This window comes from Pan paniscus, chromosome 3 (assembly GCF_029289425.2).
Source record: "Pan paniscus chromosome 3, NHGRI_mPanPan1-v2.0_pri, whole genome shotgun sequence".
Classification (NCBI taxonomy): domain Eukaryota; kingdom Metazoa; phylum Chordata; class Mammalia; order Primates; family Hominidae; genus Pan; species Pan paniscus.
Window position 1 is genome coordinate 77,683,916 of NC_073252.2, and position 144,179 is coordinate 77,828,094.

The 144,179-nt window shown below is 39.8% G+C and overlaps 3 protein-coding genes across 4 annotated transcripts; 2 read left to right on the top strand and 1 right to left on the bottom strand.

Moving 5' to 3' along the window:
• Positions 1-33,375: 33,375 nt before the first annotated feature.
• SPATA18 (spermatogenesis associated 18) lies at positions 33,376-80,945 on the bottom strand. 2 transcript variants are annotated; one of them, XM_003806450.6, is made up of 13 exons: positions 80,417-80,933; positions 71,715-71,820; positions 71,340-71,455; positions 69,939-70,051; positions 62,319-62,414; positions 60,082-60,321; positions 55,217-55,478; positions 53,321-53,479; positions 52,295-52,470; positions 49,725-49,848; positions 47,236-47,319; positions 36,090-36,135; positions 33,376-35,782 (listed from the first exon to the last, which is right to left on the bottom strand). In XM_003806450.6, exons 1-13 carry the CDS (start codon positions 80,501-80,503, stop codon positions 35,775-35,777), a joined length of 1,617 nt encoding a protein of 538 aa, XP_003806498.3. In that variant the 5' UTR covers positions 80,504-80,933; the 3' UTR covers positions 33,376-35,774. The 2 variants fall into 2 exon arrangements, with proteins under 2 accessions (XP_003806498.3, XP_003806499.3); XM_003806451.4 differs by lacking the exon at positions 62,319-62,414 and having other exon boundaries at positions 80,417-80,945.
• Positions 80,946-93,836: 12,891 nt separating this feature from the next.
• On the top strand, positions 93,837-111,347 carry SGCB (sarcoglycan beta). The gene is made up of 6 exons (XM_034958838.3): positions 93,837-93,945; positions 98,509-98,718; positions 102,268-102,453; positions 103,211-103,402; positions 103,724-103,855; positions 107,883-111,347. Exons 1-6 carry the CDS (start codon positions 93,913-93,915, stop codon positions 108,084-108,086), a joined length of 957 nt encoding a protein of 318 aa, XP_034814729.1. The 5' UTR covers positions 93,837-93,912; the 3' UTR covers positions 108,087-111,347.
• Positions 111,348-112,612: 1,265 nt separating this feature from the next.
• Positions 112,613-138,396, top strand: LRRC66 (leucine rich repeat containing 66). The gene is made up of 4 exons (XM_003806452.8): positions 112,613-114,957; positions 128,672-128,841; positions 134,108-134,297; positions 135,887-138,396. The coding sequence occupies exons 1-4, from the start codon at positions 114,462-114,464 to the stop codon at positions 137,671-137,673; spliced, it is 2,643 nt and encodes an 880-aa protein (XP_003806500.1). The 5' UTR covers positions 112,613-114,461; the 3' UTR covers positions 137,674-138,396.
• The last annotated feature ends 5,783 nt before the right edge of the window (positions 138,397-144,179 follow it).

Sequence of the window (144,179 nt, forward strand, 5' to 3'; positions counted from 1 at the left end):
TTACAAATTAGGCTTTTCTCATCCAGATTTGAGAACACCAGTGTCAGCCCAGTGTCCTTTAAAATGAATCTGCATCTTCTTTATTTGGCTTATAAAATTTGTGCCGTTGGGGAAGGCCTGACTTCTCATGTGGAAGGAAACCAAAGGAGAGGGAGAATCAGCTTAAATGCAGTCAGGGGCTTACAGACGTAGTGTCCCTTTGCAGCCTCACTCCCTGCCAGGAGGGCAGGGGTGGGGACCCCAGGACACAGGAGAGCAGCCTGAGACTCCAGTAGAAGAGGTGCAGGAAGAGAGAGGAGCATAAACCCCAGGCAGGTCCTAGCTGGGAGATAAATTGGGTCAAACTAAGAGTGCTGCTCACTCACAAGTCAAAGGAAAACCCTCAGTGGGGAAGTTTCAGTAGCAACCTGGGTGCTGGCCAGAGGAAAAACAGCAAGGATTACAAACTTCCATTAAAAGAAAGCTGCAGACATAAGCAGATCCATTTTCCCCAATAAGAAGATGTGGCTAGCAGTGCTGCCTTTGTTCATTCAGGATTATCTCAGTCATTCTAGTACATTCTACAGGGCAGTGGTGTCTCATCACACATATGCCTCACAGCACCAGGTATAATAACTTGTATTTGTTGTGTGAATTGAATCAAATCAAACATCTCAATGAATTAAATTGAATCAAACAACAAAAATAAATCAATTAATAACTATTTTCTGAGCACATGCCACGCACAATGAACTCTGCTAAACGTGTAGAAGGTGCAACTAGAAAACAAAGAGGCAGACTTCCTTGTGTGGTAGGTGGGAGCAGATCAGTTGCTTTACAGTCTTATTTCATATTTAATCTACTCCAAGCCCATTTTTTGTTGCAAGACAAAATTCCCAGGAGCATCAAAAACCCTCCTCAACACCTAGGACTTCATTTTCCTTCCCAGGTTGAAGATCATCCGCTTTTACAGACGAGGAAATTGAGGCATGCAGCTAAGTAATAGAACTAGGATTCAAACTCAAGTGTGTTGCATCCCAGAGTTATGCTGACCACAAAGAAGTCTCTTTCACTGGAGGAAAAAGGACCTAGGAAAGCAGGCAACTGGGTAGTGTCCTTTATCTGAGAACTCCATCCAAAAAGAACCAAGCACACAGAAGTAACAACATTCTTGCCATCAGCAGGAAGAATTAGGGCACTTGGCTCTGGCTTAATGTTAAGGCTGAGGGGGAGTCGGCCCAGGCAAGTCCTGGGATCTAAGAAAGAGCTTCTAATTACTTACCTCTCCTGACCTCCATCCAAAAATTCCTCTTTCTTAAATATCTCCACCTTAAATATTTACAGGTTAGGAATGCCTTATGCTCTTGAAAGTATTCAAACATCCATGAACCAATTACTGTGATCATAAGTGTATGATCTTCTGAATGGGAGAGACTAATGGGTCGAACGCCTACTTCTAGATCGGGAGTTGGTCAACCACACTCAAACAAACTGAAAGCTGTTTCCAGAAGAACAGAAGAGCAGAGAAAGAAGAGACAGATGTTGGATGGGCAAAAGCAGCAAATGTCTACCACACTGACTTATGGCTAAGATGTAGAAAAATCTCACTCTTCCTAGCCTGTGAGAAGATGGCCCAGGCCTAAAGACAGAAATAAAATGAATAGGAACAACAAACTTCTTCATTTGCTTCCAATAGAAGATAATTGATAATTCCATGCTTCCTTTCTTTTTTGACCACTTTGAACAAAAATGATCCCATTTATATTTTTTTCTCAAACAATTGTGCAGATTCTGGGCTAACAGCTTGGGAGTAGAACTTGTTTAGAACTGCTTCATTTATTCTCAGATTTGGAATGTGTCATTAAAAAAATAAAAAACAAAATAGAAGTGGTGCCTTCAGTCTGGGGATAGTAGACATTTGCCATTTTTTGACCATATTCTGTTTTCCACAGCTCTCCACCTCCATCTTACCCACTGTGGGCTAAAGCTGGGTGCAAAGTCTTGGCTCCGCCATTAACACACTCCAGCTGGGTTGCTGGAGCGGGCTCAGGGGAAAAGTCATGCTGTGGTTGATGGGCAGCCATATCCAGTTCACAGAGCAGCACCAGCAGATCTGGCATTGGCAGCACTGTCCTTAGATTCAGGCAAGAGGGAGGCCCCAAATTAGGGAGGCCTGCCTGGCCCTCCTGTCTGAGTTCCTCCCCATGGAGCCAGGAGTCTACAAGTCCAACAGGACGTGCCTACTCAGAGCCTGAACTCCATGACAGCTTTTTGACTACACTTTTGGTAACCAAGTACTGTGAATTCCCTGCGCAGATGAGCCTTGGGATCACTTCCAGGACCTATGTAATCTTCTTCCCTGTGTTTATCCCCCTGGAAGCAGACCATTCACACCTCTAGACCCAAAGGGAGGTCAAGAGGTGACCTCTGCGGGAGACGTAGATGATGCTTCTACATTCAAGTTGAAGTAGCAAGAAAGATGATGTGCTCGGGTCTAGGGAGCAGGGCAAGGGGCTGGATTTATCCTTAGTATTCACTAAGGAGTCAAAAATCCTCTGTTTGAACTTGATCTTTCAGCTTATTATGAAAGTATATTTAGCAAAGAGGATATGACATTTGATTTAACAGATTGTTCATCTGATGTACAATTATTTGTAACTTTTAAATATTTAAACACATGATATTGTGCCTCCATTGTGCTCTTGCCACAGGCCCTGTAATTGTTGGGGAGGGAGGCTTGGCCTTTCATGCAGAGACACGATGAGCTGGGTTCTCATCATATCATTTCTGGGGCATGGTTTTGCTAACATTCTCTACCTGCCTAGTATCACTGCTACCTACTTTCTAAGCTTCATTCTTTCACCTTGCCAGAATTGCCTTTTGACAATGTTCTATTTTGCTTAAATCAATCAGAGTTGATTTCTCTTAGCATGCAGCTACGTATATACCACATGCAAAAAAAACAAAAACAGAAAACACTTCAATGTTCTGTGAATTAGCTGAATGGCATTAAACTATGTAATGTAAACCCTTCTCTTCTGCTAACTGCCTCTAGCTAGTCTCCTTTAAAAGACTATTCTCAATAAATGAAAAATCTAGCCTTTCTAGCACTCACATGATTCATCGAGAGTGAACTGTTCTCTATAATCACCATGGTCAGAAGCCTCTAGGGATTGTAACCTTCACAGCTGTGGGTCTGGGAAATGTTACTGTTTCCAGCCTAGGCCTGAAGCGTGAGTCACCTTTGGGACTGTCATGCAAAGGATCACTCTCTCCAATCACAGGTCCAGGCATCTCATCTCTGGGGATGTCTCAAATGTCAAAATTTCGGGAGATTTAGATAGAGAAGAAAAGCCAGTTTATAAGAGCGTATCATGCTTTGGCAGGGACGCCTGCAACCCAGATTTCAACTAAGGTATTAAGCCTTTCCCACCTTGTGCCATGATCTCAAATACGTTAGAGATCTCAGCCTCATGGCATTATAAACCATTCTAGAATTATAAATTACACACCCCCCCCCACATCATATACACACAAAGACACATACTTTTATTTTATCCAGGGGGAAGGCAAAGACCATCAAGACAGTCACCTACATGTCCATTGTGATTATTAATTAGTAGTAAAATTGTAGATTATGTTTTTCTTTCTACTTATTAACATTTCCCACTTTTGAACAATAAACAGGTTTTAATTGTATGATTAGAATTCAGTATGAAAAAGAGAAAAAGGATACTGGGAAACAAGTTTAAATCCCAATACTGAGAGTTTAAGATTTATTTATAAGTACTAGATTAAAGCTCATGAGTCTCCACCACTGATAGAACACAGCCAAAATCTTATTCGTTTCATTTGTTGGGAACTTCAGAATTATAACACACTCAAAGTTGCCCAGGAATCACCCCCTTCCCCCGCCGAATTATGTGCTAATATTCCCCTCAAGAGATAGGTAATATGTTTGTGTCTATTTTTGTTTCAGTTTTGTTGGCTTGAGTGTCTTTCCAATTGTTGCATGAGTGTCTTTTCATTCTGTGGATTTTAATGAAGATTCTTGGAACCACTGTAAACACCTTCATCAGTAGATCTCTCATTAGAGAAACCTTCATGCCAGTTCTTACATAAAAGTTGCAAGCCAACTTAAAATTTGGGCTTCATTTTTCCTTCCATTCAAACTTTAGGGACATCCTCCCATAGCTCTCAAAGACAGCTATTGTTTATCTTTTTCTCTTCTTATTTCGAAGAAGTTGTAATCATTTGACCAAAGTTAGTATATTTCTGATGCAAATTTGTAATTTTATAAACGCTTAACCTAAATTTGCCTAATTTTATGAAGCGGTAAAAAGTCAGGATCTTGGCCGGGCTCACACCTGTAATCCCAGCACTTTGGGAGGCTGAGGCAGGTGGATCACTTGAGGTTAGGAGCTGAAAACCAGCCTGGCCAACATGGCAAAATCCTGTCTCTACTAAAAATGAAAAACAATTAGCCAGGCATGGTGGCAGGCACCTATAACCCCATCTACTAGGGTGGCTGAGACATGAGAATTGCTTGAACCCGGTGCAGGGGTGAGGCAGGAGGAGGGGTGCGGAGGTTGCAGTGAGCCAAGATGGCTCCACTGCACTCCAGCCTGGATGACAGAGTGAGAATCCATCTCAAAAAAAAAAAAAAAAAAAGAAAGAAAAGAAAAGAAAAGAAAAAAGGCAGGATCCCAAATAAACTGATATTCTGTAAGAAAGGAAAATCTGAAGTCAGTCGCTAATATCGTGAAGCCTGTAGAGCTCACCATCTGGCACTCCTTGGAGGGAAGATGAAGAGTTAAGAATGAATTTTTTTTGCCGAGGGTAAACTCTACAATACTGGGCATAAAACAAAGCAAATCATTGTCCACAGTTTCCTTTAAGCAGCAAGAGATAGATGTAGCAGGTGTGGGAATATGCTGGTTAAGAACATGCCTTTGGCAGCAAACGCACCTGGAAGCAAATCCCAATTCCACCATATATTAGCCTCATTAGACCTTGAAGAAACTACTTACTCTCTCTATATCCTGATTTTCTCATTTATAAGATGGGAATTGTAATAGTACTTTTTCTTAGCTCTATTTTTTGTTATTTGCTTTTCAATTTTTGGTTTCTCTGTTTGGTTTTAGAGGATTAACTAAGATATTGTATTGTACATTGCACCATGTCTGGAACATAGTTCTCAATAAATGTTGGCCTTTAAATATCTATCTGGGAGATATCTACTTCTAGCCAATATGGAACATGTAACATGAACCAGATTTACCCTCTTTCCTGGAATAACTTAAAAACCAGACAAAATATATGAAGCAAAGGTTTTCAAGACATCAGACATCCAGCAAGGAAGGACAGTGATCTCTATCAGATGGGAAACAAATGAAGTGAGCCCTGTGATTACTTCAACTTACTACCTGGAAAGTTTCCAGAGCACAGAGCAGGGAGAAGGACCCCAAGTGCACCCTGGCTCTCTCTCTGAGTTGAGGATGCAGGTTTGAGCATCTAGGGAGGGGACAGAGGCTAGAGTTTCAGGACAAAGTACTGGAGCAGTGAAACCCAGACAGTGAGATACCTGGAGGCCTGAAGAGGGTTCTAAAGGAGTCTCAGGTGAGTTTCAACCAGCACATCCATGTGAGGAAGCTACCCAAAGCAGGAAAACAACTACTGAGAAAGATTAGAGGGAACAATCCCAAAGATCACACCAGGTCAGGGATAGCTCTTGTCCCCACAAGCCAGAATGGAAAATCTCATAATTCTTGGGCACTAGTAAAGTATTTAGAAGGATTTTGCCTCAATAATAAGATAAAATTAGCCCTAAACTAAATGCCGCTTTGATACCACATAAGAAAGCTGAAAAGCAAGTCCCAGGAGGATCAAACTGTTTACCAAGTAACTTAATTATACCAAGTAACTTAATTAACATATTAAGTAATGACATGATAAATTTATAGGCAGATTTTGGAGGAATAAAAAAGAGAAATTGCAGATTACCAATAGGAGCAATGAAAAATATGACATCACTAAAGATCTTACAGCAATTAAAACAATAATAAGGAAATATGAACACATTTATGCAATAAATTTAACTCTGATATAATGGACAAGTTCCTTCAAAGAAACAAACTACCAATGCTACCCAAGAAGAAATAGATAACCTGACTATCCCCTATATCTATAATTAAAATTGAATTTGTAGTTCAAAAACTTTCTCATAAAGAAAATCCTAGGGATAGATGGCTTCACTGGAAAATTCTGCCAAACACTTAAGGAAGAAATAATATGCTATTCAAACTCTTGCTGAAATTCTCAGAAGAAAGAATATTTCCCAACTTATTTTATGAGGCTGGCATTACTTTATTACCCAAACCAAACCTATGATAAGAAAAAAATAACTAGAGATGAATATCCTTTATGAAGACATATGCAAAAATCCTAAGTAAAACTTTAGAAAACGTAAACTAAAAATATATAAAAAGAATAATATATCATGACCAAGTGGGATTTATCCCAGGAATGAAGATTGGTTTGACATTCAAAATCAATCAACGTAATTTACCATTTTTACAAACAATAACAACAAAAAATGTGTACAACTGGCCGGGTGCAGTGGCTCATGCCTGTAATCCCAGCACTTTGGGAGGCCAAGGCAGGCAGATCACTTGAGGTCAGGAGTTCAAGACCAGTCTGGACAACATATTGAAACTCCCGTCTCTACTAAAAATACAAATATTAGCCAGGTGTGGTGGCACACCCCTGTAGTCCCAGCTACTTGTGAGGCTAAAGCACGAGAATTGTTTGATTCTCGTGCCTTAGGCAGAGGTTGCAGTGAGTTGAGTTTGTGTCACTGCATTCCAGCCTGGGTGACAGACTGAAACTCTGTAAAAAAAAAAAAAAAAAAAAAAAAAAAGTATACAATTATTCCAATAGATCAAGAAAAAGCATTTGACAAAATCCCAACATCCAATATTAATTTCTGATAAAAACTCTCAGTAACTTGAAATACAGGAGAACTTCTTCAACCTGATAAAAATTATCTACAAAACCCTATAGCTAATGCCATACTTAATGGTGAACAACTGAATGCTTTCCCTTCAAGATCAGGAACAAAAGATATCCACTGTCATTATTTTACTCAGTCATTATACTGGAGGGTCTAGCCAAGGCAATTAGCCAAGGAAAGGAAAAAAAAGCATTCAAATTTAACATGAGTAAACAAAATTGCCTTTATTCACAGACGGCATAATCATGATGGTCTATTAAAAAAAAATCTTGGCAGTGGAGCCAAGATGGCCGAATAGGAACAGCTCCAGTCTACAGCTCCCAGGGTGAGTGACACAGAAGACAGCTGATTTCTGCATTTCCAACTGACTTACTGGGTTCATCTCATGGGGGAGTGCTGGGCAGTGGGTGCAGGACAGTGGGTGCAGTGCACCATGCGTGAGCCGAAGCAGTGTGAGGCATCGCTTCACCCTGGAAGTGCAAGGGGTCAGGGAATTCCCTTTCCTAGTCAAAGAAAGGGATGAGAGACGGCGCCTGGAAAATCGGGTCACTCCCACCCTAATACTACACTCTTCCAATGGGCTTAACAAACAGCACACCAGGAGATTATATCCCACACATGGCTCGGAGGGTCCTGCACCCATGGAGCCTTGCTCATTACTAGCACAGCAGTCTGAGATCAAACTGCAAGGTGACAGAGAGGCTGGGGGAGGGGTGCCTGCCATTGCTCAGGCCTGAGTAGGTAAACAAAGCAGCCGGGAAGCTTGAACTGGTTGGAGCCCACCACAGCTCAAGGAGGCCTGCCTGACTCTGTAGGCTCCACCTCTGGGAGCAGGGCACAGACATACAAGACAGCAATAACCTCTGCAGTCTTAAATGTCCCTGTCTCACAGCTTTGAAGAGAGTAGTGGTTCTCCCAGCACGCAGCTTGAGATCTGAGAATGGGCAGACTGCCTCCTCAAGTGGGTCCCTGACCCCCGAGTAGCCTAACTGGGAGGCACCCCCCAGTAGGGGCGGACTGACACCTCACATGGCCGGGTACTCCTCTGAGACAAAACTACCAGAGCAACCATCAGGCAGCAGCATTTGCGGTTCACCAATATCTGCTGTTCTGCAGCCACTGCTGCTGATACCCAGGCAAACAGGGTCTGGAGTGGACCTCCAGTAAACTCCAACAGACCTGCAGCTGAGGGTCCTGACTCTTAGAAGGAAAACTAAAAAACAGAAAGGACATCCACACCAAAACCCCATCTGTACGTCACCATCATCAAAGACCAAAGGTAGATAAAACCACAAAGATGGGGAAAAAACAGAGCAGAAAAATCGGAAACTCTAAAAATCAGAGTGCCTCTCCTCCTCCAAAGGAACGCACCTCCTCAACAGCAATGGAACAAAGCTGGATGGAGAATGACTTTGACAATTTGAGAGAGGAAGGCGTCAGAATATCAAACTACTCTGAGCTAAAGGAGGAAGTTTGAAACAATGGCAAAGAAGTTAAAACCTTTGAAAAAAAACTAGACAAATGGATAACTAGAATAACCAATGCAGAGAAGTCCTTAAAGGACCTGATGGAGCTGAAAACCAAGGCATGAGAGCTACGTGATGAATGCACAAGTCTCAGTAACCGATGCGATCAACTGGAAGAAAGGGTATCAGTGATGGAAGACAAAATGAATGAAATGAAGCATGAAGAGAAGTTTACAGAAAAAAGAATAAAAAGAAACAAACAAAGCCTCCAAGAAACATGGGACTATGTGAAAAGACCAAATCTATGTCTAATTGGTGTACCTGAAAGTGACAGGGAGAATGGAACCAAGTTGGAAAACACTCTGCAGGATATCATCCAGGAGAACTTCCCCAATCTAGCAAGGCAGGACAACATTCAGATTCAGGAAATACAGAGAATGCCACAAAGATACTCCTCGAGAAGAGCAACTCCAAGACACATAATTGTCAGATTCACCAAAGTTGAAATGAAGGAAAAAGTGTTAAGGGCAGCCAGAGAGAAAAGTCGGGTTACCGACAAAGGGAAGCCCATCAGACTAACAGCGGATCTTTCGGCAGAAACTCTACAAGCCAGAAGAGAGTGGGGGCCAATATTTAACATTCTTAAAGAAAAGAATTTTCAACCCAGAATTTCATATCCGGCCAAACTAAGCTTCATAAGTGAAGGAGAAATAAAATACTTTATAGACAAGCAAATGCTGAGAGATTTTGTCACCACCAGGCCTGTCCTAAAAGAGCTCCTGAAGGAAGCACTAAACATGGAAAGGAACAACCGGTACCAGCCACTGCAAAAACATGCCAAATTGTAAAGACCATCGAGGCTAGGAAGAAACCGCATCAACTAATGAGCAAAATAACAAGCTAACATCATAGTGACGGGATCAAATTCACACATAACAATACTAACCTTAAATGTAAATGGACTAAATGCTCCAATTAAAAGACACAGACTGGCAAATTGGATAAAGAGTCAAGACCCATCAGTGTGCTGTATTCAGGAAACCCATCTCACATGCAGAGACACACATAGGCTCAAAATAAAGGGATGGAGGAAGATCTACCAAGCAAATGGAAAACAAAAAAGGCAGGGGTTGCAACCATAGCCTCGGATAAAACAGGCTTTAAACCAACAAAGATCAAAAGAGACAAAGAAGGCCATTACATAATGGTAAAGGGATCAATTCAACAAGAAGAACTACCTATCCTAAACATATATACAGCCAATACAGGAGCACCCAGATTCATAAAGCAAGCCCTTAGTGACCTACAAAGAGACTTAGACTCCCACACAATAATAATGGGAGACTTTAACACCCCACTGTCAACATGAGACAGATCAGTGAGACAGAAAGTTAACAAGGATATCCAGGAATTGAACTCAGCTCTGCACCAAGTGAACCTAATAGACATCTACAGAACTCTCCACCCCAAATCAACAGAATATACATTCTTTTCAGCACCACACCACACCTATTCCAAAATTGACCAGACAGTTGGAAGTAAAACACTCCTCAGCAAATGTAAAAGAACAGAAATTATAACAAACGGTCTCTCAGCCCACAGTGCCATCAAACTAGGACTCAGGATTAAGAAACTCACTCAAAACCGCTCAACTACTTGGAAACTGAACAACCTGCTCCTGAATGACTAATGGGTACATAACAAAATGAAGGCAGAAATAAAGATGTTCTTTGAAACCAATGAGAACAAAGACACAACATACTAGAATCTCTGGGACACATTCAAAGCAGCGTGTAGAGGGAAATTTATAGCACTAAATGCCCACAAGAGAAAGCAGGAAAGATCTAAAATTGACACCCTAATATCACAATTAAAAGAACTACAAAAGCAAGAGCAAACACATTCAAAAGCTAGCAGAAGGCAAGAAATAACTAAGATCAGAGCACAACTGAAGGAAATAGAGACACAAAAAACCCTTCAAAAAATTAATGAATCCAGGAACTGGTTTTCTGAAAAGATCAACAAAATTGATAGACCGCTAGCAAGACTAATAAAGAAGAAAAGAGAGAAGAATCAAATAGATGCAATAACAAATGACAAAGGGGATATCACCACCGATCTCACAGAAATACAAACAATCATCAGAGAATACTATAAACACCTCTACACAAATAAAATAGAAAGTCTAGAAGAAATGTATAAATTTCTCCACACATACACTCTCCCAAGACTAAACCAGGAAGAAGATGAAACTCTGAATAGACCAATAACAGGCTCTGAAATTGAGGCAATAATTAAGAGCTTACCAACAAAAAAAAGTCCAGGACCAGATGGCTTCACAGCCGAATTCTACCAGAGGTACAAGGAGGAGCTGGTACCATTCCTTCTGAAACTATTCCAATCAATAGAAAAAGAGGGAATCCTCCCTAACTCATTTTATGAGGCCAGCATCATCCTGATACCAAAGCCGGGCAGAGACACAACAAAAAAAGAGAATTTTAGACCAATATCCTTGATGAACATTGATGCAAAAATCCTCAATAAAATACTGGCAAACTGAATGCAGCAGCAAATCAAAAAGCTTATCCACCATGATCAAGTGGGCTTCATCCCTGGGATGCAAAGCTGGTTCAACATACGAAAATCAATAAACGTAATCCAGCATATAAACAGAACCAAAGACATAAACCACATGATTATCTTAAAACTAGCGATAATGTTATAATGTAAATTAAAATTCTTTTTATTGCTATATTCCCAAAAGATAATGATCAACTTTTAAGACATTTGTGAGACATTTATTTGTTCTTCTTTTTCTCTGCTTTTCTCCCTTTTCCCAGCCTCTGTTCTCTCTTTTTCTAGAAGAAACATTAAACAGTAAATGTCAAAAGTCACTGCCAGGCAAATAAAGAAATAAAATCATTGTTAGTTTTTTCAAACGAGAATTATTTCACCCATGTGAAAATGAGTGGTCAACTGTGCTTCATCTTATTATGTGAAAAAAGAAAAGATATTGAAAGCATCACACAGAAAGAAATAAAGGAAATATTAAATCTCATTTACAGTACGGTGAAATCTACACAATTAAGCTGAAAAACATTTTCCCCTGGATGGCTGCTCCCCTGTGAGCAGATGTTGCCTTCGAAGAATTTTAGGCAACAGTGGATGAAAATCTTTCTAAATATAATTTTTCAAAATATTGTGCATGTATTTAAATATATACACAACTTTATATACGTTGGTATTCATATGTTTCCCAATACTCCAGTGGCATAGACCCATTTTTTATGGGGGATTCAATTTTTTCTCAGTTGCCTTGATCTGTCTAATAAGTTTCAAATAATTGTGGCCTTTATTATATCCTAAAACTTAATGAATTTGGCAAGAAATAAATAGAACTTTGATTTCCTCTTTAGCCACTCACCAAAGCTATTATTTGTAATTTATTTGTTTTTTTATTCCTCTGGCTCAAAATCTATTTTATTGGAAAGCCATGCAATGATACAGAGAAAGTCAAGCCAGGATTATCTCCCAACAATCGGGAAGCAAAAGTAAAATCCAAATTTGTCCGTTGTTTTTGCCTTAATGAGATTTTTGGGAAAAGAGCACTACTTTGTCTCAATTCATTTGCAATAGAAAAATCAAACCTTGAACCTGGAAGAATCATCCCTTTATTAACATTTATGTTGTTATTTTCTCTGTAAGTCTAGTGGAGATTGCCACATGTCAGCTAGATGCCCAAAAACAATTCTGAGTTTATTTTCTTAGATGAGTTTATTTTTCATAAATGTTCCTAACCCCCAGCATTTTTTTTTTTTTTTTGGACAGGCCAGAGTACAGCTCAAGCAATCCTCTGCCTCAGCCTCCCTAGTAGCCTGGACTGCAGGCCCATACCACCACACCCCACTAATTTTTGTACTTTTTGCAAAGATGGTGTTCACCACATTGCCTGGGCTGGTCTTGAATTCCTGTGCTCAGCAATCTGTCTACTTCAACCTCCCAAAATGCTGGGATTACAGGCGTGAGGCACCGCACTCGGCCTCCTCTCCCTTTTTAAGCAAACAAATTTCATTGGCTTCTTCTAATGTGAGAAATTGTACCAATTGCTTTTGTATATGCACTCTTCCTAAAATTCTAGTTTCTATAACTCAGTTCCAGGGCGAGCTTCCTGGGTATGTGACCTATTAGTTGCACAGGGACCCCACTCCCACTCCAACTTTAAGATACTCTGTTGTTGCCATATTACATTTCTTAATGATTATTGAAAGAGGTAACATTTTCATTTTGTACTGAGTCCCCCAAATTATGTAGCAGGTCCTGTGCAATTCATGTAATCAATTACCAGAGCTTAAACGAAAGAGTATCATGATCCCTATGTGGTATAGTAATAGTAATAGAGAAGAACTTTATGGGTATTAACTTGTTTGAGCCTTGAAAAACATCACTACAAGATAAGTATTATCATTAGCTCCATTTTATAGATGGAGAAATTAAAATACAAAGAGGATAATGAAATTGCCCAAAATCACTGGTAATTGTGGGGCCAGAATTAGATCCCAGACAATTTGACTGCAGAGACCGTTATGCTAAAAACAGTGAATACCGTTTAAAGGGAACTTCAGAATCACCTGGCTTCCATAACACAGCTCTACCCCCAAGAACTTATAAAGCCAAACCTGTTTTGCATCTCTGTCTCTTCTGTTTGCCCCTAAGTTTTGGACTTGATTGAGTAACAGGTACACTATAGATGTTTTAATTAGCAGAATTTATAGGATGACTCATTTCTTTGATCGACAAAATATCTCACCTGCAGTATATCCGCAGAGCAAAGGGTCACATTTTAATTCTTCTGGGAGCATCCACATTACCATCAGTGCATGTGGGAGGTGTAATGTTGATTTTCTAGTTCATGTATTTGCTAACCCAGGAAACACTCTTACTTTTTACTTCTTATTCAAGATGGGTTCAGTTCCTTGGCTAAACTAAAAAAGCATTTTCCCCATAAAACTTGCTCCACCAGACTTCTAATTAGTTTGCCTTCTGTCAGGAATGGAGAAACCAGCTTCTGGACACTAGTATTTTTCAGGCAAGAAAGGTAGTAAAATCTGGCAGTCAGCGTCTATGAATAAAAACAAAGAGCAGAGAGGAATTTCCATTTTGTAAGACATGGTAATAACTCAAGGCCAAATGTCTATGTGCTAAGTGATTTACTTAAAGTGTTTTTAAAGTAAAGAAGGTGTAGCATAAATACTCACTGGAGAGAATATAACTGAAGGTGCTGGATGGGATTGCCAATATATGTCCACTAAAGGCTGGTGGCTACAAATTCTGTATCCTGCAGACCTGGCTTTAAATCCTGGCTCTACTACTTACTAGAAAGTGAAATATTAGACAAAGTTTTCTTCATATGTAAAACAAACACTTGCTACATGCCAAGTGTTGTGCTAGATTCTGGATACCTAGAAGTGCCTGCTGAGGGGAGAAAAAACTATGGTGCCTGCCTTTAAGGTGCTTACAGTCTAGTGGGATACTACTATTCTACTTATAGACAACAAGTGTAGAAGGGATGCAGTGGATTCTAGCATCATTCTATATTTCCACCTCTCTGAGGAATTGTTATATCCCTTAACCAAGGACTAAGAAAATGATTTGGTTCAATCTGGACTAACTCCTGTGGGTCCCAAGATGACTGAAATATCCATTTCTAGCTTCTTAATCCTTTTTTCCAATGACAGACAGTTCTGACTCTGTACTTAGGTGCTCATCAAGAAGAAAGTCTTTACTTCCTTCTAAAATCTTCCAGAGAGAGGTTCAGAAAAAAAAAAAAACTGTTGGGTACTATGCTTAGTACTAGGGTGACAAAGGAATCTGTACATCAGACCCCCAAGTCATAAGTTTACCTATATAACAAACCTGCACATGTACCCCTGAACCTATAATAAAAGTTAAAAAATTAAGTAAATTTAATTTAATTAACTAAAAAAATGCATTTAAAAACTCATGTGGAGGCCACACGTGGTGGTTTATGCCTGTAATCCCAGCACTTTGGGAGACCAAGGTGGGCAGATCACTTGAGTTCAGGAGTTTGACACCAGCCTGGGCAACACGGTGAAACCCCATCGCTACAAAAAACACAACAAAACAAAAATTAGCCAGGTGTGGTGGCAGGTACCTGTAGTCCCAACTACTTGGGAGGCTGAAGTGGGAGGATGGCTTGAGCCCAGGAGACAGAGGCTGCAGTCAGCTAAGATCAAAGCACTGTACTCTAGCCTGGGCGACAGAGTGAGACCCTGTTTCAAAAAAAACAAAAAACAAAAAACAAAAAAAACAAGTATGTGGTACTTGATAGAAAAGTAATAAATATAATCCCAGTTCCTTGAAATTCCACATTTCAGATTTTATAACTTGTGTTGTTTTCAATGTGTGATTTTGTCTAAAGTTACTATGCTATATGTACATGTATACTAATTGAAGCTCTATACTACACTCAAAATAGATACTTAATCCTTGCAAAGCACACAAATACTTAGGATATATGCATGATAGAGCTTTTCTTTATTTTGACAAGTGTGACAAATCTTTTTAGAGAAACATATATTTTCCAAATACTTTTAATAAGATGCAATAATATACACTGCTTAAAATGCAATTCTTCAGTTTTATATCAGTGTTTTAATTCCTTCTGCAGCCCCTTTTTGTAAATGTGTCAATCTGCTCATCAGACAATATATTAATATGGTATAGTAGAATCTCTTTTATATTTAATAATAAAATTCAGTCCAGATTGGTTTAAATAAAAACATCCTCTAAAATATTGACAGCAGTGTCATGATGCTGCAGCTCGCTGTGCCTCTACCCTGAGCATTATTGTGTCTGGGTTCCCTCTGGTTGCTTTCTCTCCTGGGTACAGCATTTCCAGAGTCCTATATAAATTTGGACGTACACTTAAATACCTTCGTCGACAGGAGTCAGTCTCCAGTGAGAGTCCAAGCTAAAAATGATGCTGCCTGTAAAAACACGCAGCACTTCTGGTCAATGCCACGAAACACCCTCTTCCTATAACCACAATATCCCTTAACAGTTGTGTGTTTCATATAGTGTTGAATCACTTTATGCCCAATTATCAGGTAGATGCATACTCCCCAGGAATTGAAGGTATACTATGAGTACATGAAGCCTCAGGAAGACATCTCCTCAAAGCATTGATTCATTGAGAGATGTGGAAGGAAAACACAGATTTGTCATATTTATCTTCTCATGTATATGAATCTGGATTATCTAAATCTGACATCAAGAAAGTAGAAAAACCAGACTGACTGGGCTCAGTGCCTTGCACCTGTAATCCCAGCACCTTGGAAGGCGAAGGCAGGCAGATCGCTTGAGCCTAGGATTTCAAAACCAGTCTGGACAACATGGCAAAACTCCCATCTCTACAAAATATACAAAAATTAGCTGGGCATGGTGGTGTGCACCTGTAGCCCCAGCTATTTGAGAGGCTGAAGTGGGAGGATCGCTTAAGCCCAGAGAGTCAAGGCTGCAGTGAGCCAAGATGGCATCACTACACTGTAGTCTGGACACCAGAGGGAGACTGTCTCAAAAAAAAAAAAAAGAAAAAGAAAAAGAAAGAAAGGAAGCAGAAAAACCACCTGATGCTGACTTGCTAGGCAGTGTCAATTCTCTTCAATTCAACCCAGTTCCCCACATTTATACACTTAATATAACATCTCCTCCACTGACCAGCAGGGCAAGTAGGAATTGTTTTTTGGTTTTTAAGATAAAGCAGGAGCTGTGAAAGTTTCATGCTTTAAAACTATGCTTTCAGCTACCCTCCCAGACTACGCAATCATAATGTAGCAGGATTGCATGTTAATTCTTTCCTATGTTGTTAGATATTTCCATGAAAATATGAGAAAAATACTGATCAGGTTCTTCTTGCACACTTCAGAAGTTATTTATTCTCACAACACCAAAGGGATTAAAAACTAGAATGTTCACTCTACAAGAAACCCTAGAAATCATCTCATCTGGGATTCCTCAAACTGTACTTTGAGAAGCCCCCTCAGGGGTCACTGCAAAGGTCAGGTAAGGGCAAGAGGGAACTCAGCCTCCTCCATCTCAACCCCTCTGCCAACCCCATTGCCTCTTTCCTGTGTCAACCAAATAGGATCTGCTTTGATCCTACTTTTTATTTGTCTAGGATTTTTAAGTAAGGCTTATTTAAGGAAAATATTGTAAGGGAGGGAAAAAAAGAGTTTGAAAATATCTGATCTAGTCCAATCCTCTTTTTTTTTTTTTTTTTTTTTTTTTTTTTTTTTTTTTTTTTTGAGACGGAGTCTCGCTCTGTCGCCCAGGCTGGAGTGCAGTGGCGCGATCTCGGCTCACTGCAAGCTCCGCCTCCCGGGTTCACGCCATTCTCCTGCCTCAGCCTCCCGAGTAGCTGGGACTACAGGCGCCCGCTACCACGCCCGGCTAATTTTTTGTATTTTTAGTAGAGACGGGGTTTCACCGTGTTAGCCAGGATGGTCTCGATCTCCTGACCTCGTGATCCGCCCGCCTCGGCCTCCCAAAGTGCTGGGATTACAGGCGTGAGCCACCGTGCCCGGCCCCAATCCTCTTATTTTTTATATGTTACCAAAGCCACATTATGCCCCAACTCAGTCCCACCCAAAATCCCACCCACCTCGACCCAAAGCTACAGGGACCTCAATCCTAGCTACAGGGACCCAGAGGAAGCCCCACTTTAGAGTGGCTGGACAACAACCTCTACTTTCATTTGTGTAGCTGTCACCAGGATTCTTTGACAAAGTAATATGGCTAATGGGCAAATTGGGTGAATTTAAGAAACTAATTGCATGTTGTTTGTTGTGTGCATGTGTTTGCATGTGTGTTTGGTTTTCTTGTTTTGTGTTTTAATCATAACATGTTACTATCATTCATAGCAAAGAGTCATTGGCATTAGAGACTCCTGCCTGAAGTGAGAAGGCGTTACTCCCTCTGAAAGCACTTTTTGAGGAAAGGGGATGCCCACACCTTCATGAGACAGGAATATAAGTGGCCAAAACACCTTTCACGAGCCCCATTTTGATGTATAACAGTATTTCGCAAACTGTTCAGAGTCATTATTATTATTCTTAAAAAGATTTCCTGGGAAAACAAGTGGGTAACCCTGGATTATAAAAGAAACACTTAAATGTATCTTTACTGAAAAACTTCTCACAGCTTTTATCTGCTAATACTCATTGCAGCTTTCCAAGAAAGAAATATGGCTTGCATTGTTTCTCAAAGCTATCCCATGGAACCCTTTTTTAAGAAGCATATCATGGAACTTGTGTCTCATGGAATACACTTTGGAAAACATTCTGGAATCATCCTGCAATGTAATATCAGCCAAGATTGAAAGCCCCCGGAGGAGAGAGACAGCACCTTTGGTACTTCTTCCTTTGCCCTAGACCCTGTTGGCAGAAAATCTGCCTACAATTGGCTACTGAGTATTGGAGAGATGAGACTTTGTGGAAAATTAGCAATTCTCTGGCAGAAGTTAAGAAGTAAGAGAAGATAAGGAGAGAAATGCTGGAGTATATAGCATTGACTGTATATGACTTACACTACACTCATAGCCTCCCAGGAGATAGAAAGAGCTTCAACTCACTCAGAGTCCTAGAGACTGGGGTTGAGAGCAGACAGACAGCATTGTGGTATGTTGGCTGCACACTGAGGCAGAGGTGGGCTCGACACTTGCATTCAACAACTAATGATGTTTAGAGTTCTTCCCTTGGGACATTTCAAGTCTCATACTGAGCCAATGAAGATGATTTTGAATATTTTCTTAGGGCTAAGAACATAAATTTTACTATAAAACTGGAATTTTTTCAATGCTGTTTCCCCATAATGTGGGTATTTGGGTTTTTCTTTTTAAATATTTTTCCAGTAAAATTGCACACTGCTCATCCACAGACATAAACAGCAGCCTAAGGGCAGATGGTGAAAACTATGGCTCTCTGAGCATGAGTTGTAAGAACATTTCTTCTTCAAATGTCACTGAATTTCTGAAGCCAAGTTAAGCACAATGTGTGTGCCATATTTATTCCCAGGGAAGCTTTTGTTCTTATTCCCACCAGCAAAGTCATGAGTCATGTTTGGGTGTCTTGAGGCTTTATAAACTGTGGTAAATAGAGTCAAATTTTCTTTTTGCAATGTTATTGAGCAACAAACCCACTGCATTTGATACAACAAAATTAGAGTTGTTGACATGTGCCTAAAGGGCTTGTGACACCCCGTATTTTAAGGTTCATGTTTTTCCAGGACAGATTTGTATGTCAACTTGAATGATATTTTTCAATGTTCTTTGTCTTGCTGGATTAAAATCCTATGCTGTGGCCAAATTCAATCTCTAATACAAACCTTTAACTAGATAAAAGAAAAGGTGCCAGTGATTATGCTCTGGAAAAAGAGTCCACAGGCCCTAATTAACCTCACAGGGATGGGTAAGAAGAAAACTTTCATTATCATCAGTTTGGTAGATTGTCTGAGTGAAAATGGCAGCAGTTATTCCCCTCCTTGCGTCCAAGCCCTTTGTAGTGCAATGTTGCAGCTCCTATCATCAAGAGGCGTGGTCTGTCACCCCAGTCCTTGGACCTGGACTGGGCTTGTAACTTGTTTGGCCAATAGAATATGGAAGAAGCAACAGTGTGCTAGGCCTTGCACGCTTGTCCTTTCTTTGACCCTTGTGAACAACCCAGGCTAGCTGCTGGAGAATGACAGAACAAGGGTTCCAGGGTCAGCCAGCCCCACTGTACCACTAAGACTTGAGCTGGTAAATGCAGTACATGTGGTACATGGTACAAGAGCCTCATGTGACAAAGTCTACCAAGATGAGCTTTTTGATCTGCACCTGACTGGCGACACATGTGCAGCCCAGCTGAGATCAGCCAAACCTGGCTCAAATTAGAATACCCAGTTGACTGGCCCCATTGACTTGTGAGTAATAATATTTATTGTCTTAAACCCTAAACTAAAGTTTAGGGTGCCTTGATATGCAGCAATAACTAACTAGTACAAACAAAATCATCATAACCATCTTCATCATCAATAACTATCATTCATTTTCACATTTTCCCCATATACTCCCTCTCTCTTAAGTTAATACGTTGCATTAGTGTGGTACATTTGTTACAAGTGATGAGCTAATATTGATACATTATTATTAAATGAAGTCCCTGGTTACAATAGGATTCACCATGTTGTATATTCTATGGGTTTTGACAAATGTATAATGATGTGTATTCATGTTATAGAATCATAAGAATAGTATCACTACCCTAAAAAAATCCCTGGTGCTCCACCTATTCATCCTTCTTTCCTCTCCCCATGAATCCCTGACAACCACTGACCTTTTTAGAACCTCCACAGCTTTGCCTTTTCTAGAGCTTCATATAGTTGGGATCATATGGTATATAGCTTTTACAGATTGGCTCATTTTATCATGTTCTATGTGTCTAGCACTGTGCTACATTTCCTAAATTATCTCCTTTAACCCAGTCGGATGCTACTATTATGCTCAGTATATGGCATATATATATGCTATATAGTATATAGCAAATAGCTACTATTATGCTCATCTATATAGATGAGAGAACTGAGCTCAGAGAAGATAAGTTAATTGGCCCAAGGACACATGGTAAGTGCTGGGGTTTGAGAAACTCAGGCCTATCTTATTTTAGAGCCTAAACTCTTAACTACCATGGGAAAAGTTGCAAAGTGGTGAGGCAGAGGCCACATTCAGCCTACAGCTTTGTTACATTTGGCTCACCTAGTGTAAATACCAGAACATTTCAGCCTTTCTTTAAAAATTGTAGTGTGTGGCAATTGTAGGCCTGCATTCCCACAGGGCAATTGTCTTAGTCAGCTTGGGCTGATACTACGAAATACTAGAGATGTGTGGCTTAAACAACAGACATTTATTTCTCACAGTTCTGGAGGCTGGGAAGTCCAAGATCCAGGTGCTGGCAGATTCAGTTTCTGGTAAGGACTCTCTTCCTGGCTGGCAACAGCTGTTGCCTTCTCTCTGTGTCCTCATATGGCAGAGAGAGGGAGCTCTGGTCTCTCCTCCTCTTCTAACTAGGACACCAGTCCCATCATGGGGTCCCACCCTCATGAACACATCTAAACCTAATTAACTCCCAAAGGCCCTACTTCCAAATACCATCATATTGGGGGGTATGGTTTTAACCTAGGAATTTTGCTGAGGACACAAACATTCAATCCATAGCAGCAATGATTGGCTAAAGTGAGGTAGAAGCTGTTCCATTAGGGCATAAAATTTCACTTCTCCAGAGTCCTCACTACTCCTTATTGTATAGAACCTGGTCCAATTTCCTTATTTACATTATCTCTCTGGCCCCAGAAGTATTTGAGATTTTACTGTACTCCCTCCCAGAGATGCCCCTAGCCCTGGCTAGGAGTCTTGCAGGGGAAGTGTGGAGTTCAGCAGTAAATATGAAACAGCTCAGCTAGGTCTTAAAATACAATGGTGACTAAAATATCTTGCTGCCTCAGAACTGTGCTAAACATATATATGGGAAGTCCTGACCTGGAATGTGGAGAACCTTAAACTAGGCAGTTCCCTGGGTTGATGCTTTTCAGCTTGAAAACTCCTCCCAAAGTGCTTTGAGTTCATAAGGGCCTCTCTACTTTGAGCATCAACAAGACCACCAGGACACCTTGACTCTGACCTAATGATGAAGCCAAGGGGCCAGCATAGCCAATCTCTGGTCTCTGAGAAGGTCTCTTCAGAGCGACCCATCTATCTGTCCCTAACTCATTCCCTGCAGTCAAGTCTATTCTTTTTGGTTGGGCGTGGTGGCTCTTGCCTGTAATCTCAGCACTTTGGGAGGCCGAGGCAGGTGGATCGCCTGAGGTCAGGAGTTCCAGACCAGGCTGACCAACATGGTGAAACTCTGTCTCTACTAAAAATACAAAAATTAGCCGGGCATGGTGGCAGGCACCTGTAATCCTAGCTACTCAAAAGGCTGAGACAGGAGAATTGCTTGAACCCAGGAGGTGGAGATTGCAGTGAGCTGAGATTACACCATTGCACTCCAGCCTGGGCAAAACAGTGAGACTCCATCTTGAAAAAATAAAAAATAAAAAGTCTGTTCGTTTTAAAAGCTTCTGGGGAGCAATTTTCTTAGCTTTGTTTGAGAACATACTCCAACATTCAAGAGTTCCATCACTTTATCCCTTCTTCTGCCATTTCTGGTATTCAGTGATCAGGTCCATTGTACCTTTGTTGGCTTCCTAAGAAAGTGACCCATCAGCTTCTAGTTGCTGTTGGTTTTGAACATAAAAACACTAATTGGCTTCATTCCCAGTTTTTTGAGGAATGGCTTTCAACTGTGACTTCTTAGGTATACCTGAAGGAAGAAATGCTTTGAAAAATACCTCCCCTGCCTTGTAAGGACGAGGGTCCAGTGAAAGGACACTTTTATTCAACCAAACACCATGTGAAATTTGGACATGAAAAGGTAGGCCTGGATCTAAGTTGGGAATAAGGATTGGAGAGAACTGAGTTAGAGAAATATAGAATCCCTGGGAGCAATCTGGGAGATAAGTGGAAATTAAAGAAAAAGGAAATTAAGAAGACAAATTAAAATTGGAAGAGGAGCTAGCAATGTGGCAAGAAGCATAGGCATTATGCAGAGTCCATGGTGGTGGCAGAGCTAGTGAGACATCATGATGGTGCTGGATGTCTTAAAACAACATTTAAGAATAAGACTACAGTTAACTCGAACAACAGGAGAGTTAGGGATGCTCACCTCCTGCACAGTTGAAAATCCATGTATAACTTTTAACTCCCCAAAAACTTAACTGCTAAAAGCCTACTGTTGATGGGAAGCCTTACCAATGACATGAACAGTCAATTAACACATAATTTGTATGTTATATGTACTACATGCTAATTCTTACAATAAAGTAAGCTAGAGAAAATAAAATATTATTAAGAAAATAATAAGGAAGAGAAAATACATTTACTATTCATTAAGTGGAAGAGGATCGTCTAAATATCTTCTTTATCCTCCTTGTCTTCATGTTGAGTAGGCTAAGGAGGAGGAAGAGGAGAGGTTGGTCTTGCTGTCTAAGGAGTGGCAAAGGTGGAAGAATATCCATGTGTAAGTGAACTCATGCAGTTCAAATCCACAGTGTTCAAGGGTCAGCTGTATTTAATATATAATTTTATGCTGATTCCCATGCAGTGTGGTGATACGAAGCCCCCTCCTGGTAACATGAAGAACTTTGGTAAAAGTCCTGCTACAGTCTACAGCCGTGTACTTAACAATTGTTTGGAGGAGAAAAATCAAGAAGACCTCAAGTTTGGGGTAATATGGGGAAGAAACATTGAAACAGCTTTAAGATGCAAAGTATAAAACAAAACTTCAGAGGACACAGGAACTCAGAGCCAGAGGTGACAGTGAATTTCAGAATTTTGGCTGGGCATCGAACTTTCCTGGTCCTTATCTGGGGGCTTGGGCCATTCTTATCTAGATTATAAAAGTCCAGGGAACTCCAGATGAGATCTGAATTCCACAACCATTGTGTTTAATCTAGAATTTCCTACCAAAACCTCCCAGCTGGTTCCATTCACCCTGCCCCCAGATGAATACAAACCACAGGTATTTGACCCTATCAGAGGGAACTTGTGTCCAGACAGAATGAATATGTGGGCCACAGTGTGTGTATTTTCCCAGCAGCCTCTGCAATTTACAGAAGTTTGAGATTCAAGATTTGTAAAGTAGTTGTATGAAAAAAAAATAGAATCCATCTGAGGTTTCTAGGTGAGGTATGAATAACACAAATTCTTAACTTGCACTGAACTATTTACTTTCAAAAGCATGTCTTCTAAATAAGAGCCTTTTTGTCATCTTGACCTGGTGGAAATTTCAATCCCAAGTTCTTGACACTAAAGACTATTTCACTACATATTTTAATCAGAATAATATCTACATTGATAAGTCTCCATAAACCATTTTCCAGGGCAAACCTATTTACTGGAAAAGCATGCATAAACCCCATTGCAACCTATTGATTGCAAACCCAAACTTATGATCCTCCAAAATGTCTTCTGACTTCCTGAAATGGTTATGTAGCCAGGTTCCAGTTCACAAGAAGCCCGAAGATCTTATGCAACTTTTTAGCGTCCAAAAATTTGAGCTGTGTTCCCTTTAAGATGGACTGGAAATCTGGAATTAAAATGTTTCTAAATCAGCTTCTCCTGGGCTGTGTGCTCCAGTGGCTCGAGTTTCATTAGGATGACTTCTCGGGGCCTTCAGATCTTATTTCACATCAGGCTAAGTCTGGTCTTGATTAAAGTCACTGTGAGGAAAGCATATGGCAGGCAGAGAGATGGAGGCTGGGTAACAAGCCCCTGCAGGTTCATGCTGAAAAAAAGGCAGAGCCCATAAACTGTCTGCTGTTCCTTCAGTTTGGGCTCCAAATGAAATCTGAGCTTGCACAGTGCCTGTGCTTATATATTTGAGTTAATTGAGTTTTTAATTATTAAAAGTGAGTCCAGTCAGGCAAGGGATTTATTAAACTAAGTATTAAAATAGCACATGACTGAGGCAAATTTTTTCTAAAGTTTCCCCAAACACAATTAGTGTGGGACTCTTTGCTGTCATATGTTTTAATAGCAAAGGAGGGGTGAAGCTGTGACCATTGTCATTTTGTTAAGCTTTTGCATCTGCAGAGTGGGAAAGATAATGCCTTTAGCTTTTGAATTCCGTTAGGACCAGACAAAACACTTCTCCTAGGAAACACTTTCATTTGATGCAAGAACTAGCCATACAAAGAGGAAATGGAGCTTCTCTTCCTGTCATCAGAGCTCCAGGCCAGACCAGACCAGAAATTATTCTGGTTACTTCTACAGATATAGGAAGGAGAGAGCCTTGCAGAGAAGTCTCATTACAGGATGAATTGGTGCATGGATTTTTGTCTTAAATGGTCATGAATTCTTTATGTTGTAGGAGAAAAAAAGCTTTAGAGGTACAGTTTCCTTACTTCATACACTTTTGCTTGTCTCTTATAATAATGTGAAATATTTCAAAGTAGAAAGAGTATTACAGCAGCGTACTCTGTTTTTTAGAGCTATCTGCTCCCCTTCCTGTTAAAATAATTTTACTTCTTTCTCTTATGCATAGCTCTTAATTAGTTCTTTTCAAAAATATTAACACTTTCAAAAGAAACAGCAACGATGTGCTTTCACCACAGCTGGTATGAGAACGAGGCCTGCCCTGGTAACCTGTACACTCTTCATGTTTTTCCTTGGCTGACATAGTGTCCTGCCTTCACTGGCAGCTTCTCCCAGGTAAAGTCCCAGGATTCTTGGGAATGCCCATGATGGTCCATACCCAGGAACTGAAGGCTGGAGGCCCAGGGAACTCAAAGAAATGAGCAGTGGCTACAAGGGAGAAAGGGATTGGGTTTGGGGAGGGTAGGTACACAGAGCAGTGAAATGCTCAGCAACTCCAGCAAGAAACAACTTGTCACTTTATAGCTGCTTCTTTGATATTCTATAGAAATTTGGGTTCTCAGCCTGCTTATTTAACACATCTTCTGTATTGTTTCAAATTCAGCTACCACAGATGTTCCATTTTGTTCATCAAGAAAGTGAGTCTCTGGGAAGTTAAGTGACTCGCATAAGTTCACAAAGGAAGCCATGGGCAGAGCAGAAGTTCTCACCTCAATGGCCTGAATCCAAGGCTTGGGCACTAGTTCCACAGAACAAACAGCCTGACCATGCGGCTCAGCGGGTCAGGAGTTGGTTCTCCCTGAGTAATAGAGCTATGCAGGGCTCAGCAATTCTGGAGAATGGGGATGGGATAACCCAGTTATCTGCCATCCTTCTAATCTACCTATATTTACTCCAGTATCTCTCTCTCTCCCGTCTCTCTCCACTTCAAATACACCCCTCACACTGACTCATCTACAGCCTTCTTTCTTGCCCACCCAAATCACTTTCTGCTTCCTTCCAGTGCTCAGAGAGAATTCCCACCTCTGGTAGGAAAGTCTGGTTGCAGTGAGAGATTTTTCCCAGTTAGGGCAAAATCCAAGTAGAGAGGAAAGGAGAAGGGAGAGAAAGTAAGGAAGACAGATCAATACCCTATATCTGCAAGATGGCACCTTAACAAGGGTCAACCTCAGGGAGTCATTTCTGGTCTTTTTTCTATACCCTTTTATTCCTGACACAAGTCTCCCTACAGGCCCTACATCCCTCTACAGAAATAAGATCTCCAGGGTCCTTCTTCTGAAGTTTCTGGCCTGAGGGTTATTTTAAAGTTGGCATCAACTCAACTCAGACACTACTCTAAGAAGGGGAAGATATTTTACTTCATGAGGAGTGAGTGATTTTTTTCTTTTAAGACTCAAGGTGTGAGTAGCTTCTCTCTTTGAACCCTCCCTCTCAAAAAAAAAACAGGCTTTTTAGCTGGAATATTTTACATATTCAAAGTAAAACTGCCCACAGCCACTTCTTGGGCCTTTTCAGTTTGACAGTATCTGTGGTAATGTGTGTGTGTGTGTGTGTGTGCTCACGTCTGTGTGTTCGTGCAGAATGGACTCAATCCCACACTCCTTAAGCCAGTCCTGGAAGGTCTGTTGGTCTAAACCTGAGGGGAACCAGCCCAGTGAAAACGCAGTACCTTTGGCTCAGCCATACCTTGCAGACTTCATTACCTGGAGTCCTGAACTTTGCACAGAGCATCCACAGTCTGCTGCCCTCAAAGCATGGCTAGAGAAATAATAAAGTAGATACCACGCTCACTACTCTCAATAAAACCCACAGAGTTGAAATATTTCTTTCTGCAGAGATTTTTTTTAAAAAATAATTATTATTAACTCTATATTTTTTTTGCCTTCATACAGAATTGTGCCTCTTTCAAGTACTCTAGGAATTTCACTCTGGCAAGTTCCTACAATTTCTTTGAGAGTTGCTTAGCAATATTATTCCATCTTTTAGGGGAAAACTAAAACACTTACTTGAAATAACCCTAAGAGTTTCTGAAATTGAGTTTGGGTCATGTAAAATATTAATCATTTGAAAATCTTGGAAATCATAGAGGATCATGAAAGAAACCATTATTTTCTCCTTTTTTCCATGTTTAAGAGCAAAGACCTACATCCAAAACATTTGTTAACAAATTGCAATAAGAACTCCAAGTTGACAAGATGATGGTATTGGTTTGCTTATATAAGGGGATTTTAAAGTAGCAAAAAAAAATGTTCTAGCAGAAAAGTTGCTTCCTGAGCCTTAATGGGAACAAATGCATAAATCCTTTACTACATATACAGTTATTTAACACTCCACATTTTCTTTTTTTTCACATTTTTTTATTTTTTATTTTTATTTTTATTTTTTTCTCTCTTTTTTTTTAATTGCCTTAATGGGATCAAATGCATAAATCCTTTATTACATATATAGTTATTTAACACTTCAAATTTTCTATCACACTTTTATTTTATCCCTGGCTACCCTCCATCAATTTATTATCCAAATTCATGGAGAGCAGTAAGACCAGTAATTAAGTTATACATTTTATCTGAGGAGTTGCTATTTGTTTCCCAATTTGAACCTTATTACTAACTGCTGGTATCCTCTCATTTCCTAAGCAACATTGCCATCTCGTGGCTAACTCCATACATTTCCCAGGGAAACACTAGGCCTAGGTGAACTAGAGAGACCCTAATAGGATCAATGATGGGAACTGATTTGTGTCCCTAGAATTTCCTCCAATTGTGGATCAAGTTTGGTTACAGAGGGAGAGCTCATCCCAGGAAATTGTACAACTTTGGTTTCCAGTAATCAGTGTCATTTTATCTTACATTATCACCTTTGGCTATTTGATGAAGAAAAGTTTAATTCAGTCAAGGAAAACACAAAGAGGAAAATCTGTCATTGCCACCAAGGCATCTCTTAGATCTATTAGCCCATGTATTTGAAATGCTGGCACACTCCAAGTGGAGTTACTTTTGGCCCTTTCCTGGAGATTTTCAGAACATACTTGTCAACACTAAGATACTGTAATGATAAGAAATTATACCCAGACTTGAAAAGAAGAAAAATGCTTCAATTTTCATGAATGGAAATTGCAACAAGTTCAATTCAAGTATTATCTTTGGAACATTTGCCAAGTAAACAGAAAAAGCCAAATTTTTCTATTCAGTGTTTGGGAAAATTTTAGTTGAGGTAGGCCACCTGTGAGATCTAATATTTGAATGTCAGTTTCACTCCATTTTAGATGTTTCTCTAGAGACTCATATGAATAACTATAAAGATGTTCCCAAATCTGAATCATCCAGGTGACATCTAGCTCTATTTGGCAGATGACCATGACTAATCAAACGATGACCAATAGGGACTCATTATTCTAAGTCTATGACTGCAAATCTCAATGACACATAGTGAACACAGACTTGCAAGATGGAAGGAAATGACTTATAAGTTTAGTAAGAAAACATATTCTGTCAGTTCAACAAAGAAGCTGTCCAAATATAAACCACAAGATAAGCAAATTTTTACCTCTAGGGAAGACAGAAGTACTATACTTTCTCATCCTTCTCCTTTTATTGAAAATTTAATTGCATAGCCCATAATTAGCCATTTACATATGAATTCTCAGTAAATTATCTATTTCTGGATTGTAGCAAATAACTTAACATTCTGAGAGTCTTTTAAATGGAGACATCATTTTCCATTTAGAAATTTCCAACTATTGCATGTATGATGCTGCCCCATCATATATGCAATAATTTATTTTTGCAATATTCTCCTTGTTGGGCATTAAGGATGGTCCAGACTAGTGTTTTTCACACTTGGCTACTGATGTTGAAAATACAGATGTCCCTGGAGATTTTGATCCAGGGAGCTTGAGGTGGGATCCAAGAGTTTACCTCTAATAATCAAGCCAAGTGATTTTCATCATCAAACAAACTTTGAAAATACTAGTCAACATTTTCATTGAAGTTACTCAAAATCTAAGTATATTCAAAGCTCAGACTTATTGGAAGTGTAATTCATCTTAAAACTTGTCACTTTTTAATAACCCATATATTTTTTAAATGTGAAACATAATTTGAAATGTTCATAAAATGCATTCATGAATTATTATATAAATTAATCTTCACATGAAATGCTATTTAGTGTGTCCTAATTTTGAATAATGTGTATTTGTCACTTTCATTGGCTCATAATTCCATTTAAGATTAGGTGCCTGTATTTTTTCATAAATTTTTTGATGCCTAATATTTCTACATATTTATGAGGTACTTATCATATTTTGTTACATGCATAGAATGTGTAATAATCAAGTCGTGATATTTAGGATATCCATCACCTCGAGCATTTATCATTTTGTTGTGTTGGGAACATTGCAAACCCTCTCTTCTAGCTATTTTGAAATATATATTGTTATTAACTGTAGTCACCCTAATGTGCTACTGAACATTATAACTTATTCTATCTGCATGTATGTTTGTACCAATTAACTCACCTCTCTTTATCTCCCCACAATCCCCCCAAAACACACACACCCATCCCAGCCACTAGTAACTATCATTCTACTTTCTACCTCCATGAGATCAACTACTTTTAGCTCCCCCATGAGTGAGAACATGTGATATTTTTGTCTTTCTGCATCTGGCTTATGGGTGCCTGTATTTAAGAAGCGTAAATGGATTTGCATCAGGGAGATTAATTAGGAAAACTCAAACCATGAGAAAGAAAGAAATTATAAGAGAAGCAGGGAAAAAAAATAGAAGTGAAGATGAAAAGGTATAACAGGGTAAGGGACTTAAGAAAAAATAGAAACGCAGGAAAAACACTGACATAAATATTAGGGCTCAAGTGAATTTTATTTTATGCTACAGTTGATAGAAGGGTGTAGAAAATAGATGAAAGGAAAAGATAGAATAGACGAAAGGGAAACATAGATATAAAGAAGAGATTTCTGTAAAAGGTTTTGGCCTTTTACTTAGTAGATAATTTGTTGGGTGAAAACTCTGTTTATCTGGTGATAAAACATAACTCCAAATGGTCAGCAACATCTTTAATTCGAAGGAAACAGGTCCCAAGGAAGCATTTTCTAAAACAGATCTTCTGGCACAGTACAGTGGCAAGAGCTTCATGAAGAAAGGGGTTCCTTGGTGAAATCAGTTTGGAGAATGCTGCATATTACATTCTTCTTCTTAAAGATTCTCATGCACAGTAGAGGATTAGGAGAAGACCTGTTAAACTCACTCTTACCTCAGTGTTTTCCAGGCCTGTCTGACCATAGGACTCATTTCACTCTAAATCTTACTAACATCCTATAGAGTTATTGACAAGAGGGTGGGTTGAATATCAGAAAACCTGGGTTTGAACCTTCACACCAACATTTACTAGCTATGTGACCTGAGGCAGATTACTTAATAATAACCTTAAGCCTCAGCTTCTCCCTGTGTGAAATGGGTTTAATAATGTAAAGTTTTGGCACAATGCCGGGTACATGGTAAATGCTGGATTAAGTACCAGTTATTAGTTATCTTTCAGAAGATATTTTGGGAAACCTATGAACATCCTAAGCTTTCTGCCAAATTATCAATAAAAAGTACTAAATTATGCCATCATTCTTAGAACATCTAGAAGAAATATATTTTTCCAATCAAAGAAAATTAGCAAGTTTTTCTTTTATTTTTCCTTCCCTGCCTCCTCCACAAACTTTTTTTTTCCAGTTAGGAAATTTCAAATCAAACTAAGAAAAAACATAAATTAGTCACATCACAGCAAGTCAATGATTTGCAGCAAGGAGGTGTCATAAGCAACAGTCTATAGTATAGACATAAATAGATCTTGGATCAAAGATAACCATTTCTAAGGTGAAGCTGCCTTAGAAAACCACAACTCTCTCACAGGCCAGTAAGACTGTGTTCATGCCAAACACAACAGTGGAATAGGCGAAACCTGGTTTCCTGCCCTTGACTATCCAGCTCAGATAAAAAAAAAAGCCTTCCTTACAAAACCTGCCAACCCTGATCATGTACTAAGGGCCCTACGAGTCTGCATTGCTCCCTCTACCCATATGACTTTCAGGAAGAATCTAAAACCTCATTCATGCTATGGGGTTACTGCTCTGAATTATGTGCATTTGCATTCTAACATCCTTCAACTTCAGTCTGAGTAAAATTCTAAAAGTGAAATGTCAGGAATTTGCTAATAAAGTGTGGAGTGGGGAGGTCTTCCTAGGGAGAGCTCCTACAAGTACTTCTGTGGAAAGTAGATTCTCCAACCTCTGTGTCTGCTCTGGTTCTAAAGCCTTATTTCTAAGGGTGCATGCAAGGTCCTTTGGGCCCTGTTTGGCATTTTCAGCACTTTACTTAGGCAGCATCTGGATTTTCTCAGATCCATTCTCACTGTATGTTACACCGGGCAGGGAAACCTCCTGTTTGAAGCCTGAATGAGTTATTACACATTACTAAGTCCGGGCTTCCAGGTGACAGTGCCAGGAAAGATTGATTCAACCCTCTATCAACATCATGGACTTACTATTATCTCCCAAACAAGATGTCATTAACAGCCACTGCCCCATCTTTCAGAAAGATCACAGATCTATCCCATAGGTACACACTGCCAAGGAGTGCTGAGAGCACTCTCTCCATAACTGAAAGTCTTGCTCACCACTGTGTCCTCAGGGTCTAATGCAGTGCCTGGAACACTACTTAACAAAGCATCAGCAAGTGCTTCTTAAATGAATTAATGATGAATGAACAAATAACATTTTTCCATTCCAACTTCAAACTTGTGACCCACATAGCTGGGCCAATCCTAAGTCTATTATTCTAAAGACATGGTTCTGAAATGTGTTCCCTGACCTAAGAAAACAGAAATAAATAGGAGGAAAATGTCATGCTCAATCCTCAGCATCCCAACCCCAGAAATCAATTGTTGAAGTGTCTGATTCATCAAATGACACTCAAGGTCTTCAGACAGTTGTCCAATTACTAAATAGTTTTGTAAGACATATTTTATCTCACTTTTTAATACACTTATTTCCACTGTATCTCCAAAATTATGGCTTAAACTACATTGAAATAAACCTGTAACATAACCATTTATTACATTCATTTGTTGCTTACCCAGCAAAGAATAGAGATAGCTGCTTGGTGTTGATAGGCAGTTGTCAATGATACTATAGAAAGTATGATGTTCATGCTGACACCCAGTATGCAGTTTTTTAAGAGTAAAATTGTCCCATTGCATTTCATTTTGAAATAAGAAAATTAGTTCCTCTTTTATTTTTAAGGCCTCTGCCCACACTGTATTAAGTAAGGCCAATGCACTTCATTGCTTTGGTATTTAAGTGGCATATACTGAATGTCACTTATCTACAGGGCTTCTGGGTTCATGTTTCAGTGACCTCATGCGGTGTGTATTAGTTTCTTAAAAGCTCCATAGCATCTTGCCTTTAATTATATGTATGAAATTATTCAAAGCAATACTACTAAGACATCTTCCACTCAACCCAAATGTTATAGAATGCTATTGGCAGCAATCCACCTCATGAAGGATTTGTGGGGTACTTAAAAGGAAATTAGAATGGCCTGCAAATTGCCTTTACTTAGGAATACAGCAGGTGGAGCACTCAGCTATGGTCATGGGAGGTGCAAGAATTGATCTTATGAGCCCATCCTTCTCCCCACACTCATTTTATTACTAATAATCCTAGGATTATAGGCTTAATAAATCTTTGTTAAAGGACTGAGTAATTCACCTGTGGCTGACATAATTGAGTTACACTCTATTTTGTACTTCACCATACTACTTTTCTACTATTACCTTTCAAAGTTTTTTTATGTACAGGTATTTGCTCCATAAATTCCTGTATTTAAATCCTTCAACTGATATATAACATTTTCTCTTTTAATTTTGCTGTACTCTTATTTTATCGATTTCTTCCATCATATCTGCTCTCTATGACACAAAAATCACCAAGGAATGCAACTGAACATGACATAAAACTCATAAAAACCAGAGCCTTGTCCACCACTATATCCCTAGAAGTGTATATTATGGGTAGCACAAAGGAGGTATTCAATAAGACTATGAATGAATAAATGAACAATCAATAAACAGAAAAACTGATACTGTATGTCATGAAGAAACAAAAAGAACAGGATAGAATCTTATTCTGAAATAAAAGTCAGTCTTGGAACAAGAATGAATAGTGTATCGGATGAACAGATTCTTTACATATAAAGTTGACACACCTTGATTGCCATGGTAAGTGAAATAATGTAAGTGAAAGCTCCACAAAAATGGTAAAGCACTACTCAGAGAGAGTGTCTTGAACATGACAATGAGCTGTGAATAAAATAAAGCTAGCAATTAAGGCTACAATATGGAATTGCAGCAATCCCATGGTCTTCCTCAGTGCAGGGTGCAGTAAGTATTTCTGAATGAATTTATGGTCCTGGTTTGGACCACAGACATTGATATGGTTTGGTTCTGTGTCCCCATCCAAATCTGATCTCAAATTGTAATCTCCATGTGTCGAGGGAGGGACCTGGTGGGAGGTGACTGGATCATGGGGGCAGTTCCCCCCATGCTGTTCTTGTGATAGTGAGTTCTCACAAGATCTGATGGTTTAAAAGCGCTTGGCAGTTCCCTCCTTGCGCTCTCTCTGCTGCCAACTTGTGAAGAAGGCATTTGTTTCTCCTTTACCTTCTGCCATGACTGTAAGTTTCCTGAGGGTTCCCAGCCATGCAGAACTATGAGTCAATTAAAAAACCTCTTTCGTTATAAATTACCCAGTCTCAAGTAGTTCTTTATAGCAGTGTGAAAATGGACTAATACAGAGATTATAGATGGGTAAAGGACATCATTGAACTTGGGACTGTAGAAGGAAAGCACTTTATTGCAAATAACTAATAGTTACAAAAGCACTTTTTAAATGTTATTATTAGATGTTAAGCCGAAAATCTAGAAACTAACATTTACCCAGGTTACAAAATAAGAGCTTTACATTTTTCAAAGTCTCTAAGGGTAAGGTACATCCCCAGATAAAATGAGTATAGGCCAGTCTCCTTTGGCTTTGTGGATTCTTTCCAAAAATTTTCCAGACTATTTAGCTTTCCTTGTGTAGTTACAGCTCAAATTAGAAACTGAAGAAACAGCAAGTGGCCAGGCAGGGTAGAAAGCAAATAAACTGAACTACCTGTGCCTTTTTCCAAATCAGTATATGTGCTTGGCTCCTGAAAAAAAAAATTCTGATATGTAGGCATTCTCATTACTTAGTGAGATATTAGTGAAGACCTTTCAATGTATAACACACAGTAACTGTTGCATAGTTTTAATAAACACTTGAATTTTCCAGGAATGTGACTGCTGTGTAAATCAGGGCAAGACTGTAAGGTTTTTTTTGTTTAAAACATTAACAAGAGTTGCCCACCACTTCAGAAAGTCACATCCAATGACAACACCGTGATTTTCTGTTGCCAATACACACATTGATTTTCATTTGTAGCTGGTGGCTCTATATGCAGGTTCAGCCATCTAATGACTTAATTTTATCTTCTAGGGTGGTTATACCCAAGCTTTTTTATTGAAATACATTTTATTTTATTAAAAGTTGCCTTTTTTCTGCTTTATATTATAGTTAGGGTACTATGTTCACTGCTTAAAATTATACATGCACATAGACGATTATATTAACTTTAATTTTCATTTCATATTCAGAATAAAATACTTGTTATAAAAGGGAACATTGAGTCTGCAGGGTTAAGAGGGGCACTAATTGTATCCAACCTCCTCACCCTATGATAAAACCAAGGCTCAGAGAAGTGAAGTAACTTGCTCAGTGCCACAAAGCAAGCTGATGACCAAGTCATGACTAGCAGTTACCTAGGCAGATAGTGCTCCTTCCAGCACACTGCATTGCTTCAAAGTGATGACTAATATAAATATGCAAAGAGGGCAAAAAATTCAACTCATACTTCAGAATGAGGTGGTGACCATTAGACTCAAGGGGCAGGCACTGAAGAGGTCCCTCAAACCTCCAGCACAGGGGTAAGATGCTTTAGAGAAGCTGTTTGTTTTATTTTCACCTGAAAAGCATCAGGTGCTGGTTCTGGCACTAAGCTTATGCAAAACTGAGCTGAGGCCAATTCAGTGTCTCTCTCAAAGGTATGTGGAGAAAGTAGATGTTTGTGAGGCATGTGTTTAAGGCTGACTTAAAAGTGAAAAAAAGGCAGAAAGAACATTACTTATTGCAAGAAAGCAACATTCCATTCTTATCTTGAACGTGAAGTTTCAAAAGTATTTGACAGTGAAGAAGTCAAGGGATATATACTCAATTTAAAATCAGTAAATGGTGCCCCTAGTTTTGGGCCTTGAGTTTAAGTAGTTTTGGTCAGACAGAGTTCAATAGGAGGTCTGAATTTGCAAATAACTAGGTAGAACAGGTGAAGAGCATGTCCCAAGAAACTTTTATATATAACACATGCATTAAAACAGTTTGAAATATTCCCAGGAGATATGCATGAGGTAATTAACATTTATCTCAAAACTGGCTTCTAACCAAATCACTGCTCTACATTTATGAACAAGGAAATTCTCTCAACTAAGTAGCTTTGACATTCATTAGTCAACTAAACCAAACTGGGCACTCTCAAAATCAGAACGGAAAAGCAAGCCAACCAATAAATGTAATTTGTTGGCTAATATATAAAGAAAATGTATCTTAAATTATCTTCTACACTTAGCCTTAAGTCACTGCTACTAACATGAGCTCCCCAACCTGAGATTAGGGCTGTCTTCCAAACCTTAAAAGGAAATTAAAACACCTAATATTGGTTTTGAGCTAAAGCTGATACCAACAATTATATTTACGATCCATCTGCAAACTAAAATGATTCATCTTTTCTTTTAGCCTCAGCATGTTAAATGCTTTCCACTTCAGTTCACATAGTTCCCATAAAAGAGCCTAGTGTTTTGAGATGGAAATCTTGAACCTTTGTAACGGACTTTGCTTTGAATGAATATGATCCTAAATGCCTATACAATCATTTTTATGAAATTAATGGAATTAGTATCTATAAAATAAAATAGAATGCAATATATCTAAAGTTACAAATGCGCCAAGCCAAAACATTTAACTCTCTGTGTGGGGTGATACACAGAATTGCCTTTTGACATTATCTTAAGTGAGGTCTGAGGCAGACACAGAAGACAGATGGCGGCACTGGAGAAAGCAGCTGTTTCCACGCACTGGGTCAAAGGAGCAGGTCTGGTGCTTTTAAAATCCTAGGGAGAAAAATAGACAGTTCATTATTATGGTCACTTTCTTCGATTTTCTTTTGGAAGCACCTAAATGAAAGAGGCGGTTAATCTAGGTTTATGGCAATGAAGCCTCTTGGTTGGAAGCTCCTTCTACATGACCCATGGGACCTGCCTGGGTACCATCAGCCAGAGGCCCAGACATGAAAGGTGTGAGGAGTAAGAAAAAGATGCTCTCTAGGAAGCAAAGCATTCATTTTGCTGCTCAGTGCTAAGTACTAGAAGGAGTATTAAAAAGCAGAAAATTTGATCCATCTGAACTAATCCCACTTACTTGGCAATCCACATCTTATTGGAGAAGGACTCCGACTTCGAGACATCTGGAAAATATAAAAGAATAATGTGAATTACACAGTAGACGGAGCTCAAAGGATGAATTCTTTTGACATATTTTTGTCCCTAAAACCAACCAAATAGCTTGCTCTGAGGCACTTTAGCACTATGATTTTTCACCTAAGGTTGACTATTGTGATTCTTTTTAGACTTCTGAAGTATTGGTTTAAATTATATTATTAGTTAAAAGCTGGGTTCAGTAGCCTAAGAGCAGCCATACTGAATTCAGTGCTTTCCAGAAAATAAAAATATTTATTAAAACTCACAAATTAAAGCTAAAATGATGATATAATCTCTGGGAGATCCTTTATAAAAATTATAAGTCATAAACTCTGCTCTATTAAGAAGGGTCACCAGGCAACCAGAAAATCTTCATCTTTCAAATCTCACCTTTACTTTCACTAAGTAGAAGGTACTGCACTGGAACCACAAGTCAGTGACATAGCCGGTCAGGCGTAACTGGCTACAAGCATCATCCTTGCTCTGAGCTTTCAAACACTCTAGATAAATAGATGCTGATAAAGATTGAATCCATTCTGGATGAATCAAGACCCCCACATAGGCAAAAATAAACCCGACTAACCAAAAATATTTGTATTTTATTTTGCAGGTATACCCAGTTTTGTTGTGGCAAGAGGATGATGGAAACAGACAGAAAGTTGACTGCAGTGATACCTTTGAGATTAGATTTTATTCTCATCTAAAGTTTAAATTAATGTGTTCTTTCTGAGCACAACATGAGAAAGAAAGAGAAGGTATAGGGGATTCTCACAGAGGACATTGCCCATGAATAAGCCTTTTGATGGGAGTCCGGAGTTACAATTTGCCATGGCTGTTGCACAATAACTGTCTAACAGTATTTTCTTCTTATATGCCATTTCCTCTCAGAATGAGGAATTCTGGTTCTCTCAGTATCATGCTCCCAATGTTTCCTTTTTATTTACCAGTCTACTAAGTGCACTATTGTTTTGCTTTTACTTACCATAAATACTTATTCATGAAAAAAGATAATGATGCTATACGAAAATCTCTAAGAGCAAAAGGATTGTGCCAGATGCATGATTTTTCCATTTCCCTATCATTTTTTAGGTCATTTTCTTCACCTGAATATTCCTTCCCAATTTCCTAGCCCATTGAAATTCCACCCATTCTAAAACACCAAATTAAATACTACCACCCCATTGAATGCCTTCCTCATGACCAAATCTGGGAGGAATCTCTATCTCATCTGATGACTCTAGCCCTTTCTGCTTCTTTTATTGACTATCATATTGTATCATATTATAGATGTATTGGTTTGTTGACTGTATCACATTCAGCTAATCTGTTTAAATCATAATAATCTTTCTCTTTCCTATATTTTATTTTTCTTTTTAAGTTTAGGGGTACATCTGCAGGTTTGTTATATTGGTAAAACCTTGTCATGGGGGATTTCTGGACAGATTTTCATCACCTGGTTATTAAGCCTAGTACCAATTAGTTATTTTTCCCGATCCTCTCCCTCCTCCCACCATCCACTCTCTGGTGGTCCCCAGTGTCTGCTGTTCCCTCTTTGTGTCCATGTGTTCTCATCATTTAGTTCCAACTTATAAGTGAGAAAGGTATTTGGTTTTCTGTTCCTGTGTTAGTTTGCTAAAGATAATGACCTTCAGCTCCATCCATGTTCCTGCAAAGGACATGGTCTCGTGATCTTCCTATATTAAGACCTATTCAGAGAAGATAACATGTTTTTGTCATTTTTCTGTCCCTCCCAAATCTAGCATCCATCAGATCCAGAAAGAATGTATGATAAGGAGCATGCAGGAGTCACAATAGATGCTCATTAAAGTCAGTAAGGGGGAGTAGATTTAAGATGGCCGAATAGAAACAGCACTGGTCTGCAGCCCCCAGCGAGATCAATGCAGAAGGCAAGTGATTTCTGCATTTCCAACTGAGGAACCCAGTTCATCTCATTGGAACTGGTTGGACAGAGGGTGTAGCCCATGGAGGGCAAGCCAATGTATGGTGGGGCATCACCTCACCTGGGAAGTGCAAAGGGCCAGAGAATGTTCCCCCCTACCCAAGGGAAGCCGTGAGGGTCTGAGCCTGAGGAACTCTGGCACAGATGCTGCGCTTGTCCCACGGTCTTTGCAACCCGCAAACCAGGAGATTCCCTCCAGTGACTACCTCACCAGGGCCCTGGGTTTCAAGCACAAAACTGGGCGGCCAATTGGGCAGACACCAAACTAGCTGCAGGGGCTTTTTTTTTTTTTTTTCCCCATATCCCAGTGGCGCCTGGAACACCAGCAAAACAGAACCATTCACTTCTCTGGAAAGGGGGCGATGAACCCAGGCAGCCAAGAGGTCTGGCTCAGCGGGTCCCATCCCCACGGAGCCCAGGAAACTAAGATCCACTGGCTTGAAATTCTCACTGCCAGCACAGCAGCAATCTGAGATCTACCTGGGATGGTCAAGCTTGGTCGGGGAGGGGTGTCCACCATTGCTGAGGCTTGAGTAGGCGGTTTTACAGCCACAGTGTAAACAAAGCTGCTAGGAAGTTCAAATTGGGTGGAGCACACTGCAGCTCAGCAAGGCTGCTGTGGCCAGACTGGCAGATTGCTCCTCTTTGGACAGGGCATCTCTGTAAAAAAGGCAGCAGCCCCAGTCAGGGGCTTATAGCAGACTTAAACGTCCCAGCCTGATGGCTCTGAAGAGAGCAGCAAACCTCCCAGCCCAGCATTCGAGCTCTGCTAAGGGTCAGTCTACCTTCTCAAGTGGATCCCTGACTCCTGTGTATACTGACTGGGAGACACCTCCCAACTGGGGCCAACAGACACCTCATACAGGAGCGCTCTGGCTGGCATCTGGCAGGTGCCCCTCTGGGTCAAAGCTTCCAGAGGAAAGAACAGGCAGCAATCTTTGCTGCTCTGCAGCCTCCACTGGTGATACCCAGGCAAACAGGGTTGGGAGTGGACTTTCAGTAAACTCCAGCAGGCTGACAGCAGAGGGGCCTGACTGTTAAAAGGAAAAGAAACAAACAGAAAGGATTAGCATGTCCACTCAAAGACCCCATCCAAAGGTCACCAACATCAAAGACCAAAGGTAGATAATTCCACAAAGATGGGGAAAAACCAGCACAAAAAGGCTGAAAATTCCAAAAACCAGAACACCTTTCCTCCTCCAAAGGATCACAACTCATAGCCAGCAAGGGAACAAAACTGGATGGAGAATGAGTTTGATGAACTGACAGAAGTAGGCTTCAGAACGTGGGTAATAACAAACAACTCCAAGCTAAAGGAGTATGTTCTAACCCAATGCAAGGAAGCTAAGAACCTTGAAAAAAGGTTAGTCGAATTGCTAACTAGAATAACCAATGTAGAGAAGAACATAAATGGCCTGATGGGGCTGAACACAGCACAAGAACTTCGTGAGGAATACACAAGTATCAATAGCCAAATAGATCAAGCAGAAGAAAGGATATCAGTGATTGAAGATTAACTTAATGAAATAAAGAGAGAAGACAAGATTAGAGAAAAAAGAATAAAAAGGAACAAACAAAGCCTCCAAGAAATATGGGATTATGTTAAAAGACCAAATCTACATTTGACTGAAAATGTACTTGAAAGTGATGGGGAGAATGGAACCAAGTTGGAAAACACTCTTCAGGTTATTATCCAGGAGATATTCCCCAACCAAGCAAGACAGGCCAAGATCCAAATTCAGGAAATACAGAGAACTCCACAAAGATGCTCTTCAAGAAGAGCAACCCCAAGACACATAATCGTCAGATTCACCAAGGGTGAAATGAAAGAAAAAATGCTAAGGGCAGCCAAAGAGAAAGGTTGGGTTAACCACATAGGGAAGCTCATCATACTAACAGTGAATCTGTCTGCAGAAAACCTACAAGCCAGAAGAGAGTGAGGGCCAATATTCAACGTTCATTAAAGAAAAGAATTTTTAACCCAGAATTTCATATCCAGCCAAACTAAGCTTCATAAGCAAAGGAGAAATAAAATCCTTTACAGACAAGCAAATGCTGAGGGATTTTGCCATAACCAGACCTGCCTTACAAGAGCTCCTGAAAGAAGCACTAAACATGAAAAGGAAAAACCGGTACCAGCCACTGCAAAAACAAACCAAAATGTAAAGGCCATTGACACTATGAAGGAACTGCATTAACTAATGGGCAAAACAATCAGCTAGCATCATAATGACAGGATCAAATTCACACATAACAATATTAACCTTAAATGTAAATGGACTAAATGCCCCAATTAAAAGACACAGACTGGCAAACTGGATAAAGAGTCAAGACCCATCAGTGTGCTATATTCAGGAGACTGATCTCACGTGCAAAGACACACATAGGCTCAAAATAAAGGGATGGAAGAATATTTACCAAGCAAATGGAAAGCAAAAAAAAGCAGGGGTTGCAATCCTAATGTCTGATAAAACAGACTTTAAACCAACAAAGATCAAAAGAGGCAAAGAAGGGCATTACATAATGGTTAAGGGAACAATGCAGCAAGAACTAACCATCCTAAATATATATGCACCCAATACAGAAGCACCCAGATTCATAAAGCAAATTCTTAGAGACCTACAAAGAGACTTATACTCCCACACAATAATAGTGAGAGACTTTAACACCCCACTGTCAATATTAGACAGATCAATGAGACAGAAAATGAACAAGGATATTCAGGACTTGAACTCAGCTCTAGACCAAGTGGACCTAATAGACCTCTACAAAACTCTCCACCCCAAATCAACAGAATATACATTCTTCTCAGCACCAGATAGCACTTATTCTAAAATTGACCACATAATTGGAAGTAAAACACTCTTCAGCAAATGCAAAAGTATGGAAATAATAACAAACAGTCTCTCAGATCACAGAGCAATCAAATTAGAACTCAGGTCTAAGAAACTCACTCAAAAGCACACAAATACATAGAAACTGAACAACCTGCTCCTGAATGACTACTGGGTAAATAATGAGGCCATACTGCCCAAGGTAATTTACAGATTCAATGCCATCCCCATCAAGCTACCAATGACTTTCTTCACAGAATTGGAAAAAACTACTTTAAAGTTCATACGGAACCAAAAAAGAGCCCGCATTGCCAAGTCAATCCTAAGCCAAAAGAACAAAGCTGGAGGAATCACACTACCTGACTTCAAACTATACTACAAGGCTACAGTAACCAAAACAGCATGGTACTGGTACCAAAACAGAGATATAGATCAATGGAACAGAACAGAGCCCTCAGAAATAACGCCGCATACCTACAACTATCTGATCTTTGACAAACCTGAGAAAAACAAGCAATGGGGAAAGGATTCCCTATTTAATAAATGGTGCTGGGAAAACTGGCTAGCCATATGTAGAAAGCTGAAACTGGATCCCTTCCTTACACCTTATACAAAAATCAATTCAAGATGGATTAAAGATTTAAACGTTAGACCTAAAACCATAAAAACCCTAGAAGAAAACCTAGGCATTACCATTCAGGACATAGGCATGGGCAAGGACTTCATGTCCAAAACACCAAAAGCAATGGCAACAAAAGACAAAATTGACAAATGGGATCTAATTAAACTAAAGAGCTTCTGCACAGCAAAAGAAACTACCATCAGAGTGAACAGGCAACCTACAAAATGGGAGAAAATTTTTGCAACCTACTCATCTGACAAAGGGCTAATATCCAGAATCTACAGTGAACTCAAACAAATTTACAAGAAAAAAACAAACAACCCCATCAAAAAGTGGGCGAAGGACATGAACAGACACTTCTCAAAAGAAGACATTTATGCAGCCAAAAAACACATGAAAAAATGCTCATTATCACTGGCCATCAGAGAAATGCAAATCAAAACCACAATGAGATACCATCTCACACCAGTTAGAATGGCAATCATTAAAAAGTCAGGAAACAACAGGTGCTGGAGAGGATGTGGAAAAAATAGGAACACTTTTACACTGTAAACTAGTTCAACCATTGTGGAAGTCAGTGTGGCGATTCCTCAGGGATCTAGAACTAGAATTACCATTTGAACCAGCCATCCCATTACTGAGTATATACCCAAATTACTATAAATCATGCTGCTATAAAGACACATGCACACGTATGTTTATTACGGCATTATTCACAATAGCAAAGACTTGGAACCAACCCAAATGTCCAACAATGATAGATTGGATTAAGAAAATGTGGCACATATACACCATGGAATACTATGCAGCCATAAAAAATGATGAGTTCATGTCCTTTGTAGGGACATGGATGAAATTGGAAATCATCATTCTCAGTAAACTATCGCAAGATCAAAAAACCAAACACCACATATTCTCACTCATAGGTGGGAACTGAACAATGAGATCACATGGACACAGGAAGGGGAATATCACACTCTGGGGACTGTGGTGGGGTGGGGGGAGGGGGGAGGGATAGCATTGGGAGATATACCTAATGCTAGATGACGAGTTAGTGGGTGCAGCGCACCAGCATGGCACATGTATACATATGTAACTAACCTGCACAATGTGCACATGTACCCTAAAACTTAAAGTATAATTAAAAAAAAAAAAAGATGTTCTTTGAAACCAAGGAGAATGAAGACAACTTACCAGAATCTGTGGGACACATTTAAAGCAGTGTTTAGAGATAAATTTATAGCATTAAATACCCATAAGACAAAGCAGGAAAGATCTAAAATTGACACCCAAACATCACAATTAAAAGAACTAGAGAAGCAACAGCAAACAAATTCAAAAGCTAGCAGAAGGCATGAAATAACTAAGATCAAAGTAGAACTGAAGGAGATAGAGACATTAAAAACACTTCAAAAAATCAATGAATCCAGGAGCTGGTTTTTTTAAAAAAAATCTACAAAATAGAAATACTGCTAGCCAGACTAATAAGGAAGAAAAGAGAGAATAATCAAATAGACACAATAAAAAATGATAAGAGGGGTATCATCACTGATCCCACAGAAATACAAACTACCATCAGAGAATACTATAAACACCTCTTCACAAATAAACTAGAAAATCTAGAAGAAATGGATAAATTCCTGGACACATACACCCTCCCAAGTCTAAGCCAGGAAGAAGTCGAATCCCTGAATAGACCAATAACAAGTTCTGAAACTGAGGCAGTAATTAATAGCCTACCAACCAAAAAAAGTCCAGGACCAGACGGATTCACAGCTGAATTCTACCAGAGGTACAAAGAGGAAATGGTACCATTCATTCTGAAACTATTCCAAACAATAGAAAAATAGGGAATCCTCCCTAACTCATTTTAAGAGGCCAGCATCATCCTGACACCAAAACCTGGCAGAGACACAACAAAAAAAGAAAATTTCAGGCCAATATCCCTGATGAACATCAATGCAAAAATCCTCAATAAAATACTGGCAAACCGAATCCAGCAGCACATCAAAAAGCTTATCCACTATGAACAAGTTGGCTTCATTCCTGGGATGCAAGGCTGGTTCAATATATGCAAATCAATAAACGTAATCCATCACATAAACAGAACCAATGACAAAAACCACATGATTATCTTAATAGATGCAGAAAAATTCAATAAATTCAATAAAATTCAACACCCCTTCATGCTAAAAAACTCTCAATAAACTAAGTATCAATGGAACATATCTCAAAATAATAAGAGCTATTTATGACAAATCCACAGCCAATATCATACTTGCTGAATGGTAAAAACTGGAAGCATTCCTTTTGAAAACCGGCACACGACAAGGATGCCTTCTCTCACCACTCCTATTCAACATAGTGTTGGAAGTTCTGGCCAGGGCAATCAGGCAAGAGAAAAAAATAAAGGGGATTCAAATAGGAAGAGAGGAAGTCAAATTGTCTCTGTTTGCAGATGACATGATTGTATATTTAGAAAACCCCATCGTCTCAGCCCAAAACCTCCTTAAGCTGATAAGCAACTTCAGCAAAGTCTCAGGATACACAATCAACATGCAAAAATCACAAACAATCCTATACACCAATAACAGACAAACAGAGAGCCAAATCATGAGTGAACTCACATTCACAATTGCTACTAAGAGAATAAAATACCTAGGAATACAACTTACAAGAGATGTGAAGGACCCCTTCAAGGAGAACGACAAACCACTGCTCAAGGAAATCAGAGAAGACACAAATAAATGGAAACACATTCCATGTTCATGGATAGGAAGAGTTAATATCATGAAAATGGCCATACTGTCCAAAGTAATTTATAGATTCAATGCTATCTCCATCAAGCTACCACTGACTTTCTTCACAGAATTGGAAAAAACCACTTTAAATTTCATATGGAACCAAAAAAGAGCCCTCCTAGCCAAGACAATCCTGGGCAAGAAGAACAAAGCTAGAGGCATCACGCTACCTGACTTCAAACTATACTACAAGGCTAGAGTAAGCAAAACAGCATGGTACTTGTACAAAAACAGATATATAGACCAATGGAACAGAACGGAGGCCTCAGAAATAAAACCATACAGCTACAACCATCTGATCTTTGACAAACCTGACAAAAACAAGCAATGGGGAAAAAAGATTTCCTATTTAATAAATGGTGTTGCGAAAACTGGCTAGCCATATGCAGAAAACTGAAACTGGACCCCTTCCTTACACCTTTTACAAAAATCAACTCAAGATGGACCAAAGACTTAAATGTAAGACCTAGGACCATAAAAATCCTAGAAGAAAACCTGGACGATACCATTCAGGACATAGGCATGGGCAAGGACTTCATGCCTAAAACACCAAAAGCAATGGTAACAAAAGCCAAAATTGACAAATGGGATCTAATAAACTAAAGAGCTTTTGCACAGCAAAAGAAACTGTCATTAGAATGAACAGGCAACCTACAGAATGGGAGAAAATATTTGCAGTCTCTACATCTGACAAAGGGCTAATATCCACAATCTACAAAGAACTTAAACAAATTTACAAGAAAAAAACAAACAACCCCATCAAAAAGTGGGCAAAGGATATGAACAGACGCTTCTCCAAAGAAGACATTTATGCAGCCAACAGACATATGAAAAAAATGCTCATCATCAATGGTCATTAGAGAAATGCACATCAAAACCACAATGAGATACCATCTCACACCAGTTAGAACGGCAATTATTAAAAAGTCAGGAAACAACACATCCTGGAGAGGTTGTGGAAAAATAGGAATGCTTTTACACTGTTGGTGGGAGTGTAAATTAGTTCAACCATTGTGGAAGAGAGTGTGGTGATTCTCAAGGATCTAGAACTGGAAATACCATTTGACCCAGCAATGCCATTACTGGGCATATACCCAAATGATTATAAATCATTCTACGATAAAGACACATGCAGACATATGCTTATTGCAGCACTACTCACAAAAGCAAAGACTTGAAACCAACCCAAATGCCCATCAATGATAGAATGGATTAAGAAAATGTGGCACATATACACCATGGAATACTATGCAGCCATAAAAAAGGATGAATTTATGTCCTTTGCAGGGACATTGATGAAGCTGGAAGCCATCATTCTCAGCAAACTATCACAAGATCAGAAAACCAAACACCACATGTTCTCACTCATAAGTGGGAGTTGAACAATGATAACACATGGACACAGGGAGGGGAACATCACACACTGGGGCCTGTCGGGGGTTGGGGGTGAGGGTCTAGGAGAGGGATAACATTAGGGGAAATACCTAATGTAGGCGACTGGTTGATGGGTGCATCAAACCACCAGGGCACGTGTATACCTATGTAACAAAACTGCATGTTCTGCACATGTAACCCAGAACTTAAAGTATAAAATAAAAAAGAAAAAAGTCAGTAAGGAAGCTGGGTTTCATCAACTGCAGGGGTTTTTGGTTTTGTTTTTGTTTTGCTGAGGAAGTTTTGCAACTTTAGGGCTACAGCTGCACGCTAGAGGCAATTTCAGAAAAGTGTGTAGGGTTGCCGGATGTGATTCTCCTTCTCTACCACTCTCTCTAAACAAGGTTGGACAAATATTTAAATAATTATTATTTGGAGGAACAGCACATTGTTAGCCTATTTGGTGTCCACATGTCTTGGTCTAGCCCTGTATTCAAAAGGCACTGACTAAATATGTGTTGAAAAAATGAATAGTGGTGAATCATAATTTTTTTAATGTTTTGGGGAGTTTTGTTTTGTTTTGTTTAAGACAGGGTCTCACTCTCTCACCCAGGCTAGAGTGCAGTGTGGTACAATCACGGCTAACTGCAGCCTCGACCTCCTTGGGCTCAGGTGATCCTCCCAGCTCAGCCTCCTAAGTAGCTGGGACTACAGGCACATGCCACCATGCCTGGCTAATTTGGGGGGGAATTTTTTGTTATACCCAGCTAATTTTGGGGAGGATTTTTGTTTTGTTTTATAGGGACAATGTTTCCCCATGTTGCCATAGCTGGTCTCATACTCCTGGGCTCAAGCAATCCTCCCACCTCAGCCTCTGAAAGTGCTAGAGTTACAGGTGTCAGCCACCCTACCCAGCCCATAATAATGTTTTTAGGGATGTTATCTTCATAGTTTTCATGATGTTTTTGCTGTTATTTTTTTCTTTAACAGAAGTATTAGCAATCTTTCCAAAAACTAATACACACAAAAAAAAACTTATTTTTTCTAATTTGAAGTTGAGGACACATTAATACCTGCAATGCCCTTTATAAGGTAGTGAAATCCAGACCATTTGAGTAATTTCTCTAAACTCATACACAAATTTCTAGAGGAACCAGGGACTTGTGCCAAGATCAGTTGACTATGGTATCCCATTCACTCTTCAGTCCACTATCTGATCTCTAATAGCCCATTTCATCCAAGATAAAAATAAAACTATGAAATACATAAAATCTACTATTCCTTGAACTAAGAAAGAAAGATAAAACTCTACTCCTTTCTAGAATAATAAATTATTTAGCCCACAGTAGTATAAAAATCAATTTGGAGCTAGCCTTATTGCAACAGGTTCTCTTTCCACCTGTAGACTTATAATCACCTCTTTTGTACTGCTGAAGCAAAAAAAAAAAGCCAACCATAGATGAATTTTGTGTAAAAATGATTAGATAGATATGTACCGTGTTTAAACCAATTTGGCTACGTGGGCAAATGGGACTTAAACTCCTGCTTCGACAACGACTTAGAGATCGCACCGAATTCCACTTAAAAAAGAGAGAGAAAGAGAGAGACATAATCAGGAGTTTGTGAAAACTGTCATGGCTCAAAACAACATGCATATCCCACAGAATAAGAGTTTTACTTATGTGATTACACTTGCCCATTACTGATCATCTGCACAAGCTACACTCCTTTCACCTCCTATAGCTGCCCAATATTTGGCAGTAACTTCAGGTACTTTTTAAATATAATCCCATTACAATGAACCTTGGGATATTCTGGTGTTTGATGCCAGTAGAATGTTTTTATGAGTAAGCTATTGGAAATTACACAGGAGTTTGTTAGTGCTGGAGAATGTAAGCTCCATGTGGGTAGAGATTTGTATCTGTTTTGTTTATTGCTAAATCTCTAGCACATAAATACAGTGTTTGGGTCATAAATAACTATTGAATAAATAAATATCATTGGATGAATGAATAAAACACCACTACTGCCTATCTGCTTTCTAACTAAATGAATAAGAAGAAAGCTATATTCACTAAAATGAGATTTTACTGGTAAAATCCTTGAAATTTCCCTACTTCAACCCCTTTCTTTTCCAAGTTCTTTCTTTTAGGAAGAACTTCCTATTATTTTGTTTTAGGGTTTAAGCTTGGACAAATGTTCCTGATATGCTTGATTGGAGAGAAGAAGGAAGTTAAAAGGCAATGGCTATTTGATGTAAAACATAAGAATAATGGGTATTTCTTCTCCCTCCTTTCCAAACTGTGCAACAGATAAGATCTTCTTAACAGAGTGTGACTGCTGTAGGAGCAAGAAGTATGTTTTATTGTAGAACATGTGTAGCTGTTGGATCAATAAAACCCAATTTCTATTTCTATGGACTCAATATTTTTTTTTTTTTTGACAGGATCTCAGGCCGGGTGTGGTGGTTCATGCCTGTAATCGCAGCACTTTGGGATGCTGAGGTGGGTGGATCATGAGGTCAGGAGTTTGAGACCAGCCTGACCAACATGGTGAAACCCCGTCTCTACTAAAAATATGAAAATTAGCTGGGCATGGTGGCATGCACCTGTAATCCCAGCTACTTAGGATGCTGAGGCAGGAGAATCGCTTGAACCTGGGAGGCGGAGGTTGCAGTGAGCTGAGATCATACCACTGCACTCCAGCTGGGCGACAGAACAAGACTCCATCTCAAAAAAAAAAAAAAAAAAAAAAAAAGACAGGATCTTACTCTGTCATCCAGGCTGGAGTGCAGTGGCACAATTATGGCTCACACAGCCTCAACCTCTCCAGCTCAAGCAATCCTCCCTCCTCAGCCTCCCAAGTAGCTGGTACTACAGGTATGCACCACGATGCCCAGCTAATTTGTTTATTTTTTGTAGAGATGAGGTCTCACTATGTTGCCCAGGCTCATCTCAAACTCCTCAAACAACCCTCCTGCCTTGGCTTCCCAAAGTGCTAGGATTACAGGTGTGGGCCACCATGCCCAGCTAAGGGCTCAACATTTATGGAACAAAATATTTTAAGATAGTATTCACTGTAATGGGATTTTTAAGCTACAAAACCCCTTTTCTTCAGTTCTTTCAAAATAAAATATTCCCCTTCTCCACTGTATGTGTGAAAGCTGCCATAAAGCACTTCCCCTATTCTTCAGTTCAAGGAGAACAGGAACAGAGATCAGCCAGCTGTTGGCATCATCCTGGACTAAGGGGCTTCATTTAACTCCTTCTAGGAAAGGCAGGGGTAAAAACTACATAACATAAACTATGCAGAATATCCAAGCACTACCAGTTCCATCACCCAATCCCCAGTACAACACGTACACACCCACATGCTCACATACGGTACCTAAGACTCCATTTTAAAGGCTGTTCAAGTATTTAACATTCTGTAGGTTCAAAACATTCTATAACCAATGGATATAGGAAGCGACCTTCCCAAACTGATTGGTTCCTCTCTCCCACCTCCTCTGCCTTCTTTGTCTCCATCCCTCCCCTCCATACATATCATACCAAGGAGAGAAAAACAGGGCACATTGGCAGTTTCCCAAAACAGAGAATTGTCAGTAAAAATTTGGCAAATCGTTTCCTGAGAGTTAATTGATTTTAAGTGCTTAGGATTATGGAAATCCTCCTACAAGATAACTTCAAAGGGCTTTGTTTTTAAAATATCATAATAATTCTAAGATGGAGGAGGTAAATATGACTGATTCCATCTTCTAAATAAAGCAAGAAGTAAAGAAATTACTGCCAGGAAATTATGCAGAATTATGGAAGAATCAAAGAAAAGAATCAGTTCTTCTTGAGATCATCTCCGACCTCTCCTTTGTATGAAATCTTATCAACTCTTTATAAACTTCTTTTATAGAATCTCTGGGTTTATAAATGTTCTCGAACTTGTGAATCAAACACTTGGGATGAATTGTCACTATGCAAGGCCACCGTACAAAAGCCCCTCTCCTGGTGACAGCTTCTCCCTTCATAATGACACAGTCATTCTCCATGAGAGCAGGCCACACGTGATAGAGGACTAAGGGAGCAGTGAAATCCGAGTCGTAGCTGCGGCGGTATCTGTTTTCAATATACAAAAAAAGAAAGAGAAGTTAAGCAATTATGGAGCATATCTAGGGGAAAACATCAGTGTGAATTCTCATTTTGTATTATGCTCAGATCTGAGTAAATATAGGTCAAATTCTGTTATTTAAGAATGTTTGTGGCCTCTTAGAATAGGAACTAATGATAACTGGGACCCAGCACGGATACGCTAAGACCAAATCGTGTCAAACTAATTGTATTCCTTCTCTTCTCAGGATTACAAGAGTTGCAATTCAGGGGAATTCTAAAGACATAGACTAGCATCTGAAGTCCCATCAGGCTTCCCATAGAATTTTTCATGCTGTCTTTGTGGACAAAATAAAAGAAATACAGGAGGATGATTAACTTAAGTAGGTGGATTGGAAACTAATTAAATGATCATATCCAAAGAGGGGTAATTAATGGATCGACAGAAACCTGAAGGAAGATGCTGAGGGCTCTCTCTCAATCCCATGATAAGTCATCATGTTTATGAATGAGTTGTATGAAATATAGAAAACATGCTCAAAGATGCAGGTGGTTAGGAAAAAAAAAGATGACATTGATTAAAAACAGCTCAACAGGCTGGAACAATAAGCTGAACTTAAGATAAAATAAAATGTGAATAAATATGAGGTCCTATAATTGAGTCTAAAAAGCATTTTCACAAATAGAGGAGATATATGGTTTAGTCACAGTACAAGAAAAATACAGCAGGTTTCAGTTGTACTCAAAATGAATAAACACTGTTAGAAGGCTAAAAAAGAAAGAAAAACTACCGTAAGTTAGCTGAATTAATGGAGAATAAGAATAAAAAGGGTGTTAGTCCCTCTAGGCCGGTCAGTTCACTTTCTTTAAAAGGTGCACAGATCAAGAACAAGACAATGAATCTATTTGTCAAGAAGTCCCAAATCTACTTCATATGAAGAAACCCTGAAGCCCTGAGGCCAGAAGGAGGAGGGTTTGAGTAATTGCTTTCAAATGTACAAAAGGCTGCCAGGGTGAAAAAGGGTTAGCCTTGTTCTGTGAAGTTCTAGAAGTAGAACTAAATCCAATCATTGTTAGAAAATCCAATTCCAGCTGCACAGATGTCCAGGCACACAGGCCAGAAAATGCCCTAGAAGCTGCACATTCCCTCTGGTTAAAGGCATGTCAGCAAGAGGCCCTACAGAAGTCTTTGACATGTGCAGATTCCATAAACTAAAACGGTGAATGGTTCTGAATGGCACTCTCCATCCTCTAAAGGAGAAAGGAATAAAGGGAGACAAATGAAGATAATGTGCTCTGTGGAACCAAAAAGACCCAACTGCAGTGTAATGTCCTAGTATCAGCTCTTCCATGAGTTGATCCATGTTGGAGAAACTAGAAGCAAGACAATGGCAAGAAAATATGACATGCTATAAGGCAATTGGAAAGTTCATTATTGTTGTGATTTGCATAAGTGAAAGAAAGTGAAAGATTCTGAGTGGTACTATCCATCCTCCCTCATCAACAAGCTTTCAGGAATGCTGGGCATAACTTTACAACCTGAACAAAAACCCAGAGTGAATATTTCCTGGGCACCCACTTCATGCTGGGCAGCATCCTAAGTGCCTTGTCTGAATTATCTCAACTAACCTTCTACGACCCTAGGAAGTAGGCATTATTATTTCCCCCATTGGATAGAGAAGAAACTAAGAAATAGAAAAATTAACTGGCATGCCTAACATTATACAGCTAATAGGTGATGAAGCTGAAATTTGAACCTAAGCAGCTTGAGGCCAGAGCCTGTGTTCTTAACCACTAGCTTGATTTCTTCCCAGATAATCTCCAGCTATACCCTGTGATCTCAAGAAATCACAATACAATGTTTTAAATTAGTTTAATGTATTTTAATTTATAAGGGGAATATTTATCCTGTAAAAGTTGGTAGCAATCTATTGGTCCTAGACAAAAGAGTCAAGAGCATTAATTTTCAAACATTAGTGTGCACAAGGAACACCTGGGTGCTTGTTAAATTGCAGATTCCTGAGCCCTGTCTTAGACCTACTGCATAAAATGTCAGAAAATGTAATCCAGGAATGTGTATTTTTAACAAGTACCTTGAGTAATTCTGATGCAGGTGATCCACACATCATACTTTGAGAAGCCTGGCCTGAGTAATGCAATAAAAACCAATAGAAAGTAATGCACATTTGTATTTATAGAGCATCTTTAAAAAAGTGTTCTAGATAGGCTCCAAGTCCTCATTAGTTCTCTCCCAAAGACCAATATGTTCAATGGAAAATAACTCTAGGAGTGGGTCCTGCCCTGGAGTACAGAGAAGTATATGGTAGGGCCTGAAAATCAGGTAGTGTCTGTTAATTTCCCCACCCAGAGTTCTTTTCCCTAAATTGTTTTCAGGAAACAGACAAGACAATGTATTCATGATAAATCCCTTAGCTTCTGCTCCTGTGTCTCTTACTTGCAATCATTAAAAACTTCTCCATCTGCCCCATATGCAATATCTAGGGGTGGTTCTAAGGCCTGCATTGCAAAGGCAATGCAACATATCTCCTGGATGAAGTCACTGAGAAGGCAAAAGTCAACGACAGGAGGGAATGAAATCTTGGGATTGACATTCATGGCTCGGATCACATCCTGAAAAACAAAAGATGGCATCACTTTGTTACCAGCCTGTGACAAAAACACTCTGACATCCTAAGAATATTAGGACTGATGGGAGGTGGGAAAAGAGAATGTGAGCCAAAACAAGTTAAAGCAGAAAAACAGTGAATGTGCTAAAAGGAGAAAGATGTTGCCACCCATTCACAGGGAAGAAGGAAAGAGGACACAGACTAGAAATGACACAGTAAAAGCCAAGAGAGTCCTAAAAAAGCAAGGAAAAAAACCTTCTGTGGTTTTTATTTATCATATCCTTATTTTTCTATTCTGGGCAAGGGTATGATGTGCCAACACAGAACTCTGAATTGTTCATAATCCATAACAATCATTATTAATAGTTTGCTTTTATTGAGTGTTAACTATGTGCCATGTCTTGTGCTAAGCAAATTGCCTACTTTCTTTCATTTAATGCTCTCAATGACTCTATGGAGTAATGAACATTGTTACTCCCACTTAAGGTTTAGAAAACTAAAGCATACAGAGATTAAGTAAATGTGTAAGATCACACAGCTAGTAAGTGTCAGAGTCAGGAAGCAAATCCATACTTACTTTTCCCAAAATCCTTGCTCTTAAGAACTATGATATTCCATCTCCTGATCATAACAGCCTATCTAAAGAAACTCAGACAATTTTTCCCTATAATATGTTTAAGGAAGAAACAGTCAATAATGGCAGGTGCTACCAAGTAAATTGAATGCTGTTCCTTTCTTCTTTTTCATTACATAGAATTAATACTAAATACTGGATGGATTTCTGAGTTATTAGTACTCAATATAAACTGCAGCAGCAGCAGCAAACCAGTCCTAATAAAAGACTCAACACTTACATTGACACTGCTTTGAGAATCATATAGATCAAGATGACAAATGACATAATCCAAGACAGCATTCTCAAAGTCATTCGACCCCACGTAAGATGGTGTCAACGATTTTCTCACATGGATCTTGAAGTGTCTGAATGCCATTTTTGCTACATGGAAAGCCTCCTGCACATAAAAATGCAGCAAATTTATTTGGTGAAAAGAGGTAGGTGAAGAGATCCAAAACAAGGAATTAGAAAGAATCCGAGCTTCAACATCATATTGGTCTTCTGATAACTAAACACAGTTGATCAAAAACATTTTTAGTCTGGAAGAAAATACATCTCCAACTTTGAAAAGTACATAAACATATAATAATCCATGCTCACTAACATCAAGACAGTTATTCTAGACTATTATTCTAGAAATTCTGAGTGCAGGAAGCAGGACAGTGCAGAAATTGAAGGAAATAAATCCCCTGCTATAAGCCCATAGCAATATCACATTACTGGTCAAGAAATAAGAGAAAATTATCAGTCTAGTGTTTATGTTATAAACACATATCCAGATTCAGACATGTGTCCTGGCATATGTTAATTCAACAAATATTTATTAAATGCTTATGGTGTGGTAAGCATTGGGAAAACTCCGTTATGCAAGGAAGATGTGGTCTGTACATTGACAGAGCTTTAACTAACTCAGTAAGTGTTTCTTAATTATATAAACCAGGGGATGGCAAACGTTTTTCAATAAGGAGCCAGACAGCAAATATTGTATGCATGTTGAGCTACATACAGTTTCTGTCTTTTTTTTTTACAACCCTTTAAAAATCTAAAAACATTCTTACATTCTTAGCTTTCAGACAGTAGTATTTCTCTTAGAAATATGAGCCAGGTCCAGATATGGTCCATAGATCATGGTTTGCTAACCCTGATTTAAATGAATAAATACAGGATAAAGTTCAGTATTTCTGGTAATTCTGCTCTCATACCAATGTTTTCTTTTGTTTCTTAATATTTAACAATTCTCCTCATGAACTCTCAGTATCTTAGCATGACACTAACCCATAGAACAAACATTTGTTTTGGAAATTAAGGATACATATGTGCACTTTTAAAATTTGCCATACTCAAATAGCTGATATGTAAGCAGTTTTAATAACTACTCTTAATTAAACAAACAGAAGCATTAATACAATCACAGCCTTCTCATTTGTTTAAGAACTAAAGTAAACCAAATGACAGCCATTAGCAATAATATATCCACTGTGTGTGCATATGCTCATATTAGACAAAAGGTACAGTGCAAATCTACTTTGTATAAACCCATTTGAGATAGTCCTGCGTTTACGGATACTTCTTAAACAAATGCCTGGTCAATATAACTAACTAACTAAATAAATATTATATAACTATTCATATATATATGAATAGTTATCGATTGTGAAGATGATTCATCCCCCAAATATTTGTAATGAAAGGGAAGGAAGGAAGGAGAGAGAGGAAGGAAACAGTGGAGGAAGAAGGGAGAAAGGAAGGAAAGAAGGAGGAAGAGATGGAGAGAGGGAGGGAAAGAGAACGGAAGGGAGGGAGGGGAGGAAGGAGAGAGGGAGAGAGACGGGAAGAAACAGGGAGGGAGGGAAGGAAGGAGAGAGGGAGAGAGACGGGAAGAAACAAAGAGGAAGGAAAGAAAGGAGGGAGGGAGGGAGGGATGGAGGGAACAGGGAAGGAAGGAAGGAAATAGGAAAGGAGGAAGAAAGGGAAGGAGGAAGAAAGAGAAGGAAGGAGACAGTTGGGGAGACTGGAATCTCCCCCACTTCAGTGACCTCAGGATCCACTAGTCTTTGTAAGTTGTTCCATTCACGTTACAGAACTTGTCTCCCGGCTGCCCTAAGGAGCCGGGAGTCCCGCAGGCGTCACATACCACTGTGGCGGTGTAGATGATCCGCTGAACGGTCTCAGCCTTGTCGATGCAGCGCCGCAGCAGGCACTGCGCGTCCAGGCGGGCCTGGGAATAGGAATCGCTGAACCGGGACAAGAGGGCAGCCTTGCGCGCCACATTGGACAGCCTGGAGCGGTTTGGGGACGGGCTCCTGACCTTGACAGCGGTGGAGGGGCTGGCAGATCTGCTGCGGCTGCAGCTACGGCTGCGAGGGGCAGGGCTGGGAGACCGGCTCCTGGAGGACCTGTTGGTGAGCGAGAATCAGCCAGGGAAATCCTCTGATTTGCTTCTTAAGTAAAGCAAAGATCATCTGGTGGCCAATGAATCCGACCATCCGGAGGCAAAACTCCTTATCTGAGGAATTCAGAAGTGATTAGACTTCCCTATTATCTGACTCCAGCATCTGGTACCAGACTTCTGTCCCAAAAATTTATAAGCAACTAGAATTTCTATACATCTCCAGAATGCATGCGTTCTTAAAAATCAGTCCAATTTTGACCCATAAACGCTCAAAAAGCAGCATATACTTTTCTTTTGTAATCCCTAATACATCAAATTGGCCTATTAATGGAACTTTGCATCACAATATTATTTTACAAGTAGATGCATTTTACCAGACCCTCAAAAAGGATATGTTCTGGTCTTTTTGTCTTTATCCCAAAACTCAAAATTACATAAAAATTTTCATGTATCCTTCCAAGAAACTTCCTCCCTCCTCAAGTCTGGTGTCTTAGATGACCCTTTTGCCTATCACACTGTCCTCAGCCTGCTCCTGCTTTACCTACACTCTCCCCATCTGCTCCATCCCCTAATCAAACATCTCCATGTCCAGATACTTTATCCCTGTCAGATACTCACAGAGGAGTTACATATACCACTAGTACAGAGTCCTCGGAAAATCCCAAAATGTTTTGCCTCTCTGTGAGGTAGCTAATGGAGATTTAGGAGCAATCCAAGTTCATGTCCCTTTTCCAATGTCTGATTTTTCACAAATTTAATCCAAGTTTGGGTTCATTTAGCCTGGATCCCTCTAAGTTCATTCAAGAATTTCAGGCTTCAGCTATTGCCTTTGATTGAATCTAGCAAGATATATTTGCGGTATTAACTTCTTGCTGTTCCCATGAAGAAAGGTCACGCATATGGTCAAGCTTGGGCAGATGAAGCTCGTGTTCATAATCCTAACAATGATAAAGCCGGGGCAGAAGCTGTCCCTGACCCAGAACCCAATTGGCAATACCGGGCCGCTGATGCCGGCCCAAAGAGAGGCAGGGGCAGATGACATTATATGATCTCTTTTTTGTTGGAAGAAATGAAAAAGGCAGTAATAAAACCTGTTAATTTTTCTAAATTACAAGAAATCACTCAGGAGCCATCTGAGAGCCTCATCCTTTTCCAGGCTACACTGGTGGAGGACGTGCATAAATACACAAGTTTTGACCCCCAAATCCCTAACAGCCTATCAGTTCTGGCCATACATTTTATAAGTCAGACTTCCCCAGACATCAGACAAAAACTCCAAAAATTAGAGCATGGCCCACAAACTCCCTTTCTTACTTTATTAAATGTAGGCTTTAAGATTTTCAATAATCATGAGGAAATATCCAAAACAAAAACAGTTCCATTGGAGGAGGAAAAATGCCAGCACCACACTAATTACATGGCGACAGCATTGGCACATTCTTTTTCATTAGCCAATAACCCCAAGGCTCGTCCCCATAACACTAACAGAACACGGGCCTGTCATCACTGCAGAAATCCAGGACACTAGAGAAGAAAATGTCCAAAACCTCCAGGTTACAAGCCACCCCTAGGACCCTGTTCTCATTGCAAACAAGAGCATCATCAGAAAAATGAGTGCCCCTCCCTCCCTTGTGACAGAGGGGCACTTCTTTCTCCTAAGCCATCACAGCCACAACCTCACCAACATACCTGACAAGGGGGTTCTGCAGAACAAGGACAAGGGGAAGGACACGCACCTCTAACTTTATTCCTCGATTATAACCAAGCCTCTCAAAGTCATCCTCTAGATGACTGCTGGGGCCTTGAGTCCTTCCAGCCCCCTGTCTTTTCCTTTTCTATGGATGAGCCTTGGGTAAATCTAATTGCGGCTGAGGAAGTCTTCTTATCACACCTTCCTACCCCAACCATTTCTCTCCATGCTGGTAAAATGGGAAATATCTCCACCTTCGTGTAATCTTAGTACTCCCCCCACCATTCATACTTATAATATCATTGGAACTTCTTTAATTTGTAATGTTACTTTAGGATGTACACCCTGTTATAATGGTACTCCTGTGGGTAACATTAACCCATTTGAGGCCTTAGGCTCTTACAACAAAACTCTGAATCTGTCTAATCACTGCCCATTTTTAAGCCTTTCAAACAAACCAGTATAGTAAGGCCTCCAGTATACACCACCCCTTGCACTCCTAATACCACTCATGTATGTTACTAGAATGATATAACCAATGTCGGAAAAAACCATCATGCCACTTATATCCTATCCATTGCACATATGCTTCCCTGGTTTTGAACACCACCGCTGCGCCCCCCACTCACCCAACCAGTTGGGACATTACCATGACTTTTCCTCTCATATGGGGCCTCTCAAAAACTGTCATGAGGCCCCTTTCCTTTGTTTCCAACATTTTAATCAAACCAATCAACACCATATTACCTGGCTGCCACTCCTGGGCTCTTATGGCTTTGTGGCACTGCTAAAAATTATTTAAACTCCTTTCAAGCTTTGGCTTTATTCTATCTTCATAATTCTCTTCATTATGATGTTTGTACTCCGGGTACAATAGCTCCCACCCCAATCACTGTCCTGAACATAATTTCCAATCTAGAATCCCATTCTAGAAGAAAAAGGACCCTAGGATTTATTGTGGCCAGAGTTGTGGGAACTATCGCAACTCTTGCCCGTTGGGGAGGTTTTACTTACCATGAAATCACTACGGGAACTTAACCACCTCCCTTGAAATACTGGCAAATACTGGCCTTAGCAAATACTGGTGCAAGTCTATCGTTGCTAGAAAAGTCTTTAGGCTCACTAGCAGGAATGGTTTTTGAAATAGATGAGCTCTAGATTATCTCCTAGCTGAACAAGTTGCTATCATCAGTAAAACCTGTTGATCTACATTAATGTGTCTGGAAAAGTGGAAACTCATGTCCAAGAAATTTTCAAACAAGCCAAATGGCTAAACACACTCTCCCAAAGTAACGAAAACTGGGCCAGAACCTTTACTGACTGGTTTCCAAAAATCCCTTGGCTCAATCATAGCTCACTGCAGCTTCAAACACCTGGGCTAAAGAGTTCCTCCTGCCTCAGCCTCCAGAGGATCTAGGACCACAGGCAAACCCAGCTAATTTATTCATTTTTTTAACTTTTTTTAGAGATGAGTTCTTGCCATGTTGCTCAGGCTTGTCTAGAACTCCTGGGCTCAAGCAATCTTCCCCACCACAACCTCCCACGTAGCTGGAATTCCCAGTTTTCACATACATAACTTTTGCCCTATTTTAGGGTGGAGGTGGGGATTGGAAGGTCAGATGAGCAAATACATGTGGAAGTACTGGGTATATTGTAAACTACTGTATCAGTAAAAAGTTATATTGCCCTCAAGTACGAAGTAAATTATCAGACTAGCTAGCCTGAAGTAAACGGGTCTCCATAAAGGGAGGTTTTACAGAAGAAACTACCTGGCAAAAGGTACTGCAAAACTGAGTACAACAGTCAGGGAGGTTGGGTTGGGTAAGGCAAGACTTACTTATGGTGTTTTCCAATTCCCATGGTGTATATACTACCACCATGTCAAACAGGCACAGAATAGGTTCTTGGAAGCCAATACAAGTTGGCACAAACACAACACTGACAGAATGATTCCCCAAAATTAAAGACTGTGGTGACATTTAGAGAATGGGAATGGGGGCTCTCATAGCCTGGAGCAGAACACATTAGGGGCTTGAGGGGGGTTGTTAAAAAGAATAAGGGAAATGCAGAGACTCCAGAGAAACACCTACTTTGTCCTTACTTAACACTGTCTGGATGACCTGTCTTAAAATCTGTCCATAAGTAGAAAGGGATTTCACAAGAACACTTCACCTACACATGCCATCAAAGTCAGATATAAAAGGGAAATACCCTGCAGTGAAATGGACAGCATCCCTGGAGAGAGGACTCCCAGGCCTCAGAGAAAATGACCCCTCATATTACAGAACATTTTTTCCATGAGGGTACCACCTCTTGCACCATAGGCCTGCACAAATCTGGTTTCAAGCCAAAGAACTTTCCTTATAGCCGGGCGTGGTGGCTCATGCCTGTAATCCCAGCACTTTGGGAGGTGGAGGCAGGCAGATCACCTGAGGTCAAGAGTTCGAGACCAGCCTGGCCAATATGGTGAACCCGCATCTCTACTAAAAGTAAAAACAAAATTAACCGAGCATGGTGGTGTATGCCTATAATCCCAGCTAGTCGGGAGGCTGAGGCAGGAGAATCACTTGAACCCATGAGGCAGAGGTTGCAGTGAGCCGAGATCATGCCATTGCACTCCAGCCTGGGTGACAGAGCGGGACTCTGTCTCAAAAAAAAAAAAAAAAAAAAAACTTTCCTTCTCCATATCTCTCAGCCCAAAGTTAATTAGTGTCCAAGTGCTGGCAACTCAGGAGGTATTTTCTCTCTCTGGAAGGGGTGCAGTTAAGAAAACAATCCCTTTACAATTCAAAGCTTGGCAGATTGCTGAGGTTTTGGTTCAGGGTATCATTTTATCATTTTACTTATTTCCCCCTCCCCGATCCCTTAACTCAGCAAAAAGAGCCTAAATGAGAAGATCTTTGAGAGTTTGTCTGACCTTCCTTGGAGTGCACTTTTCTCAGCAGACAGAACAGCTATCTCCTCCTTCAGGTTTCGGAGCTGTTTCTTATAATCGGACATGGCTTCTGTGTCCTGCTGGTCTGCATTCTGCTTGAGTGAGTTCCACTGCTCACACTTCCGCTCCTCCAAGCTCCGAGGCTCTGACCGCCTATTCTCTGAGCTCCTCTGATCTGTGTTTCTGTGGCGGGCATCCTCCTGAGCTTGAAGAGATTTAAGCCTGAACAGCAAAGAGAGAGGGCAGAGGAAGGGAAGAGAGGAGAGGGGAGGGAGTGAAGGAAGGAAGGAAAGGTAATAAGCAGCAATTGGCATGCTTAACAACAGAGGCTACTCAGCCTGCCATTATTGCATTGGGAAACTCTGATGGAAATACACATGAATGAACAAATTAGCAAGGAGCAGAACTGCCAGGGTCAGGGTGCCACTCCATGTCTGCAGCTTGCATGGGGAAAAGTTCCTAAAGAAAGGACACTCATGCAGATCCTCTAGCAAAAACACTGGACCCATAGTCATACTGTCCCATGTTGGACAGATCTTAACTGCATGCTCATTTGACCTCCAAAAGCTATTCAGGAAGCTGGTCTAAAACACAATCTCCTACCCTCATTAGTTCTTTGATTCTCTGAATAGTCTCAACTCTATTTTTAACATATTAATTGGAATATTTAATATTAATTAGAATCTTTGATTCTCTGAACAGTTGGAATATGAGAGAAAACTACAATGGAAATTGAATAACATCCACAAAACTAGCTAGAAGTGTGAACCTATGAAAATAATGTAGCAAACAAAAAAATCTTTAGAAATAAAATTGGCATCCTTATCAAGATACAAAGTGGCATGGCCACCATAAAACAAGAGCAAAAGCCGGGAGAAGAGAAGATGCTGCGATGAAAATGACAAGGGTGTAAAATGAAAAGGTAAGATTAAGAAGATAAGAAAGTTAGTAAGATTAAGAAGGATGCAAAGAAGCTAAAGATATAATAGAATGAAAAGCTGCACTACAAACAGTAAAGAACAGAATTGGTGCTATAGGTAATTGATGAGTAATATGATTGATGGATTTGAGAAGGTATAACAAATACGAAATTAGAGATTAAAATGATGAGGAAGGGGAAGACAGAAGTAGAAAATAGAACAGTGTTCCTAGCTAAGATTTGTGGGTGTTCCTGACGAAATCAGAACCATTGGAACACATGCGAAGATAATCAAAAGGGGTGTGTGTGTGTGTGTCTGTGTGTAAAACACACCCCCCACTTACTCTTTTGGGAGGGGGAGATCAAAATTAAGATCCAGGAAGGTATAACCTTATTTTTTTTTTGAGATTGCTGTTTTTATTTATCTTTATGAAATTTGTTAAGTTTGCCTTTGCAGGCTAATATATGGTCAGTTTTTATGAATGTTTTATACATATTTGAGAATGTGAATTCACTCTTTTTTATTTTATTATTATTATACTTTAAGTTTTAGGGTACATATGCACAATGTGCAGGTTAGTTACATATGTATACATGTGCCATGCTGGTGTGCTACACCCATTAACTCGTCATTTAGCATTAGGTCTATCTCCTAATGCTATCCCTCCCCCCTCCCCCAACCCCACAACAGTCCCCAGAGTGTGATGTTCCCCTCGGGAAGGTATAACCTTAAAAGATCAATGTTTATTTTCCCCTTCTAGAAGTTTATCTTTAAGGAATAATCTGACAGTTCAACTGAGATTTTTCCACAAAAATTATCCCAATATTATTTCCCATGTTGAAAATTAGTATACAAGTAAATATTCAATATGAGGGAAATCCCCAAATGATGGAACATAATGAACCTATTTAAAACTAACTTCTGCAGTATTATTTCTTAGTGATAGAGAAAACAATGTCAGGTGAAAAGTTAGGATCCAAAATTGTATACTTATACATTTTATTCTGTAGTCTCAACTCTATTTTTAATATATTAATTGGAAAGAATGTAAAATAGTAACAGTCACTGGCTCTGCAATTATGAAAGGGTTTTTATATGCCTTTATACTATGTTGTACTTTGGAAGTTTTCTATAGTAGATAAGTAATATCTTTGTAGTAAATATATATATATATAATTATTAAAAATATTTCTGCATTTTCTCTCTGATAGTGAACAGATTCTTTCACGTTGTAATGGAGCACCAAAAAAGCTAAATTCAATGATTTAGGCTGCAATAATCCTGTAATTTTTTTCTTACTGCTTTTTCAGCTGATTTATTTCCTCCTCTGCAGCCAAAAGGGATATGGCCGATCTGTTCTTGCTTTCTTCAAGATTCTTTTCAGTTTCAGCCAGACTGTAAGATAAATCAGTAACTAAAGACAGATTTTTCAAAATTGGCAGACTTTCTAAATCAAGGCAGAGGCTCACTTAGGAACTTCCGGTATATGACATAGTTCAACATAAACAAGATCAAGTTAAAAGACATCTGCATTCAATCAGGTAATATTGCAAATATTGTGGTAGACTTGTATGCTAAAACATGCTAACATCCTTTGCTCAATGTCAAACACTAGGAAATTATAGAGCTACTACCCCCAAAAGACTTTTAGTATTAGAATATAAAGAACAAAGAAACTTGTTCAATTTCTCCTTCTCACCCGCCTAATTCATCTGCTCTAATTACATCAAAGCCCCAAGTTGGCTTTCTCTACAAAATCTCCACTTTTCTATAATATACCAACATTGATTTTTATTGCTTTGGACTGTGGGGCTGCAGACTTCTTCAATATTTAAAAAAATTATGTGCCCACCTATAAAGTCCTCACAATCACCCTTGACAATCAAGTACTTCATGTCTTCCTGCCTCTGACTTCTACTAATTATTGAGCACAAATTCTCTGAGTTTTCACTGTATCTCTGTCATAGTTAGTTTCAAATCCTCTTCATGGTAGACAAATCATAATAAATCGTGTTATTTAGGTCTATCTAGTTTAAAAAATAAGTGGGGCTGGGTGCAGTGGCTCATGTCTGTAATTCCAACGCTTTGGGAAGCCAAGGCAGGAGAATCTTTTGAGCTCAGGAGTTCAAGACAAGCCTGTGCAACATAGTGAGACCCTGTCTCTATAAAAAATAGATAAATAAAATTAGCCAGGTGTGGTGGTGTGTGCCTGTAGTCTCAGCTACTCAGGAGGCTGAGGTGGGAGAATCTCTTCAGACTAGGACTTTGAAGCTGCAGTGAGTTATGACTGTGCCACTGCACTTCAGCCTGGGTGACAAAGTAAGAACATGTCTCCAAAAAAAAAATGGAAGTGAGATAGATGATACTGAATGAAGACCAATGGTCTTCAATGAAGTTGCCCCAGAACAGTGAGACTTGAGTTGACAAAGTCTTCTTGACTTCTCTGACCCTGCCAGATATCACAGCACTTGTCCTGAGGCTAAGATAGTGCAATTGCCTTCCAAACTCACATCAGCCTTTATCCTTCCCTCTAGATGGAAGAACAGTGGAAGGCAAAACACTGGGATTTGCACTTAGAGAGTGAAGCAGCCTGAGAAATAATGTGCTAACAGCATCCCTGTCAATCCCACAGATCCTAACCAGACACCGAAAATTCCATCCCCCACCTGATTCCTCCTCTAATAAATGGCCACTCGGCAAGGGCCTTCCACATAGTATCCCCAATTCTCCCAAGAAAACTTTGTTTCCCCTTCTCGGCACTCCATTCCCATTTACCTCATTGCATTCACACTATAAACTATTTGAGGGCAATAATTTTATTTTATTCATCTCTATCTCCAGTACCTAAACAGTTCCTGTCACACAGTATATTTTTTAAATGAGAAATGAATGAATGAATGAAATGTCTAAAAATGAAAAGAAAGCAAAAAATAGCATTAACTTCATAATATGGCTATTGGAGATTGAAAGGAAACTAATATATTTAATTCAAATATAAAGATGTAACAAGTTCTTAAAAGTAAATTTGTGAAAATGAACATTTTTATCAAGAGAAAATGAACTGTAGAAAATGGATCAAGAAAAGGAGGAAAATACAAGCAGGAATGAAGAACTTGGGTATTTTTCTCCTAACACATACAAGCGGATGCACATATAAGCAAACATACATGCTAATTTCACATGCTTGGATGACATACAGAAAGAAGAAAGAAAAGTACATCCATATGCTAACAATTGTTTTAATCAGGCTGACGTTCTATTTAAATGTTTTGTTGCACATCTGTTCATTCATTGAGCAGATTATTGAGGACTTACTATGAGCCAGGCATGATGCTCAGTACTGGGGATACAACAGTGTCAATTCAGCAATGCAAGACAGTAACCCTTTGGATCTTCCAGGCTAGTTGGGGAGATAGATCATAAATATGCAAGCAAGTTTATTTTTTTAAGTTCCCAGTTGTGACTTCACTCTCTAACTTTTCTCATAAGTGCTATTATGAGAAAAGCAGATCACCATGGAAGAGTATTAAAGGAGAGAAGAAAGACCTTTCAACATATGGTGGTCACAGAAGGACTCTGAGAAAGGCACATTTAAGCTGAGACTTGGAGGATAATAAAGAGCCAGGCATGCAAAGAGCCAGTGGAAGACTGAAAAGTTCTTTCAGGCAATGGAAGAGCACAGGCAAAAGCCTCAAAGTGAGGAAGTATACAGTAGACTGGGTCAGGGGAAAGTGACAGGAGATGACACTGGAGCAGAAATACAGCCAGATCAGGAGGGGTGTTATGAGAGCCCTGGTGAGAAATTTAGAATTTTTTCTAAGTATAAAGGGAAGAGAATACTTAAACAAACTTAAAAGAAAAAAACAAACAACCCCATCAAAAAATGGGCAAAGAACATGAACAAACACTTCTCAAGAGAAGACATTTATGTGACCAACAAACATATAAAAACAAGTTCAACATCACTGATTATTAGAGAAATGCAAATCAAAGCCACAATGAGATACCATCTCATGCTAGTCAGAATGGCGATTATTAAAAAGTCAAGAAACAACAGATGCTGGCGAGGCTGCAAAGAAATAGGAACTTTTTCACACTGTTAGTGGAAATATAAATTAGTTCAACCATTGTGAAACACAGTGTGGTGATTCCTCAAGGATCTAGAACCGAAATAACATTTGACCCAGCAATCCCATTACTGGGTATATACCTAAAGGAATATAAATAATTCTACTATTGATACATGCACATATATGTTTACTGTAGCACTATTCACAATAGCAAAGACATGGAATCAGCCCAAATGCCCATCAATGATGGACTGAATAAAGAAAATGTGGTACATATGTACCATGGAATGCTATGCGGCCAAAAAAGGAATAAGATTATGTCCTTTGCATGGAAATGGATGAAGCTAGAAGCCATTATCTTCAGCAAACTAACGCAGGAACAGAAAACCAAACACCACATGTTCTCACTCATAAGTGGGAGCTGAACAATGGGAACACAGGGACACAGGGAGGGGAACAATACACACTGGGCTCTGTTGGGGGTTGGGGGAAGGGAGAGCATCAGGATACATAGCTAATGCATGTGGGGCTTAATACCTAGGTGATGAGTTAATCTGTGCAGCAAACCACCATGGTACACGTTTACCTATATAACAAACCTGCACATCCTGCACGTGTATCCCGGAACTTAAAATAAAATATAATATTTTTAAAAGGAGGAGACTAACAGCTTTTAATCAGAAGGATGATTTGATATGGCTGGGCGCCGTGGCTCACGCCTGTAATCCCAGCACTTTGGGAGGCTGAGGTGGGCGGATCATGAGGTCAGGAGATCGAGACCATCCTGGCTAACATGGTGAAACACCATCTCTACTAAAAATACAAAAAATTAGCCAGGCATGGTGGCGGGCGCCTGTAGTCCCAGCTATTCAGGAGGCTGAGGCAGGAGAATGGCATGAACCCAGGAGGCATAGCTTGCAGTGAGCCGAGATCGCACCACTGCACCCCACCCTGGGTGACAGAGCGAGACTCTGTCTCAAAACGAAAACGAAAACAAAATATAAGGATGACTTGATACAATAAAACATATACATATTTGCTAAGTGGAAAACGGATGGTGGTTGACCAAGAATAGAAGTGGGGAAGCCAGTCAGAAGGAAGGCAATTGGTTCAGGAAAGAGATGTCAGAGGATTGAACCAGGGCAGGGGTGGCGGAATAGAAAGAAAGGGGCAAGTGTGAAAGTTTAGGCGATAGATTCAATTGGACATTCTGATAGATTGGATATAGGAGAGGAGGAAAAGCAAGATTCATAACCAGAATTCAGGCATAAAATCTAAAAATCTTCCCTTGCTTGGGGGTTCATCAAACCTGTGCAGACTTGTGGCCATTTGCCCATAATTATTGGAATTTGCATTTTGGAACTAAGTCAGAACCAAACCAGTCTCTACAAGGTTAGACATAGGGAACCTCCTTGGGTGGCCCATTCATTCCATCGTGGGCAGCACCCTGGCTTAAGAGACAAGTAGGCAAAGTAAGGGAGGGAAGAGAGAGCTGGCTACCATAGAATGTGGAGAACAAATTCTTTTAGTGATACCTTAAATTTAAAAACAGAATAAGAACTACAGGTGGGTTAAAACTAAACAAAGTGGAGAAAGGACACCCTATTCAACAAACGGTGTTGGGAAAACTGGCAAACCACATGTAGAAGGATGAAACTGGATCCTCACCTCTCACCTTATGCAAAAATCAACTCAAGATGGATCAAAGACTTATATCTAAGAGCTGAAAACACAAACAGTCTAGAAGATAACACCAGAAACTCTTTTAGATATTGGTTTAGGCAAAGAATTCATGCCTAAGAACCCAAAAGCAAATGCAACAAAAACCAAAATAAATAAAATGGGACCTAATTAAACTAAGAAGCTTCTGCACAGCAGAAGAAACAAAGAAACAAAAACAAACTTCTGCTCAGCGGAGTAAACAGACAACCCACAGAATGGGAGAAAATATTCACAAACTGTGCATTTGACAAAGAACTAATATCCAGAATCTACAAGGAACACAAAAAAAAATCAGCAAGAAAAAAAAACCATTAAAAAGTGGGCAAAGGACATGAATGGACAATTCTCAAAAGAAGATACACAAACAGCCAATACACATATGAAAAAAATGCTCAGCATCACTAATTATCAGGGAAATGCAATTTAAAATCACAATGCAATACCATCTTACTCCTGCAAGAATTGTCATAACTAAAAAATCAAAAAACAATAGATGTTGGAGTAAATGTGGAGAAAAGGGAACACTTTTATGCAGCTGGTAGGAATGTAAACTAGTACAACCGCTATTGAAAACAATGTGGAGATTCCTTAACTAAAAGTAGAATTACAATTTGATCCAGCAATCCCACTACTGCATACCTGCCCAAAGAAAAAGAAGCCATCTTATGAAAAGGACACATGCACATGTATGTTTATAGCAGTACAATTCGCAATTGCAGAGATATGGAACCAACCTAAGTGCCCATCAACCAAGGAGTGGATAAAGAAAATGTGGTATATATACACCATGGAATACTGCTCAGCCATACAGTGAAATGAAATAATGGCCTTTGCAGCAACTTGGATGGAGCTGGAGGCCATTATTCTAAGTGAAGTAACTCAGGAATGGAAAACCAAATACCATATGGTTCTCACTTATAAGTGGGAGTTAAGCTATGAGGATGCAAAGGCATAAGAATGATATAATGGACTTTGGGGACTTGGAGGGAAAGGAAGGAGGAGGGTGAGGGATAAAAGACTACACATTGGCTATAGTGTATACCGCTCAGGTGACAGGTGCACCAAAATCTCAGAAATCACCACCAAACAATTTATCCATGTAACCAAATACCACTTGTTCTCCAAAATCTATTGAAATAACATAAAAATAGAAACTAAGAAAACCAGGGAAAAGCAGCAAGCATCTTCATGTATGCAACTTCCAAATGGTTGGTGGAGAGAATATATATATATACATACATACATACATACATACAGAGAGAGAGAGAGAGAGAGAGAAGGAACACATATGTGATAAAGCATATAGGGCAAAAGGCATATGAAAGGGCATATGGAAATGTTTAGCGCTATTCTAGCAGATTTGCTGTGTTTGAAATTATTTTCAAATGAAAAGTTTTTTTAAAGCATGCATTAAGTTTCTTGATCTATGGTACCCCTTATAGGTAACAACAGTGTCACTGAAACAAGAAAGAGAAGTGGGAAACCCTGGCCCCTACTGGTGCTGACAGCCATCAAGAACCAGTAAAGTTTTGATGCCCTTCCTCACAACTAGAGGAAAATGGAGGGTCATCTGCAGCCGTTGCTAGCTAATGTCCCAGGATACCTCCCCAGACAAGACGTGCACAACTCAGGACCCATCAGCACGAGACACTAGTGCCTACATGAAATTAAGGCCAGCAAGAACCCAGAGGGCAGTATAAGACCAAAAACTCCTCATGTCCGTCACCAGGAGAGTATACAAGCATCCCTCCCCTAGAAAGGATGAGGGGAAGGGAGACCCCATGAGAGGGCAAAAATAGCTCTTAATGCATGTTTGCACTTGGAATGAGCTGAATGTTTACAGAAAATGGACTACGATAAACCAAAAATGACTGTGTGAACTTGAAGTGGCTTATTGAAAAATCCTTCAAAATGAGCTCACATTGGTTGTAATAAATTATATATTTTATGCTTTTTGCATATTACATTTATAAATTTTGACTGCTTCAGGTATATAACTGCTCATTGATTATGATTCCAGTTGGAAATATGAATGGATATGTGTGGAGGTGCAGGCACAAAGAAAAATGTCTGGAGTAAAATATACCAAAATGTTAATGGGGACAAGAAAACAAGTGATTTTCAACAATTTTTATTTGTTGTATGCATTTTGAGAAAGAAATTTGTATTACTTTTATAATCAGGCAAAACTAAATCAATAGAGATTTCTTCCTTAGAAAAATGGAAATGTCATCAGGGAACAAGGCAGAGCACCACACATTATTCCATCCTAGCCTTAACTAGTTATTAATTTTTTTAAAAAAAAGATTTCCTTTCTGTCCCATTTATGTCAGCAATGAAGCAATGCTGTGGTAGGAGAAATTCCCATTGATGGATTTTTGTTAGGTATGTCAAGCACAGTTTCATACATATTTGTCTACCTGCCTCAAGTACAAATCCAAAGTCCACATACAATTTTCTTTGCAGTGATTCCCTAAGCTTGCTACCCTGGCTCTGCCCACAACATGCATCTGATATGTGTTGTTGCCTGAATTGCTTAACTTTTAAAAAGTACATTCTTATACCTAATAGTTATTGCAAAATCTTGAATTCTTCCTTTCTTAAAAGACTCTGACTCTCTCAGATTCAGAGAAGCACACATACACCCCTAAATGAGTATAATAGACTGATAGATGCAGCCTACTTCATTTGACTTTTGCTGTCTTTCTCTTAATTCTCCTCTTTGTCTGATTGTTCACTCTCTTTTATTCTTTCCCTTTCACATCTTTTTAAAAATTTTTCTCCCAATAGGTAGATTTTTGTCTAACAATCTTTACCTGTTTGTCAATATAGGCTGATGATGTGCCTATGAAGAAGGAACTCCAAAGAAGGAACCAGGGGACCATGTATCATAATATATCCTGTCCCCAAATCCACAGACACTGACCACTGACTCTAAACTCTCTCTCTCTGTCTCTCTCTCCCTCTCTCTCTGTCATACACACATGCCCACAGACACACACACAATCATATTACTTATTTGCAAATGCCCACATTTTACATGAGCCATTATTCTCCTTTCGAATTTAAAACTTAATTAAATTGAAAACAATTCTTTTTGGAAAAAGATAACTTGCATTCCTCTTACTCGTCTTGAACCTGGTTGAGTTGACTCCGGGTTGAGTTCAAATTAGAGTCTAACTGTTGCATATCCCGATCCCGAGGACTGGGATCTTTATGTCTCTCCCTATCAAACGTGTCCTGGAAAGATACACCAAAAAAAAAAAAAAAACAGTCTGAATACATTAAATGACATGGATGAATTTTTAAAAAACAGCCCAACTCAAAAGAGCACATTATGCACAGCTCCATGCACATGAAGTTCTAGTACAGGCAAAATTAATCTAGATTGATAAAAATCAGAAGATGGTTGCCCTGGGGAAGGTGCAAGAAATGCTCTAGAGTGATGGAGATGTCTGATATTCCAATAGGGATGGGAATTTACACAGGTATATGCATTTGCTGAAATAGCAATCTATGGATTTCACTGAATATAAATTATACCTCAATTTCCAAAAACAGTTTGAAATTCTACATCTTTATACCTAGAATAACACCCACACAGAGGATAAAAACCTGAGAAGCGTCCATAAATTCTCAGGGAAAAAAAATTACTTAATGATAACTGAAGTCTATAAAGTACTTAACATGTGTCAGGCCCTGTGTAACTTGTTTAGTGTGCTTATCACATTTAATTCTCACAAATGAACCTTTTAGATCAGCAAAACCATTGTCTCCATTCAGCAAATAAGAAAATTGAGACATAAATGTTTAGATACCTACCCAGGGCCATAAAAGAGGGACTGGTTTTCGGCTCAGTGATCTCCAAGCAGGGATCCTTCAGCCACTATCTTATAATGCTCTTGCTCAGAACAGACTAAATGCTTTCTTTCTGTTATTATTATTATTATTATTATTTTTACTTTAGGTTCTGGGATACACATGCAGAATGTGCAGGTTTTTTACATAGGTATACGTGTACCATGGTGGTTTGGCTGCACCTATCAACCTGTCACCTAGGTTTTAAGCCCCACATGCATTAGCTATTTGTCCTAACGCTCTCTCTCCCCTCACCCCTGCGATCCCCCAACAGGCGCTGCTGTGTTGTTCCCCTCCCTGTGTCCATGTATTCTCATTGTTCAGCTCCCACTTATGAGTGAGAACATGTGATGTTTGGTTTTCTCAGAACAGACTAAATGCTTTCTAAATGCTTCTGTTTTAGAAAGGATTATAGGTAAATCCATATAAATGTTTAAAAGTAAAGTAACTAATGTTTTGGTTGCCCAGATGTAATGATGTGGATGCCTTAAGCAAGGTATGTGCTCTCTTTCTAGTCTGATCTCCACCTGTTCAAAAACTAACACCGTCCCATGGAAACTGTGACACTCTATCAGTCTACCAGAATTAAGTCCTCTTCTTCTCTTGGAGGTTTCTGATTCGTTTTATCTCACTGTTCAGAAAGTCAAGGGTTATCCTTCAGCATCCCTACCTGCAGAGAGGGGACCTTGCTGTCAACAGATTTTCCCATGGAAGCAGCAGTAAAGGAAGCCTCCAGCCAAGGCAAAAGGCGTGACTTGATTGTTTCCACACCATCATTACGTCCTCCTAAAATGTTAAATGACGAGTTAATGGGTGCAGCACACCAACATGGCACATGTATACATATGTAACTAACCTGCACGTTGTGTACATGTACCCTAAAACTTAAAGTATAATTAAAAAAAAAAGAGAGAGAATACACACATCAGGTCATCAGGTCAGTGAGAGAAACCCAACCACACCAACAGTCAAAGAACACAAAAAAGCACCAAGAAAAGAGAGAAAGGCAAGCAGAACTGGATGGGAAATTACAGGCCATTCTCACCTTCTTGGGCTGCTGCTGTGAGGATCCCAAAGAGTTGTCCCTGCACCTTGGCAACTTGCTCAATGAGTTCAAGGCAATGGTTTAGATTTTGATCACACGTGTTTGTCTGCAAGGGCAAAACAGTAGATAACCAGGGTAATTACTTCACTCTGGGACCCACTGCAGACAGACCAGGGCCTCACTTGACCCACGAGCTGCCTGGCTCCGGTATGCTTTTGTGGCAGGACTGCTGTGTGGTCACCAAAACCTATCTCCCTTTCCTCCTGGACACAAAACTAGACCACATTTCACAGTTTCCCTAGCAGTTCGTGTGGCCATGTAACTGAATTCTGGTTAACTGGATGGGAAGTGATATATGCCTGGGGCCTGGCCCAGAAGAGAACCTCTTGAATGACTTTTTTTTCTTTTCCCCTCTGCCAACTGAATGCAGAAGAGCCAAGAGAGGATGCTGAGAGCATAAGGGGTGGTGGAGCCACAAGATTTGCAAGGCTGCTGACTGAAAGCTTGCACTGAATTGTCGCATGGTTGAGAAAGTTGGTTTGTGTGTGTTAAGCCACTGAGATTTGGAGGTTGTTTTTTATAGCAATAATCCTACTCAGTAAAACCCTACAAAAATACATTTAAAAATAGACCTGTTATAAGACAATACAAATGACTGCCGAATTTACCTGCTTTATTGGTTCCTGTCCTCTACATAAATTCAATTTGTATATATTATATATGCATAGAGAACATTACTTCTTAACAGCAAGAAGGTATTGCTGGGTTGAGGATATAAGGGACTTGGCACTTGCAGACTCGTGGGGCAGACAGATGAATAGCCAGTTACTCTGCAGCAGAATAGTAAGTCTTACCTACACAGATGAGTGCAAGCTCTACCCAAGAGTCCATTGTCTTGGAAAGTCTGGGAAGGCTTCCAAGAGGAAGTGAAATCCAGTCCAAGATGAAATTAGCCAGACTTGGAAAAGGAAGTGGTTCCAGTGGTTGTGAAACATTCTAAGCAATGAGAACAAAACATGAGGCGGCCAAGAAGTGAACCTTTTAGCTATTATTCTGCTTTCCTCATTCCTTTGAAAGATTCTACCATTTCAACATAAGCCAAATCTCTAACTGACTCCAACATTACAAGAAGGAATACAACTACAAGCAACAAACATCATGTGGTTGTAAAAATGCATCGATTTATGTGTCACCTCAGGGCTCAATAAGGCATCGTTCCTTGGTGCCTCCTGGACACAACAAATCCCAGAACAGAAAACAGCGTACAAGGCGGATAGAAACTAGGAGTAAGAGAAAAGTTGAGATAATCTCTAGGCAAAAGTTTACAAGTCAAAAGCACATCTGCATCAACCAAGGAAATGGTTCAGACAGGCAGAAGCTCCTTGAGGACAGAGACTGGGCCTGTCCTGTTGGTGGTTGTATTCCCACCCCTGCATTCTACAGTGCCCCTGTATTCAGAATCATTGTGTATTGGATGGATGCATGTAAATGAGATGATTCACTCACTTTGTATTTATTATATCTCTCCTATATGCCAGGCTCTATTAGTGCTTTACATATATAAACTCAGCTAATTCTCTCACTAGTACAATAGGAGCTAGAAGAATTATTATTATCATTCCCATTTCAGATGAGAAAGCTGAAGCACAGAGAGGTTAAGTAACTGGTTCTTGGCTACCCAGCTAGTAAATTATCAGAGCTGAGATTGGACCCCAGCAGCCCAGCTTCCAGAGCCCATGCTCTTAACTACTAAACTATACTGACTTTTAGATCATGATTCTTGCTGGGAGTACATGGAAGACTGGATGATGCAACCAAGAGTGAATGGGGAGGGCATCCAGGGAAGGCTTCTCTGTGGAGGGGACCCTTGAGTATTCCTGGGTTATAAGATTCAGGGAAGCTTACCAGGCAGTGGGAACAGCAAGGACAAAGGTTCTGTGACAGGAACAAGTTTGGCAACCTTGAATATGTCAATGTGGCAGAGGCACAGAAGGTCATTTAGAGGTTGGCAGGGCAAGTTGACCTGGAGAGCCTTTCGCACCTGGCATGGAGTTTGGATGGGATGCACTTATAACTGAGAGGGCAGCTGGGTTAATTTCCATGCTTGGTAAATGGTACCTGATGACTAATTCTGTTGTAGCATTGATTTCTCCTGCAGCCATTTTTTTCTCCATCTCATCCATCTAATCTCTCCTCCCAAAAAGATCATGAGTTCTTTTTAAAAATGATCTTGCTTTGCTCATGTTTGTATCTATTGCCACTAGTATCCTAGCAAATTGAAGGGTCTAAACAACGTTGATGAATGAATGATTTAACAGTGACATGATAGAGCATTTAAAACCCATAGCCTGAACAGCTATCTCCATTTCTTCCTCATTAATTCAGCAGCTCCTTGCCCTGGCCATTTTATACCTGCACTTATTACACTGAACTTCAATTACCTGCTTACAAGCCTTTTGCCCTCTGGCTAGATCATTCCATGTGCTAAGTAGACGGAGAATGAGCTTGGGAGTCAAGCAAACCTGAGTATCTCAGCTCTGCTGCCTGCCACAATTCTATGTGACCCTGCACAAGTTACTTAACTTCTCTGAGCCCATTCCTCTCCCATGCAATGGGGATAATAATGCCTTGTGGAGCATTAGAATTAAATCAAAATAATACACGCCCAGCACCTCAGACACAGAAGGTGTGTTCATCAATTGGCACCTATGAGGTAGCATGCAGTATTGAAAGGAGCCAGTGGCTTAGGAATAAGGCAGACCTTTGTTCAAATCTGGTTCTCAACTTATCAGCTGCATTCCCTTAGAAAAGACATTTAAATATGAGGCTCTGTTTCCCTCTGTTTAGGAGGTAGCTGATCTCATGAGCAGAGTCTAGCATAAAAGAAGTACACAATAATTAGAAGTATTATTGTGGTATCATTGCTATCTGTTCCTATGCCTTGCCCAGTGCCTGGTACATACTGGGTACCCAGAGGAATGGTGGTCAAATGAGTTTTTAAACACATCTTAAATAACAGGAGAGAATATCCTATGTCACACAGTTCCCCTTCCCAAGACATGTTACCACATGCTGCAACTTCTAAACACAAAGCATTGCACAAGATAATCAAGTTGCAATAGGGTCACATTATTCTAGTAAACACATACTTACATACCCACACAAGACAAACAGAGCAAAGATATGGACTAATTATACTGTCTCCAAAGCACAGACTCTCCAGATTTATTCATTCATAAATCATTGAGTTTCTATTATATGTAAGGCCCTGGAAACAAAGCTCAGGAAACAAAGCTATATTAAAAAAAAAAAAGTTGCCTGCAGACAGTGAACTAATTAGATGGGGAAGTGAGATGGAGAACAAGATAAGAACAAGGGGATAAATGATTACCTTAGAGTTTATATTAAGTGCTCTGTGTGGATAACAAGCTATAGGAGCAGCAAAATAACCTCTGGTGAGGTGTGAAGGGTAAGAGGGAAGGGCATTTCAAGAGGAGGAACAGAAGGCACCAAGGCATATTAGCGGAAAGTGAGTACAGGGTCCAGAGACCAAGTCTGAAACACTTGACTTGCCACAGTAAGGGTCTTGGGCTTTATTCCATCATCAAAATGTTTAAGGATGCAACAGAGGAAGGTGGGTGTGACATGCTCATATTTGCTTTGCATGTTACAAAAATCTGTCTGGCAAAAGCAGACCAGATAGACTTTGGGTCACAAGGTGAGTCTGGTGGGGAGGTAGATGGGTATAACCATCTAGCTGAGAGATGCTGGAGGCTATAGACATACTAAGGGTCTCCCAAAGGTCCTTCCCAGCCCCAAATTACACCTGTGCCAGTAAAGGTCCCACCGATTTCAGCATTACCTAAGAAGGTCAGAGAGTTTAGAAACGAGTAAGAGGTATGAGAGGGATGATCCTGAGTTTGGGTTTGAACAAGTCAGGGGGCCTGCAGGACCTTCGGATGGAATGTCCAGTAGTAGTACCTAATAATTACTGATCACCTACTCTATGCCAGCCAGGCCCTGTGCTAAGAGCTTTATATACATGGCTCCATTTAATCCTCAGAACAATCCTACAAATGGGATGCCATCATCATCCAAAATTCACCACTGAGGAAAAACAAATTAAGTAATTTGAAGAGACAATGGTGGAGACCCATTCCTGCAGCCTCCAGCACTGGAGCTGAGCTCTCAAACACAATGCTTTCCCCAAAGCAGATGGAAAGTAAGTCTGGAGCTTAGAAGACAGACAGGTCTGGGAGGTGTGGCTTTGGGAGGCTTCAGCAAGTGGGAGAGTGCAGAAGCCACATGCACAGATGAGATTACCAGGGAGAGGAAAGAGTGAGGAGAGGGCTGAGGGCAGAACGAGGGGCAATTTTGCTATGTCAGAAGTGGTCTGAGTAAGAAGAGCCAGTGAATAAAAAACAAAACAAGAGCAATCAGAAATGAGAGGACACCCAGGAAGCAAGATGAAGAAGAATAAGGAGGCCAAAGAAGCAGATGGTTTCAAGAAGCAGAAGGGCATGGTTTATTCATGCATTTATACTCTCAAGAAATTTTATGGAGATGCCACTATGCAGTAGATGCTAGGGACACAATGTCTCCTGCCCTGGAGGAATTTAGAGTCTAAGATAAACACGAAAATAAATGCAAAAACACATGCTACTTACTATAATAAAAATTGGTCCAGATTTCAGAGGTAAAACTCAAAAGAGAAGCTGGTAAGGGCCACGAAGTTTCAGGAAAGCCTTTGCCTGAGGAGCTTTGTGGGCTCCCACTCCTAGAAATTGATTTAATTGCTCTCGTGTGGGGCCTGGTCATTGGAAACATAAAAGCTTTTTAGACAATTCCTATATGCAATGAAGATTGACAACCACAGCATTAATGGGTAACAAAATCAATTTAGTGAGTCTCAAACAGCAAATTATACTAAAAAGAAAATAGTAAAACACACCACAATGAGTAAAGGTAAGAATTATTAGTGAAACTTGAGTTTTTAAGTATAAGGGTTTATGTGTGCTATATTGTGAAGTAAAATGCATTGAGTCCTGTAGGTAAGTTTTAAAAACAATGTTCTAGGGGACAATGCCTTGCCTGTGTTGAGAATCACTAGTATTGGCAATGAGAGCCATAAAAATGATGCCTCAAACAGCTGTATCAAAGTTGGATTGGAAGTGGGCATGAATGAAGGCAGGGAAATGAATAAGAACTTTCCATGTTATAAGTGTAGAACTGAAATAAGTAAACTTCAAACACATTCTAATGGCTTTGTGCAGACAGGAAAGCAAGAGTTAATAGAAAAGAATAAAATATTCAGGAATACAACCACCAACATTATTAACATAAAGACATGTTCTTTTAAAGTCACTAACCCCTGTCACACAAATATGGGCTAAGAGCCTCCTTTGGCTACCATGATTGCTGCAAAAATACTGCTAGTTCTGTTACAGGCAAAATTTTCTGGACTGCATGAAGCTACTGTTAAAATAGAGATCTTAGGACTAATATAACAGACTCTTTACAGCAATAAGATAAAGACCTAAGGTCATGCCAGGCAAGGATTAAGTCACATACCCCTACACATAAAGAATCAGCCATGTTCTAATTGTCAAAAGGTTTTTTCTTTTTATCTAGTAGCTAAGCAAGTACTGGCCTCGAGATAAACAATGTTAAAACAATTGCAACTCACTGACCACCAGACTCTGACTAACTGATCCCCTCCCGTTCCACAGTCCATAACTGCAACTTCAACTGGATAAGAGACTGATTTCAGTAACTTTCTCTTGATAAGAGATCACGGACCATAGGCTGGTTCTGGCCGGTCCACAGAGGCTGTACACTAAGTTCCTTCATGTCCCTGCCTCCACCTTTGATGTATAGGGCCTAATTGTAATACATTTAAATGTTAAGCTTCTACCCCAAAATGAATATAGGATGAACGTAACATGCATGTTTGCTTACTATGCTTGTGAGCGTTCCCCCTTCGTGAATATTACCTGTTGAATATGTTTACATGTGGCCAACTCGTTCATCATTAATTCCTGCCTTACCTTTCCTACTTCCAAGTGCCTGCCTCTGGTTTCAGCAGGGGCCTGCTTCCCAGCCTGCAGGTTGCTACCCTTTCTAAGAAATAAAGCTCTCCTAAGAAAGTGAGGATGTTACTATCTCACTCAAATATCAACAGGTGAAAAGTTTTTCAGGCAGAGAAAACAGTGAGTGCAAAATGCCCTGAAGCAGAAGCATGTCCACATCTCTAGAACTGTGCTGTCTGAGACAGCAGCCATGAGCTGCATGTGGCTATCTGAATTTAAATTGGACTTAAGTCAAATTAAAAATTCTGTTCTTCAGTGTGTACTTGCCACATTTCAAGTGCCCAATAGTCACCTTATTGGACAATGCAGATATAGAACCTGTCCATCATCATAGAAAGTTCTATTGGACAGCATTGCTCTAGGACGAGCAAGAAAGCTGGTACTGCTGGAGTGGGCTGAGCAAGGGAGAGAGTAACAGATAAGGTTAAAGAGCTTAAATGGGCACAACTGTGTAGGATTTTGAAGGTCATTGTAGGAGCTTTGGCTTCTTCTGACTGAAATAGGAAATTTGGAGTGTCTTGCAAAAAGAGTAACTTGATCTGACTTGACATTTAGAAGTATCTCTTCAGGTTGTTATTTTTGTAATAATCCAGGTGAAAGATGTTCAAGGATGGAGAAGGGTGGTAGCAGTGGGGGTGGTGAAAAGTGTTTAGATTCCGTATGAACTTTGAAGTTAGAACCAACAGATTATGATGGTGAAAAGGGAGTGGAGTATATAATGATGAAGACGACTTAGAAAAATGAGACCTGTGGTTGGGGCATGGGAGAGGCTAAATTCCATTTTGGACAGATTTGACTTTGAGCATTTTGAGCATTTCAATAGCATTCACTATTGAAAGATGTCCAATGGGCAGTTGGAGAAGTGAGAGCTCAGATGGGAACACATCCTATAGAAATAAGATTCATCAGCATACTTGTAACAGATGAAGCAGGAGTGGAGGGGGAAGAATACAGGTGTCAACATTCCAATGTGATAATGATGCCTGCAAACTCAAGAGAAATGATGGAACCCGGGGAGTGGCCACAAGGTATGAAAAACACTGGTGGCTGTGAGTGCAGCCTCTACTGTAGAGAGATGAAGGGAACAGCTGGATGGAAATGGTTTTAATGAGAGCAGAGAATGGGATGTTATCAAGACAGGAAAATGTAATAAACTAGGCACTTCTCATCACTTACAGGGAGTTTCTAAAATAATTGTTTATTAGTTCCAGACAAATCCTAGTGTTATTTGTAATAAACATTGTGACAAACAACATGTTTTTTTAAAATTCAGAGTTTAGTTAGGCCACTGGGCAAAAAAAAGGGGGTAAATACTGTGTACATGTTAGAATTTCTTATTCTCAACCTCCTGAGACTAAGTAGTAGGTACTTTTAAAATTAGTTGGGGGGAACCCAAGTCTTTTATGATAAAGAGGTCATTTTAACTTTCCAGAATTCTTAATGGAGAAGGAATGGTCAGCCCTTGTTCTTTAAAAGGGAGCAAAGAGACTGAACAGGAAGCACTAGAAAGGAAGGCTAAGGAGAAAGCTGTAGCTGCTCTTTGAGCTCCCCTCCACTTCAGGAGCACTGGTTAAAGGGTGAATGGGGAAGCCTAAGGACCTCATAACAGGCAGGATCTCAGAAACAAACTAATCTAGGCTCAAAAAATTAAAATCTGAACAGGAAATTTACATATCATCTAGACCAATCTCTGCTATTTCACAGATGAGGTACTAAGACCCAGAGAAGTAAAATAATTTGACTCCGTCATTCAGCTAGTTCTATGCAGAGCCAAATGTAGAAACAAGGGGGGGCTAATTTCCGGTCCACAGTTCTTTTGCCTGACCGCTCCACTTATTATGTAAGAGGGGAAATCCCTATTTAAGACGGACCGACCGAATGTAAAGCAAATTCAACACTCACTGTTCTATTTGGGGGAAGGGGGGAATTATGGGGAGGCAGGGTGAGAGTAGGGATTAATGAGATTTGAAAAGTGCTCATGGGTTTGGTGACAGAATACTGGCTTCTCACAAATGCCTGGAAAAAGGCCTGAATCCGCCCTGGTGTTGGAACTGTGCCTCAATTTCCAGGCCCACCAGCACGCAAGTGAAACCCGCAACGTTAACAAGTGTCCGTTTCGCTGATTTCTGGGTAAATAACTCCTGGGTGTGTGTTTATACAAATCCATTCTGATACAAACCCTGGGCAGGAGAGGGTTGTAGTAAAAAATAATTCGGGATTGGGGAAGCAGGCGGTGTGGATTGCGCTGGCAAGGGGGATGGGAAAGAGTGGCGGGCATGACCAGACCAGCCGCGGACAGCAGGGCTTCCCTATTGCTAGGTCGCCGGCGTCCTTAGTTACCACTGATTGGAAGCACTCTCCAGTCTCCGCAGCCTAGTGCTGCGCTCCGCAGGCCGCCTGCGCGCCGCCTCCCGAAGCTCGGAGACAAGGGCACGTACACACATGTCCTTCCTTCCCCAGAGATCCCGGTCGAAAGCTGAGATCCTGGTTAGGAATCGCAACCGCGGAGGCATTGCAAAGTGGCCACCAACTCCAACCCTAAGAAATCCCCGACAAGGGCTGTGCTGGAACCTATGGGAGGGCGAACCCCGGGGGTTTTTCACCCAGACTCACGTTGTACTCCTTCAGCCAGAAGTCTAGCTTTTCCTGCAACGTTCGTAAAGTTTCGTTTGAGACCAGTCTTTTCAGGTTTTCCGCCATCGCTCACTATTCCTCTCGGCCCCACGCTGCGCGATGGAGACTTGGGGGGACCAGGCGGTGGCCTCCGCAGGACCGTGGGGTGATATGGCGGGAAGGGTGTTCTCTTCTGGGGGGCTCAGAGCGCGGCAGGTGTTTCCATCCTCTCCCTCGGGTCTGACCTGGCCGGGTTCGGGAAGCCAGAGGGGAGGTGCCCTGGGCCGCAGCCGCCGCGCCTCATCCGCCGTCCCGCGCGGTCTCCTGGCTCCCCAGCAGCCGCCTGAGCCCGGCCATAGATACCCTGGCGATTATTAAACAAACCTTGACGTGGACGGGTTGGCTGCCAGGGACGCGCGCGGCCCGCGTCGTGGCAACGCCCGCGCCGCCCCGCCCTGGGTGACAGCCGCGCGCCCCAGGGGTGGACTGAGACGCGCCGCCGCGCGGGCTGGAGGGCAGCAGGGCGTCTAGAGCATTCCTCCCCATTCGGGGTTCTGGGTGCCCACGCGTGTCCAGAAAAGCAGAAGTTAAGTCTCTATAGAAGTTTGGGGCTAGGCTCTCAGGAGATCACCTCTTTGGCCCCTTTATTCTTTCGCCTTTCATTCCTTTAATTCTTCATTTGTAGCGCCTTGGGTTTACCTGTATGAAACTTGTAACTAAAATTTCAGTACTTCTTACTTCTAGCTTTTACTTTGTTCCTTGACCCACTGGGTGGGTACCCAAGTTAATAGAGTTTAGCTCCAGGATGTTCACAAATTAAAGTTAATCCCTCAGGTTTGGATAAGATTTGGCAGTATGTATTTTAGTACTTTTTTTTTTAGAGTTATTGAGCACTCTAAAGCTTCATTTAATTCTGAATTCTCTAATTGGGACTTTCTTGACCTACTTTGGCACTATTTCAAAAGTGTGTATTCTGCTACAGAAACAGGTTCAACTACTTAGGAAACCATTTCGACCATCTTTAAGCGCTTTCGAAGCAAGCTCTTTTATATACCATCAAAAAATGTGCTGATTGTAAATCATTCCTATGCATTCATTAAAACAGCGGTGGGGAGCAGAGCCTCAGCTGGTTAGCTAGCTAGTTTAACTTAGTTTCATCTCTGTAGGTACTTGAAAATCTGTGAACACTGCATATATTCAAGTATTGTAAAATCAAGAATTTTCACCACCTCTCATGTTTTATTTCTCTTGATTACAGTGGCTTTACTATCTGCTAATGAAAATGAAAGGCTCAGTTTTGGAGCCTGTGTTCCTACTATTTTCTGTAGGCCACAAAATAAGGACTATAGGGGTATAACATGTTATTTGATTGGAGTAGAATAATAATTTCTAATGTTAAAAATACCCACTCAACAAAACAGCTAAATATTCATTAAACAACTTCATATATATATATGTAAAATGAATTGAGAAAAACTTCAAATTTCTCAATTTGGACCTAAATCTTTGAACAGTCCCATTTACTTATTCATAAAAAACCATATTGGAACATTTATGTCAGCTAAATTAGAGGTAAAGGATTTTTCCTTGCTGTGAGCACCTTAATTAGCCTGTAATCCTTGGTTTCATCATCTGTAAAAGGAAAATAATTCTCTCATAGGATTATTATGAAACTTAGTAAGATAATTCATGTATTTAGTACAATGCTTGGCAAAATGCAGTAGCAATTGCTCTAGTAATTGCTGTTTATTAAATATAAACTAATACTGACCTACATTTGCTATTATTAGGAATGTGGATTAGTATTAGTTTATATTTAATAAAGAAAACTAGTTGTAAACAATCTAAACCTCCAACAATAGGGTAATGGTTAAGCAAATAATTCAATGAAATGTTGCACAATAAAAATCTTGTTGTTGTAGAATATATACTGTCTACAAATTTTCACTATAACGAAAAAGGCAGAACACTAAATTGTATATACTGTGTTAAATTACACAATGTGAACCCAAGGTATAATTGTGGGTTATTTTAATTGCTCTTTTATATTTTTCTGATTTTTTCCAGTTTCTACCATGAACATGAATTGTTTGTATGAAAATTTATTCAGAAAAAAGTTACCCCAAACAGTTACTAACATGGTTTGGCTGAGTCCTTGCCAAAATCTCATCTTGGATTCCACGTGTTGTGGGAGGGGTCCAGTGAGAGGTAATTGAATCATGGAGTCAGGTCTTTCCTGTACTATTCTCGTGATAGTGAGTAAGTCTCATAAGATCTGGTGGTTTTGAAAAAGGGAATTTTCCCTGCACAAGCTTGCTGCCACCCATATAAGATGTTACTTGCTCCTCCTTGCCTCCCACCATGATTGTGAGGCCTCCCTCGCCATGTGGAACTGTAAGTCCATTCAACCTCTTTCCCTTGTAAATTGCCCCGTCTCAGCAGCTTGTAAACCAACTAATACAGTAAATTCTTATGGGGATTGCAGCGCCACTGAAAATATATCCAAAAATGTGGAAGCACTTTAGGAACTGAGTAACTTTTTGGAACTGAGTAACAGGCAGAGGTTGGAACAGTTTGGAGGACTCTGAAGAAGACAGGAAAATGTAGGAAAGTTTCGAACTCCCTAGAGTCTTGTCAAATGGCTTTGACCAAAATGCTGATAATGATATAGACAATGAAATCCAGGCTGAGGTAGATGGAAATGAGGAATTTGTTGGGAACTGGAGCAAAGGTGACTCTTTTTATGTTTTAGCAAAGAGACTGGCAGCATTTTGCCCCGACCTAGAGATTTGTGGAACTTTGAACTTGAGAGAGATGATTTAGGTTATCTGGCAGAAGAAATTTCTAAGTAGCAAAGCATTCAAGAGGTGACTTGGGTGCTGTTAAAGGCATTCCATTTTGAAAGGGAAGCAGAGCATAAAAGTTCAGAAAATTTGCAGCCTGACAACGCAATATAAAAGAAAATCCCATTTTCAGAGGAGAAATTCAAGCGGGCTACAGAAATTTGCATAAGTAACAAGGAGCCAGATGTTAATCCCCAAGACAATGGTGAAAATATCTCCAGGGCATGTCTTCAGGGCAGCCTAGGGACTTGATGCCCTGCGTCCCAGCCACTCCAGCCATGGCTGAAAGGGGCCAATGTAGAGCTCTGGCCATGGCTTCAGAGAGTACAAGCCTCAAGCCTTGGGAGCTTTCATGTGGTATTGAGCCTGCAAGTACACAGAAGTCAAGAGTTGAGGTTTGGGAACCTCTGCCTAGATTTCAGAAGATGTATGGAAACACCTAGATGCCCAGGCAAAAGTTTGCTGCAGGGGTGGGGCCCTCATGGAGAACCTCTGCTAGGGCAGTGCAGAAGGTTAATGTGGGTTGTGAACCCCCACAAAGAGTCCCTACTGGGGTGCTGCCTAGTGGAGCTGTGAGAAGCCTCTGTCCTCCAGACCCTAGAATGGTGTATCCACAGAAAGCTTGTACTGTGTGCCTGCAAAAGCCACAGACACTCAACACTGGCCTGTAAAGGCAGCCCAGAGGGAGGCTGTACCCTGCAAAGCCACAGGGGCAGAGCTGCCCAAAACCATGGGAACCCACCTGTTGCATCAGCATGACCTGGATGTGAGACATGGGCTCAAAGGAGATCATTTTGGAGCTTTAAGATTTGACTGGCCAGATGCGATAACACACACCTGTAATCCCAGCACTTCGGGAGGCCGAGGTGGGTGGGTCACCTGAGGTCAGGAGTTTGAAACCAGCCTGGCCAACATGGCAAAACCCTGTCTCTACTTGAGTGTGGTGGCGGGTGCCTGTAATCCCAGCTACTTAGGAGGCTGAGGCAGGAGAATCACTTGAACCTGGGAGATGGAGGTTGCAGTGAGCTGAGATCACACCACTGCATTCCAGCCTGGGTGACAGAGCAAGACTCTGTCACCAAAAATAAATAAATAAATAAATAAATAAATAAATAAATAAATAAAAATTTGACTATCCCACTGGATTTCAGACTTGCATGGGGCCTGTAGCCCCTTTGTTTTGGCCAATTTCTCCCATTTGGAATGGCTGTATTTACCCAATGCCTGTATCCCCATTGTATCTAGGAAGTAACTAACTTGCTTTTGATTTGATTTGATTTTTTATTTTTTTAATTATACTTTAAGTTCTAGGGTACATGTGCACAATGTGTAACTTGCTTTTGATTTTAAAGGCTCATAGGTGGAAGGGACTTGCCTTCTCTAGGATGAGACTTTGGACTTTGGACTGTGGACTTTTGAGTTAATGCTGAAATGAGTTAAGACTTTGGGGAACTGTTGGGAAGGCATGATTGCTTTTGAAATGTGAGAACATGAGATTTGGGAGGGGTCAGGGGGCAGAATGATATGGTTTGGCTGTGTTCCCACCCAAATCTCATCTTGAATTTCCACAGGTTGTGGGAGGGACCCAGTGGGAGGTAATTGAACCATGGAGGCAGGTCTTTCCTATGCTGTTCTCCTGATAGTGAATAAGTCTCCCAAGATCTGGTGGTTTTTTAAAAAGGAGACTTTTCCTGCACAAGCTATCTCTGCCTGCTGCCATTCATGTAAGATGTGACTTGCTCCTCCTTGCCTTCTGCCAGGATTGTGAGGCATCCCCAGCCATGTGGAACTGTAAGTCAATTTAACCTCTTTCTTTTTTAAATTGCCTAGTCTTGGGTATGTCTTTATCAGCAGCATGAAAATGGACTAATACAGTTACCCCCAAATTTTACAACCCTCAGAAAGAAAAATATTGGCTAAAATACCAATATTTAAGCAGCTCCTTCAAAACAGAACACACTTTGACTAAATGTCTGTATTGCTCATTTAATAATTAGACTTACAGTGTCTTAAGATAGACTAGATCTTCGAAATCACCTTAGCATATGCTACGTGATATTTATCTCTACATATGCCCCAGTGCCACAATTAGGTTCAAGACCTTTAAGACCTGCAGTCATTTCATGTACATCTTGGCTTCCCTAGAATTCAAGGATGTGTTGTGTATAGCAGGAACTTGTGTTTATGATAAGAAGCGTTGGTCTTCCTCCTGATGATCAAAATAAAGGAAATGTTTCACATGTTTATTCATTATTTACCCTCCCTACCCTAGTACTTCCAAAAAAGGATCTGAGATGGCTTATAGTAAGACACTTGAAAATACTGTCAGATTAGTAATATTTTTAAAGGAAAAAGCAAATATGCCCAAAATGTATGCCCATGTACTAAGAGCGTCATTTTATATTTTTTTCTGGGCTTAGTGGAAGCCAAAGCAGAAAGGAAAATGAGTTTTATGATAATGATTGATGTTTAAAGTACACATACTAGCTCTTTCAATGAAAACATATTTTATTGGTACCAATCTAAAATGTGTTTGCTGATTTCCAAAGAGTATTGGACAACCTAGATGAAAGATCTCTTAATAAATCTTTTTAAAAAATATGTAGAAAAAATCTTGATATTATTGTTTTGTGAAACCACCTTTGATCAATGCTGAAGGAGTAATGCTAGAACAGTTCATCAAAGAGCAGGCCAAGTAATTGACACTCCATTTTTAGTTCTCAGGTGATGTTATTTGATACAAGCTTAGAACTTGCATACCTGTTGGAATAAGTGGATGTCTTCGTAAATGCCGTTAATGATGGTCCCCTCTGCAGAGCTTTTGATGGGTGCTAAATAGCAATCAATTTAAGAGAGAGCAAAAGCCTGGAGTGCAAATAGTTTATATTGCTAATTAAAGAGTCCATGTGTGTTAAATTATAAGCATGTAGTCAATATGGCTGAGATTCTATTTTAAAAGTTGATAAGTCTTGGCCGGGAGTGGTGGCTCATGCCTATAATCTCAGCACTTTGAGAGGGCAAGACAGGCATATTACTTGAGGCCAGGAGTTTGAAACCAGCCTGGCCAACATGGCAAAACCCTGTCTCTACTAAAAATGTAAAAATTAGGTGGTGCACATCTGTAGTCCCAGCTATTCGGGAGGCTGAGGCATGAGAATTACTTGAACCCAAGAGGCGGAGGTTGCAGTAAGCCAAGATGGCGCCACTGCACTCTTGTCTTGAGTGACAGAGTGAGGAGACTGTGTCTCAAATAAATAAATAAAAGTTGATAAGCCTCGTTTTTTTCACATATGACAGAAAATACCAGATAAGTAATGATTCTCTTTGGGGAATATTCTGATGCTCAAATTTTGTCCTAATTTGATTATTTTAGGACATTACCAATTAAGCAATTTTGGGAGAAGTTGAAAGAACAGCAAAGTCAAAACATGAACACTGTTGCTTTATCTCACACTCTGCCAATTAGTGAATTCTTATGACTTCATATAAATCTTTAATCACTCGGAGACATTTTTTTCAACTATAAAATGAGTAATATGGAATAGATGAGCTCCCAGATCCCCTGCAGTTCTGACAGTCTTTAATACTGTTTTACCATACTGATTAGGTTCAAGATTGAGCAAATCTTGATCTTTGTTTCAATTTTTGGTTCATAGTTCACCTTAGGTCAAGCATTGATTTTGGGCGCATTAGCCAATCACCAAAAGTTGGGCTCCCTTTTTTAGTAAAATTTATTCTGCCAGCTTGCTAGAATAACTACTATTTCTAACCTCCAGTCAAGGAAGTTATCTATAGTTGCACTTTTAACAAATTTAAACCCAGCTTAAACTGATAAACTTTTCCTAATTACCTCAACCCCTCAGAGCTCATCACTTTCTTCTTTATGCTTTCTCTCTTTAACTTTTGGACATGTTAATATTCTTGCAATTATCATGCTATATTATATTTATTTGCTTCCTATCTAAGCTTTTGAGCTTCATGAAGAAAAGGAGAGAGGCTTATTTAGCTTCATATCCTCAGCACAGCAACTGGCACATAAGAAAGAAGAAACAAGTTGGGGGCCAGGAGGAGGAAGGGAGGAAGGAAAAGGAAACAGATTGGAAAGGAAAGGATGTGATTGGCTGCTTTGTATCTGATGTCATAATCCACTGAGATAGAAGGCAATTTTAACAGCCAATTCGTGGTTCTTACGGTGTCATAATTCTACTACCTAGCCAGGAGTGATTTGTTCTAGAAAGGATAATGTGTCAAGTACGTAGATGGAATAGGGTTTTTGTTTGTTTTTGAGACGGGGTTTCACTCTCGTCACCCAGGCTGGGGTGCAATGGCATCATCTTGGCTCACCTCAACCTCCATCTCTCGAGTTCAAGCAATTCTCCTGCCTCAGCCTCTCGAGTAGCTGAGATTACAGGCATGCACCACTACGCCCGGCTAATTTTATATTTTTAGTAGACATGGGGTTTCTCCATGTTGGTCAGGCTGGTTTCAAACTCATGACCTCAGGTGATACGCCCGCCTCGTCCTCCCAAAGTGCTGGGATTACAGGCGTGAGCCACCGTGCCCGGCCTTGGAATAGATTTTAATTTTGTCTACCCTGGATTTTTACCTACATCAGTCAGCTTGAAAGATTTTTAATTGGGTATTTTAAGAAGCCAACAAAAGATGAGCTGAATCCACTGCCTGAAGTGAGAGCTGAAGTGAGAGCTATGTATATTTAGTTCACACTACACCAAACATAAATATATGCAATAAATTACAGGGGATTATATTACGCAGTAGGATTTTCATCTTAATTTCAAGTCTTCTTCACTAAGGACAGTTGCTAACCCTTAGCCAGGGGGCTGATAAGAACAACCTTGTGTTTGGCTTGGATGCTCTTTTAAGCACTCCTCATCCTTTCCTGGCTGAGCCACGGTATTCTTGTCCTTCTGCTGTCTGTGTTTGGATCTTGTGTCTTTGGATCAGGGCCTGTATTACTATTTGAAGAAAATCTTTTAGTCTTTGCTGACCCACTTGCATAAAGTTGCCTTTAAATGCAATGTTTATCCAAGGTATTGCTTAGGCCCTTTGTGCTCAGAGGCACTTTGTTCTTGTAGGTAGCAAAACACTTCTTTGTCTACTTAAGTGTTTTCTAACCTGAGTGTTCTGTATTCTCCTTTCAGGAGTTCCGTTTTGTCCTTTTCTCTGCCACATTAAGGGAAAGGAAAATATTTTCTAAAAAACACCCATTGGAGAACAAATGAATTTATTGGGAACTGAGTGGGAGGCAGGTTCCCCCACTGACAGAAGGAAGAATGCTGTTTCCTGTGTCATACCAAGGAGCACTACCCACTCAGAGCAGCAGTTCAGAATTTTTTTGTACAATTATTTCATGTGCACTATTGATTAAACTATAAAAACAAGAGGAAATTTTAAATATATCACAAGTGTATCACCTTAGCACCTAAATAAACTATAGAACATTTGCAACAAATACAGATTAGAAGGAGAAAAAACCCAAGGTAGATGTAGTGTGATTTTGGAGAGCTGCAAAATATTTTTCCTATCGCAACCCAGGTTTCCATCATAGGTTTTTCAGAAAAGAAGGTGTCCTCACCCTCCATCTTTTCAGCTCTGCTAGCTAAATGCAATGGCAAGGTCATGGTTCTGTGAAAATCCCCCGAGGAGGAGTAAGCTCAGGACATATCAAGCTATTGCAGAGACACAGTGGATATGGTCTACCTTGCAAGATGTCCTTAAGCACATCAGGAGAGGGATATGGGATAGCACGAGATAGTCCCTAGGATGAGTGATGTTGAAATAGATCCTTTTCAGCACTTTTAATAAACACTTACTGGATTTCTAGTGTGACACAACCATCTGCCTTAAGCATGGGCAGAATTAAGCTCAGTCTCTGTTCCCTAGAATCTCATAATCTATTCAAGAAAGAGAAAAGCAACCATACTTCAATGTTATCAGTTAGAGTAGATAAACGTTCTGCGGAAACAATGACTCCTCCTTTGCCTCCTTTCCCATCTTCTGAAAAAGGATCAGGGAAAGTCATAGAAAGGTAATGTTTAGAGCCTGTTTTGGAAGGATGGAGAGACGTTCACCAGGAAAAGAAGAGCAACTTGAAACAGGAAGAATCATAGCAAAGAGGCATGAAATTGAATGGAGGGGCAGAAAATGACAAATAGTAGTCCAATGTGACTACAGAGTAGTCAGGGAATCAGAGACAAGACTGCAAAGATAGTCCTGGTTTCAACTATGATGGGTCTTATATATCAGGCTAAAGGAATTGATCTTTATTTCATAGGCAGTGGGGAGGCAGCAAAGGGCTGTAAATAGAAAAACTGTATGATTGGGTCTCTTTTATATCACATTGGAGGTCACAGAGGTTAAGTATGGAAGGGGCAGAACTGGACCTTTTAAAGAGCACTTAGAAGACACAGAGATGAGGGTTAGTCTAGTGGCCTTCTCTGGGGTATGGTATGGTGAGCATTAGATACCGATGTCAGAGATACTTAGATGCTAGTAATATTTTTTACCCAATAGAAAAAATTAATTTAATATTCATCAGAGCTATTAAGTATGTATTATATACTTGGTTCTTAATGTGTTCAGGACTTAGAGCAACATGGAAAATAATAACACATTACCTCTGCTTTGTAAGGAACTCAGTCTAATCAGAAGCAAACTGTATATACATGAAAAGTAAAGTAACAAGATACTGCACTAAGTATCAAATGGGTGTTACAGCAAATTAGTGCAATAATAGTTAAAAGGAAAGAGCAATAAGGACTGGCTGTGATTGTCAGGAGGAGGTAGGACTGAGGTTGGTTCTGAAAAATGGGAAGAATCTGGAGAGGCATGGATTCACAGATAACTAAAACAGATGGACAAATAAATAAATTTCAGTATAGTGTGATGTGACAATAGCAGCATGCTTGGGGATCACAGAGAGGTCCACACAAATCAGAAATGTATGATTGGGAGAAGGTTTAAGAAAGGCTTTTCAGAAAAGATATCCCTTGATCTGAGTTTTAGTGGACAAGTAGAGAACAGCTAGATTAAAAGGAGAAAGAGCCACGTATGCAAAGGAACAGAGCCATTAAGAACTTGATGAGTTCGGACAAGCAGATGGGGGCTGCAAATATTGCACAGGGATAAAGGGATAGATTACTTTGTCTCTGATTCCCTGACTCCTCTGTAGTCACGTTGGATGTGTGTGTGGGACAGGCAGGAAACAAGGCTAGAAAGGGGCAGAAGGACCAAAAGTTTCTAACCTTTTGGTGAAGGACCAAAATTTGGTGAAGGACCAAATATAAGGAGCTTAAATTTTATCATGAAAGGTATTGGAGTATGGTAAGCTTGAGGGTGAGGAGTGACATGATCAGATTTGTATTTTAGAAAGATCATTCCAGAAATAGTATAGAACTACTTTGAGGTGTCTGACTAGATGGTGATATCATTCACTAAGGGAACACAGGAGGACCAGATTGGGAAGAAAGGTTTTGAGTTCAAATTTTTCATGTGTTGAACTTGAAGTGTGTATTTGTAACACACAAACTTGGTGGCTTTAAACAACAGAAATTTGTTGTCTTACAGTTCTGGAGGTTAGAAGTAAGAAATCAGAGCCTTCTGGAGGCTCTAAGCGTATATCTGCTCCATCCCTCTTTCTTAGCTTCTGGTAGCGGTTGGCAATTATTGGTATTCCTTGCCTAGTAGAGTGATCACTCCAATCTCTGCTTCTATGTTCATATCATCTTAGTGTATGTTGCCATCCTGTCCTCTTATAAGGATAAGGGCTCATCCTAAATTCAGAGTGATCTCAAGATCCTTAAAAACATCTGTCTTAGTTCATTTGGGCTGCTATAACAGAATATGGACTTGGTGGCTTATAAACAACAGAGCTTTATTTCTCACAGTTTTGGAGGTTGGGACGTCCAAGATCAACATGCTTAGAGATTTAGTGTCTGGTGAAGGCCTGTTTCCTGATTCATAGATGTCACTGAGTCCTCACATGGTGGAAGAAACAAACCAATTCTCTTGGATCTATTTTATAAAGGCACTAATCCTATTCATGAGAACTAATCATGAATAGTGATAGCTAATCACCTATCATTTCCTTCTATGATGTGAATGTGTCCCCAAAAATTCATGTTCGGAAATTTAATCTCCAATGCAACAGCATTGGGTGGTGGTGCCTTTTGAAAGCTGTTCAGGTCATAGGGGCTTGGCATTCCTCCCCTCAGGATGACAAGGTGTTCAAGGTAACATCCTGGAAACAGAGACCAGACCCTCATCAGACAACTGAACCTTGGAGGCTTGGACTTCTCAGCCTCCAGAACTGTGAGAAAATAATTTTTTGTGCTTTATAAATTCTTCACTCTCAGATGGTCTGTTATAGAAGCACAAAGTGGACTAAGTCAGCTTCTAAAGGCCCTACCTCCTAATATCATCACACTGGGGGCTAAGATTTCCACATGTGAAATATTCAGGGGAGACACAAACATTCATTCTATAGCAATCTGCAAAGACTCTGTTTCAAAGTAACACCACGTTCACAGATACTGGAGGTTAGGACTTGGATGGATATGCCTTTTTGCAGGGCACTATTCAAACCACTGCAAAGTGAACAAAGGTGTAAGTGTCTTCATAATCTGACTCATACTCCAGCCCTGGGGACCTGTGTTTTGTGCTTCCAAATGCTAATATCATGCAACAGTCAAAAGAAAGAGCAAAATTAAAGGCTGTGATGTATGGTAGAAAGAGCAAAGACTCGTCAGATGGACCTAGATTCAATACTGGCTCTTTAGGAGTTGAAAAGATGGTCAGCCATTTAACCTCTACAAGCCTTGATTTCTTCATTTGTAAAAGAGGCATTGCCAGGCACAGAGTTGACTTTAAATGTCATTATTTCAGGGGAAAAAAGGCTGACAATAGTACATTTGAAAATAACCCACGTTAAAATGTGGTCATGTGAGTGAATCGGATCTCTTTAAAAGAGAATAGAAATTGGCATTAAGAATAGTGGGATGTCCTGTCAGAGATGGACATCAGCGATGAGGAAAGAATCCAGGAGAAGGTGATATTCAAATAGCCAAAGGGGCATTTGGTTTCAGGAAAATTGGCTACCAGGTATCTCACCACCTAAGTGGGAGGGAGGTTGGCAAAATCAAGTCAGGGCTTAGAAATTGGGATACTGGGCAGATTTCTAAGATATCTATTAAGTTTAATTACTGTGCTAGACATTGGAGATTAAACGATGAGTAAGACACCTACCTTCCAGATAGAACACACCATCTTTTGAATGAAATCAGCAGGTAGACAAGATAAAAATACAATGCAATCTGAAGTGCTAGAAAAGGCTAGGCACAGAGTTAAGGAACAGATCTGTGGGAGCCTCTGAAGCCTTTAGAGAAAATATGACGTTTGAATAGATTCTTGAAGGATGAATAAGAGTGCGCGTGCCAGGGAAGAAGAACTTTCCCAGCAGAGAGAAAAACGCAAAGCTTAGGAATTAAGGACTAGAAGATAGGAACTCAGAATCAGTTAAAAGCCCAGTTGTGCAAATTGATCAATGAGACCACAGGCAGAATATTAACACAGAGCCTTACTGCTGACTCCTGCATCATTGGGCTTTAACTTAGAATTTTCCTGCCTAAAATGCATGTTTGTCCCACAGACTCAGAGAGGAGTGAGTCTAGAGATATGAGTCAAGTGGTTCCAGCATTTAGGAAAAAAGAAATGCAGACAGACTGATGACCAGCTAGGTACTGACTCCCACTGAATTAGACAGTACTAGGGCCCAAAGGTGCTTATTAGAAGTGATTCAGCTACATGAGGAACAGTTGCTATTGACTTCACTGCATTTTTTTTCAGCTAAAATAATTATTGGATTATATCTACAACAGGGAACAATGAATGTCTACTCAAGTAACTCGTACATTTGAGTGGCTTCCCGGTGTTCAGTAAATGTCCGTTCAATTAGGTTCCCGAGGATATACATGGTAACACTATCTCCAACACTAAATGAAAAATCCATCCCCAGTATCGCAGGATAAAAACATCAGACTTCATAGGCCTCCGAAGTCAAGCAGCCCGAAGGATTCAACGTCCTCCTTGAGGAATCTCAGTCTTCAAGACTCCAGCCACCTAAGTGACCACTCGTTCACTTCTGCCCACGCAGTCACCACGCCGGTCCGCGTCCACTTGTGGTCTCGATATCGGCCCCTCCCACCCTAGCCAAGGAGACCTTGGTCCGAGAAACAAAGAGAGCCTCACAGCTCCGGATGGCACCGATCTTTCAGCGATGGGGAACAAAGGGGAAGGGGAGAAGCGTCCTCGATTTTTGAGGGTGCCCTTTCTGAGGAATCTGCAGGCGGCCCGGGGTGGAGCGGAATCCCCATATGCCCCTTCTGGCCCCTGTGCAATACAACGCGCCCCAGGCCAAGGTCCTAGGTGCAGGGGCCGCCGCAGAGCCTGAGCCCGCAGGGCTGGGATGCGGGTCGTCAGGGATGCGGGTCGTCAGGGATGCGGGCTGGGGAGGGGAGGGTGTGAGCAGCGGGTGCCCCCAGTCCCCGCCAGGGCGCAAGCGCAGGCGCGCAGGGTGCGGTCGCGGAGGGGCGGGCACAGTCGGGCGGGGAGCTCGGCGGCGGCGGGCGCGGGAAGATGGCGGCAGCGGCGGCGGCGGCTGCAGAACAGGTCTGTGAGTACCGCTGCGGCCGCGGGCTGGAGGAGCGGGGGAGGCCGCGTCCTGCCGGCTGGGCCCGCGGGAGCCCTGGCCGGGGGTGCGGGGGGCGCGGGCCGCAGGGTCTGGGTTCGGCGGGGCCGATCGGGGCGGGGCGGGGCGGGAGAAGCTGTGCCCCGCCGAGGATGCTGGCACAAGCTGGGGACCAGGAGCCAGGGGCGGCCTCGGCCTCGGCCCGGCCTGGCTGATCCTCGGAGGGGGTGAGGAGGGGTCTCCTTCCGGAGAGCCTGGGAGGCGGTCGAGCCAGCCTGGAAGCCTGCGCTGGGACGTGCCAGGGACGTACCCCGTTCAGCCGCCAGCAGAGATTTGGATAAAAATAACCGCAGCCCCAGCGAGAAGGCTCCTCTTACAAGAAACGGGTCAGCTGTTGCCCCGGTGTCAGCTTGCCATCTTTTTTTTTTGTTTCTGCCATCTCCAATATGCAGACATCCCAGATTTCCCCTCACGCTTTGGTTTTTGAAGATTTAGTCACCAGTCTAAAACAATCTCCGTTCACTTTTAAAAATGATTTATCCAAGATTTCCTGACCTGCATTGTAAACTTGTAACTTAGAATGGTTTAAAAGGCTCCTCATCCCCCCAAAATCTAGTTATACGTATGCATACATGTACATGCATATGTGTGTGTGTTAATATATACATACACGTAATCGCTAGGGTGATTTATTATAATACAAATAATTTTCAGTAACTTTCCCCCTTACCTAACTTACTTTTCCTTTGAACAATTATAGTAGTTTCTCTTTAAAAAGTCTCATTCTAAAACATTGTTGAAAAAAATGAGTCAAGTTTTGACCTTTGGAACGATTTTCTTAGATAATTAACTTTTTAGAGACCTATTAGATATATGTCACTGGAGGGCTCATTCTGAAGATAAAAGACGTAAAATCTCTCTTCAAGGAGCTTAAAGTCATACAGCCAAATACATGCAGAAAAAATCAGCTAAAGACAATAAGGCAGGCTGCAGATTTGTAACAGTAAAATAAAACATAGAGGAATGAGTGAAACTGAAAGGAGACAAAACTTCTTGGAGTTGGGATTTAAATTGTGCCTTGGCTTTCCTCATTTCCCGCCTAAGTTATCAGCTTCTGTTTCAGATGATTGTTTTTCCATCTGGTTCTATTTTTGCTTTACACATAAGTGGGGCAGTCTGATCCGTTACTCAGTCTCCACTTCAAATTTACGCATTACGTCTCCAGCCCTGAACTTAACTGAATTTTCCATAGGCACCTCAAACTCAAAAATGTTCAAAACTGGACTCTGTCGTACTTACTATTAAAAAGGCTACAACCATCCATTCACTTGTTTAACCTAGCCAGAAACTTAGGACCAAGGCCATTTTAAGGGAGCTGAGAAGGACCTGCACTTGGTTTAATGTTCTGCTGTCCTGGGCTTGAGATTTAAACAGTGAGCCCCACATTTTCTTTTCCCCCTGGGCCCCACAAATTATATAGCCAGTCCTATTTGGGAGTCATCTTCGACCCCTTTGTGCCACACTCATATCCAAACAATCACGAGATCCTGACAGTTCTACCTCTTAACACCTTTCCCCAGACTTCAGCTTCAAAGTCAAACCTCAGTCAGTACCTCATTGGGACTCTTAGAGAAACCTGCTGTTGATATCTTCACCTCTAGGCTCTTCAGTTCCAGTTCATCTCTTTTTGGAGTGATTTTACTACAATGCAAATCTGATTGTATAGGAAACCTATTTTAACTCTTCAGTAGTTCCCCTTTGCCTTCAGGATACAGTCCATTGTTCTTGTCGTGGTATTTATGTTGCTTACTGGCCCCTGAGCACATCTCTCATTGTATTTCTTGCTTCATCCCTACACCTATCCTTCTCACCATCCACATAAAGTGACCAAAATTAGTTCTCCCAGAGATGGTTGCCTCTCAAAGTCTCCATGCTTCTTCCTCTGCCTAGAGTGACCTTCTCAGCTCTTTGCCTGGTTAACTCCTGTCCATCCTTCAAGAGTTAACTCAACCTTCAGCTTTTCTTAGAAACTTTCCCTGATGCCCTTGCCTGCTAGGTGAAGATGCATTCCTCTTCTGTACCCTTTCTGTATTGTATGCATTGCTCCACTAAAGCACTTGTCATGCTTTGTGAACTGTTAGTCACCTTGTCTGTCTACCTGACTGGCCTGTAATTAAGCTCCTTGAGGGTGGACACTATGTTCATCCTGGTAGCTTGGAGCACCTGGCTTATAGTAACTATTCAATAAATGTTAAATGCATCAAGATGAAGACAGTAATGTGCATGGTTTGGCAGAGAAGAGTAAAGACTACGTCTCAGGAGGGATGAATTTTGTCCTTTCTCTCTTTTATGTGGACCTATATTCAAACTTTGGCTAACACTTTTAAGTTGCCCATCTGTTAGGGCTGTCAGAAGCCTGAGGTTCTTTTTTGGAACCTGACTACAAATTCTGTTAAGTCTTCTCTTAAAGTATCTACTTAATCTCTCCTTTTTCATCCCACTTTAGTTTAGGTCCTCTTAACCTCAATCCTCCATTACTACAACATCCCCAGCAGCTTACTTACTGGTACTCCTCTTTCTTCTCTCTCCTACAAATGCCCACACCTTTAACACTCTGAATTTGTGCTCAAAAACCTCCAGTGACTCCCAATTAAATAGGACATAAAGACTAGAATTTGTACCCTGCTGTCCGAGAACCTTCACAACCTGGCCCTACTTTTCCAACTTCCTCTTCCCTGCCTTGCCATATCTGACCCATCTACTTCTCCCCATTTCCCTAACAACTCCAGGTCATCCTGTCTCTCCTCCCTTTGAACTCTGCAGTGTGTATTGCCTAGACTATTGATTTTGGCACCTGAACATACAGAGTGCTTTATTGCATTGTTAAATATTTTATGTTAACATGTACACAAATCATATCTGTTAATACATAGAGGATAAGGACCCTTTCCTATAGTTCTTTTGTATTCCTATCTATGGAATTAGTGTTTAAGCATAAAGTGCTTAATACATGCGTATTCAACAACTGAATTTTCTCAGAGCTTTAAGAAATAAGTAGGACAGTATCCATTTCTGCCCATTTCTTTTGTGCTCTTGATATTCAAGATTATTACCCAAAACGTCATTCAACCATAGTCTAGGTCAGAGGTTCTCAAATCATTTTGGTCTCAGGTTCTCTTTACACTCTTAAAAAATGGAGGATTCCAAAGAGCTTTGGTTTATGTGGGTTATATTCATTGATATTTACTATAGGAGAAGTTAAAATGGAGAAATTTTTCAAGTACAGGGCTATACAAGCATACATTCTGTTGAGTGATGATGCCATCACGTTGGTCATGTAGCCTTTACATTCATGGGCCTAGGAGAGTAAAAACAGCAAACAGTATCTCAGTGTTATTTCAAAAATACAGTCCCCCAAAGGGTTTGTGGAACCCTCCCAGGACTCCCCACCCTGCATTTGAAAACTGCTGATCTAGGGTAATGTGAGCTCTAGTCAGTGAAATTATAAGTAACAAACTGTGTCAGCCTTTCCGGTCTTATTTTCATATAAATGAAAATATATACCGTTGTCCCTCAATATCTATGGGGGATTGGTCTCAGGACCCCCAAAGGATAGCCAAATCCATTGATGCTCAAGTCCCTTATATAAAGTGGTGCAGTTTTTGCATGTAACCTCTGCACATCCTCCTGTATACTTTAAATCCATCTGCAGATTACTTACAACACTGAACACAATGTAAACACTATGTAAACAGTTGTTATACTGTATTGTTTAGGGAATAATGACAAGGAAAAAGTCGTACATGTTCTGTACAAATGCAACCATTCACTTTTTTTTTTTTTTTTTTTTTTTGAGACGGAGTCTCGCTCTGTCACCCAGGCTGGAGTGCAGTGGCGCGATCTTGGCTCACTGCAACCTCCGCCCCTCCAGGTTTAAGCAATTCTCTGCCTCAGCCTCCGGAGTAGCTGGGATTACAGGTGCGTGCCACCATGCCCAGCTAATTTTCTTGTGTTTTTAGTAGAGACAGGGTTTCACCATCTTGGCCAGGCTGGTCTTGAACTCCTGACCTCGTGATCCACCCGCCTCAGCCTCCCAAAGTGCTGGGATTACAGGCTTGAGCCACCGTGCCTGGCCTCAAATATTTTTGATCCACAGTGGTTAAATCCATGGATATGGATCCCACGGATATGGAGGGCCAGTTGTATACGTAAAAAAATTAATAAATTATTAATAAAAGCAGTTACTCACTATAGGATACGTATGACAACTCTGCTCAGAAACAAGCTGTATACTTTGACAGTGGGACTGTTGAAAGCAGAGAGGAAAAATATCAGATAGTGACCTTGAAGTTTCTTCTGTACTTTCCTTCTAAGCACAGTTATGCCCTTATTTGGAACTGCAACTCAATGTGACTTGCAGTTTATTCATGGAAAATGTGTCAGTAACCAATTCAGCTTGCTATAGCTATGAATTTGCACCTAATAGATAAATGCACCAAAACGAGAGGGTATAGCTGTTCCATTATGTTGTATTTCATTTTTAGCAAAGTTCCAATGGTCCTGTAAAGAAGTCCATGCGTGAGAAGGCTGTTGAGAGAAGGAATGTCAATAAAGAGCACAACAGTAACTTTAAAGCTGGATACATTCCGATTGATGAAGATCGTCTTCACAAAACAGGGTTGAGAGGAAGAAAGGGCAATTTAGCCATCTGTGTGATTATCCTCTTGTTTATCCTGGCTGTCATCAATTTAATAGTGAGTATATTGTAAGAATACTCATTTTAATTGCCATGGGGAATTTTTTATCTGCTTTATAGTGAAATCATAGACTTTATTTTCTCCTTTTCTATACATGTCTTGTCTCTTACTGAATTTTAATGAATACTTTATTAAAAAAACTAGTGTGCTAATATTTTCATATATTAATTTCATTTACAAAAAAATGTGCATGGGTTTATCCCTTTAATGGACTTAATTTTTAGCAAGGATAGAATTATGAGGCTCCCACCTAGCTCAATCGGTAGAGCATGAGACTTTTAATAAGGATAGGATCAACTCAATAGAAGAGAACTTTGCCAAGATGATTTTATTGCTTTCACATCTCCTTAAAAATATAATCCTTTCTGTTTTCATTTAACTTTTCCTACATTTAATGTTGCCTCCTCAGCTGGATTTTAAAATTTTAAACCCTTTGATGGCAGTAAAAGGTTATATTTTATATTTCTAAGTCCCCGTTGTCAAAGGATGCAAGAATCTGGTAGGCTGATTCACACTAAAGTACTGAGGACCTGATAGGATGCCTTTTCCAAAGATATTTGCTTTTTTAATGAAGAAATCCTTTTAATCTGAAGTTGTGACTGTCTGGGGTTAAATCTGAAACTCTGGCATGTGCATGTACAGATATTTTCAGAAGGAATGATTATTAGTATACTCAAGACTGATCATGAACATAGTCTGCAGCAGTTTTCAAGTGATTCTTTTTGTGTTATTTTCTACTTCTAATGCATGCAAGGCAGTCTTTTTGTATTTATGTATGTCCAAAGCACTTCTGTCTAATTCTTCACTCAAATCAGAAAGACCTCTTCCTATATATTTCATATTAGATATATAAATTTTTACTAGGAGCACAAATCTGAATGGATTTTATTTTATAAATGTATTTTATCGGAGACTTCTGATCAAGATGGCAGCATAAAGACATTTTTATCTTCTTCTCTAAAAAGCTCGTTCCAAAGTAACAATGTCACGAAACAGAAATATCTTTGAAGAAAGTCGGAAGCAACTGAAATCCTAAATCATAATAAATGAAGACACAAAGTAGGAGGAACAATGGCACATAACTTATCAGAGAGGAGAATCTGCTTGTTGGGGAGGGGATGTTGGTGGAAGTACCTTGTAGAACCCTAAAAAGCCTTGGGAATTAGAAGTTCCAGTACCTTGAAAAGCAGAAGTGAGGCAAGAACTGAAAACAGAGAAGTCATTTGAAAATCTGTATAAGAAGCAGTGAGATCCCTAGGCCTCCTCTCCCTTCCAGCCAGCAGTTAGACAGCTACCCCTCCTAATGTCATACAAAACTAGTGTGTCTCTGGACACACTGGACCAGAGAGGATTCTATCTGCCTGAGGATACTGGAGGGTAGGGGTTGGGTTTCCATACTGAAACAGGAAAGTCTGGGTCCTGAGACTCCCTTTCCCACGCTCTCTTTTCCTCATTCTCCACCTCCAGCTCCCTGGCAGCCAGGCAAGAGACAGAAGAGCCTTCTCTGGGATTCCTGATGCATATAGAAAAAAGATCTGAAGATACTGTCATTTGGCAAGTCCCGGTGAAAAAGCCATGTAATTTCCCTCTTGTGACACCTGTCAGTCACAAGCCCTACCCCTCAAATAATTTTCTATGAATTCATCACTAAGTATGAATACTGAGCCAGGGATCAATAGACTTTTGAGGAAAGTGCCAAGAATTGAAAAATGATAGAGATGAAAACTCCTAAACCATGGAAAAAATAGAAACTCATGGAATAGAGAAAATGCCACAAAAACTACCAAAAAAAAAAAAAGCCCTAAATTCAGTATTTTCAGAGAAATAAGAATATACTGCATCAATGAAACAAGAATAACATGCCATTTAAAAGGCGCAAGCCAGGCACAGTGGCTCATGCCTGATAAAGTGAGACCCTGTCTCTACCAAAAAAAAAAAAAAATTAAAAGGAACAATTAAGAACTCATAGATATGCGCGCGCGCACACACACAGACACACACACACACACACACACACAGATGAATGGGTGGGTGGGTAGATGGACATAGGTAGGTAGGTAGGTAGGTAGATAGATAGACAGAAGATATTAGAAGATAAAAAAACTCTTCCAGAAATTTCAACAAAATTAATCAACTCAGGAGCTCTAACATGCTGTTAATAGGAGTTTCAGAAAGAGCACAGAAAACACTGTGGGGGGAAATGATCAAATACATAAATCAAGAAAATTTCCTAGAACAGATTGAAAACTACCATACTGGGTCCAGCGTAATGCATAAAAAGACACAACAAGGCCATTATTATGAAATTTAAGAAAACCAGTAATAAAAGATCCTAATATCTTCCAGAGGGGGCAAAAAAGCAGGTTATGTATAAAGAATACAAAATCAGAATGGAATAGGAGCTCCCAAAAGCAGCATTGGGACCTGGAAGGCAATAAAGCAATGGCTTTCAAAATTCAGAAAGAAAATAATTTTCCATCTAGAATTGTATACTTAGCCAGTCCAGCAATCAAATATGAAACATTATAAAGACGTATTTTTGCCATGCACACTTTCCAAAAAATTTTACTTCTCATACATTGCTTAGAAGCCACTGGAGGATGTGCTCTACCAAAAGAAAGATGAGGATACAGGAAACTGGGTGTCTATCAGAAGAGAAAGACAAAAGGAAGTTCAGCATGAACGTAAGGGAAAGTTTATGATTACAGCTGTGCAGGGGGCCCATACAGACCAGTCCAGCCCACGCAGACCAAACCAGAAAGATACAGGTTCCAGAAAGATTTCCCGAGAGAGAAAAATAGAACTAATATATTATCTGAGAGGCTCAGACCTACAGAAAATTGTATTGAGAGATTTTACAGAAATAGTGGAGGATTTGAGATTAATTAGATTTTTAAAGAAACTAAGGAAAATGAAGTATTAAACTCTGAGAGACAAGGTACAGGAAAGAAACTGCCATTATAGGACATATTTGGTTTGGTAATGAACAATATTTATATGGTTGTAATACTGAAAATAATGACCTTGGATTTAATTAAAACTTGAGATTGGAGCTGGAAAAGAAAAGAGATATAAATGAGCTAAATTTATCATCTGCTAAAATAGAAAATTAATAATAAAACCTAAATTATGATAAATGAAGAAATAACATATTTAGAAGAAATATTTGTTAGATATTTTAGAAATATATGTTTAGAAGAAATACGTATATTTAGAAATAAGGAGATAAATTCTAGATGAAATAGCTAAATTTGTTGAAAGTGATTGTTCCTGGGAATGAGATGTGGAGAGGGTAGAAAAAATAAGAAACTATTCCTTTTAAATTATAGACCTTTAGCACATTTTGACTTTTAGCTATTTGCATGTAATACCTTAATAAAAATAAAATTCGTTTTGTTTATAAGTGGGAAATTAATTGATATATTTACCTCACTGATAAAACATTTTAGGAGGTCTTTAACATTTTGGTGATAATATTTTCTATTTGTTTTCCAATTACATTAAATGTATGCAGCCTACCAACAGTGGACTTGTGTTCTTTTTCAGATAACACTTGTTATTTGGGCCGTGATTCGCATTGGACCAAATGGCTGTGATAGTATGGAGTTTCATGAAAGTGGCCTGCTTCGATTTAAGCAAGTATCTGACATGGGAGTGATCCATCCTCTTTATAAAAGCACAGTAGGAGGAAGGCGAAATGAAAATTTGGTCATCACTGGCAACAACCAGCCTGTAAGTTGCCACATTAACTGAAAGAAATGCGAACAGGAGAGGGGCATTAGAGAAAAATACTTTGCAAAAACCTAGTTGATTATTGGAAAGAGATATTTTCCCTTAGAAAAATTAGTATATTTATAATATATCTATAAATGTATGAATATAGTGAATACAGTTTAAAACATCCATAAATATTAATATTTAATAATACTATTGCTTTTATCATCTGTTAAAATTAGATGATTTCTTAATATTTGAGATTTTGTTCAATGGTAGCATTTTCTATGACAGATGTAATTTGTATGAGAATACATAGGGTACTCTTTTCTCCTCCATATGAGGAAGCCATTAAGAAAGCACTTTCCCAGGTGAGAATACTCTGTAGTTTTGGGGGCTCTTGAAGAGAATATGCCAATCTAGTCAGTGGCATCCCATGCCAAGAGTTGAAAACATAGTTTTCAACTGAATAAAACCCCAAGGAGGTATTCTTACCACCACCCCTGTCTATCTTAGGCCTTGGGCCATGTTCCTCCATGACTCATGCATTTTTGCAGAGCTAATGAGCAAATAAATGTATAAACCTTCATTCTAAAGAACTCTTCTTCCAAGTGGATGGAGGGAGAACAGACAGAGTTAAAAGTATTTGAATTTAGTCTGTTATTGGGGTTTTTAAATTTCTGTAATTTTTGTAATTTTTAAAATATATTGTTCAGGAATTTTGTTTGCAGTCTTCTTTGAAAATATATTCACAATAAACTGTTTTTTTTTGAAGATTGTTTTTCAGCAAGGGACAACAAAGCTCAGTGTAGAAAACAACAAAACTTCTATTACAAGTGACATCGGCATGCAGTTTTTTGACCCGAGGACTCAAAATATCTTATTCAGCACAGACTATGAAACTCATGAGTTTCATTTGCCAAGTGGAGTGAAAAGTTTGAATGTTCAAAAGGCATCTACTGAAAGGGTATGATTTATTGGCTTTGTTTTACTAATGGGAGAGAGTTATTCTCTAGAGTTATAAAGTGGGAAGAGAGTTATACTGTTTTAAAGTAGTATAAAAGAATATATTCCAGAACACCGGAAAGGATTAATTCTAGATTTGTAATTAACTAGCTTGTGTGATCATTATCAAGTCATCTTTATCTCAATTTCCACATCTCTAAAACATTAATAGAAACATTTGACTTTCATATCTCATGACTGAAACTTCTATTTCTCTATCTCTGATAACAATTCTCACATTAATTTAGAAACTCTTTTTAGTACTTGTTTTTTAAATTTTCAGATTACCAGCAATGCTACCAGTGATTTAAATATAAAAGTTGATGGGCGTGCTATTGTGCGTGGAAATGAAGGTGTATTCATTATGGGCAAAACCATTGAATTTCACATGGGTGGTAATATGGAGTTAAAGGCGGTGAGTATTCTTTTAAGAGCTTAAGAGAATTATTAGGTTCTTGGGTACATAAATCCATATGTGGAATAGTATACAATTATTGAAAATGATATAATTGTCTATTTTTTGACATGGAAAGATGTTCAAAGTGGGTTGTGAAGTAAAAGAAAGTTACAAAACAATTTGTGAAATTCATTATTTTTATTTTTCAGAACATATGTATGTTTATAAAAACCTAGCAGGGTGTGCCAGAATGTCAACAGTGTTTAGCTGTGGATAGCAAGATAACAGATTATTTGTTTTATTTTTATTTCTACTAGCCTGTATTTTCTGTTTCTTTCTCTCTTTTTTTTTTTTTATATAATGATCACTTGTTGTTTTTTTTTTGAGACGGAGTCTCGCTCTTTCGCCCAGGCTGGACTGCAGTGGCGCTGTCTTGGCTCACTGCAAGCTCCGCCTCCTGGGTTCACGCCATTCTCCTGCCTCAGCCTCCCGAGTAGCTGGGACTACAGGCGCCCGCTACCACGCCCGGCTAATTTTTTTTTTTTGTATTTTTAGTAGAGACGGGGTTTCACCGTGTTCACTTGTATTGTTTTAGAAGGCAAAAAAAAAAACCAAAACCTTCTAAAAGAGAATTCTGGAAGATCAAAGTAAATATTCATGCCTTGGAGTTGTTGTTTTTAATTAAAGATTTTTCACATCCCTCCCTGAGTTTCATATCCAGTGATGTGAAAAAAAACAATTAGTAAATTTATAAAATTATTTTATTTAGATATTTTTATTAAAAATGTATTTTTAATCTATTATTAATTGTAAAGGAAAGAGGTTTTTGTCTTTATCGTGGCTGTTGAAAGTGAATTTTCTTTGTGCTTAACAGATTAAATCTGAACTTTAACAGGTATGGTATTTCATGTGCCATAAGTCCAAAAACTTTGTAATGTCTCACAATTCTGGTCAAAGTATACTTATTCAAAATGCCTTTGGGTACCTGCAATATGCTATTTAATTAAAGCGAATTAAATTTGTCTTACCAAGTATTACATGACAAAAGTGAACTTAAACGTAGGGACTTATCATTCTTTCTTATTAAAAAAAATTTCAATTTCATAGTTCCTGGGAAAAATACTTTTTAAAAGTAGTTGTTTTACTTTTATAAGCAGTTTTTCCCCCAGAACACATAATCCCATCTCTAAATAATAAAGATGGACATAAAATGTAATTCTTGCCAGAAACTCAGTTGCCTACAGAGTTAATTTGTATGTATATTGTGGTGTAAGAAGCCATTCTTCTAAGAACACTGTTGAAGAATAGCCACAGTACAACTGCTGTTCTCAGCAGTAGAAAGTCACAGAAGCAAGAGATTTGTTTAGAGACCATTAGCAACTTACCAAACCTTTTATTTTTTTCTACCTGCCACTTCTTGTCCCATTCTACCTTGTAGTTAATATGACAAATATTTAAATACTTTGAAATATACATATACACATATCAGTTTCTCTACTGTTAAAGGAAAATAACCTAGTATTAAAAAGATAATTAGCTTTATAACTTCGTTAATATCAGTGGTTAGTTCTAAAGTGTATAAGCCAATCATTAGAAATAATTTTATCAATTAAACTGCTTTTTTGAAAAAGCTGTTTAAGAAGCAATTTAGGCCGGGCGCGATGACTTACGCCTGTAATCTCAGCACTTTAGGAAGCCAAGGCGGGTGGATCACAAGGTCAGGAATTCGAGACCAGCCTGGCCAACATGGCGAAACCCCGTCTCTACTAAAAATACAAAAATTACCTGGGCGTGGTGGTGGGCGCCTGTAATCCCAGCTACCCGGGAGGCTGAGGCAGGAGAATCGCTTGAAACCAGGTGGCAGAGATTGCAGTGAACCCAGATCGCGCCACTGCACTCCAGCCTGGGAGACAGAGCAAAACTCCCTCTCAAAAAAAAAAAACAAACAAACAAACAAACAAAAAAAACCAACAACAAAAAACAATTTAAAGAAAGTAAAATTAAATGACCACAAGATGGCAGCATTGGAACAAATTGGAAAACTAGTCACTTAAGAATTACTGTCTATTCCATATACTACCACTGCATAATCAGTTAACCATCTCCATTATTTATAACCAGTTTTCTCTCTTTGCTTTAAATACCCTCTGTAAGCCGATGCCTCCCAAATTTGGAATTGTGCTTTAACCTCTCCTCTGAACTAAGAGTCACATATCTAGCTGCCTACTTAACATTATCCATTTTGATATCTGATAGGCATCTCACATTTAACAATTGGAAAGTTAGATTCTCCATCCCCACAAGCATGCATTTCTTTCAGTATTCTTGTACCATTAAATGACACCCATCAGTCCATAGCAAAGCCTTCTGGCTCTACCTTCAGAAGATACAGAGTCTTGCTGTTTCTCACCACCTCGGCCATCACCACTCTGGTGTAAACTGCCATCATTCCCTGCCTGGATGGTTGGAACAGCCTCCTGGCTGATCTTCTTACTTCCAAGTATTCACTCCCATAGTCTGTTTTCTACCCAACAGCCAGAGTGGCCATTTTAAAAAGATCAAGTCATTTCTGTATTCAGAATCCTCCAAATGCTTCCCGTATAATTTGGAATAAAATCTAAAGTCTATTCCCTGCCTACATGTCTGATCCTCAGTTATTTCTTTGACTCATCTCCTACTGGTTGTTCCTTCACCCTCCGTGCTTCTTCCACACTGGCCTCATAGCTGTCCCTGGAATCCAGGCACATCTTCACCTCGGGGCCTTTGCAGACACTGTTACCTCTGCTTGGAGTACCCTTCCCCAGTTACCTAGACAGCTTCCTCCCTCACTTCCTCTAGTTTCTGTTGGAATGTGACCTTATCAAACCACAGGTGGTCCTTCCTGAGCACCCTGTGTAAAACTCAGTCCCCATCTGCTCACTCTCTACTTATCCTGCTTTATTTCTCCTCATAGCATTTATCCCACCTGATGTCTTATGTGTTTTACTGTTCATTTTTTTTATTGTCTCCCCCTACCCCATTAAAACATCAACTCAATAAGAACTTGGGCTTTGCCTGTTTTACTTACTGCTGTATTCCCCAGCACCTAGAATAGTGTCTGGCATACAGCAGGCACTCAGTAATTATTTGTTGAGTGAATGAAAAGAAGAAAGGAGGAAAGGGAGAAAGCAAGAGAGTCCTAAGAGTCCCTAAAAAGAAGGATTTTAAGGAACTACAATAAGAGAATGTTTCTGGAACAGTGGGTGTGAAGAAACTCCAGACTAGAGTGCCTGGTCTTCAAATTATATGGTTTGAATCTTCATTTGCAGTGTTGCAAAAACATTGGAAATTAAAATTAATTCCCTCTAGGAGGAAAAGTCTTTTTTTTTTTTTTTTTTTGAGACAGTGTCTCGCTCAGTCACCCAGGCTGGAGTGCAGTGGTGTGATCTCTGCTCACTGCAAGCTCCGCCTCCCGGGTTCACGCCATTCTCCTTCCTCAGCCTCCCAAGTAGCTGGGACTACAGGTGCCCACCACCACGTCCCGCTTAATTTTTGTATTTTTAGTAGAGACGAGGTTTCACCGTGTTAGCCAGGATGGTCTCGATCTCCTGAACTTGTGATCCGCCCACCTCGGCCTCCCAAAGTGCTGGGATTACAGGCATGAGCCACCGCGCTTGGCCAGGAAAAGTCTTTTTGTACTCATGATCACAAACTTACCAATCAGTACCTTTGTTATAGTTCTCTTAGGACTTACAAATGAAAATGATCTGAAACTTTATCAACATCAATTGTATCATGCACTTAGGAATTCTGATGTAATTTTAACTAACAATAGAGAAATTATGTTGCAGATTTATTTACATATGTTATGGATATATGAAGTGAAGAAGTCACTCGTTGAATCCTGATATTTTGTTTTTTATTGTTGCTGTTGTTGTTTTGTTTGTGACTTTACTCTTTCTTACTGCTTGCTTTTCTCATTGATATTTCGGGAAGTTTTGTTTACTGACTTTGTTTTGTACCCACTCATGGAGGTAAATAAATCATATTACTATTCTCCTAATAGGAAAACAGTATCATCCTAAATGGATCTGTGATGGTCAGCACCACCCGCCTACCCAGTTCCTCCAGTGGAGACCAGTTGGGTAGTGGTGACTGGGTACGCTACAAGCTCTGCATGTGTGCTGATGGGACGCTCTTCAAGGTGCAAGTAACCAGCCAGAACATGGGCTGCCAAATCTCAGACAACCCCTGTGGAAACACTCATTAAAAGAACCCCAGAGGTCACCAACATGTTTATATCTTGACTTGACTTTTTTATGCATGCAAATCATTGTTTTTACAGAGTTTGTGATAACTCATAATTATTTTAATGGCAGAGCACTGCTGTATCTGTTTTATGGTCTACATAGTTAAAATCTTCTCAGAGAGCCTAAATTCTAATACATTTTATTAATTTATACTAATCTTCATATTTACTGTTCCCTAAAATAATTATGAGAAGCAAATAAAATCAAAAGTCATGTTTAAAGACGTGTTTTTAAAATTCCACTATCCCTTTTCTAAAGGTTAAAGGTCTGAAGCAGCTGTTTAGATTCACTGTAAGTAAACTTTGGTAACTCTAATGGGAATAGACCCACTTAAGATATTTAAAAAGGTATGGCATCAGTGTTTCATGCTCTGCCTTTTAGCTTCTAAAAGGAAAGATGCAGATTTCTAGTGCATTAAGCCTGAGCCGTATTCTCACATGCAAGTGAAGTCATTAAAGAACTTTACATATGTGAGATAGAAACAATGGTTCCTTAGTTTTGCACTGGGAAGAAAATATTTTGTAAAAGAATGTTTATTTGAAATAATGATAACTATCAATTGTTCACAATGTGGTGGAAATTAAAACACCATCTCAGCTTTAACTTTTAAATAATAATGATAACTATCTTTATTGAGCATCTTCTACATCCTAGGCATTGTCCTAGGCATTGCATGTTTATATCCCCAATTCTCACCACAACCCTGCAAGTAGGTGGTATTGGATCCAAGTTTTACCCATTAAGAAACTGAAGATCAGAGAAGTTAAGAAACTTGCTCAACATCACATAGTAAGTAGCAGAGTTGGGATTGGAATTCAGGCATGATTCAAACCTGGATGTACTTGATTCCAAATGCCATGTTGTTTTCACTCTCTGCACTGACTTTTTAATTATTTAAAACTCTAGAAAGATGAACGAAGGTTAATTTAAACTTACCTAAGAAGATGAGAATCAAACAAAACAGATATGCTTACTCTAGTTAAAAAGAAAATAAATCTCATGTCAGACCCAGAAAGGACCAATCACTGTCCGATTGTAAGCTATGTTGGGCCAATTCCAAAATATTATACGATGGAGAGGTCAAATTTACCTACTTCTGAGTTACCTCAGTTTCCCAACAATGGACCTTGGCACACTGGAGTAACAATACATAACAGAGTTGCCAAGATATTTATACCCTCAGCACTCGGGGCAACACAGTGGAAAGTAGGGAGGCCATAGACCCAAACAAGTTCTTTGGGCCAGGCATGGCCTAGTAAGTACACCATGCCTCGAAAATAAGTCCAGAAGCACTGGACTAAAGAGTGCTAATGCAGGAAATAATACACATAATTTTTAGGTAAGGATAATAATTTATCTCTGCTCCTAATATTACTATCCCATTGTAATTATTTATAACCCTCAAGCCGGTTGATTTTTAATATATTTGATTGGAAAAGAACTCTCTGGTATTATTAAGACTCACACAGAATCAGGGACAGGGCCCCCAAAGGAGTTTGCTGTAAAATAGGCAGTAGAGTTGTGGCATGGGCCCAACCCTGCATTCAAGTGTAACAGCATTCTGTCAGGGTCACTTTGAATTGTGCACATAAGAAAACCAATACAAAAAACAATTTGTATTCAATATTGTCACATTTCTCTCTGGTAGAAAAATCAAATACCTTAGAGATTATGAAGTCATTAAATTATACTGAAATTGGATTGACTTACTACCTAACACTGAGCGCTGTTTTTAAATGAAAAGAATGAGATTTATAACCACTTGAGTGTTATTGCAGTGATATTTGAACTCATTTGAATATATTCAATATCATTTAATGTCTGAATTATATTCAGAAAAAAATGCCGAAATTTTTATTCAGATGGTCCATAAATTAAATTGCATATTCATTACTTGTCTGCTCTATTTAGATTTATTTTAAAAGTTTATTTAAGTAAATATTTTTATAAAAACCAGAAAACACTGTATTACAAAATATTATTTATTAAATGTAGTTCAGGAAATAATCTATTTTTACTCTTTTTTGGGAAATACTTGTGTTTTTGATACATCTCCATGAAGTGCTTTTGAGATGAGAGGCTATTTTGATGTTTTTATACAACTGAAGGTTAACAGCCATAGCATTTTATGATACTTTACAGGTAGTCCTGGCTTTTTCCCTGAAACATAAGCTTGGAAAATCTATTAGAAAGCAGAACAGGGCAAACTCTCCATTTTACTTATGGCTTTTCTAATTTTTAATTAATTAATTTATTTTTTTGAGACAGAGTCTTGCTCTGTCGCCAGGCTGGAGTGCAGTGGCACAATCTCGGCTCTCGGCTCACTGCAACCTCTGCCTCCCAGGTTCAAGCGATTCTCCTGCCTCAGCCTCCCGAGTACCTGGGACTACAAGCATGTGCCACAATTCCCGGCTAATTTTTGTATTTTTAGTAGAGACGGGGTTTCACCATGTTGGCCAGGATGGTCTCAATCTCTTGACCTCGTGATCTGCCTGCCTTGGCCTCCCAAAGTGCTGGGATTACAGGTGTGAGCCACCACGCCTGGCCGGCTTATTTTTATCCACAGTAAATCTTCAGCAACTCATTGTCTCCACCAGATAGTATTTTTCTGTAAATGAAATGCTGACTTCGCCTCTTCCTGCTGTATGCTCATCCCTGCAGTGAGCACAGATATGACAAGCAGTAGCCGTGGGGGAGGTGGGTGACAAAGATAGGACCCCGGGAGGGGGCGCAGGTACATGCTAGTTTCAATTACCACAGTATTCTAGAGACGGGTTGCAATGACAAGGGGGGCAAATGAAATCAATGCAAGATTTCTTAATAATGGGCAGACAGAAAAATGTAAAACCACACAAAACAGGGACTGCTGATAATATTTTAAAATATACTTATTTGTCTTCTTTTTGCATTGTGAAAAAAACAAAATAAATTTTGTGTGATTAATTTTGATGATGAAAGGTGGAAGCTCTACCTAGATTTGAATGAGTGTTTTTTTAAGGGAATGAGAATGTCATGGTGCTAAACCTGACAAATAAGAGATCATTGAAATGCTGAAAATTTTAACAGTCTTCTTAAAAGTATTGAGGGGGCAAAAATTACCAATTATGGTATACAAAAATAAGCCTATAAATGTGTTTCACATTGCTAACTTGAGTTTCAGTTGATTCAGTTTGTAATAACTAGTAATGAGCTTCTGTTTACAATAAAAATTCTGTAAATTGTTTGCTGTTATTTTTTTAAGGGTTATATATTAACTGTTTTCTACTTAGTCATGCAAACGTGATGAATTTAAATATGGCTTGAGAATAGGACGCTGTCAGTATTTATGTAATCTCTCTGGACTCCTAGAACTCAAAGTTAGAAGGTTGTACATTCCAAGTTTTGAATGCCCTCCTCTCTGTGCATTGCAGAAGGCCTCTCTCCAGTGGTGCTTCCCTGGTGTCCTAGGGGAAAGTGCACACTGTCACCATGGCAGGAGGCCAAAGCCAGAGATGAAAGGGTGAGGGCTGGCCACTGGGCAGCCTTGATGGCAGGTTGGGTGGAGCCTCAAAGGTTCAGGTCTTAAATCCCTACCTGGCTTGATCCAGATATCCACCCATTTGAAAACCACTTAGGATACGAAGGTATGTCTTAGAGGCGATATTACTTTCCAGGTCTTGTCCTTACCCGAAATAGCCTCTGTTGCTTTTTTCCTTCAGTTTTGCCACCCTTTCTTTTATGTGTAAATGAACTCTTCATTTCCTTTCTATAATACTTTGTTTTTTTCTGCTGCCTTCTTCCTATCTTTCACTTGCTGACACACAAATGTACACACCCAGTATTTCTAACTGCTTCCTCCTACTTCAGCTTGACTATGTCCATTTTGAAATTTACATTTTGCCTAATTGTTTCCAGTTTCCTAAGCAACTTTTTCTGGAGTTCTCAGTGGTTCCTTACCTAATACATATAAATTTATAAATAGTATGATTTTTTTAACAAATTAATACCTTTCACTTTAAGATATAAGATTCCTTGTCTAGCTGTTTTGAACTCAAACCTAACATGTATAAATCTCTTCAGCTTAAAAAGAACCAGGGCAATTTTAATTCATGTCCCCTTAAGAAAAAGTATTTTTCAACCATGTCTTTCTCTTCAGCACTACAAAGTAATGTACCTGTGAATGGTGACTATATTTTTTTGTTGCTGATTTTGTTACATTAGCTTGGTGCACCATTGTATATATAATGATCTCAGCTTTGAATGTAGAAAAAATATCTTTCTTCCTGGGCAAATCAATTCAATTTCTAGTATTGCATAAGAAGCACACTGTAAAAATAAATCACTCCTCCATGCTGTAGGCTACCTTTGCTGTTCATGGCCATGTGTACCTGAATTTAAATGCCCTTGAAAATATGGGAGGATTGACCTTGTATGAAACAAAAGTTTTAAAGTTACATTGTAAATTTCATTCACTTCACTCCATGCATTCATTTACACACAAACAACATAACCCAGTGACAGACTGCAGACTATTTAAAATGTAAAACATTGGATAGATAGATAGATAGATAGATAGATAGATAGATAGATAGATAATGTTCCTTTTTTTTGGGAGTTCAGAACAGATACAAAGCAAAACAATAGCAACGCTGAATGTTACTAATGTGTATCAATTCCTTCAGTGTTTACTGAAAGATTTCTGTAAGAATAAAGACAAATATGGGGGCTAAAGCAGGAAAAATGACCAGGCCATAAGATGTGAGATGAATCTGGAAGGATACACAAGACTGTGGCTGGCCGGGTGTGGTGGCTCACTCCTGTAATCCCAGCACTTTGGGAGGCCAAGGTGGGCGGATCACCTGAGGTCAGGAGTTCGAGACCAGCCTGACCAACATGGAGAAACCTCATTTCTACTAAAAATACAAATTAGTGAGATGTAGTGGCACATGCCTGTAATCCCAGCTACTCGGGAGGCTGAGGCAGGAGAATTGCTTGAACCCGGGAGGCGGAGGTTGTGGTGAGCTGACATGGCGCTCTTGCACTCCAGCCTGGGTAACAAGAGCAAAACTCCATCTTAAGACTGTGGCTAAGAGGAAAAGGCATTGAACTTGGAACTGGGAATGAACTGAAAGTGAATTTCAGTATGCGATATGCATAGATCATTCTTTGCAGAAGCCACATCTTGTAGTGGCTCCACATGAATTTATCAAGCTAGGTCATTAAGTTTACCTAGATAACACAGGCTTTGAATACCAACCTGAGGGATTTGGACTATAGGCAATAAGGAGCCCTTTGAGGATTTCAAATGAAGGAATAATATAGGAAATACGTTATTGTAGGAAAATAATCCTTTGGAGTCACCTAGGATGGATCACAAGGAAGGAAAGTCAAGAGGCAGAGGCAAGAAAGTCAGTTAAGCCATTTTAGTATTTCAGACTGCAGTGATGAAAACTAAACTGAGTGCCATTAGAACAGAAAGGAAGGGACAATTTCTTGGAAACTCATATACTCAATAATGTGATTATTTGTACACACAGTGGCTTTTAAGTGGAATTTAGTTTAAAACGAATCACAAAAATTACCCATTTTTAAACTTATTTTTGTGATACATTCAGCCATTGTAATTTGTACACACTTCTTTTTAAAAACTTTGAATTTTTTCTCAAAAATGTTTGGTACAAAAGATACTCAATGTTTCTGTATCGTATTACATCTTCATGGCTTGGAGCCAGAACATGTATTTCATAACACATTATGTTGTATGTATCTAAATGATTTCATAATGAGTTGAAAAGTCACACAAGCCACACAGCAAAACTTGTATTTCTTCTAGTCATGAAAAGTAAGAGCCTCTTTTGTGAGTTGAACTTTTTACTCATAGAGTTATGGAGGGTCACGGTTTAGTGTAACTGGTTGTCATTTATGTAATAAACCACATGGTTGATTACTATGTTGTAGATAAGCATAATAGACTTTGCTCTGTATTAATGGCCTGCAAAGAAACAGGGAAGTCTTTAATCTTGGTAAGGTTTCATTCATCCCAAAGCACACTGTGGAGTGAAAACTACTGGAAAAGCAGATGCAGAGGTGAGGCCTAAGTGAATATGTATTTTCTGAAAAATCAGGGGAGTCCTTTCTTTAAAATGTGACATAAATGTAATTTTATACTATGGCTATTTCATTTTGGTAGCTACATTTTCATGCCCCAGTAAGAAATCAAACATTCGCTTAAATTGGCAACCAAGACAAGATAACTTTCCGAAATCTTAAATTGAAAATTAAATTTGCTGCTTATTGCTGTTAGTTTTTATATATTATTGTGAATAAGTCAATTCATTTTCCTTTTTCCAGGCATTATGAAAAACCTCTATTTCAGAGTCATTACCATAGTTATAGGTCTTTATTTTACTGGAATAATGACAAATGCATCAAGAAAAAGCAATATTTTATTCAATTCTGAATGCCAATGGAATGAATATATTCTGACAAATTGTTCTTTTACCGGAAAGTGTGATATACCTGTGGACATATCACAGACAGCAGCCACTGTGGATGTAAGTTTCAATTTCTTTAGAGTTCTCTTACAATCTCACACGAAAAAAGAAGAGTGGAAAATAAAACATCTGGACCTCAGTAACAATCTCATATCAAAAATAACCTTAAGCCCTTTTGCATATTTACATGCTTTGGAAGTGTTAAACCTCAGCAACAATGCCATCCACTCCCTCTCATTGGATCTACTCAGTCCTAAGTCCTCATGGGTGAAACGCCACAGAAGCAGCTTCAGAAACAGGTTTCCATTGCTGAAGGTGCTCATTCTTCAAAGAAATAAACTCAGTGACACTCCCAAGGGTGAGTACAATTTTAACTAGGCAGAGAAACAATGCTTATGTGGAGTTGTTTCATGTTCATAAGAATTCCACATTGGTTTTCAGGTTCAAGGGACAGCTGAAAGTAAAGCAATTTGATCAGAGCACATATAATAATGTTTCTTAGTGGCATTGGAAGTTATAGTGTGTGGAATTTACAGCTAATGAAATTTAGTCTCCCATTAGTATATCTGACATTAATGGTATGTGCGGTTATCGAGACACTAGGAAGTATTTAAGTGCTAAATAATAATGAGTGATTGTAAGTTACCTACTTTAATTATCATGTATTAGTTAATATAGAAAAGCACTGAGCAATAACTAGTTCAAATACATTTAATATGTAATGCAATTCAAATTAAATGTTGCCATATTATAATATTTTTCTTCTTTGAGTACATTTTGCCTCAGTCTATCTAGTTGTCCTCCAAACTTACAGCAGAAGTATCCTAATATTATATTATATTGGTATGTAAACCTTCTGATTATCAAGTCAAAATCAGAATTCCTTATCCTAGTTTCTAACAGGGTACTCCAAGTAGCCTCCAATAATCATAAATTCTCATCTGACATTCAATAGTCTACATGTTGGAGTTCCTTAACGGATACACCAATGTTTTCTTTGGAAAATATATCAAGTTCATAAAGCAAAACTTCCTTTGCCCTTTTTATATTCCAGAGTGCTAGACAATTAATTTCCTTTCCTTGTTTGTTTTCAGGCTTGTTCACTCTTTGCTAAGCACCTCCTTTATATAAGACATTATTCAAAAAAATGTATAAGGTTATTGTTCTCTTCCTCCATTCCAAATTGTGCATATTTGGTTTTTCTTATTATCCAGTTCTGACATTTCATGTTTTTATTTTCATGCTCTTTCTCCAGCTTTGTTTTAAGCATCATTTTGGCAATAATAGCCTAGCAGGTATAGGAATTATTACAGTCACCATGTCAGCAGAATTGTTTGAGAAGGGTGGGAGTCTTATCTCCCTGACCTTCTCCATAAAAGTAGTATGTCATATTTTCAGTGTAAATGAATTGCATTTTATTTTATTTTTATTGTATTGTTTTTATTACAAGAAGAATACCTGTTACTTATAGAACATTTAACAACTGAAGAAAAATTTAAAGGGAAAAATTAAAGTCATTCATGTTATATATGTTCTTCAAGTTTATTATTTATGCCTATTTGTACCTTTTTCTTTCAAAATTGGATCATACTGTCCATATTTCTAATTTGTATTTTCATATCATAGAATATTTTAATAACTTTATATAATTAAGCAATCTCACAAATATTTCAAATAGTTGGTTTTTATATATGCATATATCATAATTGGTTTAATCAAGCACTAGGTTATTTCCAGGTTTTGTTTTTTGATGGACGTCATTATAGCTACATATATCCATATAATATAACAAAATTTTTTAACTGGTATGGTAGATGTGATCTCAATCCACAAACTCAAGTGTACTAGAGATATAACCTTCTGTTGTCTGTAGTAACATAATTTCCGATTCTGAGCCCCCATTAGTGGGAGTCGTAGGGATACTTAACATCAGTCTTTCATCAGCTTTCCTCTGCCTTTGCCTGGATTTGTACCCAGCTTGAGAATCGTATACTCTAACAAGGCATCAAATCGTATACTCTAACAAGGCGTCGAATCGTATACTCTAACAAGGCATCGAGGGGTGAGCGTTCCTTATCCCTGCTACCCAGATAATATTTCTTTTCAGCCTCTTCAGTTTGGAGAAAATTTCTTCTCCCTTTTTTTTTTTCCTCAAAACCCTCTGTCTGGAAATCACTTTCTTCTAAAGGGTTAGGGTTTTGGAAAACAAAAGCCAGAAAGACTTGTAGACTCAGATACTTTCTGCCTTGCCATATGCCTTCCCTGGGACAATGAACGTGGAGCCTACTTTCTGTGTGAATGGAGAGAAAGAGCAAGAGGAAAATATAGGGAAGTAAGAGATTAACATGTCAAAATATTACCCCACCACAAGAGTAAATAGGGAAGTGCTGAGTTTCTCTCCTTAAGGCAGATGAATTCCCCTGAGCTAACTGAGGGTTAGGACTAATACAGTTCCACTTAAAGACCAAATATCCCTATAAATGCAGATACAGATCCATCTTCTTTTTTTGAGTTAAGCTTTTGCCTCCCAAAAGATCAAGAAAAATGTTCAACTTGAAGAGGAGGGGGAAAAAAGAAGTGAAGTGAGCAAATTCTGTACCTGAAATTCTATTAAAATTCTAGCAAATGAAGACATAGAGAGATGAATGAAAAGAGATAGACAGTGGAAGTTCAGTGTAAGGCATGAATCTGATTGGTTATAATTCAGAGTCCTTTTATCCATAGTATTTTGTGATTTAAATTATTTTCCCATAATCATCATATTAGTTTTCACTAGGTTGAGTCTCCTCTAACAACTTTTCCTATTTTATGATTCTGTGACTATGGCTGAGTTGCTCTGACTTTGAAATCCCATTTTGAGGGGAACTGCTGGTGAGAGAGATGCTGCCTAGGGCATGCCCTATTTTTGGCCTATTTCTTTGTTCTTCAATTCTTCACTCTAAGTCTATTTATAGGTGACATCTGGATAATATAAGATTTACTCATTGGATCATTGTAAGGATAAAATGAAAAAATGTATCTCAAAGACCTAACTTAACGTGGTATTTGGCATAATAAACTGTCACAATATAAATATATGAAAACTACTTCAGAATGTTGTCTGAAGATTTACCTTGCAAATACTAGTTTTTATTATTCTCTTGGCATAAATTGAGAATAACAGTATATTTAGAAACAAATAATTAATTTTTGTCTAAATCTCAAGGTTTTTTTTTGTTTTTTGTTTTTTGAGACAGAGTTTCACTCTTGTTGCCCATGCTGGAGAAAAATGGCACGATCTCGGCTCCCCGCAACCTCCGCCTCCCAGGTTCAAGCGATTCTTCTGCCTCAGCCTCCCAGGTAGCTGGGTTTACAGGCATGTGCCACCAGCCCGGCTAATTTTGTGTTTTTAGTAGAGACGGGGCTCCTCCATGTTGGTCAGGCTGGTCTCGAACTCCTGATCTCAGGTGATCCGCAGGCCTCACCCTCCCAAAGTGCTGGGATTAGAGGCGTGAGCCACCGTGCCCGGCCTCAAGTTATTTTTTAAAATGTTCAACAACTATTGAAGTAGTAGCCCACTATAATTCATGAGCAGATAATTATTTGTGTCTGACTATATAGGCACTTGCATTCATCTAAAATAATAATAAATTAGAGAGATCTCAGAAAGCAACAATCAAGCAACCTTTGTAACTATGTACCACATATTTTAAAATGGGGACTGTTTCTAGAACCAATGAAAAGTTGCTTTCACTCAGGAAAGCCCATTTGTGTAAGGGTGAGATATCACACGAACTAACCCTGTCTTCAGAGTCAGTTGTGGTGTCACCAATAAGCTTCATGTTGGGAAAATGCCCAAAAGAGGTGCTGGCCAATGCAATTTATAAAACAGAAGCCAGCCATGAATTTAATTTTAATGATGCTTCTACCTTCCTCCCATATTTTTGGAATACAGCATTCATAATTGAAAAACTAGTTTAAAAACATGAAAACAATGGGATCAGTCTCTGGTTAATCTGTCCTACCTTCATCAAGCAGTATTTTTGGAGTGCTCACAGAGTAACTGGAAATGCAGCAGGAACAACATCTTGTTGGGATTCCAGTTAGGTTGATAGACCAAATGTAGCAGCCTCACATTAACCAACTAAGTTCTAGAACCTAAGAGATAAATGTGTTAGAAATAAGATAAAATAATACCTAACATTTGAAACTGGGGGAATTAAAAAATACACAGTGTATTATAAAAAACTAAAGTATATTGTGTTCCTTTATTCATAGAAAATTAAAGATTTCATCCTGATTGCTACTGGATTATGGAATTATCAATAAGCAATGTACTCAAAACTAATTCAGGTTCTAAAGAAACAAAAAGTATATAAGACACTAAACTAAGAAGGCAAGGCCTTTGGCTAACCTACATAATTTGACCACAATAAGATCTGACCTAATGAATCGAATATCTTACCCAGGACCATTCTAGACTCTATTCCAATTCTTAATTGCTCTTTGGACTAACAGCCATAATCCCTGAATATTGTTTTATGTTATCAGGTTATCACACTTGGGAGAGCACTTAAGAAGTTCATAGTACAGAAGGAGTATTTACTAAGTGTAATGTCTGAGTATCCTTTCTGTGGCCTTTTTTTCTGAGAGACAGGTCATTTCTTGGAAATAATAAAACTGCCTCTGGCCACTTAAATGCAAAGGCTAATAAAATTCCTGCCTAGTGTGGCCTTTGTAATCTTTAGAAAGCAGTTCAATAAATAATTCCCTTTCCACAGAGTACCTCTATATTTTCCTCCCAGCATTCAACTCTCCTCTCTTGAAGTATAAAATGTACCCCTGATGTCCAAGCCCCAGCCGTGAATGCACCATACAGCCTCTTTTCACTCATTTGACTACCCTCTGAACATTGGCTCACCAAGCAAAAATATTAAAAGGACACATTTTCCCATTGAGAAGTGCAGTCAAGTACCATGCAAGAGTTTTCTTAAATTTCCCAACTCCATCCTGAGAGACGCTATACAAACCAGGTCTGTACCAGTTCCCTTAAAAAAATAAAATCTTAATGATCTAAAATTGAAAGTAAAGGAAAAGTTTTCATTCAGGAGGTGTAAACTGAACTTCCTGGTCTTTATTCTCATCTCCAGAAGAAGTTTACCTTCCTCTTGGAAAATCTCAGCTTGATATTATGAGGGGAGTTAAATAAGAGGATTCTCTAATAACTGCATTCAAAATCAAAATCACCCTCTCCCCACATGCTTGGGTATGTTCGGGTCCCACTCTTTTTATTTACTCCTTTTTTTTCTTCTTTTTTTAGACGGAGTCTCACTCTTGTCACCCAGACTGGAGTGCAGTGGCATGATCTCAGCTCACTACAACCTCCACCTCCCGGGTTCAAGAGGTTCTCCTGCCTTAGCCTTCCATGTAGCTGGGATTACAGGTGCCTGCCACCACACCCAGCTAATTTTTTTGTATTTTTAGTAAAGATGGGGTTTCACCATATTGGCCAGGCTGGTTTTGAACTCCTGACCTCAAGTGATCTGCCTGCCTCAGCCTCCCAAAGTGCTGGGATTACAGGCATCAGTCACCGTTCTCAGCCTGTTTACTTGTAATTCTTTTACACATCTTATATTACACTATTTACTTGTTTGTTGACCTTAAACAAGTCACTTAACCTAAAAAAGCCTCCTGGTCCTTATCTTTAACTGAGAATAATCATATGTATAGGGTAGGTATAAGGTTTAGAGACAGCGTGCATCAAGACTATAACACATAGAGTGATGATACATGTAAAACATCTCTCATAGTGCCTGGCACACAGCAGGTGTTCAAAAGCATTAGTTCCCCTTTAGTGCCACTTGATCGTCCTGAGTCTTTAATTCTATATTTCCTGCCCTGGTCTTTGCTGTAACGGTAACTTCCTTGATTTCAGGCACAATAGATAATTAAAGGGGATTCTCATTCTCTGTCTTCAGATGTTTAGAGTATTCACCAACAGTCTGGGTGCCTCTGTTCATATTTATATAGGTCTGCATAATATTGGAAGCCTCTGCTCTTCCTTTTTCAGAGCACTTTTTGATCTGTCCTCTGACTCTCTGAACCACACTGACTCATGAAACCATCACCACTATCAAGATAATTAAAACAAAAAGTATATAAGATACTCAACTAAGAAGGCAGGGCCTTTGGCTCACCTACATAATTTGACCGCAATAAGATCTGACCTAATGAATCAAATATCTTACCCAGGACCATTCTAGACTCTATTCCAATTCTTATTGCTCTTTGGACTAAAAGCCATAATCCCTGAATATTGTTTTATGTTATCAGGTTATCATACTTGGGAGAGCACTTAAGAAGTTCATAGTACAGAGGGAGTATTTACTAAGTGTAATGTCTGTCACCGCAAAAGCTTCTTCATCCCCCTTTGTAATCTGTCTTTTCCACCCATCCCTTCTCCCCAACCCAGGAAACCGCTGATCTCCTTTCTGTTTCATTATAGATTCACTTGCATTTCTATAATTTTATATAAAAGGAATCATACAATATGTACTTTTATTTTTGGTCTAACGTCTTTTTTCAGCATAATTATTTTGAGACTTATCCATGTCGTTGTATATATTAAAAGTTCATTCCTACTAAAAACAGAATTACAGTTCGACCTAGCAAGCCCATTAGTGGGTGTATATGCAAAGGAAAAAGTAAATCATTCTACAAAAAAGACACATGCACTCATATGTTCATCACAGCACCAATCACAATAGCAACTACATGGAATCAACCTAGGTGCCCATCAACAGTGGATTGGATAGAGAAAATGTGGTACATATACATCATGGTCTCCTACACAGCTCTAAACAAGAATGAAATCATGTCGTTTGCAGCAACATGGATGTAGCTGCAGGCCATTATCCTAAGCAAAGTAATATATTCTCGCTTATAGGTGGGAACTAAATCTTGGGTTCAAACAGACGTAAAGATGGGAACAATAGACACTGGGGACCACTAGAAGGAGGAGGAGTGTAGGAGGAGGGAGACTAAAGCTGAAAAACTACCTGTTGGGTACTATGCTCACTACCTGGGTGATGGGATCATTTGTACTGCAAACCCTCAGCATCAGGCAATATACCTGTGTAACAAACCTGCACATGTACTCGCAAATAAAAGTTGACATTATTTTAAAAAATAAGACAAAAAGAAAAAATTTTGTGAACCGTGGGGAAAGGTTCATTCCTTTTCATTGCTGTGTAGAATTCCATCATGTGGATTCATTTATCTGTTGATGGACACCTAGATTGTCTTTTTGGCTATTAAAAATAAAGCTGCTAGATCTTTCATAAATGCTCTATGCCAGGTTGATGAAATTCTCTCTATTCCCAGTTTGCCCAAGACCTTTTCTGGATTCACTGAGATGATCATATGGGTTTCTTTTTTAATCTGTTAATTTGGAGAATTGTGTAGATTTTCTAATATTAAATCAACTTTGCATTCGTGGGATGAATTCCATTTTGTCATGATTTATTGTCTTTTTTATATATTTTGGATTCAATTTGCTAAAATTTTAAGAAATTTTACACCTATGTTCATGAGGAATATTGGGTTATTATTTTCTTTTGCTATATTGTTGATGTCTAGTTTTGGTATTAGAGTAATGTGGGCCTCATAAAATGAATTGGGAGATATTTATTCCTCTTCCGTCTTCTGGAAGTGTTTGTTTAGAATTGGCTTTGTTTCTTCCATAAATGTTTCATAGAATTCCCCAGTGAAGCTATCTGAACAGGAGTTTTTTCATGGGAAGGTATTTAATTACAAGTTTACTTTCATTAATAGATGCAGGGTTATTCACATTATCTATTGCTTTTTGAGTGAGTATTGGTAGTTTATTAGCATAAAGCTGTTCACAATGTTTCATTATCCTTTTAGTATCTATAGACTCTGTAGTAATGCCACCTCTCTTATTATTGACACTGATAATTTATATCTTCTCTTTTCTGATCAGCCTGGCTAGAAATCTTTTTAAATCAATTTTATTGTTGTTAAAGAACCAGCTTTTGGTTTTATTGATTTTTCTCTATTATTTTTACATTTCCTACTTTATTTCTTCTCTGATCTTTATGATTTCCTTTCTTCTGCTTACTTACAATTTCATTCATTCTTGCAAGTTTCTTAAAGGGGAAGCTGAAGTCAATGACTTGAGGCATTTCTTCTTTAATAGACATTTAGTGCAACTTGATAATAAATTAGTAATTTGCCTCTAAAAATGTCCCACAAATTTTGATATGTGATGTTTTCATTTTTAGTTGAGTCAAAATTATTTCTATTTTGATTTTTCTTTGTCCCATGGGTTATTTAGAAGTGCGTTATGAATATCCAATAATCTGTGGATATCCTAGAATTCTAGCTTTGGGATTTCCAGTATATATCTTAAGATCACAGTCTATTTTTATTTGGTATTAAACTACTTGCCTGTAATATAAGAACCTTACAATGGTGTTCTCCCATTTTTTCCCCTCTTCTGTTCTTTGTGCAAGTATTGTCCTACATTTTACCCCTATATATAATTTCCACAATATGTTTTTACTATCTTTGCTTCACAATGTTGCTTTTAAAGAGATTTAAATATAAGAAAAAATATTTAACCTACATAAATTTCTGGAGCTCTTTGTTCCTTACTCCAGACTTCTATCTGGTTTCATTTTTTCTTCTAAAGGACTTCCTTGAATATTTTTTCTACTCTGGGTCTACTCCTGATGAATGCTTTCAAATCTTTATTGAAAAGGTCTTTATTTGCCTTTGTTTTTCAAATATATTTTTACTCAATAAAGAATTCTAGGCTGACCGTTTTAAAGATTTTCAGTTTGTTTAAATGTTGCTCCATTATTTTGAATTTGCATTGTTTCCGATAAGAAATCTGCTCTCATCCATATCTTTATTCTTTTTATAGTGTTCCTGACATACACTCAATTTAAATTTTTGGCAATCAAATGTATTAATATTTTCCTTTATAATTTCTTCTTTTAATCTTAAAAAAAACAGCTTTCCCCGTGTGCAACTACACCAATCTTTTATTTATATGTGCCTTAACTCCATGGATGGCAAAATTGTCAGAGAAGATTTTTCAGGCATATTATACTTATAATCCAACTGGAATTTACTTTGTTGTGTGGAGATTAGAATAATGTTTGCAGCAGATCTCTGGAATTTACCTAGGTCAAATTATTTAATCAGGAGCTCTTTTTCTGAAAACTTGATCTCAGAGCATCTCATCCCACCAGTCAGGGCCAGCTAGGTATCATGACCTGGATTTTCTGCAGACCAGCGTTGGGAAGCCATCTAGCCTATCAAACAGCTTCTGTTCTCATCTTCGTCCTAGCAGCAGCCCATTCACAAGATAGTGTCAGTACTTACAAAACTTAATCCAGCATAATTCACACACAGTCACCTGAGGCTAGTAGAACTCCTGCCAGATCTCACTAAACAACTTTGATTCTGTAAATTAAAAAAAAAAAAAATTGGCAGTCAAGATCTCTAACCCTACTCTAATATAGTTAGTTGTTATTCCTCAAGGGCTCGTCCCTATTATCTTGAAAGTTACACATGGGTCCCAGTCTGTTCCACAAGGCCCTCATTCAGATCAGCAGGCCACCAGGCCATGTTATTTAAATGACACTAGCAGAAACCAAGAAAGCAAGCCCTGCCACATAAGCATGCTTCAGATCTTTGCTCACAACACCTCTGCTGCCATTCCTTTGGCCAAAGCAAATTACATGGCCAAACTCAACTCAGTGGGATGGGGAAGTGTATTCTGCCCACAAGACAGTGAATATTTGATGAACAATCATCCAAACTAATGGACCTGGCTTCCACTGGACTCCAAAAGCTTGAAGATCATAGTAATCAAAGACATATCTCAATTCCAGCTATGAGAAACAATTTTTAAGGAATGTAACAAGCATGGAGGCCTTAAGTGATTTTCTTTGGCTCACATCAAAAGTCACAAACAGGGCTGGGAGCAGTGGTTCACACCTGTAATTCCAACACTTTGGGAGGCCAAGGTGGGAGGATTGCTTGAGGCCAGAAATTTGAGAACAGCCTGGGCAACATGGTGAGATTCTATCTCTACAAAAAATTAAAAGAAAAAAAAATAGCCAGACATAGTGGCACACACCTGTAGTCCAAGCTACTCTGAAGGCTGAGGCAAGAGAATCGCTTGAGCCTAGGAGTTCGAGGTTACAGTGAGCTATGATTGTGCCATTGCATTTCAGCCTGGTGACAGAGCAAGATCCTGTCTCAAAACAAAACAAAAAGTCACAGATAAAGGTGGAATAAACCTCAGTCTCTTAAGTTCGTCTCCAGCACTGACTCTAGTACTCCGTGACACAAGCAGATTAACTAAGCAACTCCCAATACATCTGACAATTTCATTATGTACCATGGCCCAGACCACCCTTTTGTGGTTTTGAGGGAGGGTTGTTTTTATTTGTTTTTAGTTAATAAAAGATGGGCATGGTTAAAGGGTAATGATTAAGAGATCTAGGTTTTGATTCCAGCTCCACCTACCATGGTGTTGTTGGGCAAGTTCTTAACTTCCCTGAACTTAGTTTTTTTTCATTTGTAAAATGTTGTTAACTCCTCAGGCTTTTTGAAGATTAAAAAGAGATGTCTGTGAAATGCTTAGAGCATAAAGAGTACACAATTAGGAGCTTAAAAATAATTTCTTCTGTCACTTTTTTTTTGTTTTTTTGTTTTTGTTTTTTTTTTCTTTTTTTTATTATTATTATTATACTTTAAGTTTTAGGGTACATGTGCACAATGTGCAGGTTAGTTACATATGTATACATGTGCCATGCTGGTGCGCTGCACCCACTAACTCGTCATCTAGCATTAGGTATATCTCCCAATGCTATCCCTCCCCCCTCCCCCCAACCCACAACAGTCCCCAGAGTGTGATATTCCCCTTCCTGTGTCCATGTGTTCTCATTGTTCAGTTCCCACCTATGAGTGAGAATATGCGGTGTTTGGTTTTTTGTTCTTGCAATAGTTTACTGAGAATGATGATTTCCAATTTCATCCATGTCCCTGCAAAGGACATGAACTCATCATTTTTTTATGGCTGCATAGTATTCCATGGTGTATATGTGCCACATTTTCTTAATCCAGTCTATCATTGTTGGACATTTGGGTTGGTTCCAAGTCTTTGCTATTGTGAATAATGCTGCAGTAAACATACGTGTGCATGTGTCTTTATAGCAGCATGATTTATAGTCCTTTGGGTATATACCCAGTAATGGGATGGCTGGGTCAAATGGTATTTCTAGTTCTAGATCCCTGAGGAATCGCTTTAAAGCTAGGCATGATCACTCCCTCCACTTAGCTCCTAGGGCACTTACTCAATTCAATTAAGCACTGAGATATTTTAGGAATCATGAGTTCACATCCTTATATAGGCCAGGCAGGTATCATGAAAATGTTAAGAAAGCTGTAGCTTCTTTCATATTGGTGTCTTATTTTGCATTTTTTCTGACAGACCCATATTAAAAGATGTAGGAATATGCTTCTACGCACAAAGAAACATTTTCTCCAGAGGTTATATTCAAAATATTTAACAACTGGCCTTCAGCCTGGGCTCCACAGTTGGATGCCTCCTGGCTGTAGTGCTGGAGCCAGGTGCTGCTGGACTGAGGGGAGAAGATAGACTGAAGTAAGTGCTCAGGGCAGCAGGGCAGTGCACAGGGACTTGGGCAATGGTCATTTCCAAACCAATATGGAAATATTTTTTACCAGAATAAGCTGACTATAAGCCTTAGTTCTCTCTCATTCAAAAAAAAAAAAAAAAAGTCTTCTTGGCCTATCCTTTGTTTTCCTGTTTTTTTGTTGTTGTTTGTTTGTTTGAGACAGAGTCTCACTCTGTTGCCCCAGCTGGAGTACAGTGGCATGGATCTCGGCTCACTGCAACCCCTGCCTCCCGGGCTCAAGCACCACCTTACTGGCTAATTTTTGTATTTTTAGTAGAGACAGGGTTTCACCACATTGCCCAGGCTGGTCTTGAACTCCTGACCTCAAGTGATTCACCCGCTTCGGCTTCCAAAGTGCTGGGATTACAGGCATCGGCTACTGCGCCCAGCCTGTTTTCTTGTTTTTGATAGAGACATGAGTACAAAGAAATGATAGTCTTCTATAAGCTCACGCCCCCATTGACAGCAGGCAGCCTTCATTCAGCTCCAGCCAAATGTCATCTTGTGCCAATTAGAACTTCCAGTTTTCTTAAGAGAAGCCAGAAATGCAAATTTTTATTGAATTTTTAATGTCAGTACAATGATTTTTAAATCACTGTGCAGGCCAAACATGGTGGCCTCTGGCCTACTGAGTATATACTATATTCTATCAAACACTGCAAAAATTCAAAGATGTGAATTCTGCCCTGAAGGGACTTGATCATCTGATAGACATGCAAACAAACAAATAAAAATTAATTTTATGGTTGGATGGTCCATGTGATGAACTACTCTGTATAACTCGAAGTAACTTTACTTCGAGTTTATGTCTTATCATTGGACCATATTAAACTCTTTAAAGAGTAAAGATTCTATGCTGTCCATACTTGTCCTCAGCACCGACTGCCTTGCCCATAATGTTTTGATTGATTCGTCGTCCTGACGATCTCTTGCTTAGCATGTATACAATTAAGTGAACATATGACAACCTTGATGGTGCAGCCATTTCAATTAAGTCATCTCCCTGTATAATCAATCTTACAATAAGTACCTTGCAGACAGTAGGCAAGGAAAAAAGCCTCCTGTAATTGAACCAACCTGATCTTATTATGTTGATTAAAGACACAGGCTACATGCAAGAACAATGCAGAAGGAAATGTAAAAATGCAGGCACTTCCTTCTGAGACCCATATGGGAAATGAAATTTGAGAGACAGCTATGACTGGCACCTCCTTCTCAACCTTTATTTATTTTCAGTGCCAAATGGACCTCCTGGTTACTCTCTGAAATCAAGTGAAATACAAAGGCAGAGACCAAAATTCAATTTGATTATTTTCCTGGAAAACAAAATCTAGCTATAACTTACTACCTTTGGAAAACACAAGAATGCCTAGGAAATAGTCATAATGTCAACAATAAGTAGCTATAAGAAAGGACATGGCTACAAAATAGAATAAGACAACCGGGTGTGGCGGCTTATGCCTGTAATCCCAGCACTTTGGGAGGCCAAGGCGGTGGATCACTTGAGGTCAGGAGTTCGAGACCAACCTGACCAACATGGTGAAACCCCGTCTCTACTAAAAATACAAAAAAAGAAATTAGCCTGGCATGGTGGCAGGCGCCTGTAATCCCAGCCACTCGGGAGGCTGAGGCAGGAGAATCACTCGAACCCGGGAGGTGGAAGTTGCAATGAGTGGGGATTGTACCACTGCACTCCAGCCTGGGTGACAGAGCGAGACTCTGTCTCAGAAAAAAAAACAGAATAAGAAAAATCTTAAAACTGGAAGAATTCATCCATGTAGATAAAGCATCAAAACAATTTTTTTCCTCTATTGTTTAGCAAGATTATTTAGTTTTACTATATAGTTCAATCAAATAAATATTTATCACGTCTTTCAATCAAAGTTATATTTTTAACTGATTCTCTTATTTTGAAAGTAGTACATGCTCATTGAAAGAAAGAATTCAAAAGTGTTCAAAACAACGTTTCTTTTCTTATCCCTCTTCACTTCCCTCAACCATCCTAGTCCTAACTCTAACTGTTAGTAGTTTAGTTTATCTCCTGCCAGGCCTTTTCCTGCTCACTCAAAATCTATGTATATGTTTGCATATGGCTCTTTTTCCCAAGGACATTGGACTTATACTCTATACTATTCTGCACTTAACTTTTTTCTTCCAGTTCAGTCAGTTTATATGTTGATCTGTCTCATTCTCCTTTGAGACCACATATTATTTCATAGTATTAATATACCATACGTTGTTTAACAATACCTCAATTGAGAACTCTTAATGTTGTCTCCAATTTTTCACCATTACAAACAGTGCTGCAGTAAATTTTACCAGTTTAGATTTCAACTTACTTTTTCATTTTAACAGGACTGTGGAAACTGAAGTCATTGCAGAGTTTGGATCTGTCATTCAATGGGATATTGCAAATAGGGTGGTCTGATTTTCACAACTGCCTGCAACTGGAGAATCTCTGTTTAAAGAGCAACAAGATATTCAAAATTCACCCACAAGCCTTCAAGGACCTCAAAAAATTACAGGTTCTAAAATCATTTTTATAATATTTGAATAAGGAAGACACATGGGCAATTACATTAGAAGCATATTTCTGTTGAAGAGTTTCTTCATGTCCAGTAGCACTGGCTATTAATCAAAAACTGTTAGTCTATTTTAAGATCCCTTAAAAGAGCTGAAGTCTCTTTCTTGCCTCAAAAATCAAAGGCCACAATAAGGGACATGAATTTTACTCCAACATAATACTCAACAGCAAGAATTGACACATTATTTTTCTAAATCAAATTATATCCAACTCCAAGATTTCACTTACCAGTTGGCAAGGAATTAAATGTTAGTTATTAGTGAGGCTGTCTCCCTAAGCTATAAGATTGGTCAAAGGTCCCAGGGGTCTTATGCAATATGGAACGCTTGGGGAGGCCCCGCTAAACCACCCTGGCTGATGCTAAGATGTCAACAACCGTGGACTAGATGGGCCTCTGAAACCCAGTGACCCTGTTGCTTCCATTTCAAAATTGGACACAAAACAATAAAAATGATAATGATATTTCCATACTTGTATAGCACGTGTGCCACATGCAGTTCTAAACGTCCAACCCATATTGGGGAGATTTATGTCACATTTTGGCCCAATAGTTCCTGTCTCTGGCGCATTGCAGTTAATCTCCCAAGGTGCCAATTATACTACTGTAAGGGTAAGGAACTCCTGAAGCCCTGTTCCAGGTCTGGCAGCTTCAGCCCCTTCTCCTCCAAGCACTTTTCTCCACACCCTTCCCTTTGGGAGAATGTTGTAAAATCTCCTCTCAGTGGTCTTTTAGCAACACTGGAGTGGCCTGCAGTGTAGCACTACTAGATGGTTTGGAAGAGTCTTTAGTCCCCCATCTCCATAACCTCCACGACAACTCCCATTCTTTGTATAGGCCAGCATCATTCAATAGAAACATAGAATGTGAGCCGCACATGCAATTTTAGATGTTCCAGTAGCTACAGTGAAAAAGTTATAATAAGCAAGTGAATTTCTTCTTAGTGGTAAGTGTTATTTATCCAATATTATCTTTTACACGTCATCAATATAGAAATTATTAATGAGATATTTTATATCCCCTTTTCATAGTAAGTCTTCAAAACCTGGTGGATATTTTGCACTTACCACACATCCCAATTTGGACCACCCCTGTTTTAATTGCTCTATAGCTACATGTAAGCTCTTTGAGGACATACATGATATCTGTTTTGTTTTCCAGTGCTTAGCATATGCCTAGTACCTGATATATATGTTTAAATACTTGTTAAATGAATAAGTGGCTGATGGACATGGATAGGTGTATTAGTCATCTATTGGTGTGGCTATCATATTAAGCAATGTCAACATAGAAAACTGAGGTTTTCCCAGTGTTCTGCAAAGTGCTATTCAGGCATAGCTGCAAGATAAGCCTCCAACTCCCCACTTCCAACCAGAATGGCTCCTGGAGTCCCTCTTCTGTAGAAGGGAGACTAGTGAAGCAGTGATGGGGAGTGTGGCCTGGAGCCAGCTGCCTGGGCTTAAACCTAGCCTCGGCCACTTTCCAGCCACACTATCTTAGGCAAGTTACCAAATCTCTCTGTGTCTCACTTTTCTCTTCTGAAAAATGAAGACAATTTAGTTCCTCTCAGAGTTTTGTGAGAATTAAGTGCTTAGAATACAGTAAGTACTTTATAAATGTAGTCTGTGTATAGAAATTTTAAAGTGGCCACTGTCGCCTGCTCTTTTAACATAGAAATCTGATTCTCCCACTTCTTGGTTAAAACACTTCTAAGATTTCACTGCAAGGACCTGACCCCTGTCTGCCTCTCCAGCCTCCTTTCAAGCCTCTTCCCTGGCTCCCTGCACTCCTGCCTCTGTTTTCACCTCAAGTCCTCCCCACTTGCTCATCCTTTGCCTGGAGCCGACTTCTGTTAATCCTGTCAGTTTTGCTAAAATATTATTTCCTCAAGGAGGCCTTCCCTGGGCCTCCAGATTAAATTAATTCCCCTTTATAAACACTTATAACATGCTATACATTTCCGTTTCCTCTCATTGTACTTATCCCAGCTGAAATTACTTAGTTTTAGGTATGATCAGTTGTTAATGCCTGTGTCCTCAAATGCTTCTACCCTATCGTAAGCTCTTTGAGGACATACATCATATCTGTTTTCTTTTCCAGTGCTTAGCATATGCCTGGTACCTAACACATATTTTAAAATACTTATCGAATAAACAAAGGAATGAATACATGGGTGATGGACATAGATAGGAGTATTAGTTATCTATTGCTGCATAATACATTACTACAAACTTACCAGCTTAAAACCACACACATAGATTATCTCACAATTTCTATGAGACGGAAATCCAGGCATGGCTTACCTGGGGCCTCCACTTAAGGCTCTCTCAAGAGGCTGCAATCAAAGTGTTGGCAAAGGCTGGAGTCTAACCTAAAAGCCCAGCTAGAAAAGGATTCACTTCCAAGTTCACGTGGCCGTCGGCAGGATTCAGTTCCTTGTGGGCTGCTGGAGTAAGGGCTCAGTTTCTTGCTGGTTGTTGGCCAAAGCCTGCCTTCAGTTCTGTGCCATGTGGGCCTCTCCATAGGGCTGTTCACAACATGTCAGCTTGCTTCAGAGCCATCGAGGAAGAAAGTCTGCTAGCAAGAACATTATAATTCTTTGTAATGTCATCATGGAAGTGGCATTCCATTGTTTTCCATAGTCTGTGGTTAGAAACAAATCACTGGTCCTGCCTGCACCCAAGGGAAGGAGAGTACTCAAGGGCCTGATCACCAAGGAGGCAGGATCACTGGGGACCATCCTAGAGTCTGTCTGCTACAGTAGTCATGAGGACAGATGAAAAGGTCCACTTAACTTGGTAGTTAATTGGTAGTATATGGTATACTCCTTGTATATGTAATTTGCCCTTCATCTGTTGTATTTCCTGTGCATTTTTATTGTGCTCTATGAGCCTTCTGCAGTTCACAGGTAATAGATGTCACAGGCAGACTAAAAATCAACCTCGAGAATGTTTTATATACAGCTGTAATTCTCAATGCACTGTAACTGCCCCAGAATCATACCATTTCTTCTCCTCCAATATCCCTTCTGCATGTTTGGCAATATCTCTAAAAACTGGTTTTGGAACATGATGAACATATTTGGTACCAAAAAAGCTGAATATCAAAATGGATGTTGTTTTCTTCTGGGCAATGAATTTGATACTTGCACTATTCTATGTGATTTCCCATGTGGAAATCTTTTCAGAAGCCAGATAGATTTTTCAAAGCATACATTTATCACCATGCTTTGATGGGATGAAATAAGTTTCACTGACATTTCAAATTAGCATTTCTTTTCCTAATCTTATCCCATTCTTCTTAAATGCAGTGATTTGTGAAGCAATATTACATATGCTTCTCCCAACCTTTCCATAATGTATACCCCTTTCAAATGCTGGTAGATGGGTATTTCTTTAGCCAAATTGGACCATTCTGTTTTACTCCTCTCTCAGAAATTTTTCCTCCTGAGTCATTTTATTAATTTTCTATCCTCCCTCCAGTTTTGCTTCTGGTTCCATGATTTGTAATATAATAAGACGCTAGGACAAAAAATAAATGTAGACATGCACTAAAAAGAAAATAATTACCTAAAAAACATTAGAATATTTCAATCTGTTGTCAAGCGATACATAAGAAAGCTACTGATCGTCACCAAGACCAGACTAAAGCTAAGTATTTTTTCTTTCCAATCCCACAGTCTCCCACCTCCAATTTTTGGCAACCTTCCTTTGAGAGTCAACACTGCTTGGCTATTCATTAATGGAAAACTCACGCTTATTACCCAAGTTCACAAAAAATTGTGATTCTGTATGTAATGGTCTTGTTTGTGGCAATGTTTGATTATTTGCTTGAATTTACATAACCCAAAATGTAAATGCTGATTTTTCACGGGTGTCTATAAAGCAATTGGCCTTGATAACATTCAGCCTTTCTAGATTATATTCATCATCCTCTTTTTTGAAAGCAAGGACTGTATTTTCATCTTTATGATTTTCTCTTCTCCTAATAACCATGTGCCTCTCCCCAAACCTCATGAGCCACCCTGGTGCCTCTGCCCCAGGCCTCCTCAACCCAGCCCTTCCTTCACTCTAGTGTAGCAGGGGCTCAGGCACCAAGAGGGTATGTTCTGCATTGGAAGGCACACAGCTGTGAAGCCAGATCAGATTTCAGCTCTACCATTTCATTAATTCCTTCCTTCCTTTCTATTGTTTACACAGCACCTGCTATGTACTAGGTGCTAGGGTCTATGTGGGATATACTGTGTGGCTTAACCCAGCTTCTTCCTCTGTAGAATAGGTGAAAATGAGGAAATTGTTGAGATCAGAGATCATGTATGTGAAGCACCCAGTAGCATGTCTGGGACCCAGCAGGGCTCTGCAAATGGCAGCTAAAACTCCTCCTAACTGTGCTTTCCCCTGCTATGTCATGCTCCTGTCGTGTCCGACACTTAAAGATCCTGCTCTCTGTTTCTAGAGCCACTGGATCCTTCTTGTTCCCCTTTCCCCTTCATTTCTGATCAGACTAGAAAAATAAGTCATACTGCATGTACTGAATAGCCATGGATGTGGAGAAATGTACTACTACTCTTGAGATAATATTTGATTCAAAAGACCTCTCTCTGAGGTCAGGTGCGTGCCTGTAATTCCAGCATTTTGGGAGGTCAAGGCCTGGGGAGGATTACTTGAGCCCAGGAATTTGAGTCCAATTAAGCAACATAGTGAGATTTCATCTCTACCAGAAAAATAAATAAATAAATAAGATTTCTGGTCAACCACAAGTCTGTGTTCTGTGTCTTCATCATCCAGTATTTTCTGCTGCTTTCAAGATTGCAGTAGTTCTAGAAATTCTTGACCTGGTATCCAATTCTAGACCTTGATAACATGAGTATCTAGGTTTTATTTAACAGTACAAATTACACTCAGGAAAGAAGGAAGAGAAAATGATTAGGCATCAAATATAGGCATGATACTTAAAGCTTTCACATACAGTTAATGCTTCCAGCAACCCTGGGAGGGAGGCTTATAGAAAGTAAACAATTTGTCAAGACTCATAAACTTTTTAGGGGTAGAACAGAGACTTAAAACCCCACTATTCCCTGACTTGTAAACCAGTGTTAAATCCATATTGCCTCCATAGAGACATAAACAGTAGTTTTCTGTAACTCATTTATTTTATCTGTAAATGTCTTTATCCACAGACCATCCTAAACTTGTTTCTTCTCAAACAGGTCATAGACCTTAGCAACAATGCTCTGACTACCATCCTACCAATGATGATCATAGCTCTAGAATTTCCCCATCTAGTGGTTGACTTGGCTGATAATAACTGGCAGTGTGATGATAGTGTGGCAATCTTTCAAAATTTTATTTCTGAATCCTGGAGGAAAAAGTGGAATGTCATTTGCAACAGGTCTATAGGTAAGTCAGTAATGTCTCTCTGAAAAGGCTCCATTTATAATGAAAAATGCACATAGACATTTTAGTCTCTTTTGAAATAATGACAGTCCCCATGAAAGCAAAAGTGCTGATCCTTGGCATTAGTCAGTCTTGGGCTGTGTCATAGAAAAATCATTGGTGTCAAATAACTATTTTCCTCAGTTCATCAATTATTTTCTTCATGTGGTCAAAGAAACACAGTTCAACTCACTCAGCATCAATTGGATTTGGTGAAAAGGAGGAATTCCACTAGAAGTGAGTTTTGTTCTGACACACCAAACTTTATTCTCAAGAACCATAGACAGGCTGTTGGCATTAGACAAGAATTAAAAATTGAATAAAATTTAACGTCACAGTTTTATCCAAATTCCTAACAAATAATCTATTAAAGAAAGAACTTTAAAAATTAGAAACATCATTATTTTAAATGTTTGCTAACACTCTAAAAGTGTGATCCTCTACATACGCAAAACACACACACATATTACAAAAGCATATTTTCCTTTAATTTGTTCCTTGCCCCTCTCCTAAAGTGCTGGAATATGTTACTGGGGCTGAACATTCTGGGAAGCTTGTTTTCACTCTTAACTACCTTGGCTAAATCTCAACCTCATATCTAGAAAAAGAAAAAGTCCATGAAAAAAAATGAGTCATAGATTCTGTTCTATTCAGGACTGCCATTCAAGTAGGAACATGGCCATGCCTACCAGGTTTAGAGGAAATTCATGAAGATCAGAGAGAAGTCTTAATGTCATCAGCTACATTTGTTTGACTCCACAACTGGCATTCTGAGGGTAGAGAGCAAAATGTAAGGAACCAGTAAAGAAAACGGAATATTTTTGCTGTTTAACAGCACACAGAGTCGGTAAGATTATGGAGAAAGGAGAAGCCATGTACATGTGGCTGTCCCTCTAGTCTGGCTTCTTCCTCCCACAGGCAGCAGTGAGGCAGGAAGCCTAAGGCACATACAACCTCCAGGACCTCTGAGCAACAGACCTCAGCCTGATAGCCATGTGTAAATGCGTACAGCCATAAACATGCTGTTGGCATTAAACAAAAACGAATGAATGAATAAAATTTTTAAACTGCTTATCATCATGTAATGTACCCTTTAACATATAGCTAGATAAGGACTGAGGAGGACTCACAGAAGCTTCTGAAACCACTAGAATCTGGAGCTGGGGCAGCGGCTCACACCTATAGTCCCAGCTGTTCAGGAGGCTGAGGGAGGAGAATCGCTTGATGCCAAGAGTTTGATACCAGCCTTGGCAACATAGTGACAGCCCTTGTCTCTGTAAATAGGAAAATAAAAAAAAAGCAGCCCAGGCGTGGTGACACACACCTGTAGTCCCAGCTACTCTAGAGGCTGAGGTGGGAGGATCGCTTGAGCCCAGGAGTCTGAGGCTTCAGTGAGTTATGATTGTGCCACTGCGCTCCAGGCTGGGTGTGCCTGGAATTCAAAATTCAAAAAAATTGAATTTTTTTCAATTCTGTAAAAAAGAAAAAAGAAAAACCCCTGGAATCTTATTTCAATGTTCGCTCGATGTGTATTTTTTAAATCCCACTTGCAGGGAGTGAGGAGGCCAACGGGGGCACTCCCCAGAGCAGGATTTCCAGGGAAACCCGCCTTCCTCCCATTCATCTGCATCGCATGAAAAGCCTCATAAGGAGCAAAGCAGAGAGGCCCCAGGGAGGAAGGCACACGGGCATTTCCACTCTAGGCAAGAAGGCAAAGGCCGGCTCTGGTCTCAGGAAGAAGCAGAGACGGCTGCCAAGGAGTGTTAGAAGCACCCGCGATGTGCAGGCTGCCGGCAAAAAAGAGGACGCTCCCCAGGACCTGGCTCTGGCGGTGTGCCTGTCAGTGTTCATCACATTCCTTGTCGCCTTCAGCCTGGGGGCTTTCACAAGGCCTTATGTTGACAGACTGTGGCAAAAAAAGTGCCAGAACAAAAGCCCTGGCCTGGACAACGCGTATTCAAACGAGGGCTTCTACGATGACATGGAAGCTGCGGGGCACACACCACACCCAGAGACCCATCTGCGCCAAGCATTTCCTCATCTAAGCCTCTACGAGAACCAGACCCCTTTCTGGATGACACAGTCACACCCACACGCCACCGTAATTCCTGATAGAACTCTGGGAAGGAGCAGAAAGGATCCTGGCAGTTCGCAGAGCCCAGGACAGTGCGGGGACAACACCGGGGCAGGAAGTGGAAATGATGGTGCAGTCTATTCCATTCTCCAGAGACATCCACATGCCGGTAACCGTGAACTAATGTCAGCAGCGCAGGACCACATCCATAGGAATGATGTTCTCGGAGAATGGACTTATGAAACTGTGGCCCAGGAAGAGCCTCTCAGTGCACATTCAGTGGGCGTCTCTTCTGTAGCTGGCACGTCTCACGCTGTCTCTGGCTCAAGCCGTTATGATTCCAATGAATTAGACCCTTCCCTCTCCGGAGAAATAACAGCTTCCCTCTGTAAAATGCTAACACATGCAGAAGCACAGAGGACTGGAGATAGTAAGGAAAGAGGGGGCACTGAACAGTCACTTTGGGACTCGCAGATGGAATTTTCTAAGGAAAGGCAAGTGAGTTCATCCATTGATTTGCTGAGCATACAGCAGCCAAGGCTGTCCGGGGCAAGGGCTGAGGAAGCGCTTTCAGCCCACTACAGCGAGGTTCCATACGGTGACCCAAGAGACACAGGCCCATCAGTCTTTCCTCCAAGATGGGACAGTGGCCTGGATGTCACTCCTGCTAACAAGGAATCAGTGCAGAAATCCACTCCTTCTGACATTTGCTGTGAGTTGGAGAGTGACTGTGACTCTGATGAGGGGTCTCTGTTCACTCTGAGCTCCATAAGTTCAGAGAGTGCAAGGAGCAAGACTGAAGAGGCAGTGCCTGATGAGGAGTCCCTGCAGGACGAGAGCTCAGGGGCAAGCAAGGACAATGTGACGGCTGTAGACAGTCTTGAGGAAAATGTTACCTTCCAAACAATTACAGGGAAATGCAAGAATCAAGAAGATCCCTTTGAAAAACCTCTCATTTCTGCTGCAGACTCTGGCATGTACAAGACTCATCTGGAAAATGCCTCTGACACTGATAGATCTGAGGGCCTGTCACCCTGGCCCAGGTCACCAGGGAATAGTCCCTTAGGGGATGAGTTTCCAGGCATGTTCACTTATGATTATGACACAGCTCTTCAATCCAAGGCAGCAGAATGGCATTGCTCACTTAGAGACTTAGAATTTTCAAATGTGGACGTTTTACAGCAAACACCACCATGTTCTGCTGAAGTTCCCTCAGATCCTGATAAGGCTGCCTTCCATGAAAGAGACTCAGACATTTTAAAATAAGAATCTTTCATTAAGGAAATATTCACAGCTCTAAACAATATTCTTTTAAAGATCATGGCAGGGGAAAACTAAAGCCTTCACAACAAGATCCTGAAGGAGACAACATGAATTCCAACCAGGTGGACACTGATGCAAATGAGGGTTTTGTGGGCCCACTTGAGGGCGATGATTCTAGAAGGGTTATAAGCTAAACACACTTGTTAACATCCTATGGGGATGAACCTGCTCTTCAGTGTGAAAGAGAGGGGAATATTTTGAGATCATTCCAAGAATCATGCACCATTATTACAAGAGCTCCAAACAAAACCAGTTCACTGAGAACACAGGAGCACTTCATCAATAGGTTGGGGTAAATATTCAGAAGAGAATCTGTTGCAGTTAGACAAAGTGGTTCTAACTTTCCTTCTCAAATACAGACCTGGAGCAATCTGATGGGATTTGGCTCTCTGAAAAGAACAGCTTTAGGATGACAAAGACAAGGATGTTCAACTTGATCATCAAAGAGAATTCAAATGACATTTTTTCATACATATTGAAGCACTTAAGTGGAAATGCTGGATAGATTTTAATGAATTCTGAACACACACTAGCACAACTTCTTGGAGGCTGATCGTGAAACTGCAAAATTGGAAAAGTTCTGAGTAAATATAAATGTTTTTAAATAAGTTATGTTAAAAGAGAAGAGGGGCCACTTTTTAGAATAAAGTGTAAATTAAAAATCAATTTTCAAGAAAAGAATTGATGATTTCTGTAAAGAAAAATACTCTCTGGCATATCCTTGCCTAGCCCTTCCTTGGTGTGACTCGCTACACTCTAGCCATCATGAGCTGTGTCCTGTTCATGCTCTGCTTCGCAATATTTTCTCATCTTCCTTCCTGACATCCCCCCTCTGCTTGCCCTCTTAAAGACAGCACTCCTCAAGGGTTTTGGTTTGTTCCTAGTATTTCTTTATTATTCCTTTCTCCTTGAACCCCACTGCCTCAGCAACTGGCTCTACACAGATACGCCAGATCTGCATGGTAAGCCCTACCTCCCATCTAAGCTCCAGACTCACATTCCCAACCCTAGTTGCCCAAATTCATATAGGTCATCTGAGCACCTAAAATTCATTGTTTTTTTAATATAAAATTATAATAGACTCAAAGTTTCCCTATATTGCCCAGACTAGTCTTGAACTCTGGGGCTCAAGCAGTCCTCCTGCTTCAGCCTGTCAAAGTGCAGGGATTACAGGCATGAGCCACTGTGCCTGGCCAAATTCATCATTTTCTTTCACAAATATAATCTCTCATATTCCCTTTCTTGGTCAACAGTATCATAACATCCACCCAGTAAACCCAGTTAAAATTTCTGACTTATCTGTCTCCTTCTTTTCATTTTCTATATCTGAGCAGTCTCTAAGCTCTGTGCAGTGGAAGTTCCTGAATGTCTATACAGGTGGATGTTTAGGCCTGGCAATATGGAGGAGGGCTAGCCAATTTGTGTTAAACCATTGTTTGCATAGAAAGCACACTGTTTTTACTTACAGTGTATATTTATTTAGGGTAGACTAAGGTTGAATGTTTTGGGGTTCTGTGGAAGGGCCTTAAGAGCCCCCTAGTCCACCTGTTGGCATCATCACTAGTCCAACCGGATCTAACTCCTCAATAACTCTTAACTTTCTTACATCTGCTCTCAGTCCCCAAATAAAGCACATCCCTTGTCTATTGCCTAGATTATTGTGACCTTTAGTACTTCTTCTTGATCCCCATTCACCCCAAATCATCTTATATCCAACCCATCATGCTCCTGCTCAAAAACTTTTGATGACTCCCACTGTCTGTATAAAAACAAAATTCCATAATCTAGACACACCCTACCTTTCCAATTTCATCTCATCACATTGTCACTTGACTGCACATTCTACATTCTGGTTTACATCATGTAACATCAATCATTTATTTATTTCAGCAAACGCTTTAGGCCTTTTCGGGGCCCCTTATCAATTTCTCCCCAATTGCTATTTTGAAGTTTCACTGTCCTTGAATTTTCATTGAGAATATTTAGGAAGAAGCTCCTCACTCACCTACTCCATAGCTGTAAACATTCTCACTCACCTACCCTCATTCCTGTCCTCTCATGACCCAAGGTCATGGGTCCATTCATGTTTCTCTCGCATGCTCTTCCAACCTCCCCCTATCTAATGGATTCTTCCCACAGGATAAGCCTGCTCAAGTCCCTAAAAGAAAATGCCACCCTGCAGCTCCCTCAAAATGCCACCTTCTTCTCTCATAGCTAGGTGCCTCAAAGTGATGGTCAGCAACTTGCCATAGCCTCTTCAGCACACTGCAGCCTGACTTCGGCTCACCTTTCTTTTAACCTGTGCCAGTAAAGGTCACCAACAACCTCCAATTGCCACGTACAATGGACCCTTCAGTCTTCACCAAGGAAAACCTCTTCAGCATTCCCCAAAGCTTAGCTTAAGGAAGAAGTACAGGCTCCTATCTTTGACCACCGTTGACCACTCCCACCTTGAAACTCATTTTCAGTGGCTTTTGTGATACATCTCTGTAAAGATGAGGTCTCAGGAGTACACAGATGGCAAGAAATAGGGATGACTGAAGAGAGTTTAATGAAGGAATCATTTGTAAAGATCTAGGATTAAGGGAAACTAGCAAGGGAAGGTGACGGACCTATAGGCTAGCAACAGGGGACAGCCTTGACACCCTTAGGCCTGTAGAGATAAGGCAAGTTGCAACTGTGAGGTTGCCCAGCAGAAGCCCTGGTCTTTGGCAGACTATAGCCACTAACAATCCATTTACAGCAGAAAGAAGCCAGAAGATGATCACCCCAGCCGTTCTCTTCTTACTCTCCAATCTCCTGGCAGTGCCCCCAAGTGGCTGAACACTTGAAGCCAGAGGACAAGAGAGGCAGTTGATGTGGTCCACAGCAATCAGCCTTCCAGGCCACAGAGCAGGATGGAGAAGGATAGTGGATTTGGAGGGGCAAACAGAATATCCAGTGCACACTTCCTCCTAATTTTTCTGGCTTTCTGTGATTCTTTCTCAGGCTCCTTTTCTGGCCCCTCTTCCTATACTCACCTCGTAAATATGTGTGTTTCTCAGGGCTTGGTCTTTGGCCCTCTGGTCTTTTCACTCAGTTCACTTTCTCCATGTAAGCTATCAATCATCATGGCTTCAACCACTAGCTAAGTGCTGATATTTCCCCTTTCTATAACTCTTAGCTTTGAAATCTTTCTGGACCTTTACATTCACATCCAGTTGCCTATTAGCTATCTCCATGGGCACCTCAAGCTAAGTGTATACGAAATGAAACCCATCAGCTCTCCCTAACCCTACCCACTCACAGAATCTGATCATCTGTGTTCTCATCTCACTAGCTACCTGGCTGCTCCATCCAGAAATTTAAGAGTCATTCCTTTGATGTCTCTCTCCTCCTTTCCCTTATCTAACTCATTAGTCACTAACTACAGCCAATTCTAGCTCCTATGTACCTTCCAAACGTATCCCATCCTCTCTGTCCACATTGCCACAGCTTTTGCCTTGACAAGCTTTTACCTTGACACTCTGAGATCCATCTTAACAGTGCTTTCTGTATTTTCTGTATTAGTCATCATTCTCCAGAGAAACGGAATCAACAGGATACATACAGATAGAAAAATACTTATTATGAAGAATTGGCTCATGTAATTATGGAGGCTGAGAGGTTCCACAATCTGTTGTCTATAAGATCAAGGCCCAGGAAAGCCAGTGGTAGAGTTGCAGTTACACCCAAAGACTTGAGAACCAGGAGAGCCAGTGTTGTGAGTTGCAGTGTGACTCCAAATGTCAGAGAACTGGTGGTTCCAAGATGGCCAAACAGGAAGAGCTCCAGTCTACAGCTCCCAGTGTGAGCGATGCAAAAGATGGGTGATTCCTGCATTTCCAACTGAGGTATTGGGTTCATCTCACTGGGGCTTGTCAGACAGTGGGTGCAGGACAGTGGGTGCAGGACAGTGGGTGCAGCACACCGAGCATGAGCCTAAGCAGACTGAGGCATCGCCTCACCAGGGAAGTGCAAGGGGTCAGGGAATTCTCTTTCATAGCCAACCAAAGCTGTGACAGACGACATCTGGAAAATCGGGTCACTCCCACCCTAATACTGTGCTTTTCCAATGGTCTTAGGAAACAGCACACCAGGAGATTATATCCCATGCATGGCTTGGAGGGTCCCACACCCATGGAGCCTTGCTCATTGCTAGCACAGCAGTTTGAGATCGAACTGCAAGGTGGCAGCGAGGCTGGGGAAGGGGCGCCCGCCATTGCTGAGGTTTGAGTAGGTAAACAAAGCAGCCAGGAAGCTCCAACTGGGTGGACCCCACCTCACCTCAAGGAGGCCTGCCTGCCTCTGTAGACTCCACCTCTGGGAGCAGGGCATAGCCAAACAAAAGGCAGCAGAAACCTCTGCAGGCTTAAATGTCCCTGACTGACAGCTTTGAAGAGAGTAGTGGTTCTCCCAGCATGGAGTTTGAGATCTGAGAACGGACAGACTGTCTCTTCAAGTGGGTTCCCGACCCCTGAGTAGCCTGTCTGGGGTGCACCCCCCAGTAGGGGCAGACTGACACCTCACACGGCCGGATACCCCTCTGAGATGAAACCTCCAGAGGAACATTCAGACAGCAACATCTGCTATTCAGCAATATTTGCTGTTCTGCAGCCTCCGCTGCTGATACCCAGGCAAACAGGGTCTGGAGTGGACCTCTGGCAAGCTCCAACAGACCTGCAGCTGAGGGTCCTGACTGTTAAAAGGAAAACTAACAAACAGAAAGGACATCCACACCAAAACCCCATCCGTACATCACCATCATCAAAGACCAAAGGTAGATAAAACCACAAAGATGGGAGAAAACAGAACAGGAAAACTGAAAATTATAAAAATCGGAGCACCTCTCCTCCTCCAAAGGAACGCAGCTCCTCACCAGCAATGGAACAAAGCTGGACAGAGAATGACCTTGATGAGTTGAGAAAAGAAGGCTTCAGACGATCAAACTTCTCCGAGCTAAAGGAGGAAGTTCGAACCCATCACAAAGAAGTTAAAAACCTTGTAAAAATATTAGACAAATGGCTAACTAGAATAACCAATGCAGAGAAGTCCTTATATGACCTGAAGGAGCTGAAAACCATGCCACGAGAACTATGTGATGAATAAAGAAGCTTCAGTAGCTGATTCGATCAACTGGAAGAAAGGGATCAGGGATTGAAGATCAAATGAATGAAATGAAGCAAGAAGAGAAGTTTAGAGAAAAAAGAATAAAAAGAAATGAACAAAGCCTCCAAGAAATATGGAACTATGTGAAAAGACCAAATCTACGTCTGATTGGTGTACCTGAAAGTGATGGGGAGAATGGAACCAAGTTGGAAAACACTCTGCAGGATATTATCCAGGAGAACTTCCCCAACCTAGCAAGGCAGGCCAACATTCAAATTCAGGAAATACAGACAACTCCACAAAGATACTCCTCGAGAAGAGGAACTCCAAGACACATAATTGTCAGATTCACCAAAGTTGAAATGAAGGAAAAAATGTTAAGGGCAGCCAGAGAGAAAGGTCGGGTTACCCACAAAGGGAAGCCAATCAGACTAACAGCTGATCTCTTGGCAGAAACTCTACAAGCCCGAAAACAGTGGGGGCCAATATTCAACATTCTTAAAGGAAAGAATTTTCAACCCAGAATTTCATATCCAGCCAAACTAAGCTTCATAAGTGAAGGAGAAATAAAATACTTTACAGAGAAGCAAATGCTGAGAGATTTTGTCACCACCAGGCCTGCCCTACAGGAGCTCCTGAAAGAAGCACTAAACATGGAAGGGAACAAATGTTACCAGCCACTGCAAAAACACGACAAATTGTAAAGATAATCAATGCTAGGAAGAAACAGTAACAACTAATGAGCAAAATAACCAGCTAACATCATAATGACAGGATCAAAATCACATATAACAATATTGACCTTAAATGTAAATGAGCTAAATGATTCAATTAAAAGACACAGACTGGCAAATTGGATAAAGAGTCAAGACCCATCAGTGTGCTGTATTCAGCAAACCCATCTCACCTGTGGAGACACACATAGGCTCAAAATAAAGGAATGGAGGAAGATCTACCAATCAAACAGAAAACAAAAAAAGGCAGGGGTTACAATCCTAGTCTCTGATAAAACAGACTTTAAGCCAACAAAGATCAAAAGAGACAAAGAAGGCCATTACATAATGGTAAAGGGATCCATTCAACAAGAAGAGCTAACTATCCTAAATATATATGCACCCAATATAGGAGCACCCAGATTCATAAAGCAAGTCCTTAGAAACCTAAGAAGAGACTTAGATGCCCACACAATAATAATGGGAGACTTTAACACCCCACTGTCAACATTAGACAGATCGAGACAGAAAGTTAACAAGGATATCCAGGAATGGAATTCAGCTCTGCACCAAGCAGACCTACTAGACGTCTACAGAACTCCCCACCCC

Coding starts and splice junctions, on each gene's coding strand:
- SPATA18 (XM_003806450.6), bottom strand. CDS start 80,503: ATGGCGGAAAACCTGAAAAGACTGGTCTCAAACGAAACTTTACGAACG. Junction 71,456..71,714: donor CACAGCAGCAGCCCAAGAAG/GTGAGAATGGCC, acceptor TTAACATTTTAG/GAGGACGTAATGATGGTGTG. Junction 47,320..49,724: donor TCACCAGGAGAGGGGCTTTT/GTACGGTGGCCT, acceptor CTCTTTTTTAAG/TGGAATTCGGTGCGATCTCT.
- SGCB (XM_034958838.3), top strand. CDS start 93,913: ATGGCGGCAGCGGCGGCGGCGGCTGCAGAACAG. Junction 93,946..98,508: donor CGGCGGCGGCTGCAGAACAG/GTCTGTGAGTAC, acceptor TTTCATTTTTAG/CAAAGTTCCAATGGTCCTGT. Junction 103,856..107,882: donor GTAATATGGAGTTAAAGGCG/GTGAGTATTCTT, acceptor TTCTCCTAATAG/GAAAACAGTATCATCCTAAA.
- LRRC66 (XM_003806452.8), top strand. CDS start 114,462: ATGAAAAACCTCTATTTCAGAGTCATTACCATAGTTATAGGTCTTTAT. Junction 114,958..128,671: donor ACTCAGTGACACTCCCAAGG/GTGAGTACAATT, acceptor TCATTTTAACAG/GACTGTGGAAACTGAAGTCA. Junction 128,842..134,107: donor AGGACCTCAAAAAATTACAG/GTTCTAAAATCA, acceptor CTTCTCAAACAG/GTCATAGACCTTAGCAACAA.